Below are 144,179 nucleotides of genomic sequence, written 5' to 3' on the forward strand. Positions count from 1 at the left end.
GAGATATTTCTGCCTCTGAGGGACCTGGAATTGCAAGCATGCACCACCACACTCAGGCTTTTGTGGTTTTTGATGCAGGAATTACAAAATTATTACTTGATATTTGGTTTATAGATTATACTTCCATTTTAAAAAATCACAAAATGAAATTTCCTGCAAATGAAACATCAAATTAGATGGCCTTGCCAGTTAATTTTTTCTCATTCCTCATTTCAGGAGGAAATAACACTTCTAACACAATGCTTACACAAAGTCCTTCATAGTATAAGAAAATGGGAACTAATTCCCAACTCCTTTAGGAGACCAGAATAATCTTGACAGCAAAACCTTCCAAGCTTATTATTAAAACAAGAAAATCTCAGGTATTTCTTTCATAAATGTAGATGTTAAGTTCTAAAGAAAAGATTTGCAAAACAAATTCAACAAAACACTAAAAAAGTAATAATACGCTAAGATCAAATCGTTTATTTTTCAGGACCAGCAGATGGGAAAGAATTAGTAAACAGTGTGTCTGTAACTCACTCCTCCTGTTTCTCAGGCAGTTTTAATCCTGATCAAGTGCCTAGCAAAGAGTGGTTGATGATATGTAAAGCTATGAGATAAATAAGAATTCAGAGAACACACACCAAGCCTGGATCGGCTGAATTCAAGCTCCCGTTCACCTGCTTTCTAGCAGTCAAACTGCTGTGACTCAGCACTAAACAACCCCGCTGAAACAACTGGTCAGCCCTTCTGCACCTACGGAGGTAAATGCCAACTGAGCCTTCATGGGCAGTGGCCACAGGATTGAAACGGGGCTTGGGACAGCCAGTCAGGACCCACCCGTTGCATTGGTCACCCGGCAAAGGGAAACGAACTGTCGCCATTTGCATGGGATACCACCATGGCAGAGAACTGACGTCACCAAAACGCAGTGGAGGAGATAAATTCATTGAAACCAGCGGCAACAGGTGTGTAACCCCCTAGCCTTCCCTCTCCACACAGCGGGGAAACCTTAAGGGCCCCTCCCAGCTCTCCCATAAGGGCCCCTCCCAGCTCTACCGTGAGCACCATAGCCAGACCGAGGGAATCAGGAGTGGCGCGGGACCCGAGGCGCGGAACTCCCGGCTACCGCTCCCAACAGTGCTGACAACTGAGGTCTCTTGCACCAGCTACCGGGGGCGTGGCTACTGGAGGACAAGCAAATTTTGCTGAGCGTTCTCAGCCCCAAGCTCTACAAACTTAGGGTCTAAGGGAATGGCAAACAGGGAGAGTGTGAACAGTCGTTCATGAAAACAGGGCTCCAGGGAGCAGCAGACCTGGCGTGTAGCCAGTATTGTGGTGAGCGTCACCAGTGAGCGGGGCCTGGCTTGAGGAAAAGTGGGGAAGTGACTAGACACAAGAGAAGGCCCGAGGCACTCAGGATTGGAGACCGTTCAGTCTGGGAGGAGGAGCTGCTACACAGTGATTGGTCCCCGCATATTGAGAGGAGAAGCTTGGCCCAGTGGACAAACTCTAAGACTGCATTTATTAATTTTTTTTAATTTGTTTTTTTTTTTCATTTTCATTTTTGTTGCTGTTGTTTTTAAATTTTTTTTCAATTTTTTTTAATTTTAATTTTAATTTTTTTCTTTTTTAAATTTTTTTTTCTTTTTTTATTTTCTATTTTCTTATTTTGTCTTTTCATTTCTTTTAAATTTTCTTATTCCCCCTTCCTTGAATTCTACCTGCTTACTCTCATTCTCTTTAGTGACTTCTTCCCTTCCCTTCTAATACCTTTCCTCCCAAGCATCAAATAAGTTTATAGGAGTAAACAGTAACTCAGCAGTCAAACAGAACAAGAAGTAACATAAGCAGCATGAAAAAGCAAGGAAGAAAAGGAGTACAAACAATGCAGGACAGCCTAAATATTCAGGAGGACCTAGAGTCATCAGAAAAATGGTCATATAAAGAACTCAAGGAATACCTTAGACAGATGGAATGGAACCTTAAAGAGGATATGAGACAGCAAATTCAAACAGTGAAAGAACACATTGAAATTGAATTACATAAACAGATAAAAGAAGAAGTTAAGCATCTTTATCAGGAGATAGAGATTATAAAAAAATCAAACAATAATTCTAGAAATGAAGGAAACTATAAACCAAATTAAAAACTCAATTGAGTGTATCACTAACAGAGTGGAGCAAGTAGAAGCTAGAACTTCAGAGAATGAAGACAAAATATATCATCTTGAAAAGAGTCTAGCCAACTCAGAAAGGCTGGTAAAAAATCACGAGAAAAACATCCAAGAGATATGGGATAACATAAAAAAAACCAAACTTAAGAGTCATCGGGATAAAGGAAGGTATAGAGATTCAAACCAAGGGAATGAGTAGCCTGCTGAATGAAATAATTACAGAAAACTTTCCAGAAATAAAAAAGGAAATGGATATACAAATTGTAAATGCATACAGGACACCGAGCATACAAAATCACAGTAGACCAACGCCAAGACACATTGTTATGAAGATATCCAATATACAGAACAAAGAGAAAATATTAAAAGCTACAAGAGAAAGGAGGCAGATTACATTCAGGGGTAAACCAATAAGGTTAATAACGGATTTTTCATCACAGATGCTGAAAGCGAGAAGATCCTGGAACAACGTATTTCAAACACTGAAAGACAATGGATGCCAACCAAGAATTCTGTATCCAGCAAAATTAAGCTTCAGGTACGACAATGAAATAAAAATCTTTCATGATAAACAAAAGTTAAAAGAATTTGCAGCCAGAAAACCAGCATTGCAAATCATCTTGAGCAAAACACTACATGAGGAAGAAATGAAAAACAATAACCAAAACCATCAGTGGGAAGTGCCTCAGTAAAGAGAGAGGGCAGGGGGAAAGCTAATCATGGAGAAACAAACTAAATTTAAAAAAAAGATAAATAATCAAACATGGCTGGAAGTACAAACCATATATCAATAGTAACTCTAAACGTTAATGGCTTAAACTCTCCAATAAAGTGACATAGGCTGGTAACATGGACTAAAAAAACAAATCCAACAATACGCTGCCTCAAGGAGACACATCTGATTGGAAAAGACATACACAGGCTGAAGGTGAAAGGTTGGGAAAAAATATACCATGCACACGGTCCTCGTAAGCAAGCAGGGTGGCCATCCTCATATCGAATAAAATCGACTTCAAGACTAAGTTAATCAAAAGGGATAAGGAAGGACATTATATACTATTAAAAGGAACCATTCACCAACAAGACATAACAATTATCAATATTTATGCACCAAATAATGGTGCTGCAACGTTCATAAAAAAAATTCTCCTCAAGTTCAAGAATCAAATAGACCACAACACAATAATTATGGGTGACTTCAACACACCTCTCTCACCATTGGACAGATCCTCCAAATAAAAGTTAAATAAAGAAATTATAGATCACAATATCACAATTAATAACCTAGACTTAACTGACATATATAGAATATATCAACCATCATCAAGTGGATATACTTTTTTCTCAGCAGCACATGGATCCTTCTCAAAAATAGACCATATATTATGCCATAGGGCAGCCCTCAGTAAATATAAAGGGGTGAAGATAATACCATGCATTTTATCTGATCATAGTGGAATGAAACTGGAAATCAATGATAAAGAAGGAAGGAAAAATCCTACATCACATGGAAAATGAACAATATGTTACTGAATGATCAATGGGTTACAGAAGACATAAAGGAGGAAATCAAAAATTCTTAGAGATAAATGAAAATACAGACACAACATATTGGAATCTATGGGACACAATGAAAACAGTTTTAAGAGGGAAATTCATCGCCTGGAGGTCATTCCTCAAAAAAAGAAAAACCAACAAATAAATGAGCTCACACTTCATCTCAAAGCCTTAGAAAAAGAAGAGCAAAACAATAGCAAATGTAGCAGAAGGCAAGAAATAATTAAAATCAGAGTGAAAATCAATGAAATTGAAACAAAGGAAACTATTGAAAAAATTAACAAAACTAAATGTTGGTTCTTCGAAAAAAATAAATAAGATCGACAGATCCTTAGCCATGCTAACGAAGAGAAGAAGAGAGAGAACTCAAATTACTAACATATGGGATGAAAAAGGCAATATCACAACAGATGCTACAGAAATACAGAAGACAATTAGAAATTATTTTGAAAACCTATATTCCAATAAAATAGAAGATAGTGAAGACATCAATAAATTTCTTAAGTTATATGATTTGCCCAGACTGAGTCAGGAGGATACAACAATTTGAACAGACCAATATCAATGGATGAAATAGAAGAAGCCATCAAAAGACTACCAACCAAAAAAAGCCCTGGACCGGATGGGTATACAGCGGAGTTCTACAAAACCTTCAAAGAAGAATTAATACCAATACTTTTCAAGCTATTTCAAGAAATAGAAAAAGAAGGAGCTCTTCCAAATTCATTCTATGAGGCCAACATCACCCTGATCCCGAAACCAGACAAAGACACTTCAAAGAAAGAAAACTACAGACCAATATCTCTAATGAACTTGGATGCAAAAATTCTCAATAAAATTCTGGTGAATCGAATACAAAAGCATATCAAAAAACTTGTGCACCATGATCAAGTAGGATTCATCCCTGGGATGCAAGGCTGGTTCAATATACGGAAATCAATAAATGCTATTCACCACATCAAGAGACTTAAAGACAAGAACCATATGATCATCTCGATAGATGCAGAAAAAGCATTTGACAAAGTACAGCATCCCTTTATGTTCAAAACACTAGAAAAACTAGGGATAACAGGAACTTACCTCAACATTGTAAAAGCTATATATGCTAAACCTCAGGCTAGCATCATCCTAAATGGAGAAAAACTGAAGGCATTCCCTCTAAAATCTGGAACAAGACAGGGATGCCCTCTATCACCACTTCTATTCAATTTAGTTCTTGAAGTACTAGCCAGAGCAATTAGACAGACAAAAGAAATTAAAGGCATAAAAATAGGAAAAGAAGAAATTAAATTATCGATATTTACGGATGACATGATAATATATTTAACAGACCCAAAAGGGTCTACAAAGAAACTGCTAGAGTTAATAAATGAATTCAGCAAAGTGGCAGAATATAAAATCAACATGCATAAATCAAAGGCATTCCTGTATATCAGCAACAAAACCTCTGAAATGGAAATAAGGAAACCACTCCATTCACAATGTCCTCAAAGAAAATAAGATTCTTGGGAATCAACCTAACAAAAGAGGTGAAAGATTTATACAATGAAAACTACAGAACCCTAAAGAGAGAGATAGAAGAAGATCTCAGAAGATGGAAAAATGTACCCTGTTCATGGATAGAAAGAACTAACATCATCAAAATGGCGATATTACACAAAGTTCTTTACAGGTTTAATGCGATGCCAATCAAAATCCCAACGTCATTTCTTGTAGAAATAGATAAAGCAATCATGAAATTCATATGGAAAAACATAAGACCCAGAATAGCAAAAGCAATTCTAAGCAGGAAGTGTGAATCTGGAGGTATAGCGATACCAGAGTTCAAACTGTACTACAAAGCAATAGTAACAAAAACAGCGTGGTACTGGTACCAAAACAGGCAGGTGGACCAATGGTACAGAATAGAGGACACAAAAACCAATCCACAAAATTACAACTTTCTTATATTTGATAAAGGGGCTAAAAGCATGCAATGGAGGAAGGATAGCATCTTCAACAAATGGTGCTGGGAAAATTGGAAATCCATATGCAACAAAATGAAACTGAATCCCTTTCTCTCACCATGCACAAAAGTTAACTCAAAATGGATCAAGGAGCTAGATATCAAATCAGAGACTCTGCGTCTGATAGAAGAAAAAGTTGGCTACAATCTACATACTGTGGGGTCGGGCTCCAAATTCCTTAATAGGACGCCCATAGCCTAAGAGTTAATAACAAGAATAAACAAGTGGGACTTACTTAAACTAAAAAGTTTTTTCTCAGCAAGAGAAACAATAAGAGAGGTAAATAGAGAGCCTACATCCTGGGAACAAATTTTTACCCCTCACACTTCAGATAGAGCCCTAATATATCCAGAATATACAAAGAACTCAAAAAATTAAACTATAAGATAACAAATAACCCAATCAACAAATGGGCCAAGACCTGAACAGACACTTCACAGAGGAGGACATACAATCAATCAACAAGTACATGAAAAAATGCTCACCATCTCTAGCAGTCAGAGAAATGAAAATCAAAACCTCCCTAAGATACCATCTCACTCCAGTAAGATTGGCAGTCATTATGAAGTCAAACAACAATAAGTGTTGGGGAGGATGTGGGGAAAAGGGTACACTTGTACACTGCTGGTGGGACTGCAAATTGGTGCGGCCAATTTGGAAAGCAGTATGGAGATTCCTGGGAAAGCTGGGAATGGATCCACCATTTGACCCAGCTATCGCCCTTCTTGGACTATTCCCTGAGGATCTTAAAAGAACATACTATAGGGATACTGCCACATCAATGACCATAGTGACACAATTCACAATAGCTAGACTGTGGAACCAACCTAGATGCCCTTCAGTAGATGAATGGATAAAAAAAAATGTGGCATCTATACACAATGGAGTATTACACAGCACTAAAAAATGACAAAATCATAGAATTTGCAGGGAAATGGATGGCATTAGTGCAGATTATACTAAGCGAAGCTAGCCAATCCTTAAAAAACAAATGCCAAATGTCTTCTTTGATATAAAGAGAGCAACTAAGAACAGAACAGGGAGGAAGAACATGAGGAAAAGATTAACATTAAACAAAGACGAGTGGGGGGAGAGAAAGGGAGAGAGAAGGGAAAGCATATGGAAATGGTAGGAGATCCTCAATGTTACACAAAATTACATATAAGAGGTTGTGAGGGGAAAGGTGGGGGGAAACAAGGGAGAGAATTGAACAACAGCAGATGAGGTAGAGAGGGAAGATGGGAGGGGAGGGGAGGGGGATAGTAGGGGATAGGAAAGGTAGCAGAATACAACAATCACTAATATGCCATCATGTAAAAATGTGAGTGTGTAACCGATGTGATTCTGCAATTTGTATTTGGGATAAAAATGGGAGTTCATAATCCAATTGAGTCAAATGTATGAAAGATGATATATCATGAGCTTTGTAATGTTTTGAACAACCAATAAAAAAAATAGAAGAAGGAAAATATATTCGTGACTTTAGGAATAGGCAAAAAGATCTAAAGTAGGAGGTATAGAATGTAAACCATGGTTGAAAATGTTAAATGTATGATGATAATCGTAAAAAGGATGGGAAAGGAAAATGGAATTTTATTATTATTAGGATTTTGAAGTTTACAGGAAATAGTACAGTAGTAAGTGCAGTAGACAGGCACAAGTTAATAATGCATATTGCCATCCCTAGAGTGGCTGGTTAATAAATGCACAATACCATAATTAAAAGGCAAAAGAGAAAATAAAATAAAATAGTATATAAAATTTTGTCTAACAACAAATTAAAAAGGTGGGGAAAGTATAAACTGTGGTACAAAAATAGATTGGACATCTAGAAAACTTAATAAAATGCTAATCTACTTAACCGCAGTTAACCTAACTAGATCAATAATTACACTGAATGGAAATGAACTAAACACCCTAAGTAATATCTGAGGTATTCAGACTAGAAGAAAACAACACCCAACTGCATGCCATTTTGAAGGTATAGAAAATTATGAAAAATAATAAAAGTTATGCCATGCAAATAGCATGCATAAGACTGATGTGGCTATACTAATATCAAAATAGACTGTAAGAAAAGGAGTATTATCAGAATTGAAAAAGAATATCTCATAATGCTATAAGAGCCAATTTGTCAGCATAACAGCCATTCATGTACATACACATACTAACAATTCAAAATACATGAAGCAAAACTGGCAAAAATAAAGGGAGAATAGAACAATAATTAAAGAGTCTATAAAAAGCCAAAAATCAGTGAAAATATAGAACATATAGAACAACACTATCAACTTCTCTAAATGACATTTCACTGAACAATTTCAGAATACTTTTCAAGTGCATATGAGATGTTCACTAGGATAGAACACTTACCATATAATGAATTATAAGTAAATAAATCACAATAGAGTTAAAAGGGTTGAAATCATAGAGAATGTACTGTGAACACAAAGGATGTAAGTTACAAATATATAAATATTATATATCTAGAAATGATGGAACTATTTGAAAACAAAGCAACACACTTTGAAATAAACCATTGGTCAAATAAGAAATCACAAGAAAATGAAAAAAAAAGGAAATCGAAAATTTGCATTTTTAAATGCTTACCTTTCAAAGGAAATTAGAAACCAATTCTTTCAGTTTATATCTTAGAAAGTCTGTAAGGTAAGCAAATGAAATCTAAACTAACTATAAGGCAAAAATAATCAGAAGAATAAAATTAAGAACATAAAAAAATGAAGTTGTGAAACAAAAAAGTTGTTGTCTGGAAAGGTTAATAATATTGATTAATCTTAGCAAATGTGAGCAGGGACAAAAAAGAAGACACAAATGACTGGAAGCAGGAATGAAGAGAAGATGTCACTACCCACATAACAACAATAATAAGAAACATAATAAGCAATCTTATGCCAAAAATCCAGTATCTTAAATGAAATTGACAAATTTCTTGAAAAATACAACTTAATAAAACTTTCCCAAGAATAAATGGAAAGTTTGAATTATATCTACTAAAACTTGAGTTTATATTTTAAAAAATCTTTATCAAAGAAAACTCCAGGCACATAATCTCACTAGCCAATCTTACCAAACATTTAAGGAAGAAATAATATATTGCACAGGTGATTTCATAAAAATAGAGGAGAAAGACACATTTACCAATTTAGTTTGTGTGGCTCTCATAATTCTTCTACCAAAATTGAACAATAACCCCAAGAATTGGAAATTATAGAGTAATATCCTTCACTGATATAGATGCAAAATTCCTTTAAAATCTACTAATGAATTAAATTCAGCAGTAGTCAAATCCAAAATTAAGGGAAATGTGGTTTGCTATTTTTCATTAATATTGAAAAAATTTTTAAATTTACTCTTTCAATATGGCTCTTGCCTTATTTTCACTCTCTGGTTGGTGAAGGAATCTTGCATTCCCGAAAGACCTAGGTGGGAGGAGGGCAGACATGTAAGAATGTCACTTGAATTCTTCAATTGTAATGAGAGGGAGAAATAAACTTTGATAGTTAAGCCAATGGAAATTGCAGATTATTATTGCAGCTGACATTATCCACCATGACCAAAAACTTAAGCATTTTAAACATACTAATTCCATAGTTTTTTCCCCCCATGATTGTCCTATTATCTCCATTGGTGGGTATAGATTTTCTGCCTATGGACTTTCCCTTCCTGTTGACTATGTCTCCCTATGATGTGTAGTCTGTTTCCTTGAATGCTTTGTTTTTTATTTTGAACTCAGTCTCCTGAATACTGTGACTTTCTTTTGGAGTTCTGTTTGTCAAGTTATGGAAGTCTTCCTCCAGAGGAATCCTTGAATCCTAAACTGGGTGGGTAGTACATATTTGTACTTCACACCTAAACCTAACACACTTTGGAGTACCTTCTTTCTACTAATGCGAGTCCAAGAAGAAAATATGTTTTCCCCAAATTCTCTCAAAAATGGTTGAGGTTTTCTGGTTTCTCTTACGTGGAACAGGAAATTTTTTCAGGCTCTGGATTTATGTGAATATCTTTATTCCAGTGCCCCATCTTTCATACATCCAAGTTCTGGTTGTCTTCCTGGACTGTGTTAAAATTTCAGAGTCTAATCCTTGAGTATATATCTTTGGTTTACCTCTTCCTGGGGTTATCATAGCAATATCAGTTTGTTAGTAACTACTTGGAATATGTTTCTGACCCCTGTTTATAGAAGCTCAGGTATGTATTAATTTTCTGTTTTCTTTACCATTTCTTTATGGTGGGAATGGGAGTGAGGTGGAGCCTGAGTAGCCCCACTGCTCTCCTCTCAGGATTTCCTACTCCTTTCTTCACTTTACCAATTAAAACAAAACAAGGCAAAACTGAATCCCAGAGACAGAGCTGAATGTAGTAAAGCTCACAGGCTTACTTATTGGAATGATGGTGAATAAAATTTTTCTATACTCACATCATTCTAACATGTAAATTGAGTGGATTGTGCATGTGGGTCCTTCAGGTTCCTAGCAAAGTACAGGGCATAAATGTTTTTTGACCAGTTGATCCACCTTAAAATGGGTTATTTCTAATATTATAGTTTCTAATTTTACATATTTCTAATATTATAGTTCTAATTATAGTTTCTGACATAATGGGGTGCCACCATGGTAAGGAATCATTTCTGTTTGGGAATTAATTTCTCTGGGCTCATCTTCCTTTATGGTGGAAGGCAGGGCCCTTAGACCTTGCAAGATGTGTGCAGAGAATAAGTTGCACTCACATGAGGTGATGTGCGAGTGAAGACCTTCCAGTTGATGTCTCTGAGCTCTCTCTATTCTGTTGTTGGGTTTTAACTTCCTTGTCTAATATTGCCTTTTTCAGAAGGTTTTATCTTGCAGCTCATTCCTTTGGGAATGCCTAGGGTCGGGGATAAGGGGTTTGGGGAGGCAGATGTCACACCTGTCTGTTGTTCTCTTTCCTTGGCACAACACATGCTCTTTGAGAGACCTGGTCAGTTGTCTCTTCTTCTATGAACGCTTCCACAAAAGAATCAGTCTTCTTTCTTCTGGGGCCTTAGAGCAGTTAAAGCCTATACTGTCGTGTGTATACATGTATCAGTTAACAAATGTAAATTTTCTTCAAGAAAACTCATTGCAAGGACAATGTATTTCCTTGAAATTATGGGGGTCAGTACACCATTCCTACTACTACTTTTTGTGAGCCTTTCCCTAGTTCTTAGTGTCACTCTAAAATCCCCTGTCTTAGTTCAGAAACGCGCGAACATTGTTGCTGTTGCCTCCTCCACAGTTGTTGATTTGGGACAGTTTAGATGAGCTCAGGTCTACTGGACAGCGGATGACAGCGCCCCCTACAGGGGCGCAGGAAACCCCGAGTATTTGTTTCTCTGTAACCTGTTTCTGGGAGCAGGACAGAGACTACCAAAGCTCTCCAAGCCCCTCCCTAGTACCTCTCTTCCAGTCCCTTTTCATATCTTTTCAGAACCACACCTCCTCCCCCTCCTCAACATTCAGGACTCTCCTCCGCCCAGATCTCTATGGCTGTCTTCGCTGTAACTTCTTTGCCTATTAATCCCACCTGGAACCCCAAAAGGCCTAAATTATACCATCAAGTTTTGGTTGTCAGTCCAACAGGAGTTGGAGTTAACTTTTCAATATTCTGAATCTCTTTTAAAGGCGAATGGAAATAAATCAAGCTATCTGATGAGAATCTCAAAACATACATTTGCAGCTCCTCTCTTTTTCTATAGATTGCCTTCCGCACATCCAGAACCCAGCCCAGAATCCGGCTGGTGATGTCCAGGGAATGGTTGCTAAAAGAATACCCGGGGCTTAAGGGATGTTGGAGAGGGTTTCCTCTTTGATCTGTCTTATCCTGTTGGAGAGACTTTCCTAAGCCTGGTTCCGGGTCGCTGCCACCTAGACGCTGATATGGAGGAGGGAGTCTTGGATCCGAGAATTTTTCCGACTTTCTCGAAGTGGTCGGATACTGCTTCTGGTTGAGAGCAGGAGGGCGCACAGAGGGGACAAAGAACGCAAAGAACAGAACCCTGCGTGGGAGAGCCCCCGCCCGAGGCGTGATGCGGGGTCCGCTTAGTGGAAACTAGGATGGGGGTACCCAGAGCGTAAGCAGCTCTAAGTGCTAGCACTTTCACCCGGGCGCAGCAATTCCGGAGGGAGCCAAGAAAACGCCCGGCCCTCCCCCGAGGGCAGGCAGGGAGGAGGCCGGGGGCGGGGCTCATCACGTGGAGAGGCGCGCGGGGGCGGGCGAGGCGGGGGCGCGCTCGGCTCTTTAAAGGCGCGCGAGCCAAGCGGGAGAGGTGGCTCCGCGGCCGCAGGCGCAGGCCCCGGCTGACAGCCGAGACGGCGGCGCGCCGGCTCCCGGCAGCTCTGGGACCCAACATGCGCTGCACTAGGGGAGGTGTCTGGCTGGCGCTGGTCGCGTCGCTCCTGCAAGGTAAAGCCGACGCGTCTTCCTGTCCTCCACTCTTCCGCGGGATCCCGGGCGGCTCTTTGCGCTCCGCTCGGGGGCCAGGTTGGGTATCCCCGCCAGAGAGGGGCAGCAGGGCGCTGCCGGGGCTGCAGTTCTGGGCTGCGTGGTTGAGCGGCGGGGTTCGCGAGCCGGGGGGCAGGAGGGAAAAGGAAGGGGGGGCGTGGGGATCTCTCCCCTGGCCTTTCCTGAGCAGCTTGCCGGTGCTCTTTTCTTCGTAAGTGTCCCTGCAAGGCGAGTTCCAGAGGAAGCTCTACAAGGAGCTGGTCAAGAACTACAACCCGTTGGAGAGGCCCGTAGCCAACGACTCCCAGCCGCTCACAGTCTACTTCTCTCTAAGCCTTCTGCAGATCATGGACGTGGTGAGTCCCAGCGCCGACTGCAGGGATGCCGTCTCCCTGTCGCCAACTCCTAGGGGCTGTGGCAGCACAGGGACTGCCAAGCAGTGTAGCTTGGCCCGGACTTCCTAGCTGGTCCCGGACGAGGCGGCCCGCAGTCTGACCAGGACTCCAGTTTGCCACGGGCTGCCTTGGTCTCCCCGCCTGTTGTGGAGGGACCGGGTGAAGCTTTTTTTTCATCGCCCAGGCCACCTGTGCATGAGAACTTGGGTCTCACCTTTCCCTCAGCTTAGAAACTCAGGGCGAAAGTATTCCATGTTAGGAATCAGTAGCAAGAACAGTGTGCGAATGGTCTCATTCGGTGTCAATTTAATCAGTTCTAGGCTTTTCTGCTGCTACTAGCGTGTAGGTTTGTCATAGGGCGAGCTGTGGGTGTTTGGACTCCCCTCCCATTTGAGTAATGGATATTTTTTTTACCTTTCTGGTGAATCTTCCTCTGGCAGTCTTCCTCGGAGAACTCAAGGCTCCACACCAGAGATCCACTTGTCTGTCCCTTCAGGCAGCTGCTTCCAGCTCTTATTGAACTCTTCTTGCTTTGCAGCCTTACCAGTGCCCATTTCACTTGGCAAATCTGTGCACTGTCCTCTTGTTTTTTCTTCTAGACTGCTTTGAATATTCAATATGCATTGGTATATCCTTCATACAGTACTGTTACTTTTGCAAAATGTTTGATTCATTATGAATGGGTTTGCATGTCTGGTCCACACAAGGCATTGGATTCTCTTCTGGAGTGCCTGGATTAGGGTAGGGTGGGGCAAAGGAATAATGATATTCATGGAGAGGGAATGATGCCATAAGAAAGAGGTGTGCAAGTTAGCCACAACTCCAGGTTGAAAGTGCTAAAAGCCACCAGAAGGTTTCAGGAAGAGTGGCATAAGATGATAGTAACATTTCATAATCCTACAAATAGTTACCCCCATGGCTATGCTGATATGTGTTTGTCATTTAATCTAGTTAAAATTGCAGTGATTAATGACTTCTTTCTGATATTACATGTGTGTCAAATGTGTACTTCTTCCTACAGAAAGAATCCTGTTTTAGATATTGAATGTATGTGTGATGATGTGGAAAAGTTATCTTGAAAGATGTAGGGGAAGATAGCTACTGTCACCTGGATTACTGGTTTATGAGTTAGTTGCTGTTTATGGAGCACAGGCTACAGGGAAGGAGAGAGGATAGGGATTTTAAGTTAGGGAAACAAACTGAAAAAGAAGTTCTAGGTTACAGGGCAATGGAGGTGCAGAGGATTTGGGGTGGAAGAGGCATAGAGACTCCAGAGCATTTGTAAGATGTACTACTTTATAGAACAGCTCCTGTGTTACTTTAAGAGCTCGGGATTTGTTCTTGGGATTTTGGTGCCTTGGGGCTTTGTTGATCTCTAGATTGTTGATTTTTGGTAAATTTCTTAAGTTTCCTGAGTCTTGACTTTCCTGTAAATAGAATGGATATTCTAACAATTCATAGGTTATTGTGAGTAGTTTAAGAATGTGGAGATAACTTTAAGAGACCCCACACTTGTGCACATTCTGTAGTCATTTTCATAGAAAAATGACATGAGGAAGGGCCAGGCAGCTGAGCTAATATACTCCACAAATGGTACATGATAGGGTGAGAAAGGGAAGTCAGTCCCCCTTTCCTTACTTATTCAGGATCTGCTCTAGCCAGGCTACCTCACTGTATGTTCCACAGCAGCCTTTTATGGGGTTGTCCTCATGCTATCTGGATAGGATGTGATGGTATAGCAGCTACTTTGCTGAGGAACATGTGTGAGCAAGTGAAGCAGGCCTTCCAAGGCTATGGGAGACTGCTCACTCACAGAGAAGCTATAAGCTTTTTATCCTGGGTATCCCTGCCTCTGTAAGAGACTCCTTGAGGAATGTGATTAATATGAGGCATTTCACCTTAGAAGAAGTGAAAGTGTAGTTAGCATTAATGATGAGAAAAATTCTAAAAATTGTCATGTTTTTAAAAAAGTTAAAATAAAAAATCATAAGCACTGTGTACCCTGACCATTCCAGTGTTATAAAAACATGTGAAGATGACCATCAGCAGCTAGAGGTCATGGAAGGGGCAATCGGAGAAAGTCTGAAAGTCACCTTGGCCGTGGATCTAGCTGTGAATGGATTGAACTTCCCAACCAGGCAATGCTGTGTGTTTGTGGAGTGGCCTTGAGAAAACTACTTTAGCTTTATAAGCCTTGTTTTCTCATGTGTAAAATGAGAATAATAATATCCACTTCACAGGGTTTTGAGAGGATTAAAAAAGTGAAAGTTCTTGACACACACTGATGATTCACTGAAGATTTGCTCTATCTTAATCACAGAAGTATTTACAGGGCAGGAAGTCCATGCCTAGAAAGGTGTGGTAGCCTGCCTAAGGTCACACAGTGATTAGAGAAAGGATAGTGAGGAAAACCCACCACTAACTCACAGGTCCTTCTTTCTAAATCTGCAGCCTCCTTTGGACTGGGTAACTTATTTTGTGGAACAAAGTCAGCATAATCTACTTAAACTGAATGAACTGTAACAAATTGAATATGATTGTCCTAACATCCTGGATGAGAAAGAAGTCTCTATATGAGACAAGGAAATATGCAATCATTTGTATTCTAGTTCTGCTTGGCTCTGCCTTGTTAAGAAATGAAGTCAGGTTTTTCCAGCTGAAATCTCAGCACCCTGGACAGAGACACTATGGTCTTCATAAGGGAATTATGTGGCAAAATCTTGGCTGATAAGGATTCTCTTTACAAATTCAACTCTAGGGGTCATTTACCCATCTCACTGGGCTATTCTAGATCATAGTCATTTCCCCCCGCCCCGCCCTATTATTGTTCCAATTTTTGTTGGCAAGGAATTCTTAGAGAGCTAGGGAAATGGCGTATGTTTTTACATATTTTATTTTCATTAAAGATCATTTATTCTTTTGTCAATTTATTCTACACATTTGTTGGGCTAATAATATGAACTTTGCTAGATTCTGATAATTTACAGATGAGCAAGGGATAATTTCTATTTTCAGTGACCTCATTATCTGGCTTGGGATACTAAAAAAGTAAATCCAAGCTTACTATATTGATGAAATTTAACATAATATACCAAGTGCTGCAGATCTGCATAAGGAAAACAATTATTTCCAACTATAGTGGCTGAAAATGGTTTCAAAAAGGAAGTGACTGGCTTTCTAAAGGTGAGTGGAGTGTGCCAGTTGGAGAAAGTAGGAATGGCTTTCCAGGTAATGAGAACAGAGAGAGGAAAAATGCAGTGAAGGAGGCACACATTTCAACAAGGTGGGCTCCTGATTCCTGGGTGGTCTTATTTATTATAGTTGGACATGATACCTTTATTTATTTATTTTTATGTGGTGCTGAGTTTTGAGAAGTTCTAAAAGAGGGATACAGTATTGACCTGGTTACTGACAGTTTTACTGATCCTTTTATTTTGTGTTAGAGAAAACACCTAGCAAGATGGAAGTTATGATTTTTCTTTGGTAGAAGTGTTAATATGTGAGGTGTCTTGAATGCTTCTGCAGAGTTCACACTGGGCTCTAGTCTGGGTACCTAAGAGAACAGGAGGAAGCGGCATGCCAAGCATTTCATGAAGCTGAAAGACCAGCTTGCTGTAGCATGTTTTCCTAGAAATGAAAACAATCTAAACTGTGACATTTTTATTAAATGTAACAAGTGTAAATTATAGATTACAGTAAAAAAAATGTGCGTATGTTTTGAGGACAAAACAAGAGTCTTCAAAGGAATTGATTTACCCACTGTGGTTTGCTCTAGTCAATAGGTGCTTGATAAAGCACTAGGTAGAGAGTGGGAAGGTGAATTCCTGAGTAGGGGAGGAAAGTAATCAGATCTGTGTTTAGATGATACTGAGAGCATTGTGTGTGGGGTAGGTTGGAATGTATGTCAGAGATGAGAATGGGTCTTTTTTAGTCTGTTTTCTGTTGCTAAATTGGAATACTGAGACTGGGTACTTTATAAGAGGTTTAGTTTGGTTCTTGAATTTGGAGGCTGGGTAGTCAAAGGATATGATGCTGGCATCTGCTCAGTTTCTGATGAGAGCCTTGTATTGCTTTAATCTGTGGCAGAAAGCAGAAGGGCAAATAGAAGAGGCAAAATACCAAAGGTGACCTTATTTAGAACAACCTGTTCTTGGGGTAACTAATCAGTCTCATGAGAATGTATCCAAAGAAAGGCATTAATCCACTCATCAGTGCTCTGTCTCCATGACTCAACCACCTCTCACTAGCCCTCACCTCCTAATACTGGTGCACTGAGGAATTAAAGTTCCAACACTTGAACTTTTGGGGACAAACTGAAACAACAGCAAGGTCAAACCTAAAATGATACTGTGGCAATGTGGAGAGAGGGAAACATTTGTAAAGTGAAAGTACCTCAATTATTCCTAAATGCATACTCTGACTTATGATGATTATTAATTTATTAACCTCATGGGCTTGTCACTGGGCTGGGAATGAGATAGTACATAAGAAATCATTTTGAATTGATGCAAATGGAAGATTCTAAACTGCCAACAATTTTCATAATATTTCTCCTTTATTCTTGCCATTTAGTCAGTCACCTGGACACATACATCTAGAGGCCATTGTAAGAGCTGATTTGCATAAAATAAATGTGCATAGTTATGAAATCATGTACAGAAGGCAAGGTTGTTTAAGATGAATAATATGAATCAATATATAATTAGGCACAAATATAAAACACATAATTATGCACAAATGATTTTTGGAATTTTTATAGATTTTGGATTGCAGGTCCACTTTTTGGAAGTTTTAATCACAGGACAGTAGGGATCAAACATTTAGAGTTTACCTAAATGCAGAAGGCAGCAAAGTTGTGGAGCCCAGTATCCTAGAGGCTTGTGGTTCCTCTGAACTCCCTTTGGTGGCCCTGTGCTCAGGCTCATCAGATTTATGATTTCGCATTTACTCACTACTATTTAAAAATGCTACAACTCTAAATATTATCCCATATTATTTATAAAGATTACACTTCTAGAACACATTCTGAGAACAAATGCCTAAGGAAAATCTGGGAATTATCCCAGTAAAGTTATTTTTCCACACTTTTTTTTCCCCTAGCAGTTTTGGGTTTATAGCAAATTTAAGAGGATGGTACAGAGGTTTCCTATATACCTCCATGCCCACACATGCATAACCTTCTTTATCAACATCCCTCACCAGTGGTACACTTGTTACATTCAGTGAACCTATACTGACATGTCATTATCACCCAAAGTTTAGAGCTCACATTGGGGTTTCACTGATGGTGATATGCATATTTATGGACTTGGACAAAGATAGAATGATAAGTTTCCATCACTATAGTGTTGTACAGAATACAACACTAAAACCCTGTGTGCTATGCCTTTACATCTCTATCATCTACTCCAACCCCTGGCAGCTGCTGAGTACCTTTTTACTAGCTGCATAATTTTGCCTTTCCCAGGATGTCACATATCTGAATTCATACTGTATGTAGCCTTTTCAAATTACCTTTTTTCATCATCAGTATGCATTTTAAATTCTCTGTTTTCTGACTTGATAGCTCATTTCTGTTTAGAACTGAGTAATATTATATTATGGATATATCATAGTTTATCCTTTCATCTAGGGAAAGGCAGTTAATTTGCTTTAAAAATTGGAAATTATTAACAAATTATTAATAAAGCTGTTATAAACATCTGTATTCATGTTTTTATGTAGATTTAAGTTTTCAAATCCTTTGGGTAAATATCAAGAAGGACAAATGACTGAATGAATGGTAAGAGTATATTTACTTTTGTGATAAACTTACTTTTGTGATAAACTATCTTACTGTATTCCGAAGTAGCTGTACCATTTTGTAGTTCCACCAGCAATAAATGAGAGTTCCTATTGCTCCCCATCCTCAGGAGCATTTGGTATTGTCACTGTTCTAGATTTTGTCCATTCCCATAGGAATGTAGTGATGTCTCATTGTTATTTTACTTTGTGTTTCCCCTATGACTTATGGTGTGGAACATCTTTAGGTTTATATGCCATCTGTATCTCTTTGGCAAGGTATCCATTCAGATTTTTGACCCAGTTTTGAGTCAGCATGTTTATTTCTTATTAAATTTTATGAGAAATATATATATATTTGAATAACATTCCTTTACCAGTGTGTCTTTTGCAAATATTTTCTTCCAATGTTTGGCTTATCTTCTCATTCTCTTAACAATATTTTTCACTTAGCAGAAGTTTTTTTTTTTTTAAATTTTGATGAAGTCCATCTTATTGACTGTTCTTTAATGGATCATAACTTTGGTGTTGTGGATAAAATGTCATCACCATACCCAAGGTCTACTAGGTATTTCTTCTGTGTTATATCCCAGGACATGTATAGTTTTACATTCTATATTTCAATCTGATAAATTTTGAGATTTATTTTGTGAAGGTCTGTGTCATTTGGCTCATTCATTCATTGTTGTGTATGTGTGTGTGTGTGTGTGTGTGTGTGTGTGTGCACATAGATGTCTAGCTGTTGTATCATTTGTTTAAAGGCCTATCAGTTGAATATTTTTACATGGTTCTATTTTGGGTTCTTTATTCTGTTCCATTGATCTATTTGTCTTTCACCAACACTATACTGTCAAGACCATTGTGGTTTTCTAGTAAATCCAAAGTTGGATAGTATTATTCCTTCAAATTTGTTCTCCTTCAATATTGTATTGACTGTTCTGGGTCTTTTGCTCGTTCATATAAGCTTAAGAATCAATTTGTCAGTATCTACAAAATATCAGTGGAATTTTGGTTGGGATTACAGTGTAATCTATATAGCACAAGATGGGAAGAACTGACATCTTGACAATATTGAGTTTGTGAAAATTGAATTGTTCTCCATTTATTTAGTTCTTTTATATCTTCCACCAGAGTTTTGCAGTTTTCCTGATACAGACTTTTGTTCATCATTTTTTAAGATTTAAACCCAGATATCTACTTTTGGCAGGCTTAAATTATGTTATGTTTTAAATTTCAAGTTCTTTTGTTCATTGTGGTACATAGGAAAGTGATTAGATTTTGCATATTAAGCTTGTGTCCACCAACCTTGATGTAATGGCTTATTAGCTCCAGGAGAGTTTTTAATTTGTTAATTCTTTCAGATTTCCTACATCGACAATTATGACATTGGCAATAGTGCAATTTTATCCCCCCCAATTTGTATATATTTATTTCCTTTTTCTCTTATTGCATTAGCTGTAATTCTAGTATGATATTGAAAAGAAGTGATCAGAGGGCACGTTCTTGCCTTGTTCTTGATCTTAGTGGAAAAGTTTGAATTTCTTACCATTAAATGTGTATCTAGTTGTTGGATTTTTGTAGATTTTCTTTATCAAGTTGAGATGTTCTCTTATATTTTTATTTTACTGATTTTTTTGGTTGTTTTTGTTAATCAATGTTTATTTTGTGAAATGAATCTATTTTTCTGCATCAATTGATATGATTATATGATTTCTCTTTTTTAGCTGGTTCATGGGATGGATAACATTACTATTTGAATGTTGAGTGAGCCTTGAATATCTGGAATAAATCCCTTTGGCTATGGTGTATAATTATATTTATTCATTGTTGGATTCAGTTTGCTCATATTTTGTTGAGGATTTTTATATCTGTTCTTGAGCGTGTAGTCCTCATTTCTTATAGTGTCTCTGTCTGATTTTGTCATCAGGGTAATACTGGCCTCATAGACTGATATAATATGTAGTCCCTCTGCTTCTGCCATTTAAAAGAGATTGTAGAGAATTGTTATATTTTCTACCTTTAAATGTTTAGTAGAATTTGCCAGGGAACCCATTTGGGTCTGATGCTTTCCTTTTTGGAATATTATTAATTATTGATTCAATTTATTTCATAAATATAGGTCTACCCAGATTGCCTATTTTTATGTGTGTGAACTTTGGCACATTATGTCTTTCAAAGAATTATGAATTTCATGTAGGTTTTTCAAGTTTGTGAACATAGAGTTGTTCATAGTATTTTTACATATTATTTTACTATTCATTGGATCTACAGTGTTGTACTTTTTTTCAGTTCTAATATTGGTAATGTATATCCTCTAGTTTTTGGTTAGTGTGGCTTCAAAGAATCAGGTTTTATTTCAGTTCATTTTACCTATTGATTTTCTGTTTTCCATTTCATTGATTTCAGTTATAAATATTTCTTCTGTTTACTTCAGATTTGTGGTCTTCCCTGCTAAGGAGAAACTTAGATTTTAGATTTTATTGATTTTAGATTTTTCTTTCCTGAGATGTTCATTCGGTGTTCTAAAATTTCCTCTAAGCACTGTTTCTACTAGTTCTCACAAATTTTGACAAGTTATGTCTTTATTTCAGTTAGTTCACAATATTAATTCTTGAGATTTTTTTCTTTGACCTGTGTGTTTAGAAGTTTTGATCTCTATATGTCTTAGAATTTCCAGCTATCTTTGAGTTATTGATTTCTAGTTTATTGAGAACTTAGAGTATACACTGTATGATCACTATAGAATATACACTGTATGATCACTATTCTTTTAAGTTGTTAAGCAATGCTTTATGGCCTAGAATGTGTTCTGTCTTGTCGAATGGACCATGTGATCTTAAAAAATGCAGTTATGCTATTTGATGAAATGGTCTGTAGATATTGATTATGGCCAGTTGTTTAATAATGTTGAGTTCAGCTGTGTTCTTAATGATTTTCTTCCTGCTGCATCTGTCCATTTTTAGTAAACTTGTATTGAAATCTCCAACTATGATAGTAGATTCATCTATTTCTCCCTGAAATTGTTAGTTTTTGCCTCATATAATTTTACATCCTCTTGTTAGATACATACATGTTAAGGATTTTGACATTTTCTTAGAAAATTAGGTCCCTTTGTAATGACCCTTTGAAGGCCTCTGTATCTGAAATCAGTGTAGTGTTCTTAAATTAGTGTTGGCAAGATAAGCTTTCCTTCATTAATTAATCTGAATGTGCCTTTGTATTTAATGTGGGGCTTTGTAGACAATGTAAATTTGGGTCTTGTTCTTTTTGGTCCACTTCCATGATTTATGTCTTTTAATTGGTGCATTTAGATCATTGAAATTCCAAGTAATTATTAATACTGTTGGCTTATTATCTACCACATTTTTTACTGTTTTCTCTTTGTTGTCCTTAACCTTTATTCCTGTTCTTCCAGTCTTCTGCCTTTTTGGGCTGGATATGAGCATTCTACATGATTCCCTTTTCTTTCTTGGTATATCAGTTATACTTTTTTTATTTCTGTTTTTCACGTTTTCAGTGATTTCCCTAGAGTTTGCAATATACATTCAGCTAACCCAAGTTCTACTCTTTTGATAATTGTTGGCATGATATGTTTTTCTCCATTTATTGCATTGTTACCACTTCAGAGATAGTGTGATTACATTATAGTAACAAAATAGTCCTGCATACATAACCAAATACATGATTGCTAACCAATTTAAGAATAAGAAAAACAAATATATGAATCTTATACATTTTTTTGCAGTCTTCCTTTTTGTAAATTTGAGTTTCTGACCTCAAATCTACTCATTTTATTTCTCTCTAAAGAACTTCTTTTAAGATTTTCTGAAATGAAGGATATCTGGCAACAAATTTCCTCAACTTTTGTTTGTATGGGTTCACCTTTGTTTGTTTATAAAAGTGTTTATGTTTGTTTGTTTGTTGGGGGATTGCAACCAGGGATACTTTATCACTGAGCTACATCTTCATTTATTGATTGAGTGAGTGATTGATTGATTGGCAGAGTCTTGCTAAGTGGTCCAGGGTGGCCTCCAATTTGTAATCTTCTAGCCTCGGACTCCAGAGTCACTGGGAATATAGGTGCCCAGCTCTTCTTCACTTTTTGTTAAAAATATTTTTATATATATAGACCTTTATTTTATTCATTTATTTATATGTGGTGCTGAGGATCGAACCCAGTGCCTCACATATGCTAGGCAAGTGCTCTACCACTGAGCCACAACCTCAGCCCTCTTCTTCACTTTTTTTTTTTTTTGAAAAAGAGAGAGAGAGAGAGAGAGAACCTTTCATCTATTCTTTAGTCTTTGGCGGACACAACATCCCTATCTGTATGCGTTGCTGAGGATCGAATCCAGGCCGCACACATAACAGGCGAATACCCTACTGCTTGAGCCACACCTCCAGCCCCTCTTCTTCACTTTGAAGGATAATTTCTCAGGGTACAGAAATCCAGTTTGGCGGGTTTTGTTGTTGTTGCTTTTTCTCTCAACATTTTAAATATCCACTCCAATCTTCTTGCTTGCCGAGTTTCTGAGAAGTTGAATGTAATGATCTTTTTTTTTTTTCTTCTCTATAGATAAGGTCTTTTTTTCCTTCTGGCTTCTTCCAGAATTTGTCTCTATTTTTTATTTTCTCTAGTTTGAAAATCATACATGTAGATGTATAGTTTTTATTTGATTGGCAGTTTATCCTACTTCATCTTCCCTGTAGTTATTGTCTATGGTTTGGTGATTGACAGTAACTTGGGGGAATTGAGGGTCATTGTTGTTTCAAGTATTCTGTTCCTTTCTCTTTCTGATACTTCCATTATGTATACGTGATTTGTTTTCTTGTCCTACAGTCCTTGGATATTCTGTTCCTTTTTTTTTCTTACTGTATTTGTTCTCTTTTTGTTTTAGTTTTCAGAGTTTCTATTGATATATCCTGAAGCTTAGAGATTTCTTTCCTCACATATGTCGAGCACATTATAAGCCCATGAAAGGCATTCTACATTTCTGTTACCATGTTTGTGATTTCTAGCATTATTTTTTGGTTCCTTTTTAGAACTCCCATAACCCATATATTCTTGCATGCTTTCTACTTTATCCACTACAGCCCTTAGTATATTCATCAGAATTGTTTTAAATTCCTGGTCTGATCATTCCAAAATTCCTGTCGTATCTGTTTCTGATGCTTCCTCTGTCTCCTCAAATTGTATCTGTTGCCCTTTGGTGTATCTTGTAATATTGTCTTAATAGCCAGACATGACGTACTAGGTGAAGAAACTGCAATAGGCCTTTCCCAGCAGGTGTGAGGTATGGGAGAAGGGGAAGTGCTCCGTGTCCTGAGGTCAGTCAGGTCTCAATGGTTTGCCTAACCTCTGGACTGTGACACTCACAAGTGTTTCTCAGTCATTTTCTCCATCCACGGACATGGTGGCTAATACAGACTTCACTTGGTATTTTCCTTTCCTCAGGCAAGTTAGGCTTTGATAAGAAATCAACAGTTTAGAGACAAGTGAATTTATTCTTCCTCAGAGCAGGCTTTGTTTAGAGCAGAGTGGTCTGGTGTATTTCAAAATGGCTCCTTTGGCCCTTCCCTGCTAAAGACACAAGGGGGATTTTTCTTTGATCTTTACTGGAGGAAACCTAGTCAGGGTCCTGGAGGTAAATCCTACAATATCATGGGGCCCCTCTATGACTAAGTGTCTCTGCAGTTTTTAACTCTCAGAGTTGACTGCATTGGACCTTTAGCAATTCATTAATTACCAGAAGGATTTCCTGCCCTCCACTGGTTTCCACAGTGGTTTTTGCTCTGAGTCTCTGTTGTGAACAGTGGCTCCCTGTAATCACCTGTCTGTTTCTCCAGCACTGGGGCAGCTGTGTGCCCTGTGAAATCCCCTTTCAGGGATCTTAAGAAGAACTATTGATTTTTTTTTTTTTTTTTAGTCTGTTCAGCTTTTACTTCTTGTTAGGACACAGTGGTAGCTTCCTAGCTCATTACATGCAGAACTAGAAACCTGACCTAATAATGTTATGAAAAGTAACATTTCTTAAAATTTACAAAAGAAGTATATGTTTTATATCATGAACCAAAGTAAATTAAAAAAAAGAATGGGTGTGTGGATCATCCAGATCACCCTTGCCCAAGGCGTTCTGGTGCAGCTGTGCTATCTTTTCTTCATGTTTATGGATGTGTAGAGAAATATTTAAAAATTAAAATGGTGAGAAACCATGTATGGTGCCTTAATCAATATTAACAGGCATTAATTTTAAAGTGATGCAAATAGGCCAAGTTGTAAACAACTGCAAGTTTTAAAATCAAATTGTGTTTTTCCCCATTATTATATAACTTCCAGCATCACTTTCTGTTTAATACCTATTCCTTTTTAAATTAGAAATCATGTAGAATTGTTTTATTGTTCACTTGTTAGCAGTGCAAAGATGTATTTTTCTTTCTTTAAAAATTCCTTATTTGTTCTTTTTAGATAAATATGATAGTAAAGTGTACTTTGACAAATTATACATACATGGAACATAACTTCCCATTCTTGTGGTTGTACATGATATGAAGTTTCACTGGTATTGTATATCATATATGTACTTAGGAAAGTTAACGTCTGATTCATCCTACTGTTTTTCCTCTTCCCATCCCCTTCCCTTCCCTTCGTTCACCTTTGTCTAATGTTCCCCCATTACTGTGTCAACATCCACATATCAGAGAGAACATTTGAATAGATGGATTTTTTTTAAAGCTTTAGTTTGATCATCTTTGTCTTTGTCAATCTTTAATGTGATTACTGATATCGTTAGGTTTAAATCTATCCTTCAGTATTTGCTTCCTTTTGCCGCGTCTCTTCTCCATTCATTTTTTCTCCTTTCTTACATTCTTCTGCATGAACTACTCATTTGATATGATTCCAGTTTTACCTTCTTCTAGCCTGTGAGTCATACATTCTTGTTGTAGTGGCTTAGAGATTATAGCAGGAATCCTTGAATAATGAAACACTACGTTATAACTGTTTCTGTATAATATGAGGACTTAAGATCACTTCATTTCCATTTCCATTCCAACCCCATAATTCTAACTTTTGTGCAATTGTTGTCATATATTTTATTTGTATTTTTTAAACTCTGTAATACAGATTATCACTATTTTATACATTAGCATATCCTTTTATATTTACCAAAACATTTAAATTTTGGCTACGTTTGTCCCTTCCTGTATCTTTTTTTTTTTTTTTTTTTTTTTTGAGAGAGAGAGACAGAGAGAGAGAGAATATTTTTTAATATTTATTTTTCAGTTTTCAGTGGATACAACATCTTTATTTTTTTATTTTTATGTGGTGCTGAGGATCGAACCCAGTGCCCCATGCATGCCAGGTGAGCACATTACTGCTTGAGCCACATCCCCAGCCCCCTTCCTATATCTTCTAACTTTCATCTGAGATCTTTTTCCTTCTACCCTTTAGTGTTTTCTTTTGTGTGGGCCTGGGAGTAGCAAGATCTGTCTTTATTTGCTTTTTTTCAAAATATATTTATACTGCTATCTTTTTGTTAATGTTGCTGCTATCATTTTTAATAATTTAGAGATACAGACTCTGGGTTGACAGTGATTCCTTTCAGCACTTTGAGGCAGCACCCCATTGTTTTCTGACTTCCATTGACTTTCTAGGGGTCAGCTGTATGCCTTGTTTTTGTTCCCTCAGGGTTACTCTGTTCTCATTTTTTTTTTTTTTTTGGTCTGCTTTTAAATTTTACTTTTGATCTTTGGTTTCTAACAGTCTTACTATGCTGTACATAGGGCATTTTTTTTTTCCTACTTGGGATTCATAATACTTTTTGAGTCTATTACTTGTTTTTTTTCCATAAGTTTTGGAAAATTGTCACCAATTATTTACTTTAAAAATGGCTTCTGTTTCATTTTGCTTTTATCCTTTGGGATTGCAGTCATGAATTGGTCATAGTTTGTCACTTTGTCTCAGTGATTCTCACCTAGAAGCAGTATAGTCCCTGAGGGGATATTTTTCAGTGTCTTCAGACATTTTTTGGTTGTCTAACTGGAGAAGAAGGTGGTAATGACATTTATTGGGAAGAGTCCAGGAAAGCAATGCTGTTAAGTATCCTAAAATGCAAAGGACAGCCCCCCAAGGCAAAAAAAAATTGTCTGGGCCCCAAAATGTTAACAGTGTGAAGATTAAAAAAAAGCAAACAAACAGAAAACAAAGAAACAAACAAACATTGTAGTCCCTATATTTCATATTCTTTTCTATAATTTCTGTTATTTTCTTTCTGGGTTTCAAACTATTTTCTGTTGACTGATAGTTAATAATAGATTCTCTCATTGTATCCATTTGTTGTTCGTTCCAGAAATTATAGAAAAGAATATGAAATACAGGGAATACAATTGGCTTTAAAGTTTCAGATACTGTATTTTTTACTTTTAGAATTTATATAGATCTCAAGTTTGTCCTAAAATTTCTCAAATACATCAATAAGAATAATTTTATATCTGATGACTCCATCCTTGTGATATTTTATGCTTCTGTTTCTATTTTTGATTTTTCCTCTCATTTTTCAGTCACATGGCATTTTCACATGTTCCTTCTTAGACTGATGGTTTTGTAGGTCATTTCAAACAATGCATATGAAAAAATGCAGTGATAATCTGAGGGTATTAAAAATACTCTTACTCCTGTTTTATATTTGCTTCTGATCAAAAGCCAGCCTATGAGCGCCAGCAATAACAAATTACCTTAATCCATGTAGGAATTAAAAAAATAAGAAGCCAGGCTTCAGTGTTTGCGAGGTTGGTTCTTGCATCTACATTCTAGGGTGTAAACCCAGAGAGTTTACTAGAATTTTTTTTTTCCTCTTCAGTAAGTCCTGAACTCCTGTTTTGTCTTCCTTGCTCTTGAATCTAGGTCTCCTCATTTTTAACCTCTTAGGCATTTTTAAAAGAATCACCATATGGTTCTGGAAGAGTAACCTACTTCCTGTTGTTCTCTCAGGGTATTCCTTTGCTCCTGGAGCTTCTCTACAATTCCTCACTGCCCTGTGAGTTTTCTGGTGCCTTCACACACAGGAGTTTTGCATTTCTTCCAACTTTCCTTATTGTTCTCATTCAAGGTTTGGTTAACACTACCTCCTTAACATTGCTGATAACATTGTTATCCTTGCTGATAGCAGAATTGAAATTCTAAATTAAAACTTGTTTACAGTGCTCCTTTATAATTGATCGTATTTATTGCAGTAGAATTTTATCCCTGTCAATACTGCTTTTGGCTCTAAGAACATAAATCTACATTTTTTTTTTTTTTTTTTTTTACTGTTACAGGCTGAGAATTATGGGCAGTTTTACTAAAGGAGACTTTGTTGTAAATGATACCCTTGAAGTCTACCTCTGAAGGTTTTTCCCCAAAGAATTCAGTTCTCTCAGAGCTCCTGGTTCATTCCTGACATGCTGTTAAAGAAAGAGAAATAGTCTTGTTATGGAAGGATGCCATTGAAAATCTCTGCTCTCTTATTGGTTTATTTTAAAATCATGATTAGGTAGTGTTTTACAAAAAAGAAAGTTATTTGGAATCCTTTTTTCATTTTATTTATTTAATTTATTTTGGTGCTAGGGATTGAACCCAGGGCCTCATGAATGCTAAGTATGCTCTATGCTAAGTATGCTCTATCACTGAGCTGTATCCCAGCACTCATTTGGTATCTTCTAATAGCAATTCACATGCTCTTCATTTCAGTGATTTCCTCACAGTCAACGTCAACTATAAATGACTGTGGCAAAAATGATTCCAAAGTATCACAAAATAGTGCACATGTGTCCATATTATCCCTACCTGTTACCCTTTACTTTCACTGTTAAATATCATTTTTGATAGAATAAAGCATCACATAATACAGTTATTCATATTCCAAGATATCAAATTGGAAGCTATATAGTAGCCTCAGGTCACAGCTCCTGGCAAGATGAAATAATCAACTGAAACTAATATGAGATCCAGTTGGAAGTTATGTAAAATCTGGTATAATGCTATAAAAATCAGCAGAGAAGAGGCCTGGATAAGAGGCCTGACCACCTGTTCTGAGTCGATTGCTGGTGCAGGAGCTGATGAGTCTTAACTGCTGGTGGCAGAGGCAAGAGGGAAGGAAATTGCCATTGCCATTGTTAATGAATTCCACAAGTAAGAGATCCTCAGTGTGGAAAATTTACTCTTGGATCACTGAAAGCAAATTGTAAAGATTCCTATCTTAGTTTATAGACCAACTGATATCCAAAAGGTTAATATTATCAAGGTGAAGCAACCAAATGTGTATCATATTGGGGATTAAGGCCACAGCACAGCTATTAGGACTAGGATTTTTTTCGTTGTTTGTTTTCAGTCCCAGGCATTGAACCCAGAGCTTTGAGCATGATGGAAAAGCCTCTGCCATTGAACTACATCCCTGGCCCTAGGACTAGGATTTCTGAAATGTTTTTACCATAAGTACCCAGAAAAATTGTATAGGAAAATTATTGGGTTGGTATATTCTGTAGCTGGAGTAGAAAGGGTTTGCCAAGATAAAGTACTCTCTAGTTTAATGATGTTATAACAAGAGTCTGCTTTGCATGATTGTCTGTTTAACAATATGATAGACTATCAATAAAATTAAAAAAAAAAAAAGAGATTCCTGTCTTGAGTCAAAAAGTCTACTTTAGAGGAAGGAAAACCAGTTTGCTTTAGTATATAGAGAGAAGGCAAGCATTGGAGTGGCTTTCAATTTCAAGTTTTAGAAATTTATTATGAGTTTCTAATCTGTTTTAAGAAGCTCACATATAGAATAAATTATGTTTGGAAATTTTGATTAAACAAATTAGGCTAAGACTGTTCACTGATTGCCAGAATATATTTCATTAAATTCAAATTGATAAAATTTGCAATTGAAATCACTAATTAGAAAACATTAGTTTGTTATGTTTTCTATGAAAACATTTTATTGTCACTTGAAGTAAACTTTAACTCACCAGCCAGCTCAGGGAGAGACACAAGCTTCAATTTTGGAAATTATTCCTTAATTCCATTTTAAAACTTTTTGTATAATAGATATGGGCAAATGTACCATATCAAAACCAAATGCGCCATATCAAAAACAACTCAGTAAGTTGTCAAAAAGGGGGACCACCTAAGGTAACACCACCTACACAGCTTTTCACTCTGGAGTATCTGTCTGTCTGTCTGTCTGTCTGTCTATCTATCTATCTATCTGTCTGTCTATTTATTTTATTGCGGTGCTTGGGGTCAAAACTGGAGTCTTGCAAATGCTAAGCATTGGCTCTATCACTGAGCTACATCCCAGCTCCCTTTTCTAGAACTTTATATACAAGCATACAATATGTAATCTTTTGAATCTGGCTGCTTTTGTTCAATTTATTTTTGTGAGTCCCCAAGTTGTTGCCTGTAGCTCTACTTTATTTATTTTTGTTGTAAGATGATAATAAGATTTCTTATTTTATCTATGGATATTTAGGTTGTTTCTAGATTTTCACTATTATGCAGAACACTGCCACAAATATTCTTTCAGCTGTTTCTTTGAAATTTACATCCACATCTCTAAATGAAATGCTCATATTGCCACTTTTTGGTGTAAGTTATGTTCAACATCTAAGGACTTATCATTGCTGAAAGTGAGGATTTAATTCTTCATTTTCTCCCCACCTCCACTGCCACACAGTTGTCAAATAATTATCTCCCTGTATTCCTACCTTCCCACAGTGAAACTACATAATCGGTTTTTGTTAAATTAATCTATAGTATTTATATGAAAATCTTTGCAATCACTTCACATCTGAGCCATGGAGTAAATTATGATATATTTGTTTTCCTTAGAGTTAATACTATCTTTTCCAGTTGTTGACTCTCTCATATAATCCCTGTTTTATCCTGACTCTTCAGTAGAAACATAAATCTCTTTCCTTATGTTAAGACACATGTGGATTCCTATCTTTAACATTATTAGAGACTCTTGATACATTTTGTTCTGTTTGAAACTAGATTTGTTGTTTCCTAGGCCTATCCTACAGCTGTCAAACTGGTGCTTATTTTCACTTTTGCCTTCTGTCAACAATTCTGACACCAAGTGGGTGCCTTATAATCCAATTTAGCTCTGACACTACCCACTTAGCCTCAATTCCCACACATTAAAGGGCAAAACTCCTCAACAACACTGTCCTTAATTCAGATGTCAGTCTTTCTGTGCAAGGGTTTGCATTTCTGTCTGATCTGTAGGTAGTAGTGGGCTTGGTAGGTCATAGGATCATGATTTTAACTTTTCCTGATGATGCAAAATGGTTTGCAAATAGTTATATCAGTTAACATTTCTACCAACAGTATTTGAAGGTTCTTGTTGCTGCTCATGCTCCCTGAAACTTGGTATTTTCAGTCCTTTAAATTTGTCATTCTGGAGCACTGGATATAGCTCAGTAGTGTAGTGCTTACCTAACATGCTCAGCATCCTGAGTTTGATCCACAGTACTGCAAACATAGAAAAAACATAAATTTACCCTTCTGATGGGGTTACATTTCCTTGTGATTTTAATTAGTGGCTCTCTGATTACTAATAAAGTTGAAGACATTTTCATTTTTTAGTTTTGCATTTGAATATTTACTTTCAAGAAGTGTTTATTCATATCTCTTGTATATTCTCTTTTTTACTTATTTGTAGGAGTTTTTCTATTTTGAACATGCACCCTTAGTTATTGCTTATTTTGTGCAGCTGTAACAGAATACTTGAGACTAGGTGTTTCTTTTTATATTTCTTAAGGCTGGAAAGTCAAATATACAGGTGCCAGTATCTAGCTAGGGTCTTCTGTCAGTGTCATAACATAGTGGGAGGCATCACATGGCATAGGAGCAAGAAGAGAGAGCAAGAGAGGGTAGACCTACTACTTACTCCTGCAATTATGGCATTAGTCCATTCATGAGGGTGAAGCCCTCATAACTTCCACCTCTTTAAGGTCCCACCTCCTAATACCATCATAAAGGAAATGAAAATGTAAATTTTGGAGGGGATAAACAGTCAAACCATACTAATCAGTTACTTACTTTGCAAACATCCTTTGAGACTCTTTGGCTTGTTGGTTTACTTTTTAAAATGTTCTTTCTGTTTTCTTTTGAAAACTTTTAATGGAAGTATAGTATACTTGTAGAATATGGTGTCTTCTGATAAGCAGAAATTCTTTAGCATGACCCAACTTAGAAATCCTTTCTTATATGTTCACTGCATATGATGCCATGTTTTAAAAGTATTTTTTCCTCACATTCATTAAGATTTTTTTCTTTTTTTGTCTGTACTGGAGATCGAACCCAGGGATTCAGATACACTAAACATGTCTTTTCCTGCAGAGTTTTTACTCCCAGCCTGATTCTATACGTTCTTAATAAGGTTTTTGTTATTGTATGATTGTAATTTTATTGTTCTTATTTATATCTGTATTGCACCTAGAACTGAATTTTTGTGTGGTTTAAAGTATATTTAAGTATCTTTAGAGAAATCTTGACCAATGAATTCCTTTATTTTTCAAGACTAAAGGGTTACTAGTGTGATGAATGAATGATTGTCAAACTAAATCACATTTATACATCATATTATCCACTATGGAGAAAATATATTAGCTGTGGTAGTTTTTAATATTTAGAAATGTTGAAATGACATAATTATTTACAGAGCTAACAGTAAAGAAGGATTTATGAGAAGCCTTGGACCCTGTCCTAGGATTTCCCATTGCTGTATATCTTCAAAAGACAGCTAGTTTTTACAGCCTCTATTTCTTGTTATTATGACTATTTTAATACTCTTCTTATATTTCTATTTCTTGATTTATTAAAATATCAAAAAATTTAGACTCCTAAGATTAAAGTGCTTTAAGTATGAATATTCTTCAGGGATATTTTTATTTTTAGAGGGGATTTTGTTAAAAGAAAATTTACTGAAGTTTATTGGAGCAAAGAAGCATTCATGAATCAGGCAGCACTGAATGCTAGAAGAGGTTCAGAGAGTTTCATCCAGTAGCAAGCTTTTATAAGCCAAATGCAGAAGTAGAAAAATCAGGAAGGTTTTATAGGTGGAATGCAGAAGTATAGAAATCATCTGATTTGCTACAGGTGGGCATTTGCCTATGTGGGCATGGTCTGATCAGTTGGTTACCTGTGATTGACTGAAACCTGACTGGTTATCATTGGGTGAAACTTTGCTGTTCATTATACTTCCAAATTAGATTTCACTATGGTTGCTTGGGTTTGTTAGGTTGCTATTTGTTACTTAAGAAGTAATGGTATGGGTCAGCCTCTAGTCAATGGTCTCTTATTTAAAAATTTGTTTATTATTGTTATGCCTACATGACAATGTGTCCCTCAAAGCAGGGTCTGATAATGAAAGTCGGTGGCTCATAAATGAAATGGAGATGGGTTTTTTTGTTTGATCTTATAATCTGTCTCTGAAGGAAAATCAAACTAAATGTTTGCAAAGTGACCTAGCACACCAAAACCTAGCTAGACTGATTTTTAAAGATGGTATTTAAATAGGTAATGCAGTTTTGGGTATGTAATCTTGGACAACCTTAACTTTATACCTTATAAAATAAAACATATTTGGGATTTAAAAATCAATTAGTTAAATGCTTTGAAAACACTATTTTAAAGCAACACTAGGATTTCTTTATAAAAGTTTTATATTTAATACAAAAAGTATTCTACATTTTTATTAAATGTAGTTACTCAGCAAATTTGTGGCTGAATCAATATTTTACATTTGCCTAAAATATATGTATATTAAAGATCAATAAAATTTCCTGTTTGAAATTTACAGAATAATAAATATGTTGATTAAAATGGATAAAAAGTTCATAGGATCCTGATATTTGCAAATATTCAGGTGTTTATGGTTGTTATAATTTGTATCAGAAATGTCCCCTAAAAGCCTTTATTTTGAGGGGTTGGTCCCCTGTACATGGCACTGGTGGGAGATGGTGAACCTTTAAGAAGTGGGGTGTAGTGGAAGGAACTTAGGTCTTTGGGGGCGAGTCTTGAAGAGAGATCTTTCCTTTCTCTTTGCTTCCCAGCCACCATGAAGTAAGTAGATTTTCACTGTATGTTCTGTGCTGCTATAGGTCCAAGTTGACTGGGCCAATCAACCATGAACTGAAACCTTGGAAACTGTGAGTCAAAATAAACATTTCTTCTTTTAAGTGGACTATCTCAGGTATTTTGTTACAGTAATGGAAAGTGGACTTACATAGTGGTTTTATTTTTAGGGGCATATCCTATAGATAGTTGAAAGCAGTTAGGTAAATTTCAGGTAGTCTGGGATATTTCAAGCAGGAAGATCTTTTCATATCTGGCTTTGAGACTTTCCTGTTCTTCATGTTCGTGGTGTTGTATTTTACAACTCCGGAATAAGTAGAAATTCCATCAGACACTTTTCTCTCAGCAGTGAGACTTGGGAATAGCATATACTGACTGATGACCCCAGGAACAAGAGGCATTGAATTGAGGCTTCTGTACCCAAGGGCTGAATGTCACACAGCTGAAGGAAGTTTCTATAGGATTCTCCATCCTGTTCTGTGCATGTAACAGTTTAACACAGTGATAGTGATCCAGGGTAATCTTTTGATAATAACCATCAGGCAAGTATTAAAATGGCAGCATACAGATGGCACCTTCATTGTTTCTGACAGGGAAAATTATGGGCAGTGGATTAAAGTACAAAGTGGAAAGCAATATTCATGACAGGAAACGTTTCCTTCCAGTGGCGTTTTGTTCCAGTGAGGAGCAGCTGGTCATTGATGTATTAGCACAAAGGCAGCTCTCCCTGGCTTCCTGGGTATTCTAGATATCACTGGAAAAGCACATTGAATTAGAAAGAAGTACTATTAAAATGCTTCAAACTTACTGTCAGGGGAAATGCTCTAGATGAGATACACCCCGTACTTTTGTCTGGACTGGGAGGATACTACTTATGTCAGAAATACTGCTCTTTTGTAGGAAAGCAAGTCTCCTTTTGATTTGATTATTGAATCTACTAGGTACATTGGAAAGGGCTGTGAGTGTGGAGCCAGGGTGCATGGGGGATTCAGGCCTGTTACCCCTATAAGTAGGTAGCTTTGGTTGTATGACTTTGAGAGTCTATGTCACCGTCTGTATTTGAAAAGAGCTGTTAAATGCATCATCTACATGTACATAGCTTGAAAGTTTTCAAACAGCCTCACTTACGTGTCTTCAATAATCACGTGGGATGTTGTTTCATTATTATGAACAGCTCAGCTCGTCTAGGTCGAGGACATTTGGGGATTTCAACCCAATCCTCTTTGTGTGTTTTTGTATTCAGGGTATTTTATATTTAGCTGTTCATTTTATTTAAAAATTATGCAGTAGTTAACCTATTCAGATAGGTGACAATGAGATTATATTTACCCTTGAATTACTGATTTTTTTTTTCTTTTTGGATTTAATTTGTTTTGTTCCATTGTAGTTATTTTTCTTTCTGGATGCTGACATTGTCAGTTGGTTGGCATCTGTATCTTAGTGTTGTGGCCTCCATGATCCTTGAAAATTTCTCTATGAATTTCAGGCACAAGATAATACGAGAAACCCCAGGCAAAAGTGTGTGTACCTTCCTCCCCCTACCCAGCCTTGGGATCTGCCTTGTCACGGAGTCCTTCAGTGGAAAATTGTATTTGGAAACCATTGACTAAAAGTAGGTATTGGAATGAATTCTGACTTGAGTCTGATTTTATCTCAATAACTGAGCAAATGGGAAATACTGATATTTTCTTTTAGTTTCTAGAGTTTAAGGGAGACATGCGGCTTAAATGTAAAAGATCCATTCAGTATTTCAATTTCATTCCACCAAGTATGAAGAAAAAATCTTATTCATCCAGCCGAATAGAGGAAAACCATTCTCTAAAAGAATGAGCACATAATATCTTTTTTATCAAAAAATACAGGACTTGATAATGTCAAAGCTCAGACAGGAAAGTACTTATTATCCTAGACTCTGCAAAGCCAAGAGTAGAAAAGCAAATACACACACACACACACACACACACACACACACACACATAAACATATATTTTTCCCCCGCATATATAAGGAGTCAAAGTTCACTACCCACAAATTATCTGAAAGAATTTCTGGAATAATGTATTGCAATTATGTAAAAACAAAAAAAAGCCCTAAGCAAAATAAGTGTGCATAAGAAATATGAGTTGTCAGAGTCCAGAAAATTTGTCATTAAGCCTAATTGTCAATCCCTGAAACAAAAACAACAGCAATCTATCCCAAATGATTAGATCTTATCATTGTAAAAAATCGTCCAGGAGGGGTGGCAAATCAGGTATTTCAGAGGTAGAAAAAATTGGGGAGTAAATATATTTCTCTATGTCTCTATCATCTATCATTTATTTATATCTATAACCAGTATATATGTTTGTGTGTGTATGTGCTGACTTATGTAGGCATTTGTAGAGAAAGTAAGTAAATTGTTGGTTTTAGAAATTGTAAATAACTACTATAAGAATAGAAATAGGATGTAAAATTTTCAAACCTTGAAGGGAATAATAGGACAAAGAAAATTGAACAATCCATTAAATCTAAGAAATGGTTTTAGAAAACACATCAAAAGACTGGTAAACTGGTGACACATTATAACAACAGAAACAAGCCCAGTCTTATCCATAATCATCATGTTATGAGTGTCACCCCACATTCAGATTGGAAAGTTGCAGCTGCATGCCTCTTTCAATAGGAGACTTAAATCATATGTACTCGGGCAAAAATAAATATGTAGACAGGTAGCTGGGGAATAACTGCACCAGGTAGACACTAATAGACACAGCTGAGTACCTTGTTGTAATGGAAACTCATAAGGAAAACCCTCTGCAACTGGTCTCAGAGGGAGGGCCCCTCACTGAGGTGTGAGGGTGATGGTTGCTTCTTGAAGCTGGCATCAGAGCATGTAGGAGCAGGATGAGCATACGCAGCAAGGGCTACATAGGCAGAGCTGCGTACCCCAAGGATCACTGTGGACCATGAGAAGTTTGGATCTGCATCATGAGCACAAGATGAGATGCAAGACAGCAGGAGCCAAAGTTAGGGCTGATTCTGTGGTAAGCACGTTCTCTCATTCAATCCTTCACCCACTCTGTAGGATGTACTGGTGTTAGTATTCTTATATTGTTTATTGTATACCAAATCTAGACCAAATTCATGGTACTTATCATAGTACAGTAGACCCAACATGAACAGAAAATGATAGGCAGTTTCCAGCCATATGGGCATAGGAAATCCCTGCATCCAGAGTCATATAGTTGCAGTACTTAGTGCCATCTTTTACCCAGGCCAGGCCTGGAAGAAGGCCAGGTGGTAGCAACAGAAGAGGAGAGAGGAAAGTACTCCAGACACTTTCCCTGCATGCAAGCAATAGCCTGGGATCGCTTATGATACTTTCCATAAACAGACTTTTAGATCCCTTCCGGGCAGAATTAACTATTTTAGCTCCCATGATACAGAAACACTTATTTGCAAGTGGCTACTAGGAAGATTTAGAGAGATACAAAAGATTTGGGATCATAAAAGCAGCATTTAAAAATAAAATGAGACCTCAGTAATTGTGTGATCTCTGAAATGCCACCAGAGTTCTTATATCCTGTTCTTGAAAATGATAAAAAATTCCCATGATAGTGTCACAGTATTCTTGTGATGATTTTAGTCAGCTTTGTATCACTGTGACCAAAATACCCAACAAGAACAACCTAGAGGAGGAAAAATTTATTTTGGCTCATGGTTTCAGAGGTTTAGTCCCTGGTGGACTGACTACATTGGTCTGGACTCATGAGGAGGCAGAGCATTATGGTAGAAGGGTGTGGTGCAAGGAGGCTGCTCCTGTCATGGCAGCAAGGAAGCAGAGAGAAGTGGAAGAAGCACAGGGCAGATTCACCCTTCTAGGGTACACCCCCGTGATTTACCACCTCCAGCCATGACCTACCTTGCCTACTATTCCCACCCAGGTAATCCATTCAAACTGAGAGGGACTGATGTAATTACAGCTCTCATGATCAAATTATTTTACCTCTGAATGTTCCTGCATTATCAAAGAAGCTTAAGGGGAACACCTCATTTCTTATTTGTATTCATATAATTCTTTCCCATAGTTTGAAAACTGGATTCTATGAAACCAGTACCTGTAATGCTTCTTTTTTGGTATAGATGTTGCACATCTAAGGACTTCCCAGTACTGAAGATGAGGACTTAATTCTTCATTCACTTCCCACCTCTGCAACCACATAGTTATCATGTGTCTTCTATCCTTCCATAGTCCTCCAGTAAAATGACATCATCAGTTTGGGTTGAATTAATCTGCAGTGTAGAATAATCTATAAAATCATTATTCACATCTGAACCATGTAGTACATTATGATTATATTAATTTTTTTAAAGTTAATACTAATTGCCTTTTTTCAATTGTTGGATTTTTCATTTAATATCATTATTTCATCCACAAACCCTCCAGTAGAGCTATAAGTTTCTCATCTTATGTTCAGACCATGTGAACCTCTACCTTTTTTATTCTTCGAGACATATTTTTGAAACGGTTTGTCTTCCTGCTTGAATCCCAATGGATTGTTTCTGAGGCCTGTCCTACAGCTGCCAAACTGATGATTTTTTCCCGCGGTTGCCTCCTGTCAACAATTCTGACATCAAGTGGGTGTCCTATAATCTATACCAACTCTGACACTAACTACCTAGAGTTAGCATCAGATCCCACTGAAGGGTGGGTTCTCCAACTAGATGGTCCTTAATTCGGATCCCAACCACTAATGGTGTCACCAGGGTGCCTACATTTCTGCTCAGTTGACTTCAAATTTAATTTGGGGCTTCCCGGTAATTCCTCAGTTTTTTAGTTCACTAGACTCACAGAATTCAGAATGTGCTATTTGTACAATTATCATTTTATTATAAAGGATGCTAATGGCCACCCAGATGAAAGTTACTTAGGACAAACTCCAGAAAATCCTGAGCACAGGAGCTTCTGCCTCTGAAGTTGGGAGGTACCCCCCTACTAGGACATACATGGTGGTGTTCATTAACCAGGAAGCCCTCCTAAGCTTTATCTAGAGTTCTTAATTGGAGTTTCATTTTCTATGCATGATTGATTAAATTACCAGTCACATATTTGAATTATCAATCTATAATCCTTATTTCTCTAAAGTGAACCTGAAAATCCCATTATTCCAATCATGTTGTTGGTTTTTCTTGCAACCTGGCCCTATCCAGGAACTCTTCAAGGGACCCCTGTGAGTCACTTCATTATATATAGTATAGCAAAGCATTTTTATCACTCAGGAAATTTCCAGGGTTTTTGAAATTGTCAGGAACTAGAGACAAAGTATAGTTTCTACTTTATGTTTTACCTTCACACAGTCATAAAGTTGAAAGGTCATGAATCAAGTTACCTTCAAAGCCTGCATTCTGTGTGGTTCCAACTATATGACAGTCTGGAAAAGGAAAATTATGAAGATGGTAAAAATCAGTGGTTTTCAGGGTCTGGGGGTAGGCAGAGATGAACAGGCAAAGCACAGGCAATTTTCAGAGCAGTGAAACAACTCTGTAAGATATTGTAATGGGGTCTATATGTCATTGTATATTTCCCCAAACCCAGAGACTCTACCTCAAGAAGGAAGGCTCACATAAACTCTGGACTTAGGATGATATGTTTTGCCAGTTGTTTTTTTTTTTTTTTCATCAAGACCAAAATACCTGACAAGAACAACTTAAATAAGAAAAGATTTACTTTGGCTCCTGGTTTCAGAGGTTTTAGTCCTTGGTTGGCTGAGTGCATTGTTTTGGGCCTAAGTGAGGCAGAAGAGCATATTAGAGGAAAGCTACTCAGCTTAGGACAACTGGGAAGCAGAAAGACAGAGCAAGGGCCCAGGACAAGATATAGTCCCCATAGGCATACCCCCAATGACCTCTTTCCTTCAACCATGTCCCACCTGCCTCGAGGTTCTGGCTACTACTCTCAGTAGTTCATTCACCAATCAATGGATTAATCTAATGATCAAGTGTTTTGGTCATCTTTTTCATCTTTGTGACCAAAAGACCTGTGAAGAACAGTTAGAGGAGGAAAAGTTTATTTTGGCTTATGGTCTCAGTCCATCCATGGCTGACTCCATAGCTCTTGGCCCAAGGTAAGGCACGATATCATGGCAGAAGGGCATGACACAGAAAATTGACTCAAGGCATGGCAAGCAGAGAGAAAGCTCTGCTTACCAGGGGCAAAAATATGTACCCCAAAGGCATGGCCTCAGTGACCTGTCTTCTCCAGTCACATCCTACCTCCCTAAGGTTATTACCCAGTTAATCCATATCAGTGGATCAATCCACTGATTATCCATTGATTAGGTTACACCTCTCGATCATTACGCTTCTTAAAATTCTTGCATTGTCTCACACATGAGCTTTTGGGGAATATCTCATGCTTAAACCATAATATCAGGTAAGAACCCTCATAAGCTAGTTCAGAGGCAATTTGGGAACCAGTCCTTAAAAAAAGCCCCTTCTCTGAGCCTAGTTGCTTTGGGGACCAAACTTTCAATACATGGACCTTTGGAAAACATTTCAGATCCAAAGCATAACTGGTAATATTGTAATAATTCTGTAAGTTCACTCAGTTATTAAAAAAAATGAACTTTGATGGCGGATGTTGATAGTGGAGGAGGTTGTACATCTGTAGGAACAGAGGCTACCTTTCACTCATTTTTCTGTAAACCTAAAACTACTTTAAAAATAAAGTTATTTGATATCCGACAGACATCAAAGGATAAGAGAACTATGAAGAATTCTGTGCTCATAAATTGGACAAATGAGTTGAAAAGGCTTGGATCCTCAAAAAACAACTATCATAAATCAGTTTATAACTATGAAGGAAACTGAAATTGTCATTTTTAAACTCTCAAAAGCTTTCTACAAGAAACTTGTATCACATATAACAGTATAGGATAGTTAAAAGTAAAATGATAGAAAAAAGGCACAACATGCAAACCTTAATCCAAAGATATCAGCTGTGGCTGTGTTAATATCAAAGTAGACTTCAGGGCAAAAAAAAAAAAAAAAAAAGAATTACCAGAGACAGGGGAACACTATGTAATGGTAAATGTGTCATTCCACCAAGAAAACCTGGCATTCCTTAATGTATGTGCACCAAATAGCAGAACTTCAAAACACAGAGAGGAAAAAAACCGATGAAACTGAAAGGAATAAAATAGAAACATCCATCTATCTCCATCTCTATACTTCTATCTCAGTAAGTGAAAGAAGCTGACAGAAATTCAGGAAGGATACAGACAAATTTAGTAATAGCAACTAATAGAATGCAGTCAACATTTATAAAATGCTCTACTCAAGAAATGCAGAATAATTCCCTTTTTGAGAGCCCATGAAACATGCACAAAGGTATAACATAATTTGGACCATAAAGCTCAGTACACTACAGTGACTGAAATTATGCAAAGTATCTTTTCCAGTCACAATGAAATCATAAATTAGTAATAGAAGGATAATAGGAAAGTATATGAGACCAGGTGGCCTCATTTTTGAGGGCCTCTGTCAAGAGTGGCACAGCATGGCAGGAATGCATTAGTGGTTCAGCCACTCCAATCATGAGGCAGAAAGTAGGGAGACTAGAGACTAAAAGATTGGTGTCCCACAGTGTCTTTCAAGGGTACACCCCAGCAACCTAAGAACCTCCCACTAAGTTCCACCTCTTAAACACCCTCAGCACCTCCTAATACTCCCTGCCCTGGTAATCAAGCTTCATTACATGAACTTTGGTGGGATGTTATCCATATTCAACCTATTGCAGTATTCAAAGTCTAAAACACACACTTATATATAATCTATGGATCAAAGAAGATGAGTCAAAATGTTTTTAAAAACAAATCTTGTAAATGAAAGGTAACATTAAAATTTTGGAACAGAAATCAAGTTCTAGGAAATATATAGCACTAACGCATATATGTGAAAAGAGCAAAAGCCTCAAATCAGAAGTTTAAGCTTCCACACAAAGAACCTACAAAAAAGGGCAAAAATACCCAAAACATGAAGAGTGAAGGAAAAATGAAGACAAGAGCAGAAATCGATAAAATTAAAAAGAAGCGATTAAAAGCAATGAAACAAAGCTGACTCTTTAAAAAGATCAATAAAATGGATACATATCTACCAAATTAACAAAGAAAGAAGAACTATTCAAATAACCAATGCCATGAATGAAATAGGATATAAATATAGATCCTGCAGACATCAAAATATAAGGAGAGTACCTACATTCATAAATTGGACAAATGAGGTGAAACAGATTGATTCCCTCAAAAATCACAAACTGTCACAAGTCATTCAACATGAAGTGGATAATTTAAAATCCCTGTAACTGTAAGGGAAACTAAAATTGTCATCTTTAAACTCTCAAAAAAGAAATTCCCATACCTAGGTGAATTCACTGAATTCTATCACGTGTTTAAAAGAGATTTTAAACACCAATTGTAACCATCGCTTTCAGAATACAGAAGAAGAGGAATCACTTTCCAATTCATTTATGAAGCTAGCATTACACTTATTAAAAATCAGACAAAGTACAAGAAAAGAAGAGGGCTGGGGATATAGATCAATGGTAGAGTATTTGCTCTGGGTTGATCTCCAAGACTACCAAGAATGCATAAACAAACATAAAAGACGGAAGAAAGATGAATATATCTCATGAATACAAACATCAACAAGAAAAAGAATCCTTAAGGAAATGTTAGCAAATGCAAAATTAACAATATGTAAAAAGAGTTGTTATGACCAAGAAGGGTTCATTATAGAGATTCAAGGCTAGTTTAATATTTGAAAACTAACCTATAATATACAACAATCATATCAATGACTGTGAAAAAATTTGATACCCATTATAAAAATTTCAGAAAAATTGTGAGTAGAGACAAACTTCTTCAACTTGATAAAGATAATTCACAAAAAGCTATAGTTATATTCAGTGATTTGATAACCAATAATTTCTCCCTAAAATAGGAAATGGGTCAAAGATGTTTATTCTACGCTGAAATTCAATGTCATTCTTGGAAGTACCACCCAGTGCAGTAAACTGAAGAAAAGGAAACAAAGTATTCAGATGGGAAAGGAGGAAATAAAATTGTGGCTATTTGCAGAAGACAGAAATGTATAGGAAATCCAAAACAAACAAATAAACAAAAACCCCCAAACAATTCTTAGATTAAATGAGTTCTTCAGAGCTGCAGGAATTAATTAAATCAATCTATTTTTATGCACTACCAATAAACATGTGAACACAAAAATTAAATATGTTACCTTTTATAAGTGCTTACAAAGAAAATAAAGAAGGAAGAAAGGAAGACAATGTTAATCTAACAAAGTGATAAACTGGATTTGTATAGTGAAAATTACAAAAGCTAATGACAGAAATCAATGAAGATCTAAGTAAATGGAGAGGCATAACATATTCATGAATCGGAAGACAGGGTGTGCCAACATTCCCCCAGTTGATATACAGGTTTAATGCAATTCTTAACAAAATCCTTGTAAGATGTTTGTACATGGACACAGATTATTCTAAGATTTATATGGAAAGATAAAAAGCAGAAATTGCTAAAACAATTTTTAAAAAGAATATGTGGGGGCCGGGGTTGTGGCTCAAATGTAGAGCACTTTCCTCACATATGTGAGGCAATGGGTTTGATCCTCAGCATGCAATAAATAAATGAATACAATAAAGGTCCATCCAAAACTAAAAAAATATTTTAAAAAGGAATATGAGGGACCAGTCTAACAGATTTGAAGATTTACAATAATCTAGATTATAGTATTGGTGGAGAAATTAACAAATAGGTCAGTCAACTAATAGAATTAAGATCTAGCAGTAGACCCACAGAAGTGTGGTCTCCTGATATTAAAAAGGTGCAAATAAAATTCAGTGGAGAAAGAATCGCCTGTTTAGCAAATGAGGCTGCAGCAATTGGATATTGGTATGGGAAAAAAAATAAGGAGCTTCAACTTAAATCTCACATCTTATACAAAAGTTAAAGTGGATCATAGACTTAAACATAAAGATGTAAATGTTTCAATATCCTGAAGTCCTCATGAAATTGGCCTGGTGAAAAGTTCTTGAGCATGATGCCAAAAACATGATCTATAAAAGAAAAAAAATGAATAAATTTACCTCATGAAAATTAAAACTTTTTTTTCCTAAGAAAGATGTTCAGTGAATTAAAAGCCACTCTACAGATAAAGTATTTTCAGTCCTTATATCTGACAAAGAACTGATCTCTAGAATATGGAAAGAGCCTTCAATATTCAACATTTAAAAAATCCAGTTAGAAAATGAAAAAATGAATCTGTAGTGACAACTCAGATCAGTGGTCATCTGGGGGTTCAGGAAAAGTGGGCCTAAGGATGGAATTAGATGAGGCAGAGAAAATCCATATGGATGATGGAAATGTTCATTCTAGACTGTGGTGATGGTTTCATGAATACACACACATTTGTTTAAACTTACTAGTATACTTAAAATAGTGGGAATATTTTGTATGTAAATTATCATTTCAATAAAACTAGGTTTTGTAAAGTTTAGATTTCTTTTCAATAGAAATCTATTAAGAATCCACCAAGACCTGGGAGCAGTTGCACATGCCTGTAATCCCAGCAACTTGGTAGGCTGAGGCAGGAGGATCTCAAGTTCAAAGCCAGCCTCAGCATAAACGAGGCACTAAGCAACTCAGGTGAGACCCTGTCTCTAAAATAGGGATGGGGATATGGCTCAGTGGTTGAGTACCCCAAGTTCAGTCCCAGGTACCAAAAACACAAAAACAAACTCACCAAGAAACATTTCTTCAACTGAGATAACTAAAATAAGCGAGAACCACTATGTACATCATTTAAAGTTCAGAGTATTTGCACTTTATTATAGCACAACCACCATTTCTGACCAAAGTATTTCATTGGATATAAGACTATGAGTTGTATTTTAGACATTTGAAAATACTATGGTTCTTCCTTTTGGTCTGTTTGGTTTCTGCAGAACAATACTCTTGTCATTGCTTTGTTTTTGTCCTATGGGCAAATCCCATTTTTCTCTCCCTGCTTTGAGGATTTTTCATTGTTTTTAGTTCTTAGAAGTTTGACTTAGATATTCTTGGTGAGGATTTCCATATATTTATCCTGTTTGGGGTTTGCTCATTTCCTGAACCTCTAGATTTGTATCATTTATCAGAGATTGTGTCAGCCATTATTTCTTCCTGTACTTTTCCAACTTTACCCTTTCTCTTTTTAGCCAGGACTCCAATTATACAACTATTAGAACTTTAGTTTTAGTCTCATAGGTCCCTGTGTTTTTTTATTTATTTATTTTTCGGTTTATTTTATCTCGGTCTTTCAAATTGGGTAGGTTCCATTGTTCTGTCTCAGGGTTCCCTCCTGCTTTTGTTCTGTCCTCTCCCTTCTGTTGTTGGGTTCATGCATTTAGTTTTACTGCTTCAAGAGGTCAGATAATTCTGAGTAAAGTAGGTTAGATGTTTGAGCAGAAGATTTTAGAAAATAATTCATCACTGAAATAATCAAATCACATTCATGAGTAAATAGGATGAATAGTATGGGGATCACAGAATAGAATGTAAGCAATTCCTTAAACAATTGGATAATGGTATAAATATAATTTTATGATATTTTCCCCTATATTTTAAGTGTTTCATGATTATACTCTTTTGAAAACATATTAAAATTATATAATATTCTACCTCATGGATCTTTAATAATTTTTTTTTACTAGGAAGTTAGCTTGTTGACAGTGTTGCTATAGCATTATACATAACATCATAACCAACATTTTCAGACTTCCATCTTTGTTTTGATGGTCTGATTACTTAGGGTCATTTGTTAGATGTGGAATTACAACCCCAAAATGTAATATATATATTTTTAACTCTTAAAGACAATTAACTTTAGATTGCGCTGAAGAAAGCCTGTGATTGGCTCAGTGTAGGAAGCTATCAGTTTCACCCTCATCTGCTCTGAGTCTTACTTTAAAGCATTGATTTGAATGGCAGCTTAGTTATTTTTACACACATCTAGGTGTAACTACAGATTTAAAGAAATGGTCTACAGTTATGGAAGACAATCAATCTTTCATTTTTTTTAAGGATCATTGCCTACTGTCTGTGGTAAAGAAAATCCATGAATCTATACCCAGAGGAGGGAAGGCATTCAGAATGTGGAAATTTCACAGTATTTGACAAGTATATACATTATTTATAAATTTGAAGTTAGAATGAATCCAGGGAGATGAGAGAAGACAAACATACTGAAAATCTCTCGCTTTTTCTCTTATGTGTATATTTTGGTAAGTTTTGTTTTGCCCTCTCCCCTTCACAAAACAGCAATACATATTCATAACCTTGAGTATTATTCCTTGTCTCTCCATTTGTGAGTTTTTTGAATAAGATTTGCCTTGTTTGTGTTGTGTTCAGTTTGCAAGATCCAGAAGAGATGGTGTGTTTCCTGCTGTCTTAATTTCCTTCCCCCATTGCTTCTGCCTCTCTGATGGAGCTTCCACTGTCAGAGCTCTGGGGGAGCACTGGCTTTGAGCTCCGGGTGGAACAGCTTAGGTGGGACTTGAAGAGTTCCTCCTGAGGTCTGAGGGAGGTGAGTGAGTATTGTGACATGGGACAGTTAGGAGGGGAGGTTAGGAAGTGTCTTTGGGAGATAAGAGAACTTAAAATTCTTAGACCTAAAATGCCAAAGGACTCTTCCATTCCTGGGAATTTCTTCTTATTATAGCCTGATTCTCTGTTAATAACCTGACTATAAATCCAAGTTAGGACAAATGCATTCCTTGGTTAAATTGAAAAGAAACAGATTGGTGTTCTAGGTTGTAATGAATATAAAAATAGATGCAAATTTATTTTGGTCCTTATGTGATAGGAAGGTGTAGGAAGTAGAGGGCTCTGGGATAGAAATTCGGTGGTAGCTATTTTATAAAGTTAAACTTGGGCATTGCCTACATTGAACAATTTTCTTCCGCTTCAGGGCTTATTCTGAAAAAAAAAAATCTCAGACATATCAAATGGTTCATACATAACAAAAGGTCATTTATAAAGGCAGTTATTACTTTAGAAATTTATGCAAACTATTTAATCACCTAAGTTATGAAAAAGTGCAAGGTAATTCTGTCCCTGACTTTGTGATAGGAACATTTTTCTTGGTAATTGGTGTAGAATGCTTTATGGTATGACACTTCATTGTACTTCCCAGAAGAGAAGAGGTTCGTGACTAGTCTGAATTTGGTTTACTTAGTTCCTCATTTTTCCTTGTAAGAGAGGACATCCAAATATGCTCTGGATTCAAAGGGAAAAGGAATTTGGGGGCAGGGAGAGGTGTAGCTTTTTTTCTTAGTGTCTCAACTGCAGTGATTAGAATGAATACCCAGGATATTTCTGGGCACCAGTAATTTATTAGCTTTCTGGAAGGCTGTGGGAGAAGAATTGGAGCCTAAATATCTTAGCAAACTCATTATTTATAGGTTTTACATAAAAACAAAAAGGATTTATAAATACCTTTGGGAACTGCAAGTTTAATTAGATTCTTTGACACTTAAAATCCTCCTCATAATAACAGTGTGAACCAGGAGTTGGTAAGAAAGGAGTTGCTTCCCCTTCACTAATGTCAATCATTGGGGTAGCACCCTTTTAGCCCTCAGGTTCAGTGGCCCAGCCTAGTTTCATCAGACAGGGCTTTCAGTGCTGTCTTTCTACTGTGCCAGTTTGTTCCTAGCTTTGGAGAGCAGCAGTTGGGGGATGCCTGGGTAGCAATATGGATGACAACTTAAAATCTCAGAACAAGCACTTGGGACCATGAGCAGCAGGGCTAGACCCATGGTAGCACCAATAGAGGACTGAAGGGTTGGTGAACCTTTCTTCAACTTCCTGCCTTTCTCTGAGGTATTATTTTAGAAAGCACTACTTAATAAGCATGAATCACACCAGTGTTGGGCAGTCTGTCCCAGAGTTGGCTTGAAATAGAAAACACTTTGGGCCAGCTGCTGTGCTTAGGCTACTTTGAGGTCAGCCCTGCCTTCTGCTTATGCTTGTGCATCATAATGTGGCCATGATGGCAGGCTGGCACTGACTGCATGACCACACCCACACCCACTCTCAGCCCTGGCTGGCCTCTGACTTCCGTAAGGGGTCCAATAATGTGGACTTGTTTTCCTATAGGAGCTGCACCATCTGACCCAGGGTCTAAAGCATGCTGAGCATGTACTCTACCACTGAACTATGCCCCTACCCCTTACCTTATCACTGATTGCTTTAAACACCCATCTTCCCCTTTTTGTTATGTTTGTGTTGAAATATTTGGGAAAGGACAATGTTTCCTTTTGGTTGTTCATATCCTTCTTTATTAAGGAGTGCCAGGAATGCAGGATGACATGAAACCAGGAAATTTAAAGACAGGTAAACATTTTTTTTTTTTTTTGTAGTAGGGATAGAAACTAGGGGTGCTTCACCACTGAGCTACAACCTAGCCTTTTTTATTTTATTTTGAGACAGGGTCTTGCTAAGTTGTTTAGGGCCTAGCCATTCTCCTGCCTCATTTTTCTGAGTCAATGTGATTATAGGCATGTGCCTCTGTGCCAGGTGACAAAGACTTTAATATCTTTTCCTGAGTTACATTTAGTGCTCTCACATCACCGTTATGAAATCCCCTCTCCCCTGCCCCAGTCTCAATTCATACAGTTAAGTAATATGTTCCTATAGGCTATTGCTACTAGCTTTCTCTGTTTGGGTGAGTTTAGAGGCATCTGCAAACTTAGAAATTTCAGCCTTTGAGATAATTTGTTAACATATCAATGTTGATTCTGGTAAAAATTCCTCATTTAGGCCCTTTACCACACTTAAGGATTTTCAAACGTTAGGCTGTATGACTTTGAGGTGGATTATTAACAGTCTCTGCTATTTCATGTTTTCTATAACTTTCATTGCCCATACAAAGAAACCTAATGCCATATTCCATTCTTTTAATCTTTTAACTTATTTTTAAATAGTTTTTTTAGTATTTATTTTTTAGTTATAGATGGACAAAATATCTTTATTTTGTTTTTAAGTGATGCTGAGGATTGAACCTAGTGCCTCACACATGCTAGGTGAATGCTCTACCACTGAGCTACAGCCCCAGCCCCTTAACTTATTTTAAAAAATCAGTTTATATCTTAAAGTTGAATACATCTTAAATTTAATGAAATATATGAAATGAATATTTATTGAGAGGATAAACAGTGTAAAAGAATTACACACACACACACACACACACACACACACACCCCTACACACACATAAATTGAAAAGGGTTTTTCTAAAATTGTTTTCAGAGTTTCGATTATGTCAAATTAATGTTTTATATTCCATTTTTTTTCTTTTAAATGTAGTGTTTATGCTTCCAGGATAATACCTGATAGTAAGTACTTCAATGAGGTGGTGTCAGTAACAAAATCTTTGTTAATTTGAAAAATGCTTTTATTTTGATGACAGTTTAGCTGGGCATAGATTTCAAAGTTGATTTCCACGATTACTTTATATAAATTGGAAATGTCACTCTGTTGTTTTCTGGACGCTGTTATGTTTTGTCATCTGCTCTCAGGCCAGTTGTTATTCCCTTGTAGATAAACTATAACTCTGTGCTTTTAGGATATTCTTTTTCATAGGGCATAGTGGCACATACCTGCCACTAGCTAGTCCCAGCTACTCAGAAGGGTGCTGAGGTGGGAGGATTCTGAATTCAAGGCTAGCCCAGGCAATATAGCAAGATCTCTTTTCCAATAAGTAAGTAAGTAAATAAATAAATATTTAATGTAGCATGATTTAGTTTTTTTAATGTAAACATTTTATTTTATTTTTGTGGTTCTGGAGATTGAACCCATGGACTTGTGCATGCAAGGCACAAATTATATCCCCAGCCCAATATTTTATTTTAAAACTGTATTATATTTTGATAAAACTTACTCTACAATGAGTAAATAGAAGATAATACACTGAGTTTTCACATACTCTACACTTAGTTTTGTCTGTTATTTTTATCTTACATTAATTAGTGTGGTACATTTTGTTAAAATAAATGAATGAATATTGGCATATTTTTTTTTTTTTTATGTCCCAGGCACTTCTTGTGTCCTAGTTGTTATCTCCCCTCTTGACTCGGGCATCCCTGAGCACTCTGCGTCTGCATTGCCCTGGCTCTGATTCATAGTGTTATTGATTAGGCTGAACCCTGTGGGCATGGTGCTAAGTGGGGCAAGGTAAAGTGACTTATGATCCTGTGTTAGACTTCTATCTTTGTTTCTAGTGGCCAGTATCTCTGGGCTGTGTTCTCTAGTGGCATATAGCCTTTCTCCCATTTTAGGCAAGACAGAAATACTATGGGGTGTTGGAGGGGGCCGATGCCTTTACCCAGCAAGGTTAAGGCTCTGATAAAACCAAGACTATAGGCCTCTGTTACTGAGACTGCTCTGGGACATCTATTCACCATGAATACTCCTCCCTTCCTCTTGCTTCAACTGCACATCCATCATAGGAGTTTCATGGGGTGCCTAGAGGTGAAACTCATGAAACTGGAGGGGCATCCAAAAGACTGGAGTCCTTACAGTTTTCTACTTCTGTTAAAGTCCACACTCAACTGGATAGTCATCACAATTAGCGTGTAAGCATTGCTATAGTTTTGTCTATAGCTCTAGGAGCTTCTGCCTAAAGGAAACAGGTCTTGGCTGTGCCTCTGAATTTGCTCTCTCCAATTTCAGTGTGACTCTGAAACCTCAGTACTCCTGGTTCCAAGAAAACACTGATTTTTCAGTTTGTTCAGTTTTTGGTTGTAAATATGGAAGTAGTTCATTCTAAGCTGGTTACATATTGAAGCTGAAAAGTGGTTGAGCTTTGACTAGTTTTTGGTTCACCCTTACCTTTTCAGAACCTCATACTTCATTAATTTGAAGATTTAATGGTTCAATTCTATAAACTTCTCAACCATTTTCTTCCCTAAATTTTTACTTCTGTTGTTTTTATATGCATTTGAAATGTTTTCATTGTACCCTTTATGCCTTTTAAACATCATATTTTCTGTTTATCATTCTGAGCTACATTTCAGATTATTTTATTGTGTCTGTTGTCAGCTTCCTAATTATCATTTGTTTTTCCTAATTTGATATTTAACCTGTTCATTGGGTTTTTATTTCAGTTACTAATTTTTTTTTTAATTTCATAGAGCTCATTTTTTTTTCAAGATCAACTTTACCCACATCTTCTTTTAGTGTATTTTGATATCTTTAATGTATTTCAGATGTTAATCATACTTATTCATTGTTACCCTCTCATATTTCCCTTGCCTGGATTTATGGAGATTTACTTCTGCTTATTCATTCTCGATTATGAAGAAATTTCACCTACATTTCTCGTTTGAATTTTTGGGAGTGTACTCTGCTCACTTGGTTTGTTTTTCGTTCGTAGGGAAATTTTCACTTATATTTAACAGCAGGAGCACATAATCACAATTATAGTTTTCTGGGCAATTTTTTAAAATCTCATTTGGTTTGCTTATTTGTTACTACATTCTGGTTGCCTTAGGTTTTACTCATCTGGAACAAGATTTATGCTACTTCCATGACTTGCATAGTTCTCATGTATTATATATTATTTATGTTTGAATTTTCCATCAGAAGAAAAACCATACATTTTCAGGATCATTGTCCATCTTTGTTTCTCTGCTTTTATCCCAGATGGAAACATACAAACTTCTTTGTTGTTCTACCAGAGGGCGCTTCAGTATCCCCCTGCTGCCTGGGTGGGGGCTGTTGCCCTCACCTTACCTCCACCTGTGCAGTCAGCCTTGACTTCAGGACAGTAGGCACTGGCCAAACTTGCTCTGAATATGTGTGGCCACAGCTCTCCCTGCCTCTGCAGCTCTGCCTTAGTCATCTCGTGCACTTATGTTTATTTTGATTTCCCCTTGAATCTTGTTTTTGAGGTTTTCTGTTGCTTTCTTATGAGCTTCGATTTGCATTTTAAAAGTCATTTGATTTCATCCAGCATTTGCAGTTCTATTAATAGAGCAGTATTCAGGTGAAGGAGTCTACTGTTTTGTGTGTTCATCCCAGAGGACTTAACTAGTGTGCTCTCCACCCACTCTAGTTGTGTCATCTTTGTTTTACCTCCATCTCCAGCCTTTTGTCTCATTAACATAATCTATTTGTGATAGTCCTCTGCACAAATTGCGATTACCTCATGCCTTGCCTTCTTGCCAGTAAATCAATTTCTAACTGTGTCTGTTTTGTTTCTTTCTGTTTCTGATTTATTAACTATGTAATAATGTCATTTGGTTTTAGTTTATTTAACTCTGCAGTCTTCCTTCACATTCCACTGTCATTTTGTTATCTCTTTTTGAAATTATGTTTAATTTGAACCAAAGTTTATTGAATGACATAGGACAAAGAACTCCTAAGAAGCATGCCTATCTTGTCTGGGTTTTTCCAGGCTATACATGGTATATTGTTGTGCCTGCTGCATGCCTGTTTGCTTCCTTTTAAATTATTATTTACAAATACACTTATTTAATTCTTCATTTTTTATTCATAATCATACCATGATCATTAGCAGTCATTCCAGTTTTTAAAAAAATTTTTCTCATGCCTTGTGTGTTTCTTCATTAATTTTTGTTTTCAGTGTTATAATAGGAGTAAATTATTTTACATGTTCTTATTTCCTTATTTGGAATCCTTATTTATTTTTTCTTAGTTTATTAAACCAGTGAATCTATATTATTTTAAAAATTATTAGAAATGTTCAAGTAAAACACACCAAATTATACTATGTTCATGTACACCACAATGAATCTGACTTTTATGTGTCATTACAATGGCCTAATAAAATAAAAAGCGGTGGTGGTGTGGACCAATAGAGTAAAGGAAGGGGATGAGGGGAAGGAAGGAGATTAGGGAAAGAGGATGTACTGGGAAATGAGGTTGTTCAAATTATATTATGTGCATGTACATATATATCACAGTGGGCCTCACTATTCATAATTATAATGTACCAATAAAACCGTTAAAAAACATTAGAAAAAGTTAACACTTCTAAATCCTATTTCCAGTGGGAGGAGGAAGGATGCAGAAATATTGGTCAATGAGTACTAAGTTGTAATTAGGAGCAAGCAGTTTGGGTGGGGTGGGGTGACTATGGATACTAATAATGCACTGTACATTTTAAAAATTTGGAAAAAAGGTTTTTTGTTTGTTTGTTTTTTGTTATTGTTGTTGTTTTGTTTTTGTTTTTGTTACCAGGGATTGAACCCAAGTGCATTTTACCACTAAGCCATATTCCCAGCCCTTTTATATATTTTATTTAGAGACAGGGTCCCACTGAGTTTCTTAGGGCCTCACTAAGCTGCTGAGTCTTGATTTGAACTTGTGATCCTCCTGCCTTAGCCTCCTGAGCCATTTGGGATTACAGGCTTGGGCCACATTGCTCAGCTGGAAGAAATGTTTTTGATGTTTTTGCCATAAAGAAATGGTAAATGAGGGACATAGAAATGTTTCACCTGATTTAAACTGCACCATGTATACATGTATTGAAATATCACGTGATATCCCATGAACATGTATAATTTTATGTGTCAGTCATAAAACAAGTTTAAATTAAAAAAATATTAGACAAATGAGTCCTGCTTCTAACTTCTGTTCATGTATCTTGTCCCTTCCCATCTGTCCTTAGAGCCCATTTTCTTCTGGTTTCACACTAGGACCTTTGTTGGGATCACTATGTCTCTAGGTCAGTTCTTTGATGGGACATATCATAATTAGGTTTCTAACAGAATTTGTTGGAAGAGCCTGATACTGAGCTACCCAAATCTGTCCCTAAAGCCTTTATGGGAGGTGTGACTCTGTGCAGTTGTTTGCTTTCAGTCCTGTCAGATAGAACTTGTTATGGGCGCCATGTTTGTTGTAGATGGTGCAGGAGATACCTGCAAACTGATCTAGTCCAGATGATGGCTTAAACACAGAGATGAGTTGATTGTTTTTATCCAGGGCTACTTCAGATGAAGCTTGATTCATGGTCCCCACCGTGTGCCTGGAGCTGATTCTCTCCCTCTGTGTCTTGCCTCCACTATGTTGTCTTCCTGTCACCTCTGCTCTCTAGCTTTGCTAACTGGAGAGGTGTTTCCATCGCTGTTAGTTTCTGCTGTCTGGATCCTCTCCCAGGCTTCATTCCTCCAGATTTGGAACCTGTGGAGGAGGCAAGGGAGCCCTTCCTCTTCAGAAGGAAGCTCTTAGTAGCAGTTAAAAGTATCTGCTTTTAACTCTTCCTCATTTCCTGAGAAGGGTGGGCAGCTCTCTGGAAATGGGGTTCACTTTACAGGATCTAAATGGATGCTGGGTAAGGGGACAATTCCCTAGGAGAGCCTTCCTATCCCTGCACGCACAGGCAGCTGGCATGTCTTAGCGATACATCTTTTTCCTTCAATTTGGCATTGAACATTGGGATTCACAGGGGAAGGAAAAATCAGTTGGTATTGCTGGGATCAAGGACCTAACCTCAGAGACACACCTGCCCCAATTTATCTGGAATTTATTCTTCCCAGAGGAGTCATTCAGCCTAATTGGCCAGTTCTTCAGTTTGTTTTTATGTGTCTGTTTTGGGATTATGTCAGCAAGGAATTACACACTGATATGTTGGGAGTGGGAGGGAAGAAAACCTGTGTTATACTTGGGTCTGATTTCTAAAAATCCCTTAAGCCTTTCTGTTTGCATTGTTCTCAAAAAGAGTTTTTCTGGAGCTATGCAGAATTAACTTTGATAGTTAAAAATAGAATAAAAAAATTAAAATCATTCTGGAGGCAGAAGTTTCCCAAGGACTGCAGTCTCTCCCTTAGTGAGGTTAAATAAGGAAATTGAATCTTGGAAAATCTCAGGGGCCTCCCCATGTCCATCCAGTCAGAGAGTGGCAAAGCCCAGATCTGACTGTGATATCTAGACTTTTTACATTACACTCTAAGACACATACCCTGAGTAGCCTCAAAGTAAGTGCAGGGAGGGAGATGTGATCTGTACTCTGCCAGGGCAAGGTTCTCTTAAGAACCAGGGTGTCAGGAATGCCAATATCTATGCCAGTGACTCTGAAACTTCTAGGTTTCAGGACTCCTTTACTTTCTTAAAGGTTATTGAGAATGCCTCAAATTTTGTGTACATCTATCAATATTTATCAAGTCAGAAATTAAAACTAAGAAAACTTTTTGAAGTTTATCCATTTAAAAAGGCAATAAACTCATTACATGCTAACAGGAAAAGTATTTTATGAAAAAGACACTATATTTTCCCAATAAAACACATTTACATGAAGAGGAAATTGTTTTATTAGTTTGCAAATCTCCTTAATGCCTTACTTAATAAAAGGTAGCTAGACTTTCTTATTTGCTTTTACTGCTGATCTACTGTGTTCTGTTGGCTGTGCAGAACTCCAAGCAATGCTCATGAGGAAGGAGGGAGAAAGAAGGAAATAATTTCCTATGAGAAAACTTTCCTTCCTCCCTCCCTCCCTCCCTCCCTTCCTTCCCTCCTTCCTTCCTTCCTTCCTTCCTTCCTTCCTTCCTTCCTTCCTTCCTTCCTTCCTTCCTTCCTTTTTTTCTTTCTTTCTCTGAATTTCTTTCTTTCCCTTTCTTTCTGTCTGTCTTTCTGTCTTTCTTTTTTTTTTGTGTTCTGGATCAAACCTAGGCCTCATGCATGCTAGGCATGCCCTCCACCACAGAACTGCATCCCAAGTCCCAGTGAGAAAAGTTTTGAGTCACTGATCAAAAACAACAGTCTCCCCTCATCTCAGAAACAAAGGGGTTCCCAGCCTGTGCTTTGAGAACTTCTGCTCTGTACAAATACCAAAGAAAACTTTTTTTTCCATTATCATAATCAAAGTGCCCATGGTTACGGCATAAGTGTCAGGATGAAATCGTGGTTCAGAACACAATCATCCAGCTAGAAGAATAAGAGGTTGGACTTCAGCTTTTACTTTTGAATATATAAGCCAGGAGTTTATTTTGTTCCACAATTGATTATTTAAGCATTCCCTTTTCCCTTCGATTATAAAGGTAATATATGCTTACAACAAAGCATTCAAACAGAACAGAGGCAAATAAAATTAGTAATTCTCATGATTAAATGATAAAAAACAATATTTCCAGCTTTGCTGAGATGCCACTAGGCCAAAGTGAGTTATACAGTGTGCACATGCGTGTCCATGAATGTATGACATTTACAAGAATAAAAACTCTGTTTAATGGTTAGCCGTGCCCTGTTCAGGTATCATAGAAATTCTGTTTAGTAAAGTGCTTATTCATCTTTTGCCCATTTTTTTCTGTTGGATTGTCTGCCTTTATTCTTATTGATTTGTAGGAGTTTATTTCTTACTCTATCAGTCTTTTGTCAGACTAAATATGTTGCTGACACAGAAAAAAAATCATAGACTCTCAGTTTATTATTCTGTAAAACTAGGATAAAATATGGTTGGTGTAAAGATTAAATTGGATAAAAGAAGCCATCCTTGTTATAAACTATACAGTGCTACAAAAATGTGAATTTATATCATCCAGTGGTCTTCCCTGCAAGCAAGAATTTAGACATGGTTAGATCTAGTGTTACGTATTTTGTTTTGTTTTCCTCAGCATCTACTCAAAAACAAAGAGGGCAGTGAAATAATGTTGAATAATTCTTTCCATAACTTCTAAAAGAATAGCTGCTATAAGAATGCAAGATAGCACATTGCACATCATCAGAACAGTTGTACTTAAATAAGATACACAATTATTCAGAATATTGATTTTTTAAAAAAAAAATGTGTTCATATAAATCAAAGTGTGCTCTTCAGTGAAGTGCTCAAATTAAAAAAGAGTGAGGAGAGTCAGACCACTTGACTCTGGGGTACGATGCCACACTGACCTTCTTTGCTTCCATGATAGGCTTCTACTGAGTCCTCAAGGCAGACAGGAGCATGTTCTTCAGGAAGATCCATGGGCAAGCAGCTGCACAGGGACAGCTGCTAATGCCGAGTGACATTTCATGGATTGAATGGTGCTACCCTTAATACCACTGGCTACAGGAGGCACATAAAGCAGCTGTTAATGTTCTCATTTCCAAGGAGAGAAGATTGAAGCCCAAAGACTACAAGTGCCTACTGGCTGGGTAACTGAGATTAGACCCAGAGATCCTTCTGCCCACATGTCTCTGACTCTTAATTGCTATCCTGCTCAGTGTGGACAGGACAGTAATAGCCAGATGGTTGATCTGGACTTACTGAAAACAATTTTAAGAGTGCTATGGTCTGAATATTTGTGCCCTCCCCATTCATATGTTGAAATCCTAAGCCACAAGATGATATTGGGAGTGGGGTCCTTGGGAAGTAATTCAGTCCTGAGAATGGCTCCCTCACAGATTGGACTAGTCCTCTTATAAAAGAGATTCCAGAAAGCTGATTTCACCCCTTTCACCATGTAAAGACACAGGCAGAAGACCACCACTTATAAACCATGAAGCAGGCCCTCACCAGACGGCAGAATTCAATTATACCAGCACCTTGATCTCAGACTTCCATTCTCCAAACTGATAAATAAATTCCTGTTGTTTATAAGCCTCTCAGTTTATATTGTTTTTTAAAACATCCTAAACAGGCTTAGACACAGAAACTGCACTGCTTGCTAATTACCAGCCCTGGGGTACCTGTGGGATGCTGTTTTCCACCTGAATAGAGCCTTGGCAAGCTCCCCCATTTTATCTTCCAGGAGCTCAGGAACAATGTTCAATTACCACATTACATATCAGGCCAGCATATTGCCTGAAACAGGAAGTGCTTCCTAACATTTGTTGAATGAATGAATGAGCAAACGAATGAATGAAGGAAAACTTGGCTGGACCACAGAGAAAAGGCTTGTGCACTGAGTAAGGGATTTTTGACTTGATCCTTTGTTCAGTGAAGTTGAAAGAGGATGAACTGATTATATTTGTGTTCAGAAAGCCCCATGTGGTGGTGAGCAGAGGACAAATGTGAGTGTGCACATATGTGTGTATGCATGAGTCAGCATATTGCAGGTGGGAGAAAGTGTGAGACCTTGTCACCCTGTGGGTGCGGCCCTGAGCCAGTGAGGGGAGGAAGGAGATGCATTTGGAGAGTGGAGCCCTCCAACTACAACGGGGGCTTCCTTTGGAGCCTCAGCAGAGGGCCCCCCTTGGCATTGCTGTGCTGTCAGGTGGTGGCTGGCTGCTGCTTGTTGTTGATTACAGATTGAAATGCTATACTTCGGTCCCATGCTGCCACACAGCACAGAAATCCAGTGTCACTCTAATGAGGTTTCCGTTTGAATGCTGGAAAGAAAAAAGCCCTTTAATTAGATTGGTAGTAATTGAGCTCCCAAACCGCAGAAGCCTTTCTCTCAGGAGAGGAAGACACAAATGCAATTAAAAGAAGAAAAGGCACCTAAATGTGGAACCTTGCTAATTCTAAGTCCATTAAAAACAACAGCTTCTTAATAAGTTGAGGCAGCAGATTCATGTCCTGAAGAGCTTAAGGAATAGGAGACCGAACTGGAACTGAGCACATGTACAGTTTCAACATATGGCTCCTTGTGTGGAACACGGAGAGCTGTTAGCTCTACAACTTTTTACCATGAAAATATATTGGCTTGTGTTGTTTTGGAAAAGGAAATGTCTTTCCTCTGTTATAGAACTGTCAGTTTCTCCTAAGCATATCCCCTGTCCTGGAACCCTCTGAGATATAGTCCACCGGGAGCAGTATCCTCTCTGTGGTATCTGCCCAACCCCACCCATGTCACCCTCAAAGGTTCTCAGCAGGTGAGCAGCAGGGCACAGGGGCATGGATATGTCAGAGTGTCCCTCCCAACTTCTTACCTGTATACCACATTTTTATTTTAATAAGAAGCAGCATTCAATTCTCATTTGCATCCCTGCCTGCGGACTACACCCTGGCAGATGCTAGGTGCTTTCAATCATTGGGCCTGTTTTTGGTGACTTCCCATTAGTGAACCAGGACAAGTAATTTCTATTACAGGAACTTGAGGTCTCAGCTTCTAGGCAAGTCTTCACGGTAACATTAATAAATACTTTCCCTGGAGAGGGTGTTAGTTGCTAATATATGGAATCCTTTAGGTTGCAGTTGAGAGGATTCAATACTAAAACAACAACATTCGAGTATAACTATTGTATAAAAGTTGCTCAGTTGCCTCTTTGTGAATTGTTTTTTTGCTAGGCCCTGCTGGACTTGGCCAGTGATAAAGTACTGCTTGCATCCCCAATTGTAAAGGGCAAGTTTGACTAGACTCTTCTTTACATGGTATGCTAGTTCACTTTCTATTACTGTAATAATACCTGAAGTAATCAGCCTACAAAAAGAAAAGGTTTATTTTGGTCCATGGTTTTGGAAGTTTCTGTCTGTGATTGGTTGGCCTCTTCCTTTGGCACTGTAGCATGACAGCTCATTGTGGCAGGAGCATGTGGCAGAGAAGACCTGCTCACGAGCTGCCAGGAATTGAAAGAGAGGAAGAGGAAGGGGCTGGAGTCCCACTGTCTGTCCCCTTCAAGAGCAATCCCCTAATGACCTAAAGACTGTCTACTAGGCCCCATCTCTTTTTATTTAATTTTTTTTTAAGTTGTAGATGGACACAATAACTTTATTTTTTTACGTGGCGCTGAGAATCGAACCCAGTGCCTCACACATGCTAGGCAACCACTCTAACACTGATCCACAACCCCAGCCCCAGGCCCCCACCTCTTAAAAGCTCTAGTACCTTCCATAGCTCCAGGACTTTGAGGGATACTTATGATCCAAACTGTAGTAGATGCTTGGTGTTTGAACAACGTTGATACACTGTGCTGGGCTCAGCGGCTGATGCACAAACTTGATGCCTTGCTGGATCCCCATTCAGAAAGGTATCTTGGAAATGCAGAAAAATGGGTCCTGGAGTCAGACATATCCCAGTGTGAGTGTATTCTTTGTAAAGTTGCCTCACTTTTCTAACCCTTAGTTTACTCAGTTGTGTAGGATTTATTTTGCAGATGTATGGCAGGGGCCTGACATGTTGACTGGTCAGGTAGAGAATATTAGAAGACCCAGATCCACAGGGATGAGGCAGAGCTATAGGCTACAGCATTCTCAACATAGGGTGGGGCTGCTTGACATGGGGGCCATGTTTTTTTGGGAGGGAAGCATTGAATATTTATATTTGTTTAAAAGTACATAAATTCTAGCAATAAAACTGCCTTTAAAAATTAAAATTTGCACCCAATTTTTAAAGTATGTAAATTATAAATTATAAGATAAATAGCAAAGTCCTTAGCAGACATCATTTCTGGATGGTAGGGCTGCCCAATTTTAATTTCCTTCTTTATACTCTGCCATCCTTTGTAAGTGCTCTATAATAAATGTGTATTACTTCAGAATGAATAGAAAAGCTTAACTCTGGGGAAATGCTGCTGGCATAGATTTGGAAGTGCTTGGTGCATTCTAATTTGCACATACAACAATGATCCCAATAGTCAAATTTCTACATGAATAATTGTATCATTCCTTCTTTTGTAAAGTACATAAGCTGTGTTTATGCTGCTTTTTTAAATTTTTTCTTCTTTCTTTTTTTTTTCTTTTTTAGGATGAGAAGAACCAAGTTTTAACCACCAACATTTGGCTGCAAATGGTAAGTTAAGACAGTGGCATCCTTGCTTCTGTGTCTGCCTATTCATGCTTCCGGGATGCATGTGCTTGATCAGCAGGGAAAGCAGAGGTTCTGTGAGGAAAAGCCCAGGCTGTTGCCCCTGACTCTACACCTGCCAACAACGAATGCTGGAGGTGTCATGCTGCAGACTATAAATTTCTGGCTTAGAGAGTCCTTTAGGTTGGCATTGAATATTCAATACTGAATAACAGCAGGGCTTGATGCATGCTTCTCTTGTACTACTGGGTGATCTGGGGACATTTCAAAACCACTTCAGGCAAGAAAAATAATAAGATGCAGGGCAGCATTTAGATGGTCCCAACCTGTGCTGTAGCCACTCCCTTGTCCTCTGCAGCACCTGCCTGTCTTCTGTACCCTCAAGAGATGCATGTTTGACTCAGTCTGAGAGTTTCTGTGCTATAAGTCTTCACATTTCATGCTGTAGTGACTTCTGCACAAACCTCTAAAGACTGTATAGGTTGAACATCCCTAATCGAAAATCCATAGTCTGAAATGCTATGAAATCTGAAACATTTTGAACATGACATTCAAACTCTTTCAGATTTCGGACTTTAAGTTTTTGATTTTTCAGTTAGAGATCTTCAACCAGCAAAATCTACACAAATATATCAAAATTCAAAAAGACTTCAAAATCTGAAATAGTTCCCAAGTATTTTGGATAAGGGATACTCAATTTGTTTTCTATTCCTGGATTTTTAACTTGATATCTATCATGCTAATCTGAATTCAGTTAATTACAGGTGATATCATGCCATCAAGTTGTAAATATTGAAATTCAAACATAAAACTGTTAGTCTTTATTTCACAAGGAATCTTAATACCATAATAATAATAATAATTAACTCTGTGTCCATATCACTCCCTTAAAAAACAATATAAGCAAATCTTTCTTTTGCTGTTTAATGTTTTACATATCTTCTTTTTCTCCTTGCATCTGCATTTCTGTTATGCTTTTCATGCAGAATTTTATAAATAATGCAAAATAATTTTGTATTTGAAAGACTTTTATTAATCACTATAACTCATTTTTTCTCAAATGTAAATGTTTACATAGAAATTATTCCTTCAGACCATAAGTGTTTAAAAAGTTCTTCAAATTTGACTTAATATTGCTATTATTATTGGCACGTTTTTATTGGTATAAATTTTAATACATAATATTCAATACTTTTTATATTGGAAATTCATGTCTGTGTCAAGATGGAGGTTTGTTTTAAATTAATTTATGTATCCACAGGTGATTCTGTTATTTCTAGACACAAGAGAACAGAACAATATAGTTGTCATCATCAGTTCTTTAATTTATTTTGTTAATAGATTTAGCAACATCTTGAGTTGGTAATGAAAGACTTTTTGTTAAAAAAAAAATTATTCAATTCTTTGAACTTCTTCCAGATTTTATGCCCAAAATAACATTGTTTCCATCAAATGCATCAGTTGGCAACTTAATTAGTTTTTTCTTCATTTTTATTGAAAGCAAAAAATAAAAGGATTACCCCCTCACCTTTTAAATTATTTGTCACTCAGTTTTTTAAGGTAATTCATACACAGAGACAACTGCAGGCGGATCTTTGTTGGTTCTTTGTACAGTCTCCCAAGATGAGTTAAGTGAAGAATGCCTTTCTTTGTAAAGTGGAGTGGGGAGGAGAAGTAAAAATGAGGGCCTGTGGTATTCCCAGGTGAGTCTGTGGGAATGCCATGCAGAGCTGAGAGAGAGAAAACAGATCTGCTTAAATCCATTTGCTAAGTGTCCCAGAGGTGCACTAAACTATGCATGAGACCTCTTGCAGAACCTGCCCATAATGAGTAGGGTGGAGTCTGGGAGTTTTCTCCTGCAGCATTTAAAGCAGTATGCTTCAGTAGGTACATCCCATCCCTTTTCTTGTGCCCACCTATTCTAGCTTCCCTCCTTTTCCCTGGGATGCATGATTTGTTCCACCCTGGAAGGCTAGCCTTGCCTCCAGTGGACATGTCCCATCCTCTGGCACCTGCTGAGAGCATTCCTTTAACAGTTGTCCCCACTACCTTTCTCTTCATTCACGTTCATGCCTCTTTCCACAGTCACCCTTGTCTGGGTAGATGGCAGTCCCATTATCCATCTGCACAACTCAAAAACCTCAGTGTCACCTTTAACTCTCGTCTTTCACATCTCACATCTGTTTCATTAGCAAATTCTGACATCTTAACATTTTAAACAGATCCAAGATCTAACCACTTCACATCTGGTCTAAACTGTCATCTTGTCTCATCTTCCTTATTGTGGAGTCTCCAGGCCTGTCTTCTGTGCAGTGCTTGCCTCCTCTAATGATGTCTGTTCTCAACATAGCAGCCTGTGTGATCCTTTAAGATACAATGAAGGTTAGTCACATGCCTCTCAGGCTCATCTCTCCAGGGTGTCCTGCCTCCCTGTGGAAATTAAGAGCTAAAGTGCCTTGAAGTCATCTTTGATCGCTCCCTGCTTAGACCATCCTTCCTTTCCCATCTTCTCTGTCTTCTTTCCTAGCAGTGTTTCCTGCCCTCTTGATGTAAGTAATGCATACATTATCCAAATACATGTCCACCTCCAGGCCTTTGCATTTACTGCTCTCTCTGCCCGGAAGGTTCTTAAGAACCAGTTGATTTGCTTGTTTACTTCTTATTGGCCTCTTCCTAAACAACTGTTTCAGTATGTCTTCCCTGAGCTCCTGTGTATTGCCCCAAACACTCCCTGCTACCTCCAGTCTACTCTGTCCTCCCCACTCTTTTGTAGTGCTAGGGGTTGAACCCCAGGACCTTCACATGCTAGGCTAGTGCTCTACCACCTATCTACATACCAGCCCCCACTGTATTCCCTTTACATTGCTTCAATTTTTCTTCCAAAGCACTTCTTACCATCATACATATTTTGTATTCACTGGTGTTTGTTCCTAACCTCCAAGTTCCTTGCCTTGCCTCCACTAGCATGTGTGCACCAGGAGAGCAGGGCTCTAGCTAGATTTGTTCACTGTTATGACCCCTAGTTCCTAGCTCACTGCCTTGCGATAATGGCCTAAGATATTACAATACAACATAAAGCCAACACCTGCATAACATTGGGACACTTCAATATAAGGTAAAGCTCTGGCAACTTGGGGGATGATGCAGATGCTTTCCCTGTGCCCTCTAAGGACCAGAGCTGTTACTGATGTTTTTCTTACAAAATAAGTGCCATGGACAGCTCTCTCTCTGGTGCCCACCTATCTTAGCTCTAAGTCATTGGTTTTCAGCAGAGTATATGATAGGGCAATATTTTAAAGGGTATTGGTTTTCAGGAAAAAATATAACTGGATTATTACTTACTGTATTGAGTTCAGGTGCTCCATAAATAAAAATCTTTGCTTTGGAGGATGTCACCAGAAATCTTTAAATTTCTTTGAAGCCCAGCTTATTTCTAATTAATACTTGCATTTGCAGAACCATCTGTACCTTCATTTAAAAAAAATCTCCTTTACCTATTCAACTTACCTTTGGGAGCACCTAACATGTGGAAGATACTGAATGAGGCCATGTGAGGGCACCTAGAAATGTAAGACGTTTCCACTCTCAACCATTTACAATCAGGCTGTGTAATTAACACATTTAAGGAAAGGTTAACCACTCAAATGTTTGAGGAGATGGAAATGCTAATCACTCTGATTTAATCATTACACATTGTATACATGTGTTGAATTATCACACTCCACTCCATAAGTATGTGCAGTTATATGCCAATTAATTTTTTTTTAGTCAGAAGAAAGTAGAAAAGCTTGACATAGCAAGACCAAGTGGTTTCTTAGCGATATTGCAGGGGACAGACTGATGGAAGGATGGAACAAATCACAGGTGGGAACAATCCTGTTTTATAGTAATGGGATACAGGTAAAGTCCCAAACTCCTCTAAATAGGAAGATCTGGGAGCACTGGCATTCCATCATTAATTGATACTTCTTTTCAGGTGCCTGCCATATTGAAAGCCAATTCCCTTATGGCAAGTGCACTTATAAAGCTGAATAATGACATTTATTTGGAATGGTGATGCAAAAACTGAAAGTACTCCAACTAAATTTTTAAGACATCCCAAGAATCCTTAACAGTTAACAGTTAAGTTAATCCTTAACCCTTAACAGTTCCAAGATTCAATCCTGTGCCTTTGTGTCCCCGGCTCCTGCTTGGTGCTTCAGTCTAGAAGCCCTGGTGCTCTTATGTGTCACACCATGGACTTGGGAGATTTGGGCAAGAGATCCTCAACCAAGGGCAAGCTTGGAAGCTTCCCCAAGACCATTTCTAAATGGTCCTTGTTCTTTGTTTTCATCATGAGTGATCAGCCTGGTGTAACCCAGCCTGAGTAGTGGACGTGTACAGGAACCAAAGCTAGATATTGAAGGCAGAAAGGGCAGAGTACCTGGAAAAGTAGTAATGTGGGCAGGAGGTAAACAGATTCAAGGAAAAGGCTCTGAACCATGGGTTTTTATTTTCCACAGTTTTATGTTGCTGAATTCCTTTTCTGAAAATCTGAATCCACATAACTTTTTCTCCAGGGTATTTAAACTCTGAGGTTAGTTTACTGCAAATGATAGTTTTCCTATACATGCAAAATGGAAGAGGCAGAAGAATAAAAAAATAATTAAATTCTCTTTGACCTAAAGTTTGTTTATTTTATTATCCTTTTTCCCAGTTGTCCTTGATTTTTTCTGAATTTCAGATTATTAGGATAACCTTAAGGAATATGAAGTTGCTGATCTCTCTATTTACTTCTTCATATTCCTAGGAGGAAGCAGTTGGTATATGGTCTCTGTAACTGTTTTATCACTTTGGGAGTTCTAACAGACCTAATCTGATTTAATGTATGAGAAGAAATGACAGCAGCCATTTCAGTATCTAAAGAGACATATGAGCCATTCAGAGACTTACATTTGCTTTGTTAAACTCTGTCTTCTTTTGATATCTTGCTCATTCTTCTCTTTAGATTTCCCAGCCTTCTTTTGTTTATTCTCTATTTTTAACCTCCTAATTCTAATTATGGTACTAATTGCATTCAATCATAGAATGTTAGATTATAAACCAAATTATTTCTAAAATGTTTACCTTTTTAATTTCTGCATTTATTTTCTCTAACACATTGAAACACAGCACATCAGGGTCATAGTTTAGCCAGCCAGTGACCTGCTTAGGACCTTGATTGCATGCAGAGGATTGGGGTGGGGTGATTAAATCATTATATCTCACTGGGAAAGCAGTTTCAGAGGCAAGAGATGGAAAGAGGCTCACTTTCCTTCTTTGTGATCAAAGTAGTTGATTGGAAGGGTTGTCAAAAATAGGATTGGATGGTGTTTTCTGACTCCAAATATGTGGTATCTTTTTCAACAGCAACAACCAACTGGGTGTTGAACAATTTAATTTAGTTCTGAAACTATCTACCTTGAGTTAGCGTCAGAACCCACAAGCTTGAGAGCTCAGTCCCACAAGACTGCCTCCATTTCAGACACTTGCTGCAAATGGGGTGCCCAGGACACCTGTACTTCCACCTGCCTGACTGTACATTCAGGTCTTTCTACAACCCTCCTTCACTTTAGATTCAACATTCTTCTAGAACAGCTCACAGTTCTTGGGTGAATACTTAAGTTTCCTGGTTTATTCTGAAGGATGCATCTCAGGAACACACAAATGGAAGAGACATAGGGCAAAAGATGGGGAAGGGTGAGGAGCTTGGACCTCTTTGAGTGCACCATCCCCCAAGTGTCCCTGTGTCCATAGCTCTGAACCAGAAGTTCTCTGAACCTTGCTGTTATAACCCAATTTTGTTTTATAACCCAGTCTCCAGCCCACCACCCCTTTCTGGAGTTGGGATGAGAAGAAATTGAAAGTTCCCACCTTTTAATAATATGATTGGTCTTTCTGGTAACCAGCCCCCATCATGAAGCTACCTAGAGACCTAAACCTAAATCACTTCATTAGCATAAACTCAGGTATGGTCCAGAGGACCTCTTTCACAAAAGACTCCTAGCACCTAGGAAATTGTAAGGATTGGGAAAACCAAATATGTTTCTTATAATACTAAAAGATGTATTTTTTTAAAGGAAAGAAAATTTTCCCTCCCCTCCTCCATTTTCATTCTGGTCTGTATGCACACACACACCAAAAAGTCTCCTGTGACCTCAAGGTAGATCTAATAGGGCCCAGGTGTCAGAATCATGGAAGAATCTAGACTCCTATTGTGCCTTTTAGATCAACAGCTCCTTGTTTGCTGCATATCCCATTTGTAATCCCACACCTTCTTCTCTTGAAGACTCAATGAGAAGAAATCCCAGAGGGAGAGAAGGAGCAGAATATTCTGTTGTATGGGAAGATCAGGGAGTATTGTCATCTCTAGGTTCATTGATGCTGCTTTCCAGGTGCCACCACATGGAAAGGGTGCCAAGTGTTGTCTACAGAGATGTTGCTCTGTGCTTCGCCCCTTAGGGATCTAACATCTAATTGGAAGCAAATGTTTTGAGAGGATAAACAACATATATCTGAAACTAGACTGTTTACAGGCCTTAATCTATGTCCTTTCATAGGAAACCCATGGAGGGCAGCAGAAGGTTCCTGCTCCAGTTCCCAGCATTATGTTGGCCTTCACTCTTCTACATCTTTGGCCAGAGCTCAGTTATTATAGTTCAATCATCCTGTAGGATTTTATATAATGGAGGAGTCTCTTTCTGTCTTTTTTTTAATCATTTATCACTTGACTACTAGAATTTTTACTTGCTGCTGCACACATCATCTCATTTCATTCTTGCCACACTATGAGTCTGTGTACATACAAAGAAGTTGCTGCTCAGAAAAAAGTGATTCACCTATTTAAGCTCACACAGCAACACTGTACCAGAACCTTGGCATGAACCAGGTCTGTTTTGATTCCAGAACTCCCTGCAGCTCCCCCTTTCTTTCTGTGGGCCAGACTGGCTTTGGAGTAAGGGAGAGCAACATAGCAGTTGGTCAGCACCTTTAGCATACAGTCCATGATTTCGTGGGGGCTGTCTTGTCAGTATACAAATTGAGTTAGAAGAACCAGCTCTGAGACAGTGTAGAGATCATTTTGCTTGAGATCATGTAATGCAATTGAGTCCTGACCCAGTGACTGCTTCCAAAGATACAGTACTCTGAGTCTTAGTCTCTTGATCATGCTGACCTCCTTGGATTGTGGTGAACATGGGTATGCATGTGATGCTGTGCTGCCACCTGGTAAGGCACTGAACCTGTGGGATATACACAGCTCGGTGTGCACATGCAGGAGGAGGTGTGGAGTGTTGGGGAGGCAGCATGCAGCCTGGCCTGGTGCCTTTAGATAGGTCTAAGCTTGACTGACCAAGCAGTTTCTTTCCCTGTCTTCCTTCCATCTTCTGTCCATTGTTTCAGCACATGGAAGAGTCCAGTGTGTTGCATCCCACGACTAAACACTTAAGGTCACTCCAGGTGAACTGGGATGGCATGAAATAATCACACAGAGTGATACCTTTTTATTTGGGTTCTGCGACGGCTTCTCTGACCTTAGGAGTCTGTGGAAAGAGAAAGAGAGGAACATGTGCTGAACCCTTTTATTGGGAAGAAGCCATTCAAATGAGGCAAGGGGTAGGATTACAAAGGGATAGGTGAGTGTAGCTCAACTCCCACGGATGATGCCTATACCTGAAGACTCGCCTTGCTATCTGAACTGGGACAATGCCCAAGTCACCATTAAATGTAGTGATTGGTCAGAGCCTAGTGATTCAAGACTGGAAGGTGTGGTCATTCAGAGTGGCTTCCCACACCAGTGCTTGCCTATAACTTCTGCTAACCTTTCAGAACAATTCCTGGATTCCTAGGGCCCTGATTAGCATTACTAATAGTTGCCATAATTGGCCTTATAATAATCCGTGACCAATCCAGAGATAAATCCCAGGGTGAGATATAAAGAAAGAATAGAAATTGGTATGGAAGAGCTTTGTGCCCAGAGCAGGGAGAGAAATAAAGAGGAGCACAGGGCCAAGGGTCCTGAGAAAGATCAGGCTGCAGCAAACACCCTTTGTTGGCACCCAGGTGCTCCTGGCACACAACTTGAATCAGACCAGCCCTTCCTCAGTGTTCTCCTTCCATACCCTCCCCAATAGCCCTTGTCTAATTAGAGAACATAGCAGGGTACTTCTCAGTCCTAAATACCCCAGATGAGGCTTCTCAATGATATTTGTTAACATATTCTCATTCTCTGAGATCCCTGACTGTAAAATGATATTATTTACCTTGGTATCTTCTCCTGTCTGACTTCAGACTGTTCCAACTCTCAGATAACCTTTGAAGATACTACCTGCCCTCCCCAGAGTTTGGTTAGATGTCTGGGTCATGGCCTTGGGCCCCTGTTGCCAGTATCAATAGTTCTAAACCCACCATGCCTCATCTATAATTCCTGAATTTCAACAGTTCTGAAAATTCATTTCTCCCTCTTCCCTTGATATTTTTGTAACCTTGCATCAAATTCATTTGGTCTGAAATGAAATTGAAATTGATGTGCAATTGAAGCATTTATTTATCTCTCAGTGTAAATATGTAAGTAAGTTTCAGAGCAAAAATAACAGTGTTTGATTATGGGACATCTGCCTTGGTACCAGCTGGAGGTGTTGTATAGTGTACCTTTCTAAATATTGGAAAGTCTATTCCAGAACATGGGTGGTCCCAGGGGAAATGAAAACAGAATAGGGCCTGATTAGGATACAGTTGTAGTATCTGCTGGGTCCACACCTGCCATCCTTGAGATGCCATGGTGGGTAGAGTGCTGGTTTCATGACACTGGTGGGGAGCTAGGGTTCCACCTCTAAGGTCCCAATAGAATTTGGCCCTAGGAATGGCAGGTTAGCACCTGGTCCTGGGATGGAGAACCCCAGGCAAGAGCCTTCCTCTGTTTGTGCAGTAGACACTCAGGAATCTAAATTAAGTCCTGGACCTGAGTTTGTGCATCTACGAATACTTTCACATTCCTCACCTGTGTCCTTCTATCCTGACAGTGTCCCACTGTCCAGGCTCAGTGTTTGCATTGGTAGGTCCTGGTGTTAGAAGCATTGTCGTTGTAACTGAAGCAATCCAAATCTAAAAATATGCCCTTAGAATTTCTGAGAGTCTCCCATGCATTTGCACAGTACTGTTTTCATGGAAATAAATTGTGTATATTTCCACAACCTGATTTTTATTACAGTTGAAATAAATAAATTTATTTTTTTTTTCAAAATGTCCTTAGACTGAAAACTTGAAAAGCAGAAGAGTTATTCATTTGGCTAGAAGGAACCCATCACTGTGGGAGAGAAGGCTCCAGGGCATGCAGTGGGTTGGAATTAGCTTTAATGTTACCATCTGAATGTGGTCATGGTGACAGCAGAAACTTAAATGTGATTTTTATGCTATTCATGATCATTTTGGAAGGATTTATTTAATTCCCAGTTGCCTAATATTGTATAGACAGCAACTCAGTTTGTGTAAATATAAATGTCTGGAACTCTTTTTCACTTTGAATATACCTAATAATATCTTACAAGAAATATAAGTAGGCCAGGAAGCAAAGTGCTGCTAATGTCATTGTCTGTGTGCCAGTCTTGGACAGATCACTATTTACAATGGAATATGTCAGAATATCCAGGCGTGAAGACTGTTCGTTTTCCAGATGGCCAGATTTGGAAACCAGACATTCTTCTCTATAACAGGTAAGAACTCTGGACAAAAGGAAAAGTGATTTTTTGCTTGCATATATGTGGCAGTCAAGCATATTTGAACATTTTATAGAAATGCTGGATATGCTATCTATAATTGGAACCATTGCTCCTCATGAAGCTTTGCAAGTGACCAGGACTTTGAGAAGCAGCTCTGTCCCCCCCGGTGGTATTTTCTGTGTTTGCATGCAAGTTCAGGTTTTCCCACATGTTGTCCAAGGTCACCTTAGGGGTCATGCATTATAGGTGCATAACACCTTTTCTCTGCATATTTGGGTATGAAGCATTCATGTGTAAGAGTACATTTGCTCTCTGAATGGCAGTGGTTGCCATCAACAGCAGAAGGTATGTGCCTGTGGAATGCCCAGGTGGAGTCATCTTCATTTGCATTGGGAGAGCTCTGTTGCAAAGGTGGCTAAGTCTGTAAAGACTCTCATCTTTAGCTGGTCAGGGAAACAAGCAGCCCATGTTGCCCACTTGACATAAGTAAAGTATAATAATATTCTACTAGTTTTGCTCCTGAGGGCAAGAAATAAAGGATTCATCAATAAGTCAAGGCAGTTTGTTATGGAGAGCAGATGACTAAAGAGCAAGAATCTAGGCAAGAAAAATTTCTAGGAGTAGTAAAATTATTTGTTAAACCACTTAGCCAAATAAAGATATCTAGACTATCCCTTCTATTTTATACATGATGACCATCTTAAGATAAAATAAATTTTCTAATGAGGCAAGACCTCTTTGGTTCCATTTGGAGGGAGAAAGGAGTCTGGACTTTTCAGGATTCAGAGAATGGTGTGACCATCTATCACTGCCCTCCATGGTCACTTAGTGAGCCCCCTTGCGCCAGCTAATAGGTTCATCCTATATTGCTCCTTCAGAAGCCTGAACAATTCTATTTCTTATGGACTTTTAATTCTTTCTGTTTTTGCTGTTGGGGTCTTATTTCCCTTGAATCATTGGATCTGTTTTTAGAAGAATATCTCCTCAGCTGCTGGCATTTTCTACTGCTTAAATAAAGTTCAAGACACTAATAGGAAAGGCAATGGGAATTTTCCAGGGTACTGCTAGGCAATGTTCTTCACCTAAGCGATGACTGCAAAGATGTTCATTAAAAAACACCCATAATCTCTATGTACTCTACTTAAATATATTTAATATTTTAAAGGTGGTAAAAAAAAAAAACCAGTTTGGACAACTGAGCTTTGAAAACTGTCTAACATCCAAGTATATAGTCCCTTTTTGAGGGGATGAAGCATGTGAACTTTTATGCTGGACTTTGGGTCATCTCTTTCTTAGGGGCTGTATTAGTTTGATAGGGCTCCCATAACAAGAATACCAGAGACTGGATGGCTTAAAAAAACAGACATTTGTTTGCACACAGTTCCAGAGACCAGAAGTCTAAGATCAAGGAGTAGGCAGGATTGCTCTCTTACAAAATATTTAAAACTATTTTAAAGTAACTATAGATTCATAGTAAGTTTCAAATATGTGTACAGGGAGGCCCTGTGCACCCTACACCCCACCTTCACCCATGTTGGCTTCTTACTTTAGTATAGCACAATGTCAAAACCAGGAAATTGACATTGACCCAACTCACAGAGCTTGTTCAGATTTCATTTGTTATGTATTTGGGCGAGGGGAGTCCATGAAATTTTATCACGTGTATCTTTGTGTAGTCACAATTGTGATACAGAACTTACCATTATCATAAGGCTCCTTCATGGTACCTCTTGATAGCGCCCCCCTGCTGTCCCCAACCCATGTCCAATCAGAGTTGGTTTCTTCTGATCCACTCTCTGCAGCTTACAACTGTCCATCTTCTCGCTGTGTCTACACATGGTCCTTCCTCTGTGCTTGTCTATGTCCTACCTAACCTTTTCTTCCTATAACGACACCAATCAGATTGGACAGTGACTACCCTAACAACCTCAATTGTTTTAAATTATCTCTTTAAAGGCCCTATTTACAAAAATAAGTCACATTTTGAGGTACTGGGGTTTAGAATTCAACATACAAATTTTGGAGGTAGCAAATCAGATAGTAACAGGCATTGTGGCTGACTGCTTATAAATAAAGCTTTGAGGTTGAACAAATCAGGATATAAATTATAGCCATAAAATGTGCCATCTTTAAAATTTTGATTATTCCATTTGTCCTTTGCACAGTGAAGGAAATGCCAACTTCACAGAGTTCGGAAGGAAATCTCTATGAGTGTTTGTAGCATGTTTAATGTGGTACTTGGCAATGATAAACATTTAGTCATGGCATGGGTATTAAGATGGTATTTTAACAGTTGAAAAAGAAAGAATGTGTTTCACAGTTCCTAATTCAGTTTTCTTCATCTGGAATCAATAATAGATTTTATAATAAGGCTATAAAAGATGGGTTTTTATGTCTGTGTGTAAAGCTGTTAACTCCCAAATATAAAAAGTTTGATGATTCCACCATTCTGGCTAAGGAAGAGTTGCTCAAGTGTTCTATATAATTGAATTTCAAGGAGCAAAGATACAGTAGTTTCTGCCTGACATATGACACCAGGCCCTCAGGAATAATGCCATATTCTTTCTATGCCTGGCTCAGAATTCTGTTTTTCTTATAGCTGCCTTTAAGCTCTCCTTAGCAAATTTTCTCTTTCATCTTCTGCTCCGTTCCTGTTGACAGAGTCTTCCAGAATTGCTGATGGAGCATATAGAGGCTGCCGTGCCTTATGCTTTAATTTTTCTGAGCAGTGGGATGTAGGACTTATTTCTGAAGTAAACTGCTAAATGTATGGCTTTCATGCTCACATGAATGGTTTACAGAGAATATTAATATTTAAGCCCATCTTAGACATGGTACCCATAATCTATTCTACAGAACAAACTACCCCAAATTTAGTGGCTTAAAAAAATAGCAAACTCCTATTATTCTCAGGATGCTGTGGACTGACTTGTCCCATGTGGCTGAGCTGGTTGTTTATTCCATGTAACACTTTCAAAGAGTAGTCAGCTGGAGTTAGAATACCAGGGAACACGGTCACACTGCTGGAATAAGCTGGCTGGCGAGAATGTTGGCAGTGGCTGGAAGCTTAGCTGGGGTTGAGTGTTGTGCCACTTGGGTTTTCTTTCCCTGCCCTTTTCTACAGGTGCATATGTCCCCCCAACTTGGTGGTTGGAAACAAGAGGAAGAAAGTAGGGACTGCCAGGCATCTTTGGGACTGAGCATGGGAGTCCCAGAATGGTCTGTCATCCATTCTGTTGGGCAAAGTAAGCAGAGGTGCAGAGTCAAGGTGGGGGAAATTGGTCCCATCTGTCTAGGCCATGCAGGAAAGGATTGAAGCAAAGGTGAGCTCTTGGGGAGATTAGCTATCACGTGCTAAAGAAGGAAAATGATGAAATTGTGAAGGTCAGATTAAAAATTGGGGGAGAACAGGAAGAACAGACTAGGCATGCATATTGAAAGTACTGGCTAAATGGAGCACTCATCTAAATTCATTCTGTAAGAGGATTAGTGGGCTAAGAGAGATTGTTTCCAAACAAAAACATCATTGGATAATTCCTAGACTCTATTCAACAGCTTCCCTTTGCTGGCTAGATGTACTGCATGGGCCCCCAGGTATGTGTGGACTGGCCCACCTTTCTAAACCTGCTATTCCCTAGCCCCACTGCCTCACCTCATTGATACATGCTGACTCTTCTGCAGACAGGATATTTATCAGAGTTCCTCTTTGGGTGAGGAATTCCCACCTCTCTTATCCTTTCAGCCTAACAGAAAGGGGTTCGTGTCCCTATAGCACTTAAGGCTGCTCTTTCTCAGGGGACCTAATAGAGCACTTAATGCATATTCATGAACAGATGAAGTGGAGGGAAGATATAGGAATTATTAGGAGGAGGAGCTGAGAGGATGCTGCTAAGAATGGCCAGAGAAGAAATAAAGCAAAGGGAATAAATCATATTGGCAACCCAGAAAACACTGACGTATGAAAGAGTCCAAAAATTGACATTGGAATTAGCAAAAATGGGTTTGTCTTTAGTAAGATCCTGACCTTCTGATATTCTGTACTTGGGGATTTTGAGAGATGCCAGCTTAATATTTCTTGCCAGCTGCCAGACACTCAGAATCCCATGTTCTGCTCAAAGACTCATTTGTTGGTTCATTAGTGTGTGAATGAGGGTACAGGGGTTTTTACTGAAGGAGGGGGTTAAAATGCTATCACTCTGAAAGCCAGGTTTTTAAGGAGCGTTGAGTCCAGTGATGCCTCACAAACACATCTCTTATTTTTCACTGTATTCCAGGTTGATATTGGAGCCCACGTGTGAGCCACTAATGGTTTTTGAGATATAATGCATTTTCTGTGCTTTGAAGAGGCTGGGTCACTGCAAAACAGCTATCTCTGCATCATTTCTGGAATAGGTTGCTGAATTTTCTTGATGGATGGGGAACCAGTTATGTGTTCCCAGCCAGCTGGCCACACTCTGAGGAGAGGATGGGCGTTAATAAAAGCTCTGCCCGGTGCTGATTTCAGTAGTTTCTCGTTGCTTTATTTTGCTTCACTTGAAGCCATCAGCTCAAGGATTTTTCTGAACACAATATTGCTCAAAGTGAGTAGCAATTATGGATGGTTTGTCACGATGGCCTCTTTTGGATGGAATTGAAAGCCTTGCCAGTATCAGCAGTCAGCTTGCAGAAGGTCTGAATCCTAGGGACATGGAGGCCACCCTATGCCATGCAACAGCAGGCAACTGCCTCAACCCCTCTGGCTTCATTTTTGATGAGCATATTTAAAGATGTTTTGTTGATTCTGAAATTTGAGAACAGTGAAGAGTGCTAATCATCCATTTCACAGACTGTGCAAAGCTGCATTTGCACATCGATAGGTTTTTCTTTACACTTGATGTTTTTCTTTACACTTTTCTGTCACCCTGTGATGATAGCAGAGCCTTGGAAGTGACAGTGTGTACAGGGCATCCTGGGTGCATTGTAATATAGCTTTATAAGAATTCTTAATTGTGCTAATCAATGAGGTGCCAATGGAATCAATTTATTCCCTTGCCAACGGTCTTAGGTTCCCCCAGAAGTCAAGCCCAGACAGATTCATGTGTTTTTCGGGGGGTAGTCATAACCGAGAAGCACTATTGGGGTAGGGGGTGGGGTGGGTGGTTACTAAGGCAAGGAAAGAAGGAAAACCAATCAAGGACCCATTAAAAGTTGCTTTGTGGGCAGGTGGGGCCCACTCCTACTGGGGACCTCTGAGGGATCATCTTAGAGATGCTTCCAGAGATGTCAGTTTCATGGCATGTCTAGCAATCCTGCTCCCTGCGTGGACCAAGTGTGCTTTGATAGTCAGAGCCTTGAGCTGGGTTGCAGATTCCCCAGAGGAAACAGCTGTCGGGGGCCTTGGGTGTGGAAAGGATGGTTGTCAATATGGCCTTCCATAGCACAGATGGGCCATATGCTCAAATTTCAATCATTTTCACCTTACTATGATTGTAGATCCAATCTTGACTTTCTGGGACACACAGCAAGAATGTGAGTGGTAGGGAGAGTGTCTTAGGACTCTGGCCAGCTGGGTGTCCTCAGCCAGAGGAGAGTAGGCAGGCAGGTTGCAAAGGTAACTGGGCTAAACAAAAGTTCAGGCCCACTGAGTATTTCCTGGGAGTGCCACACAGCTCTGCGTGTGGAATGGGATCAATCACTTTCAGTGTTGACACTGTTAACATCGCCTGTATCATGGTATTTGAGGACCAGAATAAAGTTGGCCTGCTGGTGCTCAAAGACCCATAATGCAGTCATAGTTAGCCTTGAGGTGGGAGGGTGCTGAAGGCATTGTTACATGGTTGTCAGGCATAGTTCTTGTATGTGGTAGGAATCTTCAGGTGAGCAAAGATAGTTTTGCTTCTGCATTCTCAGAGAAGAAGGCTTTAGCAATGTACTGTTAGGATGAATCTGCATTATCAAATATTCAGACCTAATCTGGAGAGAGGCTGTTTCTAAATAGTGTGTGGGTAGAAGGAGAGGAGGAGAAGCAGCCTGTTTTCAAGAAGTGAGTGGAGCCAGCCAATCTATATTTACATCTCTAAGATCATCATCCGAATGGTCCATCATGGCCTCTTCTGCTCATCCTGGGTTCTGGTGCTGTTTGTTTTTCATTTGTTCATTCATCCAGTCAATATTGGATGAAGGCTCCTTCACTATTATTGTACACTGTTGGAGGAACTGAGGGTGCAGCCATGATGAGACCAGACCAAATATCTGTCCCTTAGAGAAAGAGAGATGGAATTTTCTAGGGGAGAGCATGCACCAATTGAAGGTGCTCCAGTAAAACAGCAGTGGAGCGGGGAAGGGGATAGCATAGCAAGAGCTAGGGCCAGAGGCAGAGGTGAGACCCACAGAATAGCACGTCATGTGATGTCAAGGAGGGGAGTGTTCCTGACAGAAAGAGCAGCCAGGGCAAAGGGCCTGTCAGGAATGCTTTTGAAAGACTTGGAAATTCAAGAAAGAAGAAGACAATTGGGCTTTTACTGAGTTCACACCTTACTGGTTATCTAATTCTGCAGTGAACTGTGCCCATCATGGTCTTCCACCTATTTTTCAACTCTGTAAATTCTAGAAAACTGGTAGTAAAGCAAATGATTCTAGTCCATAGAGAAGCAAAAGGATTTTGTGAGGTGGTGGATTCCTCTATTAACAGATTGAGATCAGCATTCCTAGATTCCTGGTTACATTTGTGTGTGTCTCCTGGGTGCTCCTCAGAATGGTTTTAGCACCTTGAGGTTCTCTCATGAAGGAGTGACTTAAATGCTGTCTTTGACACATGTTCATTTTATACTTGTGCAAGTGTCATGGTTTTATCGTTTAAAAAATGTATCTTTTATGGTTGCCTTAAGGCAGGAATATGTCATCTAGATCTGTTCTAGGAACAGAAGGGGACTGGGTGGCTGTTAAGGATGGGGGATGGGACAAAGTCAGTCACCAGAGTGGGTCAGAGACGTGACGGGGAGTGGACCAAGTCTGGGGGTTCTTGGCTTTCACTCTGAGTGAGGTGGGAGAGGCTCTTGCCCTTTTCTTAGCATTTTCATTTCATTTCTTTTTTGCTTTGAATAATTATAAAAAGATTTATTCTCCTTCCACCTTGCTGTCAACTGACTTCCATCAGGTGATTTTGTCTAGAAGTTACTCTCTGTTCTTTTCTGTATTGTTCTCTCAGGGCATGGAGTACACATGTTTTCTTTTGTTATTTCCTCTGGCCTCTCAGTAACACCAAGAGGGGAGGAAGGATAAGTGAGTGTGCATCATAATCCAACCACTGTGAACCCAGTCATAGGCCCACCTTTGACCAACTGGGAGCCATTTGTCTTTCTCCATGACTCCATGCACTGGGCTCAGAACACAGGCCTGCACTTATTACTTCAGCATGTTGGAGCCAAACCCTTTTTACTGGGCACCCACCTAGTGCCAGGGCACCAAAGAAGCTTCCTTCTTTCTTTCTAGACTTTGTCAAATTGCTATGCATATCCACTTTTCTCAAGATAAGAAACAGGTGCTCAGAGACACTCAGTCACTTTCCTGAGGCCAGCCAGCTTGGCCTGCCTGACTCTAGAGGTTGGCTTACTACTTGCCTGTTTCTGGTCATGTCTGAAAAGTCCATGTACTTTTAGAGCTCTTGTGCTTTGTTTTTTTAACAAGTTAAGTTCTGGTGTGCTGTTACACAGTAGGGTGACTATAGATAACAGTAATGTACTTGAGTTGGTAATTTTTCACTACTGTAACAAATATATGAGATAAATAAACTTAGCAGAAAGGCTTATTTTGGCTCACAGTTTTATCATGGGGGGAGCCTGTAGCACAGGAAGCCTATTTACCTCATGGTAAGGTACAAAAGGGAAAGAAGATAACTCTGGGTCCTGTAATCCCCTTGAAAGCATGCCACCAATAACTTAAACCCTCCCACTAGGTCCCATTATTTAAAAGCTTCCACCACCTCCTAGTAGCACTGTGGGTTAGGGATCAAGGTGTAACGCATGGGCCTTTGGGGGACATTTCAGACCCAAAGTATAACAGTATTATGTACTTCAAAGGAGGTAGAAGAGAGGATTTTTAATCTTCTCACCACAAAAAAAGAAAGAAAAATATTTAAGGAGGTAAATATGCTTATCCTGATTTGAGCATTATACAGTGTTCACATGTATGGAAACATCACATGGTACCCTAAATGGGTATAATTTTTTGCATATAACATTTAAAAATTAAAAATGAAACAAGGGGAATAACTCCTTTCTCCCTCTGTCTGGATGTGGACTGACTTCACTTTCAGGTCTTCTCTGGGATACTTTGCCTGCCTCTGCCTCCACCTTTCCTTTCTTTTCTAGAAATAGTGAGTGTGTCTCTTCTGGATCTGCTGTGAGATTTTCATATTGATGCCTTTAAAAAAATAATAATTATTATTTTGATACTAGGGATTGAACCCAGGGCCTTGAACATGCTAAAAAGTACTCTACCTCTGAGCTACATCCTCAGCCCTTTTTAAAAATGTTATCTTGGGCAGGGGTCTCACTAAGTTGTTGAGGCTGACCTCCAACAGCAGTCCTGCTTCAGTCTCCCAGGGAGCTGGGATGACAGGTTTGTGCCATCCTTATGCTTTATTATGACTTTCATTCAGCATGTGACACCCACTTTTTCTTTGACCAAATTCCTTGCCTGCCATTGCAGACCACAGAGTAATCCTATGATGAAACTGAGAATGGAAAAATCCAACTGCTTTCCAAGAGCCTGAGCAGAATGTGTAGCAGAGGGCCAAGTGCTACTGTGAGTGGCATTTTCTGGGGATGCCTTTGAATCCCAGGTGGCCCAGGAAAGGCTGTTTTCCTGCATGTGGTATAAGTCTATTCCGCAGAGCAGCCCTGCACCCTGAGGGCCACAAAACCAATCATGCCCAGCAGCATAGATTTGGAGATGAGCTTATTGATCTTTGTAGCAATGAACAGAGCCAACAGGATTGTAAGGGTCTGTGTAATAAATATGTGAGACAGGAATTCAATGGGGAGTTCAGTCATCATCATGAGCTGCCTGAGGGAAGGGGGATGGGTAGCATAGGTGGGGACAAGGTCAGTTCCCACCCTGCCTCCTCCTTTGGGCCTGCTGTGGGTGTCCCTGTGCATTTTCGCTATCTGCCATGGCTGTTTTCATCTGCTACCTGCATGAGAGGAGGACATAGATAATTGTGGGTCCCAGGGCAACTAATTCTTCCCTTCACCCTAGGACCTTAGCTACACATGGTAAAGGCCCAAGCTGAAAGTGCCCAATGGTATATTTCAAAATCTGAAGAAACTGAGGTTTGTGTGCCAGGGCCATGGGGCTGGTGTGCTGAAGCTATTTGTTCAGCTCAGGGGTATTGTTTTGAGGACCCACTATGCATAAGATATCGAGTTTCTAAGAGGATGCACATTCACTGCTCTCAAGGCATGTATAATCAGCAATAAATCACTTCGCCCTATGTGGTTTCATCTGATTTGATTTTGTGGCAATCAGTGAAGTGATCTGGAATGATTCCCCTGTGTTCACAATTGAGAAAATTGTTTCTGAGATTAAATGGCTTTTCCCAGGCTTTGACTGCAAGCCCATATGCATTTTCTAACACTGACCAGCTTCTTCAAGGGTGTCAGACAAGGGTCCCAAGAAGTATCCTATAGAGCAGGAGATGATATAGGTGTCAGGGATATAACAACTTAGAAAGATCTAGAAGAGAGAGATCTTTATTCAGGGGCAGACTGTGATTTTTTTTTAATAGTAGGGGTCCACATCATTTAGTTTTTCTGGGATTATCCTGATTTCTGCCTGGGGTCCTGGAACAGCTGTTAATTGAACCCTTTTTTTTCTATGTTTAAGAGTGACTTGGTTTAGATTGGGGGCAGTAGTGTGTGCCGTAATCTCACCTACTCAGGTGACTGAGGCAGAAAGTTCTCTGGAGCCTGTGAGTTCAAGGCCAGGCTTGACAACATAAAAAGAGAATGACTTTGTTTATGCAATAATTTATTTATATGGGTCCCCTTACCTCAAGATGGCAAGCTACATTGACAGAACGGTTATATTAATGCATGGGAGCCAGCAAGGTGGGAAAACAAGTAAACTAAGCTATAGCATGGGCTCTGAGAGTGGTGGGACATATCTTGGAAGGTAGCAAATAAGGTAGACCCTCAAATCATTTACTTTTAACTCAAGAGAGAGGATAAAGAATAGGAATCATGTGATCAGGAGTAAACTAAAATGTAAGAAATTCAGCTCAGCTCAGTGAGAATCTAACACTGACCCAGGGCCACAGTCACCCCTTCTGGGGTGCTGTGTACCTTGAAGGATGTTTGTTTGTAAACATTGCATGATGTGGCAAATGCAATTGTAACACTTTTTGTTATTCCTTAGTGACCAGTGAGCTCCTGGGAAGGAACTTGTTCTCTTCACACTTTATATATATATATATATATATATATATATATATAGAGAGAGAGAGAGAGAGAGAGAGAGAGAGAGAGAGAGAGAGAGGGAGTGTGTTGTAGATGGACATAATATCTTATTTATTTTTATGTGGTGCTGAAGATGGAACCCATTGCCTCATACATGCAAGGCAGGTGCTCTATCACTGAGATGTACGGCCCCAGCCCCTCTCTTCACATTTTATAATTCCCCAAAAGTTAGCATGGCAAGAGCATATGGAAACCAGCAAATTCCAGTGAATGAATGAACTTATTAGGGCCGTTACCATGTAACAATGGAGAGTTGCACTTGGAACTCAAGGTTTTTTGATCGATCCATCTTCCCAGCAACAAAAAATAAAAAATAAATGGGTTGGGGGCAAATGTTTGGGATATGCATAAAATTTACATAGTTTTCACCTGAGACACAAATTAGTCTAATGATGATTATTATTTCTCTTTTACTACCCATACTAATCTATCATGAAGATTATCCATTTGATATCATTACAGATGTCTTAGGACACTATCTATTATGTTGGTTAGCTTTCAATCAGAATGACAAAATACTTGACATAAACAACTTAAAGGAATAAAGATTTGTTTTGGCTCCTGGTTTTAAAGGTTTCAGTGCATGGTTGGCTGGCTCTGTTACTATGGGCCTGTGGTGAGGGAGAACATCATGGTGGAGAAAGCATGATAGAACAGAGCTTCTCCCTCATGGTAGCCAAAAATAGGGGGGAGAGAGAGAGAGCGAGATACAGACACACACACACACACACACACACACACACACACTCACACTCCCACTCACACAAGAAGGCACAAGATGTATTTCCCAAGGGCACAGCCCCAAGGAACCACTCTCTTCTTCTAGGTCTCACCTCCTATTTGCCACCATTTTCCGATAGTCCATTCAGCCATGAGTCTAGAAATTGATTGATCCTTATGATTCAATCACTTCCTAAAAGCCCCACCTATAAATATTGCTACATTGGTGACCAACCCTTTAACGCACAAACTTTTGAGGGCCATTCCAGATCCAAACATAACATTTATTTAAAACAGATTTTATGTTCTTGGATAATTACATCTTTTTTTTGATGGATCTTTAATGACCTTGGAGTGGCATACCAAAAAGTTACAAATTCATTCAGTTACAGTTCCTTCTAATACTTTTTGATAAACCAGATAGTTTAATTTTTATTTTGTGGGTTATCCTTCTGAAATTGTTGTAGATGTTGTGAAGTGAGTATCTAACTTTACTTTTCTTTAAGGGTTAGAAAATAATCCTAACATTTATTGAGCAATATATCTTTTCCCTGCTGAATTGCAATGAGATAGTTATATTCATCTATTCATGTGTCAATACCTTACTGAGTGCTGAGCAGAATGAATAAAAAGATTTATTATCATGCTGAAATTTTAAAACATCCAAGATAAAAAGAAAACCCTTACAAGCTCTGCAAATGAAAATTCATAGTAATAGGAAACAAATTTTCCTAAGTTAAAGGAGTATTACTTTCAAATATTGGCCAGAAAATTATTCTTTTAAACAAATTATTTTACTAAACTGAATTTCCTAGGCAAAAATTAAGGCAGTTTCAAATATGTAGAGATTCAAGTCTAAAATAATTACTTAGAATATACTCTAGCAAATTGAAATCAAGAAAAAGGCAAACATAGTCTTAGTCCAACTTGTGCCACTGTAGCAGAATTCCTGAGACTAGATAATTTATAATGAACAGAGGTTTACTTCTCATGATTTGTAGGTTGGAAAGTCCAGTATCAAGGGGACAGAATCTATTGAGGGTCTTCTTGCTAAATCACAACATGACAGAGAGTACATGAAAGAGTGCAAGTACAAGAGGGACCGAAACCACTCCCACTGCAAGTAACCCACTCAGGAATAACAGCATTTGCTTTTATCTATTCATGAGAGCTGAGCTCTTAGACTGAAACACCTCTTAAAATCCCACCCACTATTATTGGTATGATGGCAACTAAATTTTAAGATGAGTTTAAGAGAGAACAGACATTCAAACTGTATCATGTTGGCACCAAGAGTCATGGTTAAATCTAAATATTTGATGATATTTTCAATATAAATCATGACTTGGGGATTTGAATGAGGAAGAGATTGGGGGGGAAAAGTAACCATAGAAGTTCATTGTAGGGCTTCTCTGGTTTGGATATGATGGAAATGCCCTAGTTATATACAAAATGAGAAAGGTTTAAGTAAATATAGGTGTTAAATATTAGACTACCACTCCCAGGAACAGAAATAGTATTATAACTTCCAAACCACTTGACATTAAATAAGAAACACAAAAGTAAAAATGCAGTCAACATACCAAATGCAAGATCAGAAAAATGAGAAACAATAGAAGTATTGTTTAGAAACAATAGAAGTATTGGACCCCAGAGTTAGTATAAAGATTATTTTATTTTATTGTTGATGTTATTATTATTTGGTGGTGGCAGAGATCAAAACTAGGGCCTTGCACATGATAGGCAAGTACTCTACCACTGACCCCTATCTCTGATGAATAAACTAAAGACATTTGGGATTCAGTGGTGACAGAAGTCTTCTGGAAGCCTTTGTCTACTGACTAAAGACAGAAACTTTTGGGAGTGAGGACACCATAAACCCCTTTCCAGTAGAATTTTAATGTCCAGAAATAATACAGAGAAAGCCCCTTGGATATACATAAACAAACATTATCTGAAATTTCTTATCTCTTTTTGTTCTCCTACAGACCCATTTATTCTTCCCATGGAAGGCCCTCAATCCCAACCTCCCCTTTAGCTTTTTGGAAAGTACCTATTTCTGCATGTTCCTGTATGCACCATGAGTAAATATCTGTTTATTATTGCTAATTTGTCTCTTGTCAGTTTAGTTTGTAGCTCCTCCACACTAAACATCAGAGATTAGTGGAAAAAAAATTTTTTTTCTCATCCTAAAAGAAAGTATGGCAGAAAGATAACTAATAGGATGACAGTAGTAAGTAGTAAGTTTAAAAAAATCACTAATCACAAAATGCAAATGAGTTTAAATTCCATACTCCCAAACAAAATAGACTTACAGATAGGGCAGTAAAACAAATCCAAATCCAAATGTTGGATATATACAGACAACATATTTGAATCAAAATGTTGTATAAGATTGAAAAGGAAGGAGTTGAAAAAGTCATATCTACCAAACACCATAAAAATAAACCAAGTTTAGCAGTAATTTTTTTTGAGGAAATACATGAAAAGGGACATATGGACATTTTATATTTCTAATACTAAATAATTATAAATATCCCAAGTGACTCTTAATGTATGAATGGTTAGGTGAACTGTGATACATCCACACCATGGACCACCTCCTGACCAATCTCAAAAGGAAGCAAACTGTATAAATTCTTGCCTACAATATTCTTGAACTGCCATAATCATGAGGGAGCACTGCTAAGTCTTTTCCAGGCTTAGGGACATACAGAATGTAGTTATAATGAGATAGTTATGAGGGATCGTTGCAAAAAATGATACAGTTCTTAATTATAGTGGTTGTTATACAGATCTACATGTGTTGTGGCATTGCATAAGATCATGCATATACAGAAATTCATTCGTATAAACCTGGTGAAATCTGAACAAGCTCTGTAGATTATACCAATGTCAGTTTCTTGATTTTGATATTAGTTACTTAAAATATTACTGTGGGGGAAAATTAGAAGGGATAGGAAAATGTGCCTCTCTATATTTTTCATTTTCTTATGAACTATAATTTTCTCAAGACAAAGTTTTTAAAAAGCTGACACCAGATAGCCACATGGAGAAATAGACCAAATCTGCCCGATAGAATATTATGTCCCTGATAAAATAATGATTAAAAAAGCAGTTGGAAACAGAAAATGTTTATGAGGACCAAGAAATGCAGTAATTATAAACACAATAAATGTATTGTGAATGGACCAATAAAAAGATAATATAAAATGAAATTCAGTTGTTTGGGGAAGGTGAAATGGAAATTAGGCAATTTGGCTTTGCTGTGGCAATTGATCCTCATCTTTTGAAATATGAAGTCTTCTTTCTTTGCCTTGTCCTCAGTCTGAAGTTTGTTTTTATAATAAGTGAAGTCAACAAAGTCAGTTACTAAAATGTATGAGTGGACTACCTTGTGCAAGTTCTTGGGTTTGATCCACAGTACAGAAAAGAAAAGAAAAAAAAGGAAGGAAGGGAGAGAAAAAAAAGAAAAGAAAGAGGATAACAACTGGAAAGTAAGGAAGAACTTCACCTGCAAAACCAGATGGTACCATTCCAAGTTTTCTAAGGAATCTCCATACTGCTTCCAGATTGGTTGCACCAATTTGCAGGACCACCAACAATGTAAGAGTGTGCCTTTTTTCCCACATCCTCGCCAACATTTATTGTTGTCTGTATTCTTGATAACTGCCATTCTGCTGGTGTGAGATGAAATCTTAGAGTAGTTTTGATTTGCATTTCTCTAATTACTAGAGATGTTGAATATTTTTTTCATATATTTGTTGATTGAATGTATATCTTTTTTCTTCTGAGAATGTCTGTTTAACTCTTTAGCCCATTTATTTATTGGTTTGTTATAACACAGCCACATCAATGTTTATAGCAGCTCAATTCACAATAAGGAAGCTGTAGAAGCAACCTAGATATCCATTAGTAGATGAATGGATAAAGAAACTGTGATACACACACACACACACACACACACACACACACACACACACAATGGAATATTACTTAGCATTAAAAGAGAATAAAATTATGGCATTTGCAGGTAAATGGATGGAGTTGGAGAATATCATGCTAAGCAAAGTAAGCCAGTCCCCAAAACCCAAAGACCAAATGTTTTTTCTGATAAGTGGATGATGACCCATAATGGGGGGGCATGGGAAAAATGGAGAAACTTTGACTGGGCAAAGGGAGGGAGAGGTGAGGAGGGGAAAGGGGGCAGGAAAGATGGTGGAATGAGATGGACATCATTACCCTAGGTGCATGTATGACTGCACATATGGTGCAACACTACATCGTGTACAACCAGAGAAATGAAAAGTCGTGCTGCAGTTGTGTACAATGAATCAAAATGCATTCTGCTGCTGTCATGTATACCTAATTAAAATAAAATAATTTTTAAAAGATTTAAAAATAAAAACAACAAAAAAACCAGATGGTACCTACACGGGTCTCCAGTAAGCTATGAATGGACCTGTGAGTACAAAACACTTAAGTTCAGAATAATAGCCTTTAGAAGTATCGTCTTGGAATCTGTGAAATGCATACCATACCATGTTCTACTTTCTAAAAGCAAAGAAACTATGTCAGAGTTACATCTTTCATATTAACTAAAAAATGCATATGGAAAACTTCAATGATTCATTAAAGTTTCTAGTACTCATGCATCATAGGAAAGATAAGAAGCTAAGTAAGTGCCTGAGGAAAGTATTCAGATGGTTAACATCAAGTTCCTGATCATTCTTCTGTCATAAGCCCTATGGTGAAAGCACCATTCATCAATCAGTTGGTTTTTCTCTTGGCAGCAGGAGGGAGACAAGAATGTAATTTGAGGTTAGAGCATTGGCTGAAAAGCACAACTTCCAGCCACCAAATTCCTCCTAGCTTCTACCTAATTAAATGAATGCAAGCTAGTATTCATGCCTAGAAGGCAGAGTTTTTTAAAGTTTGTTCCAGGGGACCACTTGCAGCCAGCAGATTGTTGAGCTTTATATTCCACACTTGCCATATCAGATCCAGTGCAAAGCAGAGATAAAGTCTTACTTGTTAACAAGTGCTTGGGAGCTTCTAAGAGACATTAGAAAATCAAGTTATAAGTCAAGATGAGCACCTGGCTCTCAAGCACCCACAAGAGTGACTAGGTTCAAAAGACCACCTAAGAACCGTTATACTGTCCTGGGAGTTTTCAAAGAAGGTCCCAAGATACCTTTTTGATCCCCTCCATCTGCTGCAGAAGACTGCAGAGGAGGCTCCTGTACTGGGTAGCCCAGCAGAGAGTGGTTCTGGAGCCCTGCCTCCAAAACCTTAGGCAGTAATTCTTCTGCAGCACTCAGCTGGCTTTCAACATACCAGGGGGATGCCCAGGGAGGAAATCCAGGAAGAACACATCTGCTGCTTCTGAGCTGTAAAAGTTGCCAGAGCACTCTCTTTCAGATGCTCTGGCAACTTTTACATTTAAGTATGTGGTCTAAGATGTTAATTATCATCAATTATTATATACCTGAAGTTTAGAGGTTTATCTTTATGCCTATGGATTTCCAATTGCTCTGCCTTCCTTAGTTAACAATATTTATTTCTTCTCTGAAGTGATTCATACCTTTGCAAAGATTAGTTGAGCATATTTGTGTGGGTTTACTCTTGGGTTTTCTATTCTGTTTTATTAATCTTATTTCTATCCCTCTTCCAATATTATGCTTATCTTGTTTGCTTTAGCTCTTCAGTAAAGCTTAACATTGAGCAGGGTGTTTCCTACCACTTCATTCTTTTTTTAAAAAAAATTGCTTTAGCTATTTTAGTTCGTTTTCCTGTCTATTATAAATTTCTATGTCTACAAAATCCTAGCTGGGTGTTAATAGGAAGTTTGTGAAACCTAGAGATCATTTTGGAAGAAATTGGCATCTTACTATAATATCTTCCAGGCAGTCATCAAGATATGTGTCTTATTTAAATTGTCTATGATTTTTTAGTTAGCATTTTGCAGTTTTTGACATACAATTTCTATACATGTTTTATTAGATTTATATTTCAGTGTTTCATTTTTGGTTTCCCTTGTTCAGTCCCCACATGTTTATTGCTTGTATGGAAATAGATACTTTTTGAGTGTCAATTTTATATATTCTGACCCTGATACACATACTCATTAATTTAGAAGTTTTTGATTTGGGGGGATTCCTTGGTATTCTCTACATAGACCATCAGTTCACCTGGAAATAGAGGCAGTTTTATTTCTTTATGATACTCATTTCTTTTATTTCCTTTACTTCCCGAGGAAGAGTTCAAGAATTATATTAAAAGTGGACATCTTTATCCTTTTCCTATTTTAGGGGGAAAACATTTTCTTTCACCATTAAATATAATGCTCATTGTAGTTTTTAGTAGTTCTTTCTTTAGATTGAGGAGATTTCCTTTTATTACAGTTTTATGAGTTTTTATTATGAGTATATGCTGAAATGGTCACTTACTTTTACTGCATAAATGGGTATAATTATGTGCCTTTTTTTCTTTAGCTTTTTAAGAAAAGGGTATAGATTATATGGATAAATTTTCAGTTATTGAACCAGCTTTGAACACAGTGAATAAACTCCATTGGGTAATGTGTAAAATTCTTTACACATACTGCTGAATTGTATTTGTTCATATTTTCTTAAGGATATTTATGTGTATTTATGAGGATTGTGGGCTACAGTTTTTAATCTTAACCTTTTTTTTCTTTTTGTACTATCTTTGGTTTTGGTATCAGAATAATACAAGTTTCTTAGTATTGCAAGGATTCCCTCCTTTTATGTTTTCTGAGAAAGAGTTGTAGAATGTATATTCATTATTCTTTAAATGTTAGAATTTTTCAGCAAAACCATCAGGATCTGGAGATTACATTTTTAAGAGTCTCGAGAATCATGAGTTCAGTTTAATTGCCTTCAGGGCCCTCAGCTTGCTTTGCCATATCTCTTGGTTGGGTGTTAGTAGTTTGCACTTTTCAAGGAATTAATGCATTTTTATTAAGTTGTTAAACTATGTATGTAGAATTGTTTGCAGCATTTCCTTACCAGCCACTTGATATTTATGGAGTCTATAATGACACATTCAGATTTATTCCTGATATTCATTTCTCAATTATATTGATCTTTTCAAGGAAGGACATTTTTGCTTCATCGATTTCTCTATATTTTTCTATTTATTTTTTCCTTTCTTATACTTATTACAGACTTTTTTTCTTTTTCCAGTTTCTTAAAGAGTAAGCATAGATTACAAGTTAGAAACATTTGCTCTTTCTAATGTGAGCATTTACTATTATACTGTTCCTCTTAGGATTTTATCTACATCCAACATATGTTGATACCTTGTATTTTTGTTTTTAATTAAGCTCAGGGTATTTTTTTTAGTTTTCTTTTCTTTTTTTTTTTTTTACAAAATATGCTAGTTTATTTAATATTCAAATTTCAACCATCATCATTTACTATAGCATTTAAATAAATCATAAAATCTCAATTAATGCAAAAGTGTTGATAAAATTGAGATTAACCATATTTTACAAAGAAATTTCAAAAATCTTTTTTTTTTTTTTTTAGTTTTCTTGAGATTTCCTTTTTTACTCATAGACTCTTTAGAAATGTGGTACTTAGTTTCCAAGTATTTGGAGAGTTTCCTGTTACCTTATTTATTCATGTCTACTTTGATTTTGTTGTAGGCAAATACCACACTTTGTATGGTTTTACTTCTTTTAAATTTATTGGGGTTTATCTTATGGCTCATGATATAGTTGGTCTTGGTCTCTATTCTAGAGCAATGTGAGATGAAAATGTATTTTTTGCTGCTATTGGTAGCCATTTGTCTAAATGCTTGTGAAACCCTGCAGGTTGATGGTGTGTTAAGTTCTTGTACATCCTTGCTGGATTTTATCTAGTTGTCCTGTCATCAGTTTCTGAGAGAAGAGTGTTGAAGTCTCCAAATATAATTGTAAATTTGTCTACTTTCTTTCTTTCTTTTTTTTTTTCATTTCCGTCACATATTTTGCAACTTCCTCATTTGGGAAAGCAATTTTGATTGCTGTGACTTCTTGGTGGATTGAGCTTTCATCGTTATGTAAATTTACATCTGTCCTTCTAATTTTCTTAGCTCTGAGGTCTACTTTATCTGATAATAGCATAGTCACTCTTGCTTTCTTTCTGAATCTTATTTGCAGGGTGTATATTTTTCTCAGATTTCCTCTTCCCTGTCTTCCTATGGTTTACTTGAACATTTTGTTTAGAATTCTTTTTTTATTTATTTTTGAGTGTGTCCCTTTGTTTGACTGTTTCAAGGTTGCTGTAGGCATTGTATTTGTTCTACTAGGGTCAACATCTGGCTCAAGAGTAGACTTTTTATCTTCCTTCTTTTTTATTTTATCTTTCAAGAACTTCCTTAAGGCACTTTTTTTTCTCCAAGGAAATCTGCTGATAATGAGTTCTCTTAGTTTTCCTTCATCTGAAAATGTCTTGACATTTCTTCCTTATTTCTACTGGATATAGACCTCTGCTTGACAGGTATTTGCTTTTAGCACTTAAAAAAATGTTATGCTTCAGCTTTCTGGTCTCCATGGTTTCTGATGAAAACTCTGCTGTCATTCTACTGAACTTTGTTTAGTTTAATTTAAATCCCTTTATGGATCATTTCTCTCTTGCTGCTTCTAGAGTTTCTCTTATGTTTAGTTTTTAGATGCTTAATTAGGATAAGTATTGGCATGAATTTCTTTGAATTTATTTTGCTTGGGTTTTACTCAGTTTCTTAGCTCTTGAGATTTATATCCTTTACTAAGTTTGAGAAAGCTTTCGCCATTATTTCTATGAATAAGTGCAGTCTCTTCTTTCTCCTCTTTCTCTGAGACTCTCATGACACAAATATGAGATCTTTTGTTAGAGTTCCACAGGTCCCAGAAGCTTTCTTCCCATTTAAAAACAAATACACACACACACACATATTTATGTTATATAAAATTATATGTGTGTGTATATGTGTGTGTGTATATATATATGTATATATAATGGAGGATGGCACCCATATTGTCAGGTGGAGGTAATGGTCCAGGGTTCCTGCATAGCCTCCATTGACTCCTAGGAGAAAGTGGGGCACCTTGTTACTTCTGGATGGGGGTGTAAGTCCAGACTTTACAAGTGTCCTCTAGTGATATGGCAAATGGCACTTGTTACTACTGAGTCAAGGCTAAGTCCCAAATCCTTGGCCTTTTCTCACATCACCTTGTTCAGATATAGGAAAGGGTACCTTATTTTCACCTGGTGAAGTTAGACACATCATCTTCACTGGGCCTTTGTTGATGAGGTTAGTGAGCACACTCATTTTTTTTCCTTTGGTGTTTAATTGGGGTAGAACTATTGTGTACATAATATTTGTTTGTCCAGCTCTCCCTTTTTTGATCTTTTCTCTTTGCTTAGGACTTTATGTGTTCCTGTTTATATTTATGGGGGAAGCTTTCTTCAGGACCCAGTTGGGAATATGTGAGACAAATAGAAAACCCAGGGAGCTCAGCATCATGTCATTCATTTTTAATGTCATCTTATCTCTTCTACCTGCTTCTCTGCAGTTTTTCATATGTTTATTTAGGTCTTATTTTCATAATATTTTGTCCAACTTAATGAAATAATAGTATTTCAGTCAGCTTGGGTTGCTGTAACAAAATAACAGATTTGGTGGCTTTAAATAACAGAGCCTCACAGTCCTGGAGGCTGGGAATCCCAAAATCAAGGTTCAGGCTGATTTGGTTCCCTGGTGTGGGCCCTGGTTTGCAGGTAACCTTCTTCCTGTTGTGTCCTCATGAGAGGTTTGGAAGGAAAGAGAGGGAATGCTTGCTCCTACATGTCCACCCACAAGAGAGCAGGTAGGGACACAGATTAGATCCAGCTTTGTTTTCTTCCTTTTATTTATAAGGGCACGATCATACCAGTTTAGGATTCCACCCTTGTAACCCCATTTAATCTTTATCAACTCTTCCTTACCATTCTAACCTTACCACCTCCTTATCATTTTCTTTCTTTTATACTGTCATAGCAAGTAGGTTTTTTAATAAAAACATAACACTTCATTTACTTGGATTTTATATTTATTCAGGTTGATGTTGGTCAATTTCCTTACTTGATGTAAGAGGAAATACACTCTCTTTAGAAATATCAGTCTGAACTGGGCATGGTAGCACATGTCTGTAATCCTAGCTACTTGGGAGACTGATGAAGGAGGATCTCAAGTCTGAGACTAGCCTGAGCAATTTAGTGAGACCCTGTTTCAAAACTTAAGGAAGGAGTTGTTCTGGGGATGGATCTTAGTGATGGAATGCTGGCCTAGCATGCACAAGTCCTCTGGGTTCAAATCTTAACATGAAAGAGAGAGGGAGAGAGAGAGAGGGAGAGAGGGGGGGGCAGGGAGAGAGGGAGAGAGGGAGAGAAAGAGAAAGAGAAAGAAAGAAAGAAATCAGTCTGGTCAGTTTTCAGTCAGTTATAGCAACCTCAGGCATGAATTTGGGGCCCTGAATAAAATTACCTTAACATCAGGTCAACTTTACCGCTGGAGGACAAACTGTCATGGTACAACATTATTATGTTTGCCTTTATATTTTCAGGTGACCCTTCACTGATACAGATGTATTCCACATGTAATGAATAGTCTTTATACATAGGAACATTAGTGTCAGAATATTTTCTCTTCCACTGGTAGACATGTTTAGTTTTCCTGCTTTTTCTTTTTTCTTTTCCTCACAGGCCCAGGGCCAACTATAGGTCACATAGTTTAGGAATTGAAATTAATTATGTTCAGTTTATGAACCCATTAATATCACGTTACACAGGCTACACAGAGCTCTGTGATACAAGGGATGTGAAGGCCCCAGGCAGGCTCAGGAGGATAGAGTCTAGTACTAAGTGCTAGGGAATTCACTGAACCATCGTGGGTCACAAAATTAATTTCCCACCAAGGCAGGAGTAAAGTCTATGCTTCTTCTTTCTGGTTCCATACAAGGTGGGTAGAACTGAGCAGGCCAAGACCCTCAGAAGGTAGCAGACTCAGTCAGAAGTTGGAAAGGGGGAGAAAAGTCTACTCTGCAGCACAGGAAGATGAGAAGGAACTTGATTGTGTTAGGGTGTGCTAGGAGTCAGCTCAACAGCTCCCTTATAGATTTCTAACAGGTGGAGTGAAGGGTTCCCTCTGGTGCCTCTGAAGTTTGTTTTGTTTTTATGTTTTGTTTTATTTTTAATAGCCAATACTACCTGGGAAAGCCCAGCTCCACCCAGCATTAGAAATGGTTGGGTTGAGCTGGAAAGTTCTGAGGCAACCTGCTAGAAAGGACCCAGGGCATCTGGAGAGAAGGCCCTTCAGCCAGGTCCACAGGATCACTATGGAAATGTAGTAACCCTGGCCTTACAAGGATTAGAGTTTCATTCTAGTCTGTCCAACCAGTAAACTAAAGCTAAGGGGATGCAAGTTAGCCTTTGAGTTATGAGACTTTTGTAACCTAAAAATGGTCCCTGCTACAATAAGTGCCCAGGAGTGGACGCCGTGCAGCTTTGAGGGAGCCCCAGAGCCCTGCTCATTTCTCCTTCCTTGCCTATTTTTCCATGACTGCATCTGTGTCTTTTAAGCCCTTCTTATATATTACAAAAATGTTACATACAAAGGCTTTATCAGGAATGAAACAGTATAGAAAATATGACCAGGATTCAATTTTAAAAAAACTGCTGAAGATGAACTCTACGTTAAAAATTACAAAACATTCTTAAGAATCCATTTGAATTTGAGCAGGCATCTACAAACACAGCAGAAGAAAGAAAATTAAACATAATTAAGAACTAAAAACACAAACAACTTTAAAATGTAGCTTTGAAAAGAATCAAGTAGGATTAATAGAAGTGAGAATTATAGCCATCAAAATCTAAAAATCTAGTGCAGGCTAAGGATGTCAGATGAGACATTCTCATTTAAATTGACAGAGACAATTTCCTGTCAATCAAGGAACACTACATAGATGGAAAATAGGAAAGAATGTTAAATTGTAGTTGCAAGAATATGATATCTAACACTTCTTTTGTGTTTTTATATCCTAGGTTCTATTCCAAATGCTTTACACATATGAACAAACTTTTGGGGAAAGTACCATTATTATTTGCAGATAAGGCAACTGAAACAGTGTGTCCAAGGTCACAGAGAAAGCAGGTTTAGAAAGCCGAATTCTTATCAAGAGAGTGCCTCTCACTTGGGGAAGAGGTATTTCCACATACATTGTCTAGTAATGTTGAAGACAATAACAGAAAGAATGTAGGAAAATGGTTAAAATGATTATTTTCCGAAAACAGGTAAAGTCATAACTCACAGATATAAAAGTGAACACCTGTCAGAGAGTTTATTAACTCATATGACATGAGGGAACCAGACAGATGTTATAGTCAGTTCAGTGGAAAAGCCAAACCAGTACAAATTTATATGGCATTTGGGGATTTTGAGATGACCTGGAAATGGACACAAAACTTGTTCATCTGCAGTGGGCAGGAAGTCCAAGCATTACTTATTAATGACACCTCAGCTTTCACACCTGTCTGTTGCCAACAATCTACTAATCATTGCAAAATAGCTCAAATAATTGGATGTCATGTATAATAACTAAAAAGAATCAATAAAAAATAAAGATCAATGAGCTACATTTAAAAAAAAAACAGATAGGGTGAATGTCGATAATTTAAATCTGTGTCCTGTAAAGAATATTGTTTTCTACTGAAATATAGTGCTTTTTCTGCAGAAGCCATGTTCCAAAAGAGTGGCTTAGAATTTAATAATGTTGATGAGAAACACAAATCCTCAGATTCAGGAGACATAGTCTGAGGAAACAATGTGTAATAAAAAAGGAGCCCAAGAAATGTTGTATGGGTCCGGGGGACAAAAAAACTAGAATGCCTGAAGCCAAAGGAAATCCTGGAAATAATGAAAGAAAGAAGACAGCTTGCTAACGAAGGAATGGCAATTAGGTAGACTGCAGACCTTTTAAAGGCAACAATAGGTGCCAGAACAAAAATAAAATGAAATCATGTCTTAAAAGTACTGAAAATAATTGTCAGCCTAGAATTCTGTTACAAGCAAAACAATTATTTACACAGAGGGCAAAATCAAGGTACGTTCAGGAAAACAAAGACTAAAGGACCTTACTGTGTAAAGTCCGTACTCATATAAAAGAAATGACCAGAAGATAAAAGTGGATCAAGGTATGAAAAGGAACAGTAGGAGAGCAATTGGTAAACATTTAGGTACATGCAAATGGGAATGCATAACATCATAAAGATGAATTTAGGGTATGAACGCAAAGTGGAGGGCTGGAGTGTGGCTCCGTGGTAGAATATATGCTTAGTCCTTGCCAGGCCCTGGGTTCTGTACCACCCACACCCCCAGAAAAGCAAAAACCAAGTGGGATTAAAATATTGTAAATAAGTGACACGAAACGTGTTTCTTGGAGAGTACTTGGAGGTAAAACATTCAGGTGCACTTACATTGCCTAAAAAGACCACACAGATAACAGCTTTATGTAGAATATACAAGTTAAAAATGTAAGAAGAATCAACAGGCCCATAAGACTAATATATTTATCTTCTAAACAGGTAGAAACTAAGGGGAGAAGAAATAAAGAAAATGTCAGAAACTTAAAGGAAGGAAAAAATCCAAAGCACAACTTGAGATAGTAGAAATAAAACATTGTAGTCAGACCAAGGTTGTGACTCAGTGGCAGAGAGCTTGCCTTGCATGTGTGAGGCACTGGGTTCAATCCTCAGCACTACATAAAAATAAATAAAGATATTGTGTCTATCTACAACTAAAAAGAAAAAGCAGTCTTAAAAAAAATTATAGTTGGAAGGAGACCCTCATTGTTATACAAAATACATGTATGAAGATGTGAGGAAAAGAAAAAGAATAGCATTACCCTAGATAAGGTAGAGAGAAGTGATGGGCGGGGAGGGGAGAGGTTGGGGAGATAGGAAGGATAGCAGAATGAAACCGACATGTATATTATTACTGTGTGTATATAAGTGAATGCATGACTAATGTGATTCTGCAACCTGTATACTCAGAAAAATGAGATATTATATCCCATCAGATTCAAATGTATGATATATCAAGGTCATTGTACTGTCAGTGTAACTAATTAAAACAAATTTTAAAAAAGAAAAAAAATAAAGTAAATGCCTTTATTATTTTTAAAAAATTATAGTCAACAAGACAAAATATCTGTTAAAAGGCAGGTATTTCCTAACAATAATTTGTTTTTTAAAAAGATTGAAGTATGGACTATTTAAATGGAACTAAATCACATGTACACAAGAGATGAAAACAAAAACAGGGAAAAATAAATATTAAATAAGTAAGAATAAATTATTTTGTTTATTATAAATTATAAATTATTTATTAAAAATAAATATCTGAAATATGAAACATCTAAATGTGAATTTTAAAAGAAAAAATACCTTTGATGTGTATGGGGTATGTGTAAAGAGATGGACTGCAGGCCTTTCAAAGGCACACAAGGAGAAATACATAACCTTAAATATATTAGAAACAATTTAAAAAGGAAATTTGTGAATTAACTAGCCAATCACAAGATGTTAGAAACAACATTAAATCCAAAGAGGAAAGAAGGAAGAATAAAGATAAAACTAGAAATTTGTTAAATAAGATAAATAAAATACATATTGATAAAAGATAAGTTTTACTTATTATTTTTAAATAACTACTAATAACAACTTGGGAGGCAATTAACAACAAAGTAAGAAGGTATAGGAAAGTGTTTACTAGGTATAAAAGGTATAAATTACTAGGTATAAATATGAGCACTTAAAACAGAATATTATGGGAGTTTGACTCAATAAATTTTGGAAATTTAGAGAATATTTAATACTTTCAAACAAAATAGAAATATAAACCAAAAATTAAGTGAAGTTTTAATAATTTATATTGTTAAAGCAAATTTAGGCTTACAGTATAATTGAGTGGCAAATATAGAGTTTCCATTTATAGCCATTGCCCCCCACCTCCACTGACTTCCCTGTTATCAACATCATCCACCCAGTAGCACATTTGATGAACTTGCATTAATTCATCATTATCATCCAGAGTCCATATTTTACATTAAGTTTCACTCTTGGTGTTGTACATTATAGTGTCCTATGGAGAATATTCACTCAAATCTTCTGTGCTTAATCTATTCATCTGTCCCTCCCACTGACTCCTAACATCACTGATCTTTCTACTATCTCTACAGTTTTTGTGTTTTCCATAAAGTCATATAGTTGGAATTATACAGTATTGTTACCTTTTCAACTTGGCTTCTTTTATTTAGTAATGTAATATAAATTCGAATGTAATATAGATTTAAGCTTCCTCTGCTTTTTTCATAGCTTGATAATTCATTTTTTAAATTTCTCTTTATTTTTAAATTTTATCATTATTATTTTTTTTATTTTATTTTATCTTGTTTTATTCTATTTTTTTTTTTTTTTTTGTAGCTCTGGGGATTGTATCCAGGAACTTGCACATGCCTAGGCAAGCGCTCTACTACTGAGCCACATTTTTAGCCAACTCAATTCTTTTTAGAATTGAAAATGTTTTAATATCTGGATGTAGCACAGTTTATCCACTCATCTACTGAAGGGCTTCCTGGTTGCTTCCAAGCTTTGGCAATTATGAATAAAGCTGCTTTAAACATCTGCAGGGCAGTTTTTTATGTGTATGTAAATTTTAAGCTCCTTTGGGTAAATTCCACAAATCAAATGTAAGAGTAGATTAGTTATGTAAGAAACTGCCAAAATGTCTCCCCAAGTGACTGTACCAGTTTACAATGAATTGTCAGGGGTGGAGGGATTCCTATTGTTCCACATCCTTGTTAGCATTTGGTGTTGTCATTGTTCTAGATTTGGGCCATTCTAATAGGTGTGTAATGGTATCTCATTGCTATTTTATCTGCATTTCCCTGCTGACAGGATGTGGAGCATATTTTCATATGTTCATTGCCATTTGCATATTTTCTTTGATGAAATGTCTGTTAAGGTCTTAAACATGTTTTTCAGTTGAGTTATTTTCTTTCTTATTTTTGAGTTTTAAACGTTTTTTTGCCTATCCTATTATTTATAAGTTATGTTTTTTGCAAATATTTTCTCTCAGGCTGTGATTTGTCTTTTTATTCTCTTGATATATTTTAGAAAAGAAATTCAAGCTGGGCATGGTGGTACGTGCATATAATTTTTCAGCTGCTCAGGAAGCTGAGGCTGGAAAATAGCATGTTCAAAGCCAGCCTCAGCAACTTAGGGAGGCCCTAAGCAACTTAGTGAGACCCTGTCTCTAAACAAAAATATAAAAAGGGCTGGGGATGCGGCTCAGAGGTTAAGTTTCCCTGGGTTCAATTTCCAGTACCAAAAAAAAAAAAAAAAGTAATTCAAAAAGGTGGGTTTTATGGGGAAATCCCACCTAGCATAACACTTATGAACATAAAAATGTATGAATATTAATTAAAACACTAGCACACTAAATCTAACAAAATTTAACAATAAATATTTACAAAATTAGTTTTCTATTAAGAATGCAAGTTTTGTTTAACTTTCAAAAAATCTACTAATACAATTTAATCTAAAACAATCATCCTGGTAGTTGTAAGAAAAAAAAATTAATTGATATTATTTAATACCCATTTGTGTATTAGAATAAAACTCACCTAGATTGACACATGATCTTTACCAAAAGCTCAGTTAATGCTGAAACATTAATGTTTCAGTACACTAGTCCTTTTGGATTCACTTTCCTCAGTTTCAACTGCCATGGTCAACTGTGATGCAAAAATGTTAAACAGAAAATTCCAGAAGTAAACAATTTTATTACCATACATTGTTAAAATTGTTCTATTTTATTATTAATTAATGTTAATCTTACTATGCCTAATTTATAAATTGAACTTTATTATAGGTGTGTAATTATAGGAAAAAGCACAGCATATACAGGAGCTAGTGCTCTCCATAGTTTCAGTCATCCCCCAGGGCCTTGGAATATATGTCCTTGGATAAGAGGGACTACTGTGTGTGGAGCAAAGGATGGATATCATTTGTCATCACTTAAAACAACAACGACCCATAAATAGTTAAGAATTAGGAATAAACTAGATTATCATCCATAGACTATATTATTTTTATATAGAAAACTCACAAAACTAGACAAAATATTTTAGATACAAAACAAAATATTTTTTTGATGTATTTCTATTGAATGTATTTCTATTACACAACTGGAAAATGTAATATAGCAAATTTTATGTCCAATATCTGTACATATTAAAAAGTATTAATACATACTAAGAAAGGTTTATATAAATGTTGAATTATATCAATATATGCCTCAAAAATCTCAGTAGCATAACACTGTCAAGTTTTCCCAAGATAAAGTTAATGTGATTCCACCAAAAGTCTCAACACTGTCTTAGTGGGACTAGACAAGCAGATCCTAAACTTTACAATAATGAGCAAAATGTCAAGAATAGCTAAAGCAATTTCAAAGAAAAAGCACCAGTTTGAGGGACTTGCCTTGCCAAATACCAGCAGTTTCATAATTCTGTAATAATTAATATGATGTTGAATTGTACTGGGTCAGGATAGGCATATAGCTCAAGGAACAAAATAAAGAACCCAGAAACTTGAAACATGTGATGATAATATCCCTATGCTATTTAGAACATTGTTATAATCCATCCAATGTTATTATAGCCAATTGTTTTATAATAATACCAATGCTATGGATGATTGAACATGTAAATTAATAAAGAAAGGATTCTCCTTTGCAAAATAAATTTCACTGTATATATTTAAGGTATAGAGCATGATATTGTGAGATAAACATGCATAGTAAAAATTATTGTTGTGAAACAAATGAACATACCCATCATCTCACATAGTTACCCATTCTTCTTCAGTTTGTTTGCTTTTGTAACACGAGCAAATAAAGTCTACATTTAGCAGGACTCCCAAATACAGACAGTAATCCTCTTGTTGTATATTAGGTCTCTAGGCTCCTTCATCTAACATATCTGCTAATTTATGTTTTTGGAATCTCCCTATTTCCTTCCTCTCCACTCCCTTTCTGCTTCTAATAAATACAGTTTTATTTTCTTTCTTGAATAGATTCTTCTGGAAGCCTTCTACTGATGGCCCAGACATAACCTCCTGGAACTTCTAGCAGCTAGAAATGACCATGAAAATTTGGTTCTACACAAGCTTTTTCATCACGGACTGTAATAGGCCATACAATGGGTCATAGACCTTTAATGTTTTAGAAGAAAACATGGAACTAAATCAGAATATCTTTGACAGGGTGTGTAGATATAGGTACAAATGTATAAAATTCATCTAACAAAATCCATCTATTTTAAGCAAACTTGTTTTCCCTCTTGAAATTGGGACCTACCTTGCATCAGTAGTGCCTTTACCCTGTGTCTTAATATGTACTTTACAGATTTTTTTCCCTTTCTTTAGAAATCTAAAATAAACGGTGCCTTAGAACCATTGTCTTCTGAAATATATGGGCTTCTCCTTCCTCCTGTCTTACTTTTTTTCAGATAAGAGCATTTTCATCTAGTCCACAGTTCCTTCTCATAGTCTTTCAAGGATATTAAATGCTCAGATGGGATGGGACTGATTTCACTTGAGACTTCATTAGTTGGGGGTCATTCTGAACCCACACATTATCCTCTTTGTACAGTATGCCTGGGTGTTTTTTTCAAAGCTTCGTCTGTTCCTGGATGCACATTCTTATTCTGTGGAACACATATTCCATTGGGACTTGGACTTGCTGGTACTTCTTGATGACTGAGCTTCACTGTTTTTTATTTTTATTTTTTTCTCTCTGGTGGTCCATTTCTTCCTTCTCTGTGGATGGCCCAGACACTCTCCCTTTCATGATTCTGGTTGAGCCTCTCAAGTTCAGTGGTGGTGCTCATTGCTACAGGGCAAGCTGAGGAGTTTATCCTGAAACTGGGATCAGAGGGATCTCATTCCAGGGCATGCAGCTCTTTGCAGATACAAGATACAGTGAGGCACTACATGGGACCCCAAGGATGTGGAGAAGGGAGAGTTCCAAGTTCATACCCACATGATCCACCTATGCCCTGTGGAATCTCCCACTTTATGCTTTCCCTGCAACTGAAAGCATTGTTTGTCATCCCCTAAGGCTTGGGCCCCTGAACCCTGCTTGGCACAGCCACCCTCAGTTTTTCCCCAAGCCCCTTTCTAGCCTCACTGCGTAGATACTGTTTTTCTCACCCATGGTCTAGGGAAAAAGAAGTTCCTGAAGCCTCCATCATTTAATTTTATCCCCAGGAATGTGATAAGATCATGTCCCCTTCTAGAAGCATGGTGGAACTTTGTAGCGTTTCTGCCCATCTCTAGAGTCTGTGTAGGGGCCTTTCCTCCTGACCCCTCCCCCAAGGACAGAACCTATATCCTGAGTATCTGAGTTAAATTTGCCCTCAGTGAGTGTCCCCTTTGTGGTTGGTGGTGAGACTCAAAGGTCTCTTTACACCAAGATGGCACTCTGGTCATCTCTGGCTGGAGGAGGATGAAGGCAGCCAGAGGAAGGCAGCACTCCAGGAAACCTAGGGACCAGGTTGGGCATCCTCAAAACTCTATGGATACCTTGTGTCTTCCGGTAGTCAAGGAAAAAAAAAAAAAAAAAAAAAATATATATATATATATATATATATACACACACACACACACACACACACACACACACACATATGCCATTTCAAACTATTTAATATAGAAAATTTCAAATATACACAAAAGCAGAGAGGAATGAAGTGATTCCCTTTGGACCAATCCTCATCTCTGTGGTTATCAGATTTTCCCAGCAGGAAGGCTTCAAGATCACATGGCACTGTGGTTGCTGTGTTCTGGCATCTGTTGGACATTTCTGTGTGCAAAAGGCCAGGCTGTGCAGCAGACTGTGGATTTTGTGGCCACCCACAAAATGAGTGGCTTTAGCCATTTATATTTCAGAAAAATCTCATTATTTGTCTTGGAGAGCTATGTTCAAACTCAATGTTTTGCAACAAGGTCCCTTTTCAAGTCAATCTTATCTCCAGCCCTTATGTTCAAAACAGATAAAGTACTTTTAGCACACATCTGTTACATGAGTTCACTTTTGTATTATTTATTGATAAAATCAACTTGCCTATAGGAAAGAACATTTTAACTGCTGTCATGTATATTGATTTTTGAGTTTTGATAACAATTGTAATGTCACAATCCCAAGTATCTCAGTATTCTGTATGGATGAACAATACTTTGAAATCATGGAGTCACACAGGTAAGCTGTTGCTAATGGCAACAGTTTTTTAATCTTGTTTTAACCTATTCCCCTTGTGGTCTTAAAAATCTCTTCACTTAAATTGGAATAAATGCTTGGAGAAAAAGCTTGTAGAAACTGTTTTTTTTTTTTTTTTCCAGAGTTGGATCATTGATCTAACAGATGCTCATAGTATTTATTATAAATATAAAAACCAAGAAAGAAACTCAAGCCTAAAATACACAAAATTTTGTATCCTGTGGCATGGCATCAGACCACACTTTCTGTTGTTGCTGCCAAGGACCATTGTCAGTGGCAGAACACGTGCCAAGTCTGGTGTAGATTCACTGTTATGTAACTATAGACACAAACTTGCATTTTTAAAAAGAGTAATGCAAAACTGAAATCTCATGTGGTGAATCATTTACAAGAAATTCAAATATGTTGTACATTCATGGCAAGAGAAATTTCAGTTTATCTCTCACCCAAAGGGGAATAAAGTGACCCATAAATTAATATTGGTAATCTCTGAAAAGTTAAAATTTATTTATAATCATTTGACTGCATGGACCTTAATTAGTATTTTAAAAAAATACAAAGAAAAGAAAATATTGGAATCAAGCATTTACAGAAATCTCAAAAGACTTCCATAGCACGTTAGGGTCCCAGAGAACCTAGTTTGAAAACCATGGTGCTATTCTGAGTACATTTTTGAAGGTTTGCATTTTTAGCTGTTTTATGCCCAGTCATGGTTTCTGATATGACTCATTAATGCAGTCAGATACAGACTACAATCAAGCAAGAATATTTACATCCTTATCCTACTTCTTCTCTGTCTTTCCTTTCTGGTGTTTGGATATTACTAGGTGGATATGTTCTTTATTGTCTCAGTGGATAATTGTTTTATGTCAACTGAGCCTCTGTCCCTCCCTCCTTTTCTTCCTTTAAAATTCCTCATATTTATCATATTCAAATTATGACTTTCTTATACACTTTTTTTTTCCTTCAGCTTCTGGTTCCTGTTATTCTTATTTGAAGATTGTTTTTAATATATTTTAAATCAAATTCATGATGTTTTCCAGCCTGTTATTTCTTCTGTCTCTTGCTCTGCATCTCCATTTCCTCTGAGAAATCCCTAACATCTCTCATTGGGACTCTCTGTTCCTGGGCTCGTGCCTGGATTGTTGTGGTGATCCTGACCTCTGTCCCCAGGTTTCGTCTAAAAGTTTGTTTCTTCTTTCTCAGTTTCATCCTCATTTTTCTGAAGCTGACCAAGGACACATATGTGGGAGAAAGCTCTTTGAGGCTTCAGCATTCTTGAAAATGCCTTTCTTTGCCTTCATGCTTGAATGGTTTTTTTTCTGCTCTGGAAATTTTTCTTTGTGTGATTTCTTTGGTAATTTTCTCCCTCCTACTCTCCTGTTGTCTCTGGATGGACGTCTGTTCGTGACTGGAGCTCTCCTGGCCTTGTCCTTAGGAGGTGCATCTTTTCTGTCCTACTTGTCATCTCTGATTTTTATCAGCCAAACCTCCAAATATTTATTTAGAAAATTATTTCATCAATTTTAGCTTTAATTTCCATATTGCTGTTTTTCTAATTGCAATATCCTCTTGAATTTGGGGGAGAATATTACATTTTTAAAGAAGTAATTTTGTATTCTTTTCATGGACAGATCTCTTTGGATTTTTAAAAGATGTTTATCCTTGATTGTAAATCTCATGTAAAGACTGATCACAAATATGTAGTGGCTCTGAGTTTTCTCCTGAGAGGACCAAGGCATAGAAAAGGCTCACTGAGCCTCTGTCCATGGGGGCAGCCCTTACTAGAAGTTTTCTGGTCATCAAAATTGAGGGGCGATTTGACTCTGTGGAATGAGCATCTTTTTTTGCCTAGGTTTTCTTGAGGCAGTTTATTATTATTTATATGTAGAAGGACTGTGTTTTAACAGTACCCAGGATTTATTTTAATCAGTATGGTAAGACATATAGACACAGAACTGACTGTTGCTAAGGAAGAAGATTTTATTCAAAGTTTCCTAACAGCAAGAAGCATAACTCACCCCTGAGTCAGGGATACAGGGGGAAGTGCCGGATTGATTATAAGGCAAAGAAACCAGGGAAAATGTAGATAGATAGGAGCTTTTATTGTGTTTTTTCCAGAGAAGGAACAGGTCAGGCAGAATAAGCAGGTTTATAATGGGCTGATTTGAATAATTCCGCATCCCTGGGGTGATTAGGGCTGGTGGATAGTGACCCCCAAGTGTGAGAGCCTGATAGAATGGGAGTTGAGAGGTAGGCTCTGGATTGATTGATTTATATTTGAAAAGAGCTCTTGAAGACTTGTTTACTGTTTCTAGGAATTGACTAATCCCAGGAGGGGCAGTTCTTCCAGGTCAGCAAGGCCTCAGATGTGAAATGTCAGAAAATAGAAAAGCAAGTCATGGTTAATTTAGGTCTTTACTGTTAATCCTTTTTTATCCCCTTTTCGGGGTGTGTGTATATGTGGGTGTGCACAGGCCCGTCTGTGCATTTATCTAAGTTGTCTTGGGGCACACTCATCTACAATTAGTGCTAAATTTGCTGTCTCTTCCTACCCCCACCTTCATCATTGCCAGCTGTGGACCAGAGCCCCTTTGGGGTTCTGTGTCCAGCTCCCTCCTGCACCTTCAGTTTCAGTCATATGGAATACATTTGTTAATCCTCAGCAAGTATTGGGCCCCTTTGAAGAGATTGGAAGTAAAGCTTTGAACATAGAAGGTCACAATCCCTGTCCTGCAAGGTGGACTGGGTGGCCACATGCACCTATGTTCCTTATCTCCTGTGGGTATGTTGAGATTTTTCTTTCCCATCTACAGGTGTTCTCCTTAATTGATTTTAGATACCTGGGTACAAACAGGAGCCCCTAGAAAGCTGATACTGTTCTGACCAGGGGCTCAACTAATCTAAGTGCACTGAGGAATCCACAGCCTCATAGCTCACAAAACTCCGTTTTCTGTTTCTAGTGCTGATGAGAGGTTTGATGCCACATTCCACACCAACGTCTTGGTGAATTCTTCTGGACATTGCCAGTATCTTCCTCCAGGTAAGACCCATTTTCTTTGTCTTTTTCCAGTTGGAAAATTTAAGCAAGTAAATTAAGCAAATATCAACCCAGTTGATGGCCCACCTGAGGGTCAGCTGGCTCTTATATGCATTCTGCTTCCTCCTCTTCCTTTCTCTCTGTGCTTTCAGTGTCCCCTCAAGACTGCCATCTTTCTCTTTTTTCTTGGAATCCTGGCTCAAGTGGTCTTTGCCAGCATGTGTCGGGTGTTCTTACTTTCTGCCATGTGCTCTGTAAAGTCAGTCCATTATTAAAGCAAGCCTTCCTTGTTGGGTAATCTCCAACTCTCTTTTCTACCCATAATCCAGATAATCAGGTCCTTTTGTCTCCATTTCAATATGTAAGTCAGTTAAACATGCCCTTTCTTTCCTGTTTTGACCCACAAGTCTGATATCCAAACCATTTTTTCTCCATTTCAACCCACAAATCAGACAATCAGGTTCCCTTTCCTCCACTTCAGTCCTCCACTTTCCTCGACTTCCTGTCTTGGCAGGTGTTCCAGGTGTTGGGAGAGATGGTAGGAGTATGGTGTATTGAGTTCATGCATTCAAGAGCACTCCTGGGTTAGATGTTAGGTCAGTGCTTTCTAGGGAGCTCATTACTAACTTGTTCCTGAACTAGTTTTTTCTCCTTTTCAACTTTCTCATGGTGAAACACTTTCTGGGATTGATCTCCACGCCCCCATCCCCAAACCCATTATTTCTTGGGACTTATAAGGCCCTGGGCTGTTCATTGAGTTATCCACAGCTTGGTAAATTCAGATATTCAGCCTTGAGGCACAATGTGGATTGTTTTAACATATGAATATTAACCAATCTTGGGTTCAGCTTTTAGAACTTTTTATTTTAACATATTCTTTTCAAGGATTTTCTCCTATACTAACTGTCTGGTTTACTTAACTGCCTACGCAAAAGAAACCTACAATTATCTCACTACCAGCATGCACACACTCATACCACCCACACACAAACACACACACATCACATATTCTCACACACACAGACACACACACACACATACATCCCTTCAACAGTCTGTCTTACTCATTTCACTGCACACAGCAAAATCATCTTTGCTTTTTGGGTTGTTGTTTCCATGCTCTTTCTGTCAGCTGATGATAAACATCCTCTAGACAGAATCTGTGTTTGCTCACCTTAGAATCCTTGGCTCCTCAACCATGTGTGGCCCATGTGAATGAATGAGTGACTGAATCTCTCAAAGACATACACCTCCTTATAATATTTGTATAGATTGAAGAAATCCAGCTTTTCAGGTTTTCTGTCTTAACACAACTGTTCTTGGGCAGTTCCCCCCATTTTCCCTACCCCAGCCTTTCCTTCTGTAGACTGGCTGTGGAATGCCTTCCAGCACATCTGAGTTCCTACTCACCAGGCCTGCCAATTACAACTTCTGTTATGAGTGCCATTATAAGGGCCATTTTAGAAGATGGTGTCCAGTAGTCTCCAGGGTAGAGGAACATGTTGCTGCAAATTGTTCTTAGGACTGAGTTTATCTTCAGCTACCAGGGCGGCACTCTGGACCCTCAAATTCTCTGAACGCAACAGACCCTGTGAGACTCCATCCTATGACCCTTCCTCAGTGGCACTCGGAGTCTGGTCAGGATGGGACACATTGTGTTGTGACCTGGGACAATGCCTTACACTGGAAGGAAGGGTACAGAACTCCCTGTGCCTTGGGGTCATGTAGGGCTGGCTCTGCCCCTGCTTAGTGATGCTTAGTGATACATGGGTATAAAAGAGTGTTTTGGGTGTGGGTTTTGAAATAGAGACTTGATTATAACGTGACTTTTCCTGCTCCATTTTATGCATTTATTTTTTAACAGCTTTATGGAGGTAGAATTTACATATCATACATTTTAAGTACATGATTCAATGATTTTTAGTAAATTTAGAGTTGTGCAACCATTACCACAATCCCATTTTAGAGCATTCCCTTCACTCCACAAAGATCCCTTTTGCCTATTTGCAGTTAATCCCCACTCCCATAGCCAGCCCCAGGCAACCACAGATCTGTTTTCTGTGTCTTTCTTGGATTTTTTCATAGAAATGGAATTGTATAGTTATAGAATGTTTTAACTTGCAAACAGTCTGGGTTTGGGGGAATCCACACTACTAATGGAAGGGGAGTGTCAGTTAAGACTTCCAGATTCCTATAAACATTTGAAATAATGCTGCAAATCATGTTTAGAAGACCTTGAGGGGGCAAATAATTTATTATCTGTTCACAACTTGGCTGTGAGGTGAAGTCTGGGTTTTCAAGGCACTTTGAGTCCCTTCCTCCCTATGGTCTTTATTTAACTTGATAGTTGACATTTACAGAGTACCTGCCTTTCCCCACCAGCCGTGGGACACTTAAGCCATTCATGCCTTCTAGTGTTGCTCAATCTTCTCTGAGCAGGGAAGAGAACAGGGCATAAAAATAAAAACTAGAATGAGTTTATCTGATTTCATCTTCATGACCTTCTGGGAAATTCACTTTCAACTTACCAGAGCCTGAACTTCCTCTTTCAGTGGAAACCCTTCCTTGTATTCAAACACTCTCTCGGGCTTACACCTGTCAGGTTTTGTTGTATTTTTAATTTTTTTTAATTGTAGATGGACACAATATCTTTACTTTATTTATTTTTATGTGGTACTGAAATCGAACCCAGTGCTTCACACGAGCTAGGCAAGCGCTCTACCACTGAGCCATAACTCCAGCCTGTTGTTCTATTCTTGATCTAGAATCCTCCACATTTATTTCTAGATAACCACATATTTTCCCAATTGGTTAGCTAAATAAAATGCCTTCCCAGACCAAACATACCCACACAGAAATACATGCCCCCATACTTTAGATTCTTGAGCATTTTTATTAATTCCTCTGAGGGTTTTTTTTATAATGTTCTTTATTTTTCTCCTACTATTGAGTCTGATGCACAGAGCAAACACACGTTTATAAAACTAATTTCTTTGCACAAAAAGTCCTGAAAAGTCTTCTTCAACAGAAGCTGTCATGGTGTTTGAATTTCAAAAGACAGTGAAGCTTTAGGTGAGCTGCTTGTCTAGAGGTTTGCAAGATAGATTGATAGATCAATAGATTGATCAATTGATAGATAGATAGATAAAATATATACAATTTTTTTCTGGGTAGGTTTAGAAGCAGTTTGAAGGTGCAACATGGTCTAGAGGGACTGCTGTGTATTTTGAGTCCATCTCAGTTGTCTTCCACTTCAGCCTTCTGGTTGTTTCCATCATCAACACAGGCATATTCAAGAGCTCCTGCTATATTGATGTGCGCTGGTTCCCCTTTGACGTGCAGCAGTGCAAACTGAAGTTTGGATCCTGGTCTTATGGAGGGTGGTCCTTGGACCTGCAGATGCAGGAGGCAGATATCAGTGGCTATATCCCCAACGGAGAATGGGATCTCGTGGGTAAGCCCAGCAAAGACTCAAGACTTGCAGCCTGGAAAAAAAAAAACCTGCTTTCTTCCTGTTGAAGTTTAAAAGTTAGGGATTTTCCACTGACCTTTTCAGTGTGAGCATTTTTTGAATTCTGCGGCATTCTTCATCATTTACTGAGAGCTATAGGATGAGAAACCAACAATAATGAGTCAATCTAACACTTTCAGGAGGAATCTGCAGCTTGGTGAGGACATGTTTAAACAAGTCAGTGCTGGTGACATCTTCCAGTCCAAGCCATTGCTAAAATATGATTGCATAGCAACGTTCAATCAACAGTGTGAATGTCATAAATGAGGCTCAGATAAAGTAAAAACAGTTTTATTCAGGAGCAAAACACATTAACAAATATTGGGAAATGGGTTTGGCTACACACTGAAAAAGTCTGCTTAGGGACAGTTGAGCTTGGGGTTTATAACAAGAAGTGGGTATAAAAGCTTAGCATTTGGGGAAAAAGATCAACAAGATTGAGGCAACTCTGGTAGTTGGAAATGGATGCAAATCAGGGTGATCATAAATTTCATAGTCCATTGGATTGTCCAGCTCAGGAGGCAAACTGGTCATTGTAGCCTTCCTTACATCTTGCAAGGAATTGTAAGATTCTGAAAAAATCGTTCCTTCTGTAAAATTCAGTTCTCAACATGAAATTTATCTCACAATCTACCCCGTCAGCAAATCTCTAAGACTCAGAAAAACATTTTTTTTTACTACTCTGCAGTCATTTTCACTTTTATTTTATCAACAGCCATTTAAAATGGAAAAGCAATGTAGTTAAGATTCACTTAACACTGAATATGCATTCTGAAATGCTTTGTTGCATGATTTTGTCATTATGCAAGCATCATACACTGTACATACACAAACTGAGACAGCTATAGTTCAGTAGGTGATATAAAACTGAAGCACATTTTTTATCAATTTCTTTTTTATTTGTCTGCTTTTTGGTGCTGGGGAATCAAACCCAGGGCCTCATGAAAGCCAAATGGATACTCTACCACTGAGCCATATCCCCAGATTCACTTGTTTCATCTTTGACAGAAGCATCATTATGTGGCTCACGACTATAATTACTTTTATAATGATAAAAATTAAAAGTGCATCATTTATTCTTATGTACTTTTATGTACTTATAATCCTTCAAAAGAATATTTACCCATTTGCTTAAGTATCACTGAGATACCTTAAAACAATTTTATAACAAACCAGCAAGGGTTTGTTCAAACATCAGTTACCAAGATTTTTAGCACTTAGCAAACTCCAGGGCTATGCTCGAGTGTGGTATATACATGGAAACAAACACAGTAATTATGTTTTCAAATGATAGTTCCTTTTCTCCTCCTCTCCATGCAGGAATTCCAGGCAAAAGGAGTGAGAAGTTTTATGAGTGCTGCAAAGAGCCATACCCGGATGTCACCTACACGGTAACCATGCGCCGCAGGACACTCTACTATGGCCTTAATCTGCTCATCCCCTGTGTGCTCATCTCAGCTCTGGCCCTGCTAGTGTTCTTGCTCCCTGCAGACTCTGGGGAGAAAATCTCCCTTGGTAAGTGCCCATATCTTTGGCAAGAGTCTGAGACTGTAGGCCCTTCCTTTAGGTCAGCTCTGTAGGGTTCACTGTGGATGGTACAGGATGTATTTTGGGGTCCCAAGGGCCTGCCTGAGTTATTCTTCATGAACCTCTTAGACCAAAGCAGCTCCAGAATATCATAGGCTCCTGATTTGTGCTCCAAACTGGATGGATGTACCCTCCTGAAAATAACACAGGATCCTGGAATCCTCTGATCCTTCAAAGAGTATGGATTCACCCATGGAGGGACCAGCTAGTTTGATTATGCCCGGAATTGCCTGTGCTTTCTCCAGGGTGGCAACAAGTCAGCCTTCATTGTGGACAGGGAAGAGTTTATCTTGGTTTCAGCTTGCATTTGTCTATTGTTGTATGCAGCATAATTCCTTACAGTTGCTTCCATATGAAGATAACAAAAGTAAAACTTTGAATGGCAAAATGACTTTTTAAACATCTCAAAGAATTTCTCAGTATCTCAGTCCATCAATCACAAACATTTCACCTTCTGAGTACAAGGTTCAGAACATTACATAACTTATCTAAGATCACACAGTTAGTAAATGGCAGAGTCAAAACCTGAAACCAGGCCTTCTGACTGCAAGGTTTCTTTTCCCGCTGTGTGGAGGTACCTCTCAATAATATTGCGGTAAAGAAACTGACAGATAATTGTTCTGTGTTGATTCCTCCAAATTTCTGATTCCAAAACTTGTCTTTGTCAGAGATTCTTTTGGGACTTTGACAGGTGATAGAGATTTTCCTCCAGAAAAAAATTTAAATGCCCATATGTAAGAAACCATCTGTCCCAAGACCTTTCCCCAGCAACTCCTTAATTCTTTGAAACTCAGGTTAGATGACCCGGTTACTGGTAGAGGGAATTTAGAAATTGTTGCCTGTTTTGTCTAAGGATCTTCTGTGTGTTTGTTTTAGGGATCACAGTTTTACTGTCTCTAACTGTCTTCATGCTGCTTGTAGCAGAGATTATGCCCGCAACATCTGATTCAGTGCCATTGATAGGTAAGTCAAGAGTCAGGCTCCTTTCTAGAACTACAGATTTAGAGAGTCCCTAGCATTTCCCAGTAGATGCAAAGAGTAGAAATGTGTCCTTCATGCCCTGAAGAGTTGTATTGCTCCCTCATCTATTGCCTCTGTTCACTTGGGCCCAAATAGTGGGAAGAGGATATTCAACTTTGTGGTTAGGCTTTAAGTTACTGAAATGGCTAGGAGTGGTGGTGTGCCACTGTGGTGCTAGTACTCAGGAGGCTGAGGCAAGAGGATCACTTGAACCCAAGAGTTCAAGACCAGCCAGGGCAACATAGTGAGACTCCCATCTCAAAGAAAAAAACATGCAAAATTGCCTATTATGCCATAATTCTCCCACTTATCCTTGCTTTGAGGTCAAAGATTTTATTATTAGAGATTCATTATTTTAGCTGAGACCTTGTTTGTCTAAAAATCTTTTGTTACAAAGGGAGAAACATACAATTTAACTCTTAGTCATTGTTTCCAGGAATAACTCAGGGTCTCCATATAATAAGTATTTGGGGGAAATATATGTTTTGTCCAAGACAAATATGAGGCATGACCTTCTGCTTGGGGAGGAATGACAGGTGCGTTGCACCTTCCTGTATGGAAATAAATGGAACCATACAAAAGGATACCCGGTTTACTGGTTAGAATTTGATACTCTCACTACTGCAGCTGGCGTTCTATTCCTTGTCAGGGAAGCAAATCCTCCAACTCAGTTGTGAGGTTGCAAAGCAGCATTCTACCAGCACCTATTAGGTTTATTATGGGAGGTGACACTCCTATACAATGATGGGAAGTCAGGTCTTTGGGTTCTAGGCTGCCTACTTCCCACCAGGGATGTGGGCAGTGGGCTATATGCCTGGCCTAGACAGCCAGTCACTGACAGCAAGAGAGCGAGGTCTGCACACTCCTCCTGTGACTTTCAGTACTCCTGGGGCCTCAAGTCTCACCCTGTGTCTGTTCTCTTCACAGCCCAGTACTTTGCCAGCACCATGATCATTGTGGGCCTCTCTGTTGTGGTGACAGTGATTGTGCTGCAATATCACCACCATGACCCTGATGGGGGCAAGATGCCTAAGTGGGTATGTTCCTCTCACTCCCATGGGGTCAGAGCCCCTCCCTAAAGTAGAGTCTTCATATGGTTTATCTGTTTTAAAAACCAGCCCCCAAATTAGCACTCCAAAACAAATGGGTCTGTTTTTCATATGACTTCACCTCTCTGACTTTCAACCTCTTTTCAGAGAGTGTAGTTATGGTGAGTGTGCCTCTTAGTATCCATCCTATGACAGTGTTTTAATCTGACATCCCAGAGCATGGCTCACAGACTGGCTGCCTGTGTATTTTGCTAACAGAGTGTTTCTAAAAACTATTCTTTTGCATGGACAAATTGGAGAATTTTGCAACAGTAGAAAGCAACTGATGACACAGACACTTAGCAACATGGTTAGGGCTTCACAACAGAATGAGCTATACAAAAACATAGCTACCCTTCTGTATCTGCAGAAAATTGATTTCAGGATTGCCTGTAGATACCAAAATCTTTTAGATTTTGTTTAGAGGATAATGGAAAAAGAAGTCTGTACATGTTTAGTACAGATGCAGTTGTTTTCTCAATGTTGGTCAAATCCATGGATGTGGAACCCGCAGATATAGCGGGCCCAAATGTACATACACTTAATACACATAGAAACATAATCTAACGGAAACCCTAAAATGTAAAGGTAGATAGGTTACTAGTAGAGAAAGGAAAGGGGATGGAAAAAAAATGGAATAACTTGATTAGAACTGAGCCAGGGCCAGGAGTTTCCCCATGTCACCAGAACAAAACCTGAGTTTTTCACCTCCCATGCTCATGTGGACCCTGCAGACCTTCCTGGTCTTCCTGTCCAGAGTGATTAGTCTAGGATGGAAAAATCTCTTCTATCCCCAAAGGAACCTGTCTTTAGAGACCCATTAGTTTATATTTAAGCCCAGAAGAGAGTCTAGGAATCACCACCATGCTAAATGTAGCATAAAGTATGAGATGCATTTATATACTCTCCAGGAACAGAAAGCTTCTGGGCTTTCTAAGAACATTCGATGTGCAGTAGTTCATAGTTACCTCCAAGTTAACTAAGGGAAGATCACTTTTTAAACATATCAGGCTTGCAAAGTTACTGTTTCCCCTCAAGTTCCTTTTTATATACACTCTGCTCATAAACTTAGTAAAAACTCACCTGTAACTTATAGTGCCAACAGCAGTGTCATTCAACCTAAAATGATGATGCCTCCTGCACAGGCCACATTGCTACTATATGTGAGACTTGTTTTGAGAAGTGCCCATCCCCCTTTAAAAAAATGGGATACATTTGCACATATACAACTACATTCTCATCTGACTTTCTTATATCTTTGACACACTTGGACAAGATGCCAGGACAGATATGAGAGTAGGCTTCTAGTTTATTTTTTGTCTGTCTGTCTGTCCGTCCGTCTTTCTGTTTGAAGCAGATGATACATTTAGATACATTTACCTGTTTCAAAAGTGTAGATCATATTAACACTATACATAAGAAAATTCAGCTCCCATTCCCACCCTTCACTATGCTACCACCATCAATATTGAAACATTTAAATGAATTCCTTATTTTTTCCTCTTAGTGTTTGTTTATGAAAATATGAACACTTAATTCTTATTAGTTTTTCAACTGATGTGGAGATAAGGGAATGAAACACAGATGCAAAACCATTTTTAATGACCTGATAGCACTGTGCTCTTTTAGAAAAATCTTAATTAAAAGCATATGCTAATTTTTCACCTCTTAGCATAAGAGCTTGTTAAAACCAATTGGCTACAAATGAAATATAAAGTGTATACATCTCATTTTTATATAGCATACTACGTTTTTCTTTTCTTCCATGTGTTTTTAAAACATAAACAGCCTCCAAGGGACTCTTACAATGATCTGTTGCTATGAAGAAGATACTGCTGAGTGCAGTGGCATTATGTGACATTTGCACAGTCAGAAACAAAACTATAACCTAACAGAAGAGGTCACGAGCACAGTTTGATAAGTGCCAAGAGGATAATTTCATCTTTGGAGATGCTTTGGCCTTGAAAGCTAATAATTCAGGCCATGGAATTAAAAATAGACTTGGCAATGTGGATCATATTAGCTGGATTTGTGCCTCAGGGGATGTGCAGATTCAGTCATGGCTGGAAAAGTGCCTGACCCTGCTTGGCTCTCATGTGCACGGTTGCATCTGGGTATAGTTGCACTCACTGTCGGACACCTTCCCTCAAGGTCTGGTGAAGACTTTGTGGTATTTCCAAGAAGGAGTTGGGCTAAGTCTCAGGAACTCTGAAAGAGCATGTAGTCTCTGACTGTTGAAGCTACAGAGGTCTAGGTATATCACCTGGTGTAACCACTTGCTTATTGTATGACCTTGAGCCAATTAATTAGCGTCTTAGAGCTTCATTTTATCTGTGTGTAAAATGGGAGAATTAAGCTCACTTCCTAGAGCTCTTAATGGCCCAAGTGAGATGACATGTCTCTTGAGGGCCAAATTCACCCTAGGTGTTTTCACAGAGGTTTATGTTTTCCTCCTCGGCACAGATGGTGAAAAACCCTCCAGGGTCAGGAGACCCAGCCTTCCTAGGATATAGAGTGCCACCTACTGTGGAAAGCACACTGTGAAATGAAGGACTGTCTTTGAAGCTCTAGTGAAAATTATTTTAGTGTTTTTTTTTCTTCTTCTTTTTTTTTTTTCATTTATTCCCTGCCCCCAGATCTTGTTTGTTTCAGTCACCTTTGATAAGATACCATAAAAGTGAATGTCAGGAAAGAGTGCCCTGCAGATATGAGCTTCACAACTTACCATCTCTATCTACATGGAGATAGACCTGCTAGGTTGCTGATGAAATTTTCCCATACTCAAAAAATGAAATAGGTATCTGGATGATTTTAGGAAAAGAGCTCCCTTTTTATACACTTATCTAGGGAAACTTACAAAAATTATATAGTTATCTAGAGATGCCTACAAAAATGCTTTCTTTTTTTTTTTCTTATTTTGGGACATTAGCTGTCTCCCTTCTTTCCAAGAGAGTTAAAAATAATATAAACTCACATGGTAATTTTTCACAGACTTCTTCAGGCACATTGGTACCAAATGTGTATAATACACTTGAGCCAGAGTTTGGCAAACTGAGACCCAGCTGGCCAAATTGAGCCCACAAACTTTTTAAAATACAGTGTTATTAGAAAATAGTTATACTCATCCGTTTACCTCCTTTCTATGTTTGTTACTTTGTAAGCTGAGTAGTTGCAACAGAGATCTGTGGCCTGCAGATCTAAAAATGTACCATCTGTCTCTTTATAGAAAATTTGCCAACTCTGCTTTCAACTTTCAATCCAAGTACTTTCCTAGACATCCTTGTATTTGGTGTTCACTGTAGCCTAAGGGATCCTAAGATGAGGGGCTCTACAACTTCCTTGGTCCACAGCACATTGGTGTCTCAGGAATTTTTCCACACAGCTCCTAGACCTGAGGAAATATTCCCCCACAGTGTCTTTATTACATAGGTTAAAACAATTTAGCTTTTATGTCTTAACATCATGAGAGCACCTGTGGGGTATATTCAGCACATCCTCTTGAGTCTTGGGATTAGATTGGAAACCACTGTCTTCATTTTTTTGTTTCACATTGGAACTTGATTTTTTTTCAGGGCAACTTGGAAAACCAGTGTTGCAAAGATATGTCATCACGAGATGTGACCATCTAATGTTGAAAGCCTGAACTATTTCAAATCAGTGGTCCTTGTGTTCAAGGGCTGTCCTTGAATGTTAAAATCTCCCAGTGCCCCTGTGATTTACAGTGGTCTTCCAGAGTGCCTTACACACAGTATGGGAGATTGAGGATTAGATCTGAAGGTCCTTGGTTACAGATGTGTTAAGATTAGAGAGGGAAAGTGACTTTTGTTGTTTACCTATCCCAGAGGTATTCTTACCAAGCCAGGCCTCTCTGACAAGACTGTCTTCTTAAAGAATGCAGCATGTGTGCCCACCCCAGGGAAAAATTCAGCTCATAACCAGGGTGATAAACCTGTTATAGCTTTTATTCTCACTTCATATTTGACTAACAGTTGTTAGGTTTTGGCACTGCTTGCCCGTATAGAATCATTAGGGAGGTGATGAAACGTGTTAGCCCCAGGATCAACAAAGTCAGGCCTGTTATGTAGGATCACAGTGCTGTCAGGATCAGTTAATATCCACTTCTTGGCCTCTCTTAACATTCTCTTGTCCCCCCAGACCAGAGTCATTCTTCTTAACTGGTGTGCATGGTTCCTGCGCATGAAGAGGCCCGGGGAAGACAAGGTCCGGCCAGCTTGCCAGCACAAGCAGCGACGCTGCAGCCTGGCCAGTGTGGAGTTGAGTGCGAGTGCAGGGCCTCCTACCAGCAACGGGAACCTTCTGTATATCGGCTTCCGAGGCCTGGAGGGCATGCACTGCGCCCCGACCCCTGACTCTGGGGTTGTGTGTGGCCGCATGGCTTGTTCCCCTACACATGATGAGCACCTTCTGCATGGTGGACAGCCCTCAGAGGGGGACCCAGACCTGGCCAAGATCCTGGAGGAGGTCCGCTACATTGCCAACCGCTTCCGCTGCCAGGATGAGAGTGAGGCTGTCTGTAGTGAGTGGAAGTTTGCAGCCTGCGTGGTGGACCGCCTGTGCCTCATGGCCTTCTCAGTCTTCACCATCATCTGCACCATTGGCATCCTCATGTCAGCTCCAAACTTCGTGGAGGCTGTGTCCAAAGACTTTGCATAACATCACCCAGTTCTATACACGTAGGAAATGCACAGATAGGCAAAGTGGTTGTTGGTGAGAATTCTGTGTGGTAAACTCACAGCAGCATTAAATGTGACAACTCTGATGTATCCTTTGTGGCTGTCAATCCTGATGGTTACAATTTCCTTGTTACCTTCAGTAATAGGATCTTAGTATTTTTCTGTTTGATATCTTATGCATACCATTGGCACATCATTATGTTCAGCAGGGCCACTGTACAGTCATTTTGCCCATTTGTTCTCTTTCTGGAGAGCCATTTAGAGAGATCTTTGTGGCTCCAGACTGCCAGGGCAGGCCTGTACAGTTGGTTTTGCATGCTTGCATGTCACTTGCCATAAGGCCCACATGAAAATTCAACGTGTGCTTTTGCCTGTGTACAAACCTAGATTAAAACTAATGATAATAAACCACTCACCAAATCCATTCTAATAATTGACTTGTGAAAGAAAAAAACTAAAACCTATCTGCTGGCTTTTCTGTAGTTCAACTATATATTTTTTCTCTACCAATGACAGTCTGTAGAGAGAAACAGTTGTATGCTGTTTATAGAAGAGAGTGAGACAGACACTGTTTGTGTGTGTATGTGTGTGTTTCTTGTAAACTATGTTTATACCAGCTGACTAATTTTTACAAACCTATTCTTTTGAGAAAAATCAGAGGGACTCAAGTTTGTGTCAATTCCAATATAGGACCAGACCCAGTCAAGTGTGCATGAGAGGCTGTGTCCCCTGTAGATCCTAGATGACTCCCAGGCTTCATGTGCTACTCCTAGACACTGTCTGTTCTGCAAAATTCAAAGGACAAATAGGGTTCTGTGAGAAATACCAGCTCGAAGGAATAACTGAAGCTAAGTTACACATTGTAATGTGCTTTTTTAAAATAAGAATGTATTAGATGCTTCATACTTGTTGGAGATGATTCATTTTAGAAGAATGTTCATCCAAATGCACACTGTAAAGTGAGCATATTATTTGGCTTTTTCTCCATGTGACAGGGCCAGGAGGCAGGGACTGGGACCTCTCTGGCCCCCTGTGTAGTAAGAACTGGGGAGGGGATGGTGGCTTTCCGAGATGCCCATCAGTAGCAGTCAACATGGAGGAGCTGTCAGAACATCAGAGGCTGCACAGCAATAAGCCCTGGTTTCTGGCTTTTGGAGATCTGCCTCCTTATAGCTTGTTCACCCCAGTTTCAACACAGAAAGTTGGCTCAGGGTTAATGGGTGATTCACTGGATATGTGTTCTAAAGACAAGAACAATTTCAATTTTTTAACCTAAGAGGGGACACCATATCCCACTGAGATTAGCAGGTAGTAATCACTATGCCTCTTCTTGGTTGTTGTTGTTTTTAATGAGATCAGAAGGTTATTCACCAAGAAAAACCTCTGTGGTTCTATTGTGTCATTCAGTAACTGCTCAGAGCTCAAAACTGTGCTTCTGAGCTCCTAGAAATCTTTAATCTGCTTCCAACCACTGAGTGAGGCACATCATGAAAGATTAGACTTTCAGATCAAAAGAAATTGCCATCCATTTCACTAATTTCTGAGTAATGCCTATAAATTCACTTGTTTAGAGGAAATGAAGGTTTGTGTGTATTTTGTGTGCATGGGTGCGTGCATATGTGCAAGTGCCTGTGTGTGCAACTTAAGAGAAGAGAACTTATTTACAACAAGAAGGTTGATAAACCATGAGACTCTAGCAAAATGCTATTTGGAGCAGGGTCATCCACCCATTCTACATGGTGTGGACAAATGACGCACAGTGTTGTTTTTGTTTTTCCTATTGAGGTGTTTTTAGAAACAAATAGAAGTGTTTGATTTAAAAAGAGAGAGCTTCGTTTCTTATTGTACATGAAATTAATCTCTATCATATATTTTTTTGCTTTAAAAAAGAATGTTTTTCATTTTGTATTTTATACAGAAAAACATAAAAAGCAAATAAAAGTTGATCATTTTGACCACCCAAATAACTATTCTGTCATTGATAATAATAATTAGGAATTAACTTTCCACAAAATTAGAAAAATGTGTATAGTTAGAAACAGAAACCTTCCTTATCCTAGTCACTTGAGAAGTTGAGGCAGGAAATCACAAGTTGGAGGCCAGCCTCAGCAACTTGGGAAAACCCTTCCTCAAAATTAAAAAAAAAAAGTTAAAAAGATGTGGAATTGGCACAGAGGTAGAGCACCTGTGTGTTCAGTCCCCTGTACCACAAAACAAAACCAAGCATCCTCCTGCCACCCCCTTCCCCTTTTTGTCCTCCACAGAGGCCCCTTTTTGTCCTCCACTGATGAGTTTTCAGAGACATTTGTAGAATGGAGGAAAGGAAGGGTGGGGGCTGAAGGAGGAGAGAGTTGGGAATGGAGAAAGACATATTTTAGCCCTCATGCCATGCAAAGCACTTTGCACCTAGTGTTCTGACTTAAAAGATCTTTCCACAGTGACATATGAAGATCTACCTCTATTTCTCTAAATGGCTGCTTAGCATTCCTTTGCCTCAGTGGACCATAATTTATTTGATTTTTTTTCTTTTATTGGTAAACATGTAGATATTTCCAGCTTTTATTTTTATATGCAAACCTGTACTTATCATCTCTGTGTGTATACTTTTACCACACTTTTGTGATTATATCTTGGTAGAAATTCCAGTTAGAAATGGAATCGCTGGACTATTTAAGGCTTTGTGCATTTAACATTTTGATAGATATTGCCAGATTATCTTCCAGACACCAATCAGTGGATACCCCACCAAGAGTACAATGAAAGGACAAGTTTCTTAGCCTTTTAGTGCTAAATACTATTGAATTTATTTTTTTCCCAACATGGTAAAAAAAAAAAGATATTTCAATATTATTCTGACTTTATTCTATTTTGAGGTTGAACATCTTTTCAAATGTTTTTTTGGCAATTTCAATCTTTGTAAATTTATACTTTTATGCAGTTTTTCAATTGGGTTGTTTGGCTTTTTTTCTTAATTCATTTTCTTATGTATGTCAGGCTCTTTCTCTTATGTCTGGAATATTTTAATTTATCATTTATCTTTTGATGTGTTTATTAGTTTGCTTGTTTATTGGCATATAGAAAGTTTATAATGTTATGTTGTAAATTTATCTGTATTTTTCTTTGCAGATGTTGGGATTTATTTACAGTTTATTTAAATGCCTTCCTGATTTTGATATTATAAATAAACTTACTCACTTTTTCTTCTAAAACTTTGTGGTTTCATCTTCTGACTTCGCGGGAATCTTTTATTGCAAAAAATAGAGGTAAAGACCCTATTTCTTCCCTCCAATCTTTGATCAGTGGTGTCAATCCAGTGTAGAACAATGTGTTTCTGTAATAAAATAATATTCTCCCCACTTGCTCAAAATGCCACCTTATTTGTAAACTTAGTTTCTTTAAGCATTTGGGTCTATTTTTCTTCTGTTGATTTCTCTCTCCCCCCCCCTTTTCTAAAGCTTTATTCAATAGTTTCAAGTTAACACACCCATCAACTGCCATTTCTCTTTATTTCTCTGTCACATGCATCATTTTTTAAAATTGTGCCTCAATTTATAAATTGAGTGTTGCTATTCAGAAACACTACAATCTAGGCTTGTATTCAAGTCAAATTTTAAGTCACTCATTTGAGTTTTATGTCTTTGTTTAATAGGTTCTATGAATCTCTTGTCTATTTCCAGATATTTTGTTGTTTTGCTATCATTTTCAATGGAATGATTTTTTTTCCATTTTTTCAAACTGGGATGTTTAGAAAAGTCATTGGTTTTTCTACATTAATGTCATGATCAACTACTATAATTGTGATATTTTTTTCTCAGATTTTCTTTGGACTTCTTCCCCATATTACGCTTCTTTCTTTCTTTATCCAATTGCATTTGAGAATAGTGTTAAGTAACAATGATTCACATAGCACACTTGTCTGTTCTTAATGTTAATGGGATATTTTAATGTCTCACATAATTCTGTTTGTATGAAGACATGTATTTTCCTTGTCATAATAAAAAGGTATCCATTTAGTCTCTCAAACTATTAATGCTCCCTTGGAAAAATGTGCATATTAGATTTTTGTCAAAGCCTTCCCAGTATCCATGGAGATCATCAGAAACTTTCCCCCTTTGCTCTAGTAGAATGTTTTATTATGTTAATAGAATCCTTCAGACTAAATCATTATTATATTCCTGAGGTGATTGTAGCAATGGTCTTATGATTTTTGCTATCAATAGTCATAATTATGATTAATCATTCCACAGCTTGCTTTTGTGTGCATCGATGGATTCAACTTACTGTGGATGACAAATATGCAGAAAAAAGTTGCATCTGCTCTCTGAACACATACAGATTTTATTGTCACTATTCCCCAGTAATACAATATGGCAGCATTTACATAGCATTTGCATCGTATTAGGTATTATAAATAATGTAGGAATGATTTAAAGTAAAGGGGAGAATATGTATAGGTTACATGCAAATATTGTACCATTTAACATGAGGGAATTGAACAACATCATATTTTGATATCTGAGGAGGGTCCTGGAATGAAACCCCTGATGACAACTCTACTTGGTTTTAGAATCATTTTCTACTTAAGTTTAAGAGAACTATGTGTGAGATCTCTGGGCTAGCACCATTATGTTTCTGAATGTCTCCTACCAAGCAGGTTAGGTCCTCAAGCACTTCTGGAGTTAATTTCAGTTACATATTTTAATATAAAATTAATCATATACATTTTTCATCTTAGTAGAATAGTTTTACAATATAGGTACTTAGGATTTTTAATTTATTTATTTTTCTCCTCTAATTGTGTACGTGTCTCCTGGGTTCATTGATTTGACTTGACACAGTTATTTTTTTTCTTTAACATTTCGACTTAGCAGTTTGGGGACCTAGATGCTGAGTTCCATTGGTCCCTGTGTTGAGACAGTCCTTCCTGGAATCAGGGTAACACAAGCCACAGATTCAGAAGTGTAGCCTCCTCCTGCCCAGCTTCAGGGACCCAGAATGGGAACTTTTGCCTTCCATGGGCACTGAGAGTCAGTGGAACAAACCTGGAAGGACAACCAGACTGTATTAGATGTTGCGGGTCATTCCACACACACTGGGAACAGTCCTCTAGAGAACAGACCCAAACCAACTTTTACCAGAAGCCCTCTTGCCATGTATTTCTCAGGAAGTAACCCTTTCTTGCATAATGTAACATTCATTTCTTTATTCTTCCTACAAAACACCCCTTCCATCCTCCTTAGACCTTGGTCAAAGAATTGCTGCCTCACCACTGGTGGATTCTTCTTCTAATTTCATTTAATTCATTTTTATATGGGTTTGACCTTCTCATGTAGTGTATCATGAGTTGGGGAAGTGGTTCCAAAGTAATTGCTTTAGGGTGCTGTCTGCAGTTTCCATCTGTATGAAACTTTGCGGGCAGTCTCCTACTATGTCCACAGCAAACCCCACTTCAGGAGTTGCAGGAACAAGGAACAGTTCATAGTTTTAACATCTTTTTTTTTTTAATTTTGTTGCTGGACTTTACACATGTTAGGCAAAAACTCTACCAGTGAGCTACATCCTCAGCTCTTAACCACTTTTAAGAGTGCAGGTCAGTAACATCAAGAATTTTTCAAATTGCTGTGCAGCAGTCATCACCTGCATCCATCTCCCAGGACGTTATCATCTTCCCCAGCTGTAATTCTGTACCCATTAAACACTAACTCCTCATTTTTGCCTACCCTTTGCCCTAGCAACCACCATTATTTTTTCTATCTATGCCAATATGATACTCCAGGAGCCTCATGTAAGTGGAATTATATGGCATTTGTTCTTTTTGTGACCGGCTTCTTTTTCTTAGCATAATGTCCTTAAAATTCATCCATGTTACAGTTTCTTTTCTACTTTGATGTTGTGTTGTTTTTTCTGTTATTCAGAAGATTCCAAATTCCTATATTTCTGTGTATTTTTATTTAATCAAGTGAGTACTTTAACTTTCAAATTTTATTATTCTAATCAAAGATTTAACAGCCATCTCCACGTCTTGATACATAGTGTTTTATTATCTTCATTTGGTAAATATGAGTTAACTTTGATATCTTCTTCTACTGAGCTTTAATGAATGTTTTAACATTCTCAGTTTTATTGAGTTAAAAATTTCAAATTTTATTCCACTTTTCTTTGAACATTGTGTGTGTGTGTGTGTGTGTGTGTGTGTAAAAATCAGTTTGTATAATTAAGTCCTATTCTGAATGGGACCCTGACCCCCATCTGGATTTCTGTTCCCACTGCCTTTGACTACTTGTCCTGTCACAGCCTGGCATTGCTTCTCTTTGAATTTTCCTTCCATTTTCTATATGCTGTTTAACAAAATCAGATTTTGATTCTCCTGTAAATCTTCATCTTGAATTCATACTTGATTGCTTTTAAAATCAGGCCCATAGAGGCTGAGGCTATGGCTCAGTGATATAGTGCTTACCTAGCATGTGTGAGGCACTGGGTTCAATTCTCAGCACCACATATAAATAAAATAAAGTCCTTTGACATCTAAAAACAATATTTAAAAATTAAGGCCCATAGATTTTCTGAGAAGATGCCTAGTGTATTCTTACCTACTGATGGGGAAAACAGGCTGTATATTCTCTACATTTACACAGTACTTCCAGTCTTCAGGTATGCATGTTTTTTCCCCACTAACCAAGACACCTACTTGGAGTCTTATAGTTTAATTCAATCTGCTATTAACTCCCCAGAATGAGGGCAGACTCTACAGGCAAAAGTCTCATCCCACAAAACTGTCCCTTGTCCCACTTCTCTACCAAGTAGTGGTCACAGGTATCCACAACTTCTGTTGGATTTGGTTACAAATTGGAGGTTCCCCTTCTAAGTTTCAATCATGTTCCGGAACTGCTCATAGAACTCAGAGAAACATTCTACTTCTACTTACATTCACTCATTTATTGTAAGGGATACAACTCTGGAACAGCCACATAGAAGAGAAGCATATGGAAAGGACTGGGGTATGGGATGAGGTATGGAGTTTCCATGCCTCTTTGGGTATGCAACGCTCCTGGCACCTCCACCAGTTCACCAACCTGGAAGCTCCCAGACCCGTCCTTTAGGAACTCCTATGGAGGTTTCATTCATGGGTCTGATCAATTATTGACTATGTTTCCAATTCTTCTTCCATCCTGGGGTCAAAGGTTCCAGGTTTCTAATCATGGCTTGGTCTTTCTGACTTCCTGCCCCCATTCAGGAACCCAACAAGAGTGCTACCTCGTTAGGACAAAAAAAAAAAAAAAAAAAAAAAAAAAAAATCTTCCATCACTCAGAATATTCCTAGGACTTAGAAGCTATGTACCAGGAACTGGGTCAATTAACAAAAAATAGATCAAAAGATACTCTGTGTTCCCCTATCACTTAGGAAATTACAAGGATTTTTCACACTCATAATTTGTATTTCTTTGATGCACATTTAGATTTATCTGGAATATGAATTTACATTTTAATATAACAGATATATTTGCTTTTAACAATTTTAAACATTTTAAAATTCATATTTCTTTTGCTTCCTGTTTGGGATTTTCTTTCTTTTTCTTCCTTTTTGGTTGCATGGCTTCCTTTTGTTAAAATGAAGAAATATTTTTGTGTGTCTAAGTGGTTACCTATATAATATTTCATAATAAAATTAAACCTATATTTCATAATTCATCAACATGACAGTATCTATTCATTTTCTATTTCTCATCTCAAAGACTAGCACATTATTAGTTATCTTTTTGTTTTAGTCCTTCTGCAGACAAAGTTTCCTTTTATAGGCTTACATAATGTTTTAATATTTATCAATTCTTAACAGTATCTTATACTACTATTGAGGGCAAAATTGGAAGATATTAAAAGGGATGTGAAAATTAATTCATTTTTCATGCAATCTTCTCTTTCCCCAATTTTGATAGTGTAATTATCTTTGTTATTTTTACCGCTTCACAAGTTGTAACATTTACTTTATGAAAATTAATTTCCTGACATCACATACATGGTATACGTATATAAGCAAAATGAATACCCCATATTTTCTTTATTTTGGCTTATAGATGTGTCATTCTTCTCTATTCCTTGTGGAGATCTGAAACTTTTCCTCTATGTTGCTAACATTTTTTTCCCTGACATTATCTATTCGGTCCTGCCCTGACCCTTTATTACCTATTCCAAAATGATGGTGGTTTGGGTTCCTCATTTGTTTCTAAAGCTCTGCAGTTCACCTTTCATTTCTTATTAGTTCCTTTTGTTATACATGACAATAGGATTCATTTTGATAAAATTACAAAGGCATGGAATACAATTTGCTCTCATTCAGTGCCCAGTACTTCCTTTTCCCCTCCGGTCCTCCTTTCCCTAGTTCCTTTTTCTCCTGAACTTTCTGATATTTACTTATATTTTTTTAAATTAGTGTCTGTGGACGTACATGGTGGTGACATTTACTGTGATGTATTCATATAGGCACATAGGAAAGTTAGATCAGATTCATTCCACTTACTTTCCCTATCCCATTTTTCCTCCCTTCCCATCAACCTCCTTCATCTACTCCACCAATTCCAGCTTTCTGCTCTTGTTTTAATGAAATCAATTTCTTATTAACTTCTTATATATACAAGCTGGAGAATTTTCTTCTCTCTTATATTTCTTTGCAAAATAGACTCTTTCCTCATATGCCACAGTTTATTCTTTCATTTCTGGTCTCCTTTAGTATGTTAGCCTGAACACCTCCCCATTTATTTTCATTTAATTTCTTTTTTAAAATTTTTTAAAAATATTTTTTAGTTGTAGATGGAATTTATCTATTTATTTATCTATTTTTATGTGGTACTGAGGATGGAACCCAGTGCCTCACTTGTGCAAGGCAGGTGCTCTACCACTGAGCCACAGCCTCAGCCCCATCATTTAATTTCCTTTAAATAGAAGGTCTATGACCCTCTTCCCAAATTCTCAAATTATTTTCTGTCAAGCTCAAGTTGAAGACTCAGTACTCCCTCTTCATTCTGCTTTTTTGCTGAGCTTCTGAGAGGAAGGTCAACCTCCAGGATGGAAGTTCTGAGCTTTTCTGTTTAAAGTTGTTGCTGCTGCCATTGGCCTATTAGTGCACATAACATCTCAGGTATTGCTCTGGGGGGAGATCTGCACTGTCGGTTATCCCTGTACTTCAGCATGGAATTCTGTCCTCTTTGATCAGCAGAGCTGGTTCTTCAGCTTTCTCCTTTTACCCTGGTCTTCCCAGCAGTGTTTTCCAATACTTGTCCTTAAATCCACCTTTAGTTAGGACAGAGGAAAGACAAGATTTCCAGGCATTTTGCTGTTAGGACTGGGAGCTGGTGGGATGGTGGGGGCACCCACATTTTCCCTGATTGTGCCTTGCAGGTGGTTACAGTGGCATTCCTTTTCCATTCTGTTCATGGAAGAAAGACACATGAAGAGCTCTGGTAGCTTTTCTGCATCTGCTGGGATCCTTGGGATTTTGTAGGGGCTTCTGCACTCATGGGATTTCTTGAATTCTTTCCAAGTTAGAACTTCTCAATCAAATCTCATTCCAGATTGGCAATGTAGGGTGGGAAAAAGGGAACAGCTTATAAGCAAAGCTCACTGTAGGATGTCAATTGTTTTCCCTTGTGACAGAGGAGATGCCTGGAATGGTGGCTCACAGCATCTGCTGAGTATTCAAAGTATTCAAATAGCATTATCTCTAGCCCAAGGGGTTGGGGTGGGGACAAATTCCCAAGTCACAGTAGGGTATCTATAGAATATGCAATCACCTTTGCACTATTGCAAAATTAGAAAAGCATAAACCAAACCCTCCAAAGTCAGGGACTGTCTACATTTCAGTGGAGGCATGTCTAGGGTGGGGTGGGAATGCACTGAAGCAGGAGCTTTGCTCAATAGATCCAGCCGCTCCGTTTTTCTTAGTTGCAGCATTTTGAAAATGTGGCATGAGGCTCTGTCCCTTCACATAACTGCTGCAGTTTAGTATTTTGCTGGTTAGGTTAGGAACATCTCTGACCCTTTCTTCCTCTCAAAAAACTTTCATAAAGCCATTGAGCATATAGTCAGAAAAAATGAGCAACAGTGGAGGTGTTAGACATAAATACCAAGGCTAGTGGAAAATTATAGCCTCAATAATTTTAGAGTATCATGGCAGATGTTCTTAACTTCACGCTGGAGCTGTTGATCTGTCTGTTAAAGGACCTTATGTAGTTGCAGAACTTAATATTTTTCCACCTACATTTTCCCATTTTGCTTTCTGTGATAAATGAAAATATTAAAGAGCTCGCCATTTCTTATAGTATCCTTTTATTAACCTCATGCATGCTTTTCAAGATAAATTACTTTAAACTATCACAGAAATTAAGGATAGTCTTGTAGATGTATTTTAAGGTTAAAATAGAAATTTTGTTAAAATTTTTATCGTGATAATTATTCAATCATATTAATTGTACAAATTAATGGGTTTCCATGTGCTATTTCCAAACATGTATATATTATGCTTTAACCTATGCATTTTAAAAATTACTATACAATATAAAAACTGCTGTTATACTTTTCAAATATAAGAAGTCTCAAAAACTTAAATGGCAAGTGTCCCTACTTACTGGTGCTCCCTGTACTCTGGGCATTCTTGGCTTTCTGTTTCCTCAGGTCAGGATTAACTCCTGTGGGCATCCTCATTTTTCAAGCTTCATGCTGTCCACAAAGAGAAATGTGGCTGTAGTACTTTAGAATGCAGGGTTTCAAATCCTTGGTGAAAAGAGTTCACTCTACTCAACTCGATTCAGAATTTTCAAAATATATAAAGGTTTAGAGCTCATCTATGCCATCAGGTTCCAAACATACTTAATTTTTAAAAAAACTTTAAGCAAAAGAAATAAGAATCGCTGCTCTGGAGTTAAGGATTGGGAGATTTCAGGTTTGGCCCTAAAAAGAAGTAGCAAAAGAGGAATTTTGAAAATGATTAAAAATTGGCTCAGGAGGCAGTGGACCCTCAAGGGAGGAGGCATGGGGTCTTCTAAGCATCTCTGTTTGAGGAGGTAGGGGCCTCTTGCTGTCTGGAGGGAACCTTGGTGGTAATGGCCAGCAGTAGGCTTTTTTTTTTTTTTTTTTGCAGTAGAGCTGCAAATGAAAATTTTTGGCTGAAAATATTCTGCATTGACAGTTAACCCTCTCCTGAGACTGTTCCAGACTCTTAGAAATAGAGAGAGGAGAGCACAAGCAACTGGCCAAGGCCAACCTACAGCTTGAATTCAGAGTTCACATTGATGTGGCATCACGGGAAACATGGGCACACACTCCACATGTTCATCTGAAACGCTGGACCCTGTCACACACTGACCTGTGTTCTTTCCAAATGTTGAAGTCCCAGGATCTAAGATGAAACTTATTTGGAGATAAGGCTTTGAAAGAGGTTAACTAGTTAAAACAAGGATGTGTGGGTGAGTCGTAACCCAATCTGATCGGTTTCCTTATAAGAAGAGGAGAGTAGGACACACACAGAGAAAAGACCAAGTAAGAACATAGCAAGAAGGCAACCACCTAGTAGCCAAGGAGAGAGGCCTCCAAGAAACCATCCTTGATCTGGAATGTGTATTTAAAACTATGAGAAGTTACATTTGTTGCTTAAACTACCCAGTCTTGGTACTTGATGATAGCAGCCATAGAAAACTAATCCATGTTTTTATCTTATGCTGTCACCATTTCCAGACACTGGGGGTAGACATGAGAAAGTGACCCTTAGCTAGAAGGACCTCTTTCTCAGTAAGCCAGTTAGATAAGGAAACAGGTCAGGGCCACACAGTGAGGAATCCTAGCCCTGGGCAATGACAGAAGACCTCCCAGGCATGGTGGCTCCTCAGTTAAAATCAAGAAGGAAGCCGAAGACCAACAGTGACTTGCTTAGTCTCACACAAACAATTGTGCCTTATCCAAACCTCATTTCCCCACCTTTAAAGGGCTCAGGACTAATAGTAGCGGCTAATATTTCAGCCCAGCCTGGAACAGAAAAAGCACTGGGACTAGAAACTCAGTGTTGACACTGCTTTTGTTTACACCAAATATACCTGTCTTTACTTCTTTGGAAATGGCAGAGATTGAATTATGTCCTATCTTTGAATATCTGGAATGGAAGGGAAAGGTAGGGACACTCTTGCTGATTTGCCTTCATTCAGAATATCATTTTTGTTACTGGTAAGTGCTGCCTTTGGGAGCTGCAAATGAACATTTTTGGCTGAAAATATTCTGCATTGACAGTTAACCATTTAATACCATGATTCTTGGGACACCAGCAATCCCTAAAACTGCTTTTAGTTAAGGCATGAGCAAGGGTGTCAGCTGAGAGTGAATGTCCAAAGGGCCATGGAGTTAAAACTTTCTATAAAATATTTTAGAGTAGTGTTAAGGTACCACAGAAAGCTTAAGTGAGCCATAATTAAGAAAACCTATGTGAGGCATTTTCCAGCTTGAGATATTCTGTCCCCTCCATACCCCTGTAGTACTTCTAGTACAGCGGTCATAAGTGACCATCATGCTCAGCTGGCCTTACCACCAAACAGAGCTTTGCCCCCACTGACTGATCTCCCACACTCTATTTGCCTTAACCAAACCTCATTTCCTCACCTTTAAAGGGCTAAGGACTAATAGTAGCAGCTGAGATTTCCATGTAGAGCCCAGCCTGGAACAGAAAAAGCACTTGGAAAATCTCAGCGAGGTCAAGTCTGCATACACTGCATGAAACCAGCCTCCTCTACCCGCCACCACATATGTTCTTGTTCTCCAAGACTTTCTGACACATGAGGTTTCCTTTGGAGTTCACAAACAGCTTTTGCCACTGTGACAGTAGCAGCAACATGTTCTCTAGTGAGGAAAAGGAAAGTTTAGCGACGTTTTCAGTTATCTTTTTCCTAGTGATATTTTTCAGACTGCAAATGCTGAAAAGCAATGTCAAAAATGCAGTCTTTGGCAGTGTCACTCAGAAGAAGTTGGCAGGGTCATTAGAAAAGAATCATCACACATGAAAAGCATCAGGGACCATTGACAGAATGAATATTTGTCTGTGACATGAGATAAGAAGGGGGAGAAACAGTGCCATGTGAAGTGTGAAGTCTGGTGAACTAGCCAGCAGACCCATGGAGACAAGAGAGTATCCATAAGTGTGACCCTGTGACAGATGGCCTGGAACTGTGGAATAGAGGGTACAGGATTGGCTGGATGCCCCAAGGCAGCCAACCACGTTGCACACCATGAATCCTGAGTCAGAATTACTCAGTAAGGAGGGACAGCAGGACAGCATAGTAGAGGAACTAGGGAGGGGATTATGCTGGAAGAGCCATTGGAATTTCCTATTGTTTTTCCAAAGAGTGATAGGGAGCCATTGAAGTGTCTAAGCAGTGGAGGGGTATAATCCAATTTATATTATTAAAATAGATTTAAATTATTGAAAAAGAGCAGGGGATTCAGCATCTCTCTTCCCTCCTTCCATCCTGGAAAGAATTTATTGAGCACCATGCTGGGAGGTGGAACAAATCTAATTGCAGGAGATGTTATCTCTCTCCTCCATTTTTAAGGTGAGATAGAGGGTAAGATTTATAGATTATGTATGGGATGGAAAAGTGCAGCCAAAAAGACTTGACTGATGAAGGAATAACCTCTGACCAGAGCTCAGGACAGAGGGACTTAGGAGGAAAAATGTCAAAAGTGGTTTTGAAGCATTTTCCAGGAGATTGTGATATAAACCCTCTGTGATAAAAACCCTCTTCTCCATCTTCCCGAATGAATACTTTCTAAACCCCAAAGAGCCTCTTTCATCAGTTAGTGCAGATGGGAGGCGGAAACCACACCAACAAGGTAAACATAGACTCTGTCTTAGGAAGAATGGTTGAGAGGGCAGAAAGTAGCCAGCCACTGTGAGGAAAGAAAAGCTCTCAGGTCTAACTGAGGCAGCGGCTACAGGAGCCTGCCCTGGAGCTGAGAGGAAAGGTCTGAGATTCTCTAGGGTTTCATTTACTTCAAGAGAATTTGTAATTATTGAGGCATTTCTTTTTTAATAGCAGCTCCTTTAAAGTCCTTGCTAGATAATGCTGACATCTGACTCATCTTGGCAGCAGTTGATTATCTTTCTCGCGCAAGATGTGATTTTCTTGATTTCTGGCATATTGAGAGAATTTTTAATCATATTGTGGACATTTTGTTACGAGACCCTGAGTCCTGTATAAATCTTTTACTTTAGCAGCAGTCACCTATTTTTTTAGTTTGGTAGATGGGTCCCAGTTTCTTTTGGAGGCTATAGTTCCCCAATTGGTCTAACTTTCAGAGTCTCTTCTGGGTTATTTTTCTTCATGTGGATTTGTCCCTGAGGCTCCTGTCACCTTTACCCATGCCACCTGCGGGGCAGGAGGAGCTTCCCTAGGTTGGTGATGTGTCAGGTGGACCCAGCCTAGCTAAAGGAATGCCATTTCATCAGAGGCAGAAGAAGTTCAACTGGCTACCTGCAAATGCAGGGCTGGGTCACCTGTTGGGTTGGGGCCATACAGTATTCTGCTGCAGTGCTGACCATCAGGGAAGGGTCTTCTCATCCTTTCATGACCAGCAGTGACAGGGGCATTGTGTGGTAGCAGGGATTGTCCCGGAGGTTGGAGGGTACTCTGAGGGAAATTGGGGCTGTCCATGGGATAAAGGAAGTGCTAAGGTGCTGGGTAGATTTGGGTTGTGGCTTGTGGAAAGTAGGGCAGCCCAACTGAGGAACTACCTTTAGGGAGGTTTGTTCTGAGGGAGAGAGGCACCTGGGTACCAGGGAGAACAGGTACGGGCAGCCCTCTGTGTTCTCAGGGGATTTGGTCTAACAACTGTAGCACTTTCTTTACACATATGCATATTGTAAGATTTGGTTGCCTTTAGCCCAAAATCTTTTTATCATTTTTACTTTATGCTTTCCATGATTTCAATGCTGTCCCTTCCAAATTAATTATTTTCCACTGTTTGTAAAGAAAGGTTATGAAGCATTATTTAATAATAATCCCACAGTAAACAATAATGCACAATGAGTTAAATTTAATATTCAGTTGCCTCAGCTGTTATTGTTTTGTTGGTGAGAAGGAGAAAAGCAGTCCTTGACATACAGGAGCTGGCCAGGGACTCCCAACTGGGCCTCAGTTGTCTCCTTCTGGACATAAACAATTTCATAGACATGAACTTCAGCAAGGCCATTTGGTGACTATGATAGATCCAAGACAAGAAGGAGACCACTATGTCATCAACCCAAACACAGGTAAGACAGAACATTGTCTAAATTGTAAAACTGACCCACTCTGCTAATTGGTGTGGATGCTGCTCCGTTATAATTGAAAAGCTGCTGCTGTGCTCTGCTCTGCTCTGGTCTTCTTTCCTCTTAGAGGAGATTGTGGTTTGGATCTGAACTGTCTCCCAATACCATGTTCTAAAGGTTTTGTCAGCAGCCTGTAGTGCTATTAGGAGGTGGTGTGACCTTTTGGAGTTGGGGTCTAGTGGGAGGAAGTTAGGTTATTGGAAGTGTGCCCTTAAAGGGGATTTGGGGACCCCAGCCACTTCCTGTCTTTCTGCTTTCTGACCTACAGGTGAGCAACTTGGTTCCACTATGTGCTTCCTGTCATGATGTTTTATTTCACTACAGGCAAGCAACCATGGACCAAAACCATAAGTCAAAATAAATCTTACCTCCTTGTTTTTTTCATGGTATTTTGTGATGCAACATTGACAAACACAGAAATTATTTAAGATGCTCCAGCAGAGTATTTCTCTATTCCTGAAATCATCCAATCCTGAGCAAAACCTTTCTTCCTTGAATCTGCCTGTCTTACAGACCCTAGTTAAATTGGGGTCCCAGATCAGAGAGACTAGCAACACTGCCCATGGGAAATAAAGCTCTGGAGGTGGGTGGGTACAGCATGCCTTTCATGGATGCTTTTATTCCCTGATGGATGTCTAATACCCAAGTGCTGACCAATGAGTTGGTGTTCCTCTCATAGGCAGTGTGTTTGTACTGGAAGATGCTCTTGTGGCTCTTCTCTGACTTTTGTCCGGTTCAACTCTATCTGATCATCACTCTGTTGTTGGGAGCCTGGAGTTGTATTCTCCTTGGAGTTCCAGGAAAAAAACTGGTCTCAGAGATAGTTCCCTGTCCTTCAAGTAGAAGGGGAAAATTCAGTATACCACTGCCACAGGAAACACATTCTAGATATTTTCTTACAGATCCTGAACAGGTACTTACAGCACCGTGAGTGAGAAGGACAGCCCTCTGCTCATAGGTCATCTGAAGTAGGAATGAAGAGTTCAGCAGAAAGGGTGGGGCCGGGGGCAGGGAGAGACAATAAGTTTTACATATGTACACACAGACAACACACTAAACAACATGAATTGAGTCATTTTAGGTCCATGAAGAAATGCCTGCATGAACTCTTTAAAAGAAGCTGTGGATAAACAGAGAGCCCATTGTGTTAAGTAGGAAAGATGCCTCTAAGTTCTTATCTCTGAACACTGACCTGAGCCTTGGGTGGCTTGAGCTATTTGGGTGTGGTATTCTACTTCTAATGTCCAGGCAGCAACTTCTGCTATGGTATTCCCATTACACTTCCCCAAATGACCCAATGCAAGCCCAAGTCCTGTGATGAGCCCTTTCTAATCCCTCCTATTGATAGACCCACAGGTGCCCTATGCATTGGATGTAGTCTCTTTAGTGCTAATGAATCATAAACCTAACTTGTTTACCTTTACCTATCAACGTGTTCCTGGGGGTCTTTGGCTGGAGGACATTTTCACTTATAATATATTCACATAGCGTGTATGGGCTAACTTGCATGAGGTCTTTGAAAAATGTGTAAAATATTTTAAATTTTCTACTTCTACCTGCCCACCAACATCCTGATGGTATAAATTTAGGATTAAACCCTGGGATTTGATCTCCAGGATGCTGGAACATGCAGGATTTTAACTTCTGAGTTAAGAACAGCCTTGTTGTTTTGCTTGGTTTTGTTTTTGTAGTGTATGGATGATACCATAAGAGGAGTAACTTCATTAAAGTGGAAAACTTGCTTTTTTCTCCCCCCTCCACTCATTGGATGATTCTACTAGTAACAAATGAGAAGCTCCAGGCCTTTAAATCCTTCTTCCCAAAGCTCTCCTAAGACAGGCACTGCCATGACTTTTGATTATTATTTAATTCCATTCAAAGAACATATTTTTTTTTTGTTCAGGAAACAACAACACAAAAGACATAATGTTCACCACTACTTTATTAGTAGAATTGCAAAAATATTGTTAACTTCATACATGTTGCTCAGATGGGGCATTAATATCCAGAGTATATAAATAACTCAAAAACATTAATTCCAAAAAAACAAATAACCCAATTCATAAATGGGCAAAGGATTTCAAGAGACACTTCTCAAAAGAAGAAATACAAATATTCATTAAATATATACAAAAAACTTCAACATCTCTAGTAATTAGGAAAATTCAAATCAAAACTACATTGAGATTTCATCCCACTTTAGTCAGAATGGAAATTATCAAGAATACTAAGTATTGGCAAAGATGTGGGGAGAAATTATACTTGTACATTGTACATTGTTGGTGGGAATGCAAATTGGTATAATCACTCTGGCAATTTTTCCATTCTTAGAATGGAACCACAATATGACCCACCTATCCTGCTTCTAGATACATATCCCAAAAATCTAAAATCATATATCCATATGAATATCTATAGCAGCACAATTCACAATAGCCAAGCTATGGAACCAATCTAGGTAACCTTCAAATAAATTATGATATATATCAAGAAAATGTGGGATATATACACAAAGGAGTATTACTTAGCCATAAGGAAAAATGAATCATGTCATTAGCTGGTAAATGAATGAAACCAATGAACATCATGCTAAGTGAAATAAGCCAGATCCAGAAAATCAAAGGGCAAACATTTTCCCTCATTTGCAGAAGCCAGTCCAAAATATGGGGGAAAAGAGAGGAAAAAAAAGCAAAAACAGGGGGGATTCATTGAAATAGAAGAAAGATCGTTGGACTAGATGAAGGGAATTGAGGGGGAGAGCAAAGGGACAGGACAAAGGCAGAACAGAGGAATGAAATAACCTAACTTTCCAATGTACATATTTGATTATTACACAGTGAATCTTACCATCATGTGTATCCACAAGACATTAATAACAATAAAAATAAAAACATGTATATAAATATCAGAAAAAAAACAGCAGGGAAGGGAACAAGGGGAGGGAGTAGAAAAGGGAAAGGGGAAGTACTAGGGACTGAATCAGAGCAAATTATATTCCATGTTATTATTATTATTATTATGTTAAAATGAATCCTAAAGTTATATATAACTAAAAAGATCCAATAAAAAAGAATAAAACAAACAAACAACAAAGAAAGAAAATTGACTTGAAGTCTCTTGTTACTGAGTCGAAGGAATTCAAGCCAGAGAGCCTTTGCCCCTCTGCTGGAGCCTGGGAGCCCTGTGCTTAAGCAGTCTGTAGTCTGTGTCTAGAATTGATGATGGGGTTTAGGAAGCTCAAGGAAGACATCGATGGTCTGCAGAGCCCTTCTTTCTACCTTTCAAAAGAAATTGACCAAATTATGCTATGTACATGCATGAATGCATCACATTGAATTCACTTTTATGTATATTTATAATGCACCAATTTAAAAAGAAAAACAAACATCCAATGCATATAAGGAGGACCAGAAGAGCAGAGGAAGAAGACGGGGGAGGGAGGCAGGAAGGGAAACTGGAAGCACTGGGGATTGAACTGGAGCAAATTATATTACATACATGTATGAATGTGTCAAAAAGAACCCCACTATTATGTATAACTATCATGCACTCATAAAAGATTTTTTTAAAAGTCTGTGAGGCATGCAGGAGATATTATCTGAACCATGAATGCATGTGCTTTGTACCAGTGGAAGAACTTGCCTCATGGACTTGATGGTGTGGGGGTGCCCACTAAATAGTCACCACTTCATTCCAATTTACATGTCAATTAAAAACACTTGTAAGTATTTTGTTTTTACACTAAACAGTGGTAATAGAATTCTGGAAACTCTCTCCTCTAGGTTTGGTGGAAGGGAGTTGGTAAATCTAGGGCTGCTGTATAGAATAAATATTGGATGAACCATGCTGGTACTAAAACAAATGAAGTTGCTCACCTGGAATTCACATTTCAGTGGAGGTATCTGTCCACTTCAGAGGAGTTAGAGTGGGAAGACTGGAACTAGAGAGCCTCATATTAAGTGAAATAAGCCAAACTCAGAAGATCAAAGGCCACCTGTCTTCTCTCTTACGTAGAAGCTACAGAGGAAATAGGTAAAGAAAGGATCTCATGAAAACTGAAGGAAGATCAATAGGATTGAGGAAAGAAACTTGGGGTGGGAGGAGGGAGTAAGTGCTGGGGAGTGATATTGGCCAAATCCTGTTGTTATGTTATGTACCTGTACAAATATGCAACATCAAAGCCCACCAGTATGTACAACTACAATGTACCAATAAATATGTGGAAAAAAACTGAGTAGATGGTCATGGTGTTCTAAATTAAGGAAGGCTTTGTCTATAATAGGGTCCAAGGCATGTGATTCATGATTGCTATGAAAATGGCCTGCAGGCTTTGAGCATCCCTCTAGGAAATAGGAACTTCATGGCTGGCTAAAGGAGGACGCGAGGATAGTGTATGTGGTAGGGGATCCCCCATTAATGTGTTCTAGAGAGTTGCGGATTTCATAGGAAGGTCTAGTGCCAGCCACATGCTGTCCATCTGGAAAAGTGCTCTAGGTGGGAAAAGAGCTGTCCCTAGTCTGGGGGAATAAAGAGGTCTGTGTCCTGTTTTTCCACCCTGGGAGGGAACATTCTGTTTAACCATCTGAGCTTTGGTGGGGTGGGGTGAAGGAGTACTGGGGTGCTGTTCCTGGAGTTCAAGACAACTATGTGTCTGCAGGGTCTGCTGTGTGTAAGAGAAGACAGAAGTCTGAGAGAGGGACCCATCTACCATTCTTACCTGCCCCCTTCCTCCTTCCTTCCTCTCTTTATCCTTCTCTCCCTCCCTCCCTTCCTTCCTTCTTTCCTTCCTGTGCCTGGCTGAGTTCTGACTCTGGGCTGGCCTTGCTGCTCTCTGGTTAGAGTTGCCCACTCCAGTAAAAGTGTCCAGATATGAATGATACATAATAATGATCATCCCAGTGTGAGCCCAGGAGTCTCTGTGTCTTGAACTACTTGCATCAGCTTTGTTTGTACCACAGAACTATCCTTTATGATAGGTAAGAAATATGAGTCCAGCTGCCAGGATGAGGACCAATGAGACAGAAAGGAAACAAATATGATTGGGATGGCCAGCAGTTAAAATTGTAGGAATGGAGAGTAAATACCCTCTCTCCCCCTGCTGAAACGTGAATGATCACGTGAACTCTCACTGTGGCTCCAGCCGTGTTACCAAGCACCTGGCTGAGGGCATTTCACAGTCAGCATCAGCCTGACACAACCTGCCATTATAGGTGGCCCCCCAACCCTTTACCTTATCTGAAGCATCTTGGGGAGGAATGCTACTGAAACTGCTCTGAGAAACTCACATGCTGAAAGGGTTCCGAGAGGTGGATTCTGAAGATACTGAAGCCAGCTCTGGGGGAAAGTAGACCAGCCTGAATCTCTTCTGGGCCATATGTGTGAAGAGAGATTTAGCATTCATCTTCAAGATGCTTCCGATAGGGTAAAGTGTCGGGGGCCACCTATAAGGAAACAAATATGATTGGGATGGGGTTGTTGTGTCAGATGGCAGGTTGTGTCAGGCTGATGTTCAGCTGTGAAAGCCAGGTGCCAGGTAAATGCTGCTGAAGTAAACAGTGTGAGTTCACATGATCATTCAAGTTTCAGATAGCTTCCCTCTTTCAACTAGCAAGATGTTTTCCTTAATTTCTTAGGAGTAGTGTTGTTTTTAAATCTACCTGTATTAGTTTCTGGATGGCTATTGTAACAGATTGCAATAAACTTAGTGACTTCAAACAATAGAAATGCATTCTGGCAGGGAGAGGTGTCATGTGCCTTTAATCCCAGTGGCTCTGGAGGCTGAGGTAGGAGGATTTTCAGTTCAAAGTCAGCCTCAGCAATTTAGCAAGCCCCTGAGCAAATTAGTAAAATTCTGTCTCTAAATAAAATATAATAGTGGGCTGGGGATGTTGCTCAGAGTTTAAGCACCCCTGGGTTCAAATGCCAGTACAAAAAAAATGCATTCCTATTATTCTGGTCATCAGAAATATGAAAGAAGTCTTGATGGGGCCAAACCAAAGTATCAAAGGTTTGGTTTCTTTTGGTGTCTCTAAAGGAGAATCTGTTTCCTTCTCTTTACCAGCTTCTGGAAGCTATTTGCATTCCTTGGCCCTCTGACAACCCATCATCTTGTTTTCCCCTACTTGTGACACCAAATTGCCTGTCTTACTTTCTAAAACACCTCGCCCATTAAATCTAGGGAATATGTTGCAAGACCCCAGTGGATGCCTGAAATTCCAGGTAGTACTGAGCTCTGTATATAAGCACCACAATTCTGTGATCGTCAGTCTCTTAACTGAAATAGTTACTAAGTGGCTGACTGGCAGATGGTGTGTGCAGTGTGATATGCCAGACAGAGAGATGACTCACGTTGCAGGCAGGATGGAGTGAGATTGTGCAAGTTTGTATCATGCTACTCAGAACAGTGTGCAATTCAATGTTTATAAATTGTTTACATTGTTTATGTGGCATTTTCCCTTTAGTATTTTCAGATCACAGTTGTCTGAAGGTAACTGAAATCCTTGGAAAACAAAATCTGTGGCTGAAAGAAGGACTATGGTACAGTCAAATCCACCTCTGCCTCTGATTTACAAACGTAATTACAATTTAATTTAGGCTCTACCTCAATAATCCAGGTTAAACTCTCCTACCTCAAAGTCCTTACCTTATAATTATATCTGCCAAGTACCCTTTGTCTGTGAGTTAACACTTTCACAGGTTCTGAGAATTAGGATGTTGACAATTAGGAAGCTATTATTATTATTATTATTTGTTTTAATTAGTTACACATGACAGTACAATGATCTTGATATATCATATATTTGAATCAGATGGGATATAATTTCTCATTTTTCTGAGTGTACAGGTTGCAGAATCACATTATCCAGTCATACTCCATATTCTTCAGATTGAGCTGGTGGCCTTACCTGCTCTTCCAAGGCAGGGAAAGGGACTTAAGACCTCTGCTCCTCACAATGTCCTCTACAAGGAGTTTTTCTCACATATGTTTAACAAGCTCTCAAAATTATCTACAAACCAGGGTTCACTGTCACCATCATCTTTCAAATGGGAAATTAGGAAGGAGACTAACATTTCTAAGTTAAATTATTCAAATGTTAATAATAATATACACAAAATCAAGGACTTTCATTACTTCATTTGTTCCTTCTATAGTATGGAAAGTACCTGCTTTTTCTTCCATTTCGCTTTTATCTGAAATAACATAGATTGAGTAACAAAAATAAGACTGCCAAACCAGAAGTGAAGATATTGAATTTGAACACAGATTTGTGATTTCCAGCCTCAGATAATTCCCCATCCTTTTTCTCCTTGTTGAGAACTCTCAGTGCACAATCCTGCAGTGGTCTGAGGATGAGGGTTGCTGGTAGGTACTGGGAATCCCCGCAGATGTTACTTTGTTATGTGCAATTAGTTTTCCTTGGATGCTTCCAGGACAACTGAACATCAGGACAGAAATAATGATCATCTACCCTGAGTGATTCTCAAACAAAAATGTGCAAAGAATTGTCTGGAAGCTTACAAAGAATAAAAGTCACTAAGCACCATTATCCCAATTTTTAATTCAATAGATCTGGGATGAGGTCTGTATCCATATTTTTAACATGCCTGAAAGCTTATTCTGATACAACTGAAGAGAAAATTCATCTAGATGAAAGGGGCAATGAATTTTCTCTAGAATATAACATTGGTTTTTTTCTTTTTGGGGAACACACTTAAGTGTTATGAAGAACTTAGTCTATAGAACTACACTCTCTAGAACACAGGATTAACTGACTGGTGGAAGACATCCTAAATTGAGGAATGGATGGACAGTACCCAGAGTACATGCACTCTTCAGAGATGTTAGTGTAGGCATGGGGTTGATGCTGCTTGGAAATTTGAGAAATAAAGCACTGTAACTTTATTTGGGCTAGGGGAGAACATATCAAACAAGATCCCTGGATACATGATTGGCTTCAGCAAATTTGTCCTATGGGACGTTGCCTTGTTCAGATTTATAAACTTAACAAGTTTCCTTTTACTCTAGGTTGCTTTTCCCAAGTTGACTTCCTGACACTGGTGCACAGGAAATCTGATTGAGTGGCATATTTTTCATGGTATGAAAGATATGCATGAACAATGATTCTTGACATATCATGAATAATAATATGATGATTGTCACACTGGGGTTTGACTTAGTTCATTGGGCTTTACAAGAAAAAGAGTTCTTGAAAGAATTTAGATTCCTGGCTCAAGATGCCTTTGCTAGAAGGGAGTTTTGAATGGAAGAAAAGCAATAGCTCCAAATTTCTTTCCATGGACCAGTTCTCAAGTGAAGTCACAGTTTTAACCAGTGTTGGGTGTGTACTGCTAAAAACCCAACTCTCCATTTTCCAAGGCAAGAGGAAGGGCCAGGGTTTCTGGAGACAGTAATTTTTAATGGCAGGGTCAGCAAATTATTCTAAGTGTGTGTCCTGTGATCTCCATAAAAGGGAATCATTGAATTTTCTGTCCACTTAGCAGTGTCGTTTGTTAATGATGGGCAAGAGGCTTGTATTATTTATGGAGCACTTTGATAACTCAGCAGTTTAAGGAGTATATATGAAGAAAGAGAGCACTTTATCATCTAATAAAATGCTGCATAACAGCTCCAACTTTGAACTTATAGAAAAGGAATTGTGGGTTATCCTGCAGTAAAGGAGAAAATGGATACTGTGGTCCCACATTCAAACTCATTTCTCAACCTTTATGGCTGTGTGTGTATGTATTTGTGTGTGTGGGCGTGTGTGTTTGTATGCACATGCCTGTATATATCTGCCTGTACATGTGAGGTATTACTTCAAAACTAAGGAGATTTATTTCACCTATTATAAATTCTTCCCAAAGCAAAGAACCATCTCATTAAAATGCTGTAAGTTCATCCATGTGGGATTTGGGTGAAGGTAATTTTGGACAAGCCACTGTGTACTGGTAATGAAAATAGAAATGAATTCAACCCTCTAATGGGAAAGTGACAAGCAAATAAATTAATCTCCAGGTTATCCAATTTTAGAAAATGATCTAAGACAAAAACATTGCTAAAAGTTGAAAGGGAAAGTTAAGAGTCTCAAGGCTTCCACATGGATGATTTACAATGTAAAGAGGTTGGGCAGTACAATCCAGGACAGATCTGAATATTAATATTTGCCCCCAGCCCGATTGCTGCCTCCTGCACTTTTTCTGTGCCCCTCTTTCTCCATTTCATCATGAGTGTGAGTAAAATTCATATTAACTGTTATCAGCATACAGCGGACACACTGTGCTTGTTGCCTGAGACTGCGAGGGAGCCTGTTAGTTTTGCCTTAGTTTTGTCTTTTAATGAAACAAATGATTAACTCTGCCTATTTCCAGAAAAATAGCAATGGTGTATTGTAGTATAGAAAATGTGTGAATTATACCTTGATGTTCAGGAAGTGGGGTAGGTCAGGGACAGTTTCAGGGCTTTTGTCTTTCCACCTTTTACTTTCCCATTATATATTGTTCTTCTGCCCTAGGATTCCAAGACACCCATGCCATCTGCTCTAGTTTGGATCTTAAATGTCTTCAAAAGGCTCATATGTTGAAAGCTTCGTCCCTCCAGGAAGATCTATTGTGGAACCTCTAAAAGGTGGGGCCAAGTGGGAGGTCATTGGGAACATGCCCTTGAAAGGTATAATGGTATTCTGAACCCCTCTTCTTTCTCTCTTTTGCTCCCTGGTCATGAGGTAAGCAGTTTTACAATATCATACATTCTAGCCATAAAGTATTGCCTCACCACAGGTGTAAAAGAAATGGGGCCAGTCAATCATGGACAAAACAGTGAGTCAAAATAAACTCTCTCTTTTTATAAATTGATTACCTCAGGTCTTTTGTTATAGTGATGGAAATCTGACTAACACACCATCCTTAAGATGGTGATTTTTTTTTTTTTTTTTGGAGATGGGGTCTTATTATATTATCCAATTTGGTCTCAAATTACTATGTTCAAGTGATCCTTCCACATCAGCTTCTCAAGTGTGAGGAGTATCCACATGTGCCACCTGGCAGGCACCATCCTTCAGTGCTAAAAATTCCTCTTCCAAGTTTTCTTTCCTCAAAATGCATCACACCCCTGAATTACTACTTGGTCTTCTCCTTAACTTGGTTCAATCTTCTTCATATGAGCAGTCTCTTCAGCATTCCAGCCCCTCAGATACTGGCCCCCACAAGGAGCACCATCATGCTGACCTTCAAGACAGCTTTGTGACAAGGGCACAAGAAGGAGGAGGAGTTGAAATTCCTTCAGGTTTTCTTTGCTCTAGCAAGACAGCACATATCACTTGAGGTCCTTTTTCTTAACCCAAGGATTTTGACCAAAATTCTACCTAAAGCCAGGGAGCTGAGCCTCTAGGAGCCACAATTGACCCTTGTTTTAAAACAATGTTCCTTTTTCTTGCCTCCAGGTAATTTTGAAATAATCCTCACCCAGGAACACAAAAATTTATTATGTTTCTGGCCACAGAGAGAAGTCTTACACATTCCTAAAAGCAAAAATGTTATAAACAATATTTCTTTTGATAAAACAATTAAATTATCAATTAAGAATAAAAGGATAACAAAATATGATCTATCCCCCTTTAATAAATGCAGATTTTCTTTTCAATTTATTCTTTTTAGTTATATACAACACTAGAATATGCTCTGACTTTGACCCCCACTTCCCTCCTTCCACTCCAGTTTAATTAGTGTCCTGTGGATACACCCTATGTGGGCACCCATCATACCATATTCATGCATGAACATATGAAAGTTTGGTCAGATTCATTCCACTGTTCTCTTTTCCTCTCCCTTTGTATTCCTCCTTAATCCTATTTGTCTATTTACTGATAATTCTTCAATTTTGATGAAATTCCCTTTCCCTTTTTTCCCATTCTCTCTCTCTCTCTTTTTCAATCCCCCACCCTTATTTTGGATTAGCTTCCTAGGGCATTAATTACCAGAATATACAAATGTAGCTTTCTATGCCAGGTATGGTGGCACACGCCTGTAATCCCAGCAGCTCGGGAAGCAGAGGCAGGAGGATAGTGATTTCAAAGCCAATCTCAGCAAGAGTGAGGTGCTAAGCAACTCTTGAGACCCTGTCTTTAAATAAAATACAAAATAGGGCTGGGGATGTGGCTCAGTGGTTGAGTGCCCCTGAGTTCAATCCCTGGTACTCCCTCCCCAAAATATAACTACCTTAATTAATAATTATTAAGTTAAAGAGGAAATCACACCTAACTTTCTAAATGATTTAGAAACATACCATGAGAATGCATGTGGATGATGTTATTTTCAGTTCAAACACTGACATTCTAGATAAACTATGATACATTTTGATTTGTCCATTTTAAACGTAATGTAAAAACTTAGGCAGGGAATTTCCTCAAATAGTAGAAATTAGTACACATTGTCCAAATGCATTAGTAACAAAATGCAACATTTCAGAGTAAGATTAAAAAAAAAATGAGAGAAGTTGCAGCATATGAACTAGATTGACTTAGAAAAACTAAACAGGCAATCAGAGTTTTCAATACCTCAAAAGTACTCAGACAGAAAGAGAATGATAGGTACTTTAAGGCAAGTGCAGAACACTATAATCAAGAGCAAGCTGCCTAGACAGAAATATCAAAGTTAAAATTGAAAAGATAGTAAAAAGAAAATAATATCCGTAAGAATGACACCAAATTAGGAGAGCCTGTTGAGTGAATTTTACTAAAGCATTTCCTTTTATATTAGATGATCTCTTTGTTATGCAAACTCTGCAGCAGCATAGAGCAGGGTGGAAAACAGTCTACCTCATTCTATGAGGCTTCTGTAAAAACTAACACCAAAACTGGACAAGGCCGACACAAAAGCAAAAACTACCAGCCAATCTCACTAACATATACAGGTGCAGAAATTAACCACACACACACACACACACACACACCACATATTCAGCAAATGACAGGTAGTAATGGTTCTTAAAAATTGTATATTTTATACAAAAGACTAGAGATGCAACTATGAAGTAACAGCTGAAAATTTCAATGCCTGTAAAGGAGATTTAGAGGTATTAAAGAATTAAAGGAGGAAAAAAACACTCTCCATAGATTTTAAGAAAGAATTTGTTAAAAGTCAGCTCTAAGTTCTGATAAAAATGTAAGCAGAAACAAAACAATAAAGTTAGAAACAAAAGAAAAGTTTCTTAACTGTATATAAGAGAAATCATATGGAAAACAGAACCAAACATAAGAGCTAATAGTGAAATATCAGAAGTATTCATACTAAAATCATACAAAGAAAAAGGACACCCACATTATCACTATTATTTAAAATTGGATAATGAATTTTAGTAATACATAAAGAATAAAAGTATATACAGTGGAA

The 144,179-nt window shown here is 38.2% G+C and overlaps 1 protein-coding gene across 2 annotated transcripts; it reads left to right on the forward strand.

The window, feature by feature from the left end:
• The first annotated feature begins 12,110 nt into the window (after positions 1-12,110).
• On the forward strand, positions 12,111-116,432 carry Chrna7 (cholinergic receptor nicotinic alpha 7 subunit). 2 transcript variants are annotated; one of them, XM_076848876.1, is made up of 10 exons: positions 12,111-12,243; positions 12,421-12,560; positions 60,139-60,183; positions 69,817-69,926; positions 104,476-104,555; positions 107,839-108,006; positions 109,384-109,578; positions 110,527-110,613; positions 111,598-111,707; positions 115,914-116,432. In XM_076848876.1, exons 1-10 carry the CDS (start codon positions 12,111-12,113, stop codon positions 116,430-116,432), a joined length of 1,587 nt encoding a protein of 528 aa, XP_076704991.1. The 2 variants fall into 2 exon arrangements, with proteins under 2 accessions (XP_076704991.1, XP_076704992.1); XM_076848877.1 differs by having other exon boundaries at positions 12,111-12,165.
• Positions 116,433-144,179: the final 27,747 nt, after the last annotated feature.

Source organism: Callospermophilus lateralis, chromosome 3 (assembly GCF_048772815.1).
Source record: "Callospermophilus lateralis isolate mCalLat2 chromosome 3, mCalLat2.hap1, whole genome shotgun sequence".
NCBI classification, from domain to species: domain Eukaryota; kingdom Metazoa; phylum Chordata; class Mammalia; order Rodentia; family Sciuridae; genus Callospermophilus; species Callospermophilus lateralis.

Coding starts and splice junctions, on each gene's coding strand:
- Chrna7 (XM_076848876.1), top strand. CDS start 12,111: ATGCGCTGCACTAGGGGAGGTGTCTGGCTGGCGCTGGTCGCGTCGCTC. Junction 69,927..104,475: donor GACATTCTTCTCTATAACAG/GTAAGAACTCTG, acceptor TTCTGTTTCTAG/TGCTGATGAGAGGTTTGATG. Junction 111,708..115,913: donor GGGGCAAGATGCCTAAGTGG/GTATGTTCCTCT, acceptor TTGTCCCCCCAG/ACCAGAGTCATTCTTCTTAA.